The 113517-nt window shown below is 50.1% G+C and overlaps 4 protein-coding genes across 8 annotated transcripts; 2 read left to right on the forward strand and 2 right to left on the reverse strand.

The window, feature by feature from the left end:
- The first annotated feature begins 7756 nt into the window (after window positions 1-7756).
- Window positions 7757-65246, forward strand: ITGB4 (integrin subunit beta 4). Of its 4 annotated transcripts, none has more exons than XM_073312084.1 (41): window positions 7757-8282; window positions 21033-21127; window positions 21592-21674; window positions 23017-23118; window positions 24411-24615; window positions 25093-25189; window positions 26211-26382; window positions 27137-27400; window positions 30264-30353; window positions 30543-30665; window positions 33291-33458; window positions 34180-34256; window positions 34528-34739; window positions 35761-35864; window positions 36309-36407; window positions 37483-37612; window positions 37797-37919; window positions 38935-39041; window positions 40310-40343; window positions 41074-41262; window positions 41897-42000; window positions 42401-42459; window positions 43323-43346; window positions 43568-43716; window positions 43813-43992; window positions 44647-44795; window positions 45534-45738; window positions 47201-47361; window positions 48498-48678; window positions 51219-51356; window positions 52799-52981; window positions 53165-53296; window positions 54471-54692; window positions 55567-55737; window positions 56253-56426; window positions 58021-58170; window positions 59082-59270; window positions 59664-59819; window positions 60194-60358; window positions 60854-60970; window positions 61637-65246. In XM_073312084.1, exons 1-41 carry the CDS (start codon window positions 8278-8280, stop codon window positions 61774-61776), a joined length of 5628 nt encoding a protein of 1875 aa, XP_073168185.1. In that variant the 5' UTR covers window positions 7757-8277; the 3' UTR covers window positions 61777-65246. The 4 variants fall into 4 exon arrangements, with proteins under 4 accessions (XP_073168185.1, XP_073168186.1, XP_073168187.1 ...); XM_073312085.1 differs by having other exon boundaries at window positions 7757-8039; XM_073312086.1 differs by lacking the exon at window positions 56253-56426 and having other exon boundaries at window positions 61637-65245.
- A 355-nt stretch (window positions 65247-65601) lies between these two features.
- On the reverse strand, window positions 65602-75502 carry GALK1 (galactokinase 1). Its single transcript, XM_073312105.1, has 8 exons — window positions 75158-75502; window positions 72240-72429; window positions 71372-71491; window positions 70252-70387; window positions 68766-68947; window positions 67329-67479; window positions 66388-66550; window positions 65602-65870 (listed from the first exon to the last, which is right to left on the reverse strand). Exons 1-8 carry the CDS (start codon window positions 75323-75325, stop codon window positions 65775-65777), a joined length of 1206 nt encoding a protein of 401 aa, XP_073168206.1. The 5' UTR covers window positions 75326-75502; the 3' UTR covers window positions 65602-65774.
- LOC140898367 (uncharacterized) lies at window positions 75174-105159 on the forward strand. 2 transcript variants are annotated; one of them, XM_073312104.1, is made up of 16 exons: window positions 75174-78312; window positions 88453-88560; window positions 88842-88917; window positions 89902-90058; window positions 90494-90539; window positions 92953-93011; window positions 93125-93160; window positions 94627-94679; window positions 95543-95675; window positions 96033-96229; window positions 96666-96711; window positions 96838-96903; window positions 100686-100745; window positions 102074-102156; window positions 102522-102616; window positions 104235-105159. In XM_073312104.1, the coding sequence occupies exons 1-16, from the start codon at window positions 78276-78278 to the stop codon at window positions 104258-104260; spliced, it is 1278 nt and encodes a 425-aa protein (XP_073168205.1). In that variant the 5' UTR covers window positions 75174-78275; the 3' UTR covers window positions 104261-105159. The 2 variants fall into 2 exon arrangements, with proteins under 2 accessions (XP_073168205.1, XP_073168203.1); XM_073312102.1 differs by having other exon boundaries at window positions 76269-78312; window positions 104103-105158.
- A 382-nt stretch (window positions 105160-105541) lies between these two features.
- On the reverse strand, window positions 105542-107469 carry H3-3B (H3.3 histone B). The gene is made up of 4 exons (XM_073312106.1): window positions 107363-107469; window positions 106629-106770; window positions 106357-106510; window positions 105542-106240 (listed from the first exon to the last, which is right to left on the reverse strand). Exons 2-4 carry the CDS (start codon window positions 106754-106756, stop codon window positions 106112-106114), a joined length of 411 nt encoding a protein of 136 aa, XP_073168207.1. The 5' UTR covers window positions 106757-106770; window positions 107363-107469; the 3' UTR covers window positions 105542-106111.
- Window positions 107470-113517: the final 6048 nt, after the last annotated feature.

A 113517-nucleotide genomic window follows, 5' to 3' on the forward strand; every position in this document is an offset into this window, starting at 1 on the left:
AATAGGGTTGCTACTGCAGTCCTATGACGTAGTGCTGATGAAATATGCCAGCCACAATGCAAGCTTCCCTGCCAAAGTGCTTTAGATGTGATCTATCTTTGGGAGCACGTTTTGGTTCCTACGGTCCATTTGATCGTTCGTGTCTGCTGATGCTGTCAACAAAGGAGGCTGCCTTTTGGAACGCATTCACACCCTTCTAGGGAACTAGCTTGGACTGAAACACATTCACTCCTTGTAGGCCACCAAAATCCCATTTAAATGGCAATAGTTTCAGTCACTGCCAACTTGGTCTGATGTGAACTGATTACCTAGGGCTGAAACATTCTTCATCCCAATGGTACGCTAGCAGTCATTTGAGCCTTTTCACAAAGGCTGCAGCCAGCTCCCTAACCCCTTCTCCCCAGGGGAAACTGTTTCCATACACTGACAATTAAATCAGCCTCTGCTCCCATTTTCTCTCTTTGAGGGATATAGCTAGTACGATTCATCATCTGTGGCTCCTTCATTCTTCTTTGGGCTTCAAGTCTCCCTGCCCTCTAAGCATGTGCTCCTTGTGTTTGCATGGGTTTATCTTAGCCCAAAGCCATGTATTCAAAGGCCTTGGGTATACCAAGGCAGGCCAGTCACTGGGTTTTTTAGACCTTGATAGATCAGGTGAATGAAGTCATCTCTGGAAGACTCTGCGCTGCGTCAGCTTTGCTTTTGAAGATTTTCCTGCCTCCAAGCCTGTACGTGTTGGTTTTTGACTGACTCTGCATGCTGCCTCTTGCTGTCAAGAGATCTCTCCCTCCCTGTTTCTGTATCAGGTGCTTTGTTGTTATAAGGGTGTGAGATTTTGCTCTGGGCTTCATTTAGTGTTCTCAAGATGTGGCCTCTAACCTAAGCAGGTTGAGCAGTCTTTGCTGGCTCCACCTCAAAGCCTAAAATAGCGGAGCCTGAGGCTATTGCTTTTATCCTGTTGCTGCCAATCCCTTTGTCTATTTTATATGCAATGCCAACATTGTGGGGTTACTCTAAAATTAAAAATCCACTTCACCAAGGCCTTAGGCCCCTACCCACCATTGAGCGTGCAGTCAAATCCCAGCAGCATTGGAGTAATCATTTCAACAGTAATTCAGTCAGACACCTATAGAAACTTCTTCCCACCCCGTTGTCGTCATGGGAAGCAAGCACTCAGATCTCTGCAGAAAAACCCATCAAATAGATGTCCCTTGCAGAGTGCCCAGAAGGTCACGAAATGGGGATGGGGTGGGTTCCAGTTGAACAACAGATTCGTGAGCCGAGGGAGGCAGAGCCGTCACTCTTCCAGGAGAGAACTGCATTTCCTGGAGGGGGTTACAAGACTCTCTCGTGTAAAAGCAAATCGCTGTTAATAATCAAAACCGGCTAATGGGCAGTGAGATCCCAGCAAGGTCCCTCTTTCCCCTGTTAGTGGGATCAGCATTGTTCTTCCCAGCATTTTCTTACTTGCAACTTGAACCAGGGAATCTTCCACTGCCTGGCCTTGCTTATTATGGCCGTTCCTCTTTAAATAGGGTCTTTTTTCTAACAAGCCATTGGATTTTCTCACTGTTCTTCTAAATAAGAACCACAGAGGCTGATGGCTTCTAATTTTTATTCATTTGTTAAATCTTTTAATGCTTTTGTGTTCTCCAGTAAATAAACTGCTGCAAATTGATTGCTTCTGAAGCACTTGGGGTTTCACAAGGAAATTTCTCACCTTCCTCTGGTAATACAAATCTTGCTTTCCCTTGGCCCCCTGGTTTAGACCAGCACTGAAAGAAAATTAGACTTGCTGTGTACCAGGCCTCTTCTACAATAGCTAAAACACCGATAACTTTGCCCTTCTATAGCATATCTTCCATCGCAGCAGTCTACTAGTACAAGCAGTTTAGTTTTGCCTCAAAATCCCTCACTTGCCATATCTAGGAGGCATCCTTACATTATGCAGTGGCAGCCTTTCTCGCAAATTAATGCAGACTGACTCATTAAGAGACACTACAATGGGGGAGGAGGGGAAGGGGTTGTTTGCAGTAGGACAATCTTATGCACAGGGACCCTAGATACTCTAATGTGGGCAAATGATCCATGTTGCAAGTGGCTTCTTCCCTTCTTTAAAACTGGTTTTCAATCACTGTATTCAGTCTGTGCTTTCCGTGTGGCTTTTATATTTAGCCGCTTTCTAATTTTAAAATCTTTTCTCTTGCATTCCTCCTCTTGGCCTGTTGTTTCCCATCTGGGCCTCAGCTGGGCGAGAGATGCCGTCTTCTCTTTGATTAGACATGGAGAGAGAAGATTTTGATGAAAAGGGCAACTCTTAAATCAACAGAAGGAAGGACTCTTAATGAAGAATCTCAATGCTGCTTCATTCATTTCTTAGAAGCCATGTTCAATCCACTTTATCAGTTTCTGCCCATTCTGCTGGCACATGCAAAAGACCGACCCACCCTGTTTTAGTGCTTGTTTGCCCTACGGAGCCCCCCTGTTGCAGCTGAAGGAACTTACCGTACCGCTACCCCTTGGTTTACCATGAAACATCAAGTGTAGAGGCTGTAAGACATGTATCTACCCACACTGAAACCACGCAAGTGCAATCCTTTCTGCGGGAGAGGTCCTTGGTGTGAAATCAATGGAGCGACAATGATTTATTCCAGCTGAGGATCTGGCCCCACATGAATAGTCTTTCTCCAGCCGCTCCCTCCTTGCCAGTGGTTACTACAAAAGCATAGTGTTCTCCCTTCTCTCTAGGATTGCATACAACTAACTTTTGGCATTCTGGAGTCCAGTAAAGTTTACAGACCATTTAGAACTCCTGTTTTCTCTCCTTTTATTGCAAGACTCAGGAGTGTATGTGGTATCACTGGGACAATGGAAACAATGTGAAACTTGTAAAATATACGATTCCTGACTTTATTACTCTTTTTTGTAATGGCTCATTATAAACTCATGTTCACTTTTTTCCATTTAAAAAACCAGCAATGAGCAGATTGCTGATCTGGGTAATTCTGAGTGCTGGTAACTTCCAATCAGCATCACTGAATGGGAACATTAAATTGACTCGACATGAAATGTTCACCAGGACGGGGAAGCCAGATAATTGAATGAGTCTGCATGATCGTTCCTTTGGGTAAAGACTTCATGGGCTATGGCTTGATATAGGAGAGTTTTCTATTTGATAAGCATGCAGAAAAGGAGTGTCTCTAGACACTTAGTCATTTCCAGGTAGCTGTGTGTGTTCTTCTTTTCAATGCTGTATGATCCATGAGGATTATTTTCTTGATGATTCAGCCCCTTATCTCGTGTCTTGTTTATGGAACCTTCAGTTTGCTTGTTCAGGTTCAAAGAGCGTCTCTCTGGGACTCTTCCAATGCGGGTTGTAATGCGAAAGACAGGATTGTTAATTCGTTTGAGAGGAAAGAAAATCGCTGGAGGAAAAGTTAAGATCCATCAGGCCACCAGCCTGAAACATTCAGTGAGCCGGCTGAAGACATGAGAGAGGAAAACATCCCGAAGGAATGAGAACTGTGTGCTACTGCAGACAGAACTGCATTCTGCACTAAGGTACACCACCAGGCTACATTCACCTGATGGGCTCTGCTGGCATTCAAAAGCAAACTCCACCCTCCATAATTCATGCCAGTTGATGTTATGAATCTTATATATGCAGTCCCAAGGTCTCTCTTGCTTTAGGGATACTAAACTGATCGCTTTAAAACAAGTTAAGTCTTCCAAAAAAGAACAAATCTCTCTGCTCCTCTTGTCAGATTTAAGTCTCTACTTAAGATGATTCTAAACTAGAGCGCACAATAGGGGCTGATCTTGCATTCCCTACTATTGGAATAGATGTCTTGCATCCCATCCTAATAGTATCAAGAGGCTGATACAGCCTCATCTCAGGTGCTAAGGCACAGCACAGTTGAGGGCCCTCTGCTGAGAACGCTCTAACATCACTACAGTAGAACCTGGTTTCCATCAGCCTTTACATCCCCTTCCAGTGCAGTTGCTGTGATTAGGTGTGTAGCAGGAAGTGGGTCCTACTGATTATCTTGTATCTTACTTATTTTATTTTGTACAGCAGCCATGTGTGGTCTCAGTACTGAAGAGAGACTGAAACATCAGGAGGAAGATTCTCTGCATTAGAATCCTAGTTGAGTCCAAAGATGAAGGCATGAGGCATTGAATCAGCCCAGTGGTCTGCAGAATTCATGGGGGGGAGAAGCAGTTTCCTAGAAATAGGATTTTCTCTCCCCTCCCTCCCTCTTTCTCTGTCTCAAAGTCCCCCAAGATGGAGAGTGTGTGTTTGTGTCTTGGACCTTTTCTATTGAACATTGCACTGACATTCCTCCATATATAATTTAAGCCATAGCTTGGCTCTGACAGCTTCTGAATACCAACTGTGGTCAGAGAAACTTGTTCCCCAGCAATTGGCAGAAAGGAGAGGAGGCTACTCAGAAGCACAAAGGATGTGGACCTGGAGTAGGCATTCTCCATTAAACGTCAATTTGTCCCAATTTCTAATTCTGTCCCGATGGCCTTATGGAGCTCATCATTGCTATTGTATTTGAATTTGGAGGAACAATCATCCAGCATCCACTCTGCTGAAGTTCAGATTCCTTTACTTTAGGTTGGCTGTGGCTTGTACACACATGGCAGGGGGCAGAGACAGAGCTGAGAGCCTTTCTTAGTGGTCAAAGCATCCGCATTGATGTAATGAGACTTCCTGGAGTAGCTGGTTCTAATTCCAGCAGATTCATCAAAGTCCCTCAAACTTTGAGAGGTAAATACAGTTTCTTCCTGGTTTCTCTTTGCAGGTCAGTTAATTGAGACTTTACAAAACCAAAAGTCCTATCAGCTCTGTGTGGATGTTAAAGTCCCCATAGGGCCTTAAGCCAGAGTAGGGGTTTGTCCTGCAGCCCTTGGCCAACATTTCTCGTCCTCTTGCTGTTGTGCCATGTGCCTGTGGTCCACCTGACTACGGTCTGCCCACCCCAGAGGTGGCCACATTTCAATGATCATCAGTGTTTGTTCTCACTTCCACTCTTACATACGTAGGAGAGAGAATTCCTTTCATTCTAAGCTCTTTACATACATAATTATAGTTTATAACTAATTTTGGAATGAAAACATTTATTTATCTGGATACAGAGTGCGTGCTGCTGAAATTCCCTTGAGATGACATTATAAAGGATGCTGCCAGTTGGTTTTCGTCAACATATCTTCTGGTACAAAACTGATCTTTTCTTACAAAAAATCCTCAGTAAAATTTTGTTTGATCATATAAGGCAAAAGAGGGCTTGTGTTTTATTGTTGTGCTAATGAATGTTTTTCTCTAAGAGAAACACAAGGTATGATCTGACAAAGTGAGAATCCAAGGGCTGTCACTCTGGGTGTACAGTGTAAGGAGGCAAGACACTGAGCAGGCTGGTGTGGCATTAAAAAAAACACCCCACACCTAAGTGGTAGTAATTGGCACCCTGAGAAATCCCAGCAGAGAAATTAAGGACTGAATGGGCCCTGGGAATGAACTATTTTCACCGTAGAAGTGGTTCCTCCAGAGTCCTCCCATGTTCAGCCACAGAAAAGGATGCCTGTTCCCAGAGTTATTAAAACACCACCTTCCTCTGTCATCCCATCCATTTCTGAAAGAAAAGCTCTCTAGGAACAGCACTGTTCAGAGCGGCCAAAGATCCCATGACTTTCATATCCCTGTGCAAAGGGCCAGAATCTTGAGACTTGTACAGGGGAGAGTTAGGTGCCCAATTATCCAGACTTGGTAAACCTTAAGAGAACCTCCCATAGACTATTCAGAAGGATAGAATTCTGATCCCCCTATTTACATAGGGAAAGCAGCCAATTCCACAGGGAAATATACATTTAAACTAAACCAAAATGGCTCCAGTACCTATAAAATCCACCTTCCACTGCATTTCAGACTCCATGATAGAAAACTGTTATGCCATGTAATCCCTGCAACCTCAGTCCCATTACTTCCTCACGTGAACTCATGACACATGCATTGTAATAGGTATCAGTAGTAGAGATGTCTATAGTTAAATTTGTGAACACATCCCATTGGAAGATTCCTGTTTTCAGTTGCTTATAACTCTGCCAACTTTTAACCATTCAGATAGGAATCTTCCATGCTGCCTGTTTGCCTCTGACTGAAATATTTTTGGGAAGCTTCTGTAAAAATGGTTCAACCCTTCCCTAGGTTACGGAAATTGACATGGTTTTGATTATGGTAAGTTCTTACACCCATTTTGCTGAGAAGCTCTAATGTCTCCATGCTTTGGAGCAGTGACTTGAAATTTTGGCAGGGGGGTGGCCCTAGTGGCAGGGATGTGCCTTTCGCCCTCCCTGTGAATATCTGCCCAAATTTGGCCAAGGTATGAGCTTCTGAACAATCACAGTTCGCACAGGCTCCGAGGTTTGCAATGTTATTTTTCAAAGATCCCGTCCACACTAAACATGTTCCATCCTCATGCAGCGCCCCAGGCTACACTGTCCCCAAAGGATGACTGAGCATGCTCCATCCTGCAGCTTCGGGGCAGAGCAAGACTCTTTCTGCATTGCTCCTGCATGCTGGTGGTGATCCTTGGGGCAGCGGTATCAAGGGCAGGCAGGGAGACTCTTTCATGTATGCTCAGTGCTCCCCCAGCTCAGCCCAGGTAGCGCAGCTACTTCTCACAAGTAATGCAATTTTGACCTCTACTGGAGCCAGTAGCCCAATGACAGGAGAAGCTCCAGCCCTGCCCAGAGGAAACCCCCTCTTATTGGCTGTCTTCCCCGCTTGCCTGCCTCTGGGGAAAGAGCAGCCAATCAGGGATGCTGCAGGAGGAAGGGAGGCGGAGCAGTGAAGCGCTCCTGGAGCTGCCCCCGCCACCTTGGAAAGGGGGCAAGAGGAACCCCATTGCCGCAGGTCCCCCCACCCCAGGTTGGGAGAGGGGGGTGAAGAACCCAGGGAGCTGTAGAAGGTGGGCTGAGGGAGCAAAAACGATGCCGTAGCTGGAAGTTGTATAATTAATTGGGCTGGGGAATACTTAATTAGTTAGAAGTGTGGGGCTTGGGGAGAAGCTGGAAGCTCCACACCATCAGACAACCAGCAAGAGCTGCAGCCAGGACCAGAATCACCTTACAGTGTTAAAGCCTTGGCCCGTCTAAGCCTTAGCACAGATCAGGGACGTGGGTGGGTCCCGATTACACTACCGCATGGAAATGTTGCTCCTGGGAACCCTGGTTTGCTTCTAGCAGTAGTGCCTTTGAGGTCTGAGGGCTTTTTCTCCCATTCAGGACGCAAATGGAGGATGCTGACCATTAATTGTTGTCAGCCAGACATGAAAAGAGATGGGGACGATGGGGAAGGGGTGATGGTTGTCCCTGCTGGAACTTGATTGGCCTTTTTTTTTTTTTGCAGGGAGCTGCTGGGACCTGAATTCTGCAATACAATATTATCTCAGCTTGCCTAGCATAGGAAGTCTGGAGGAAAAGTTCCTACCAGACAGAAGGAACTACGGAGGGTGGGGAATTCAAAGCAATCTAGGGCCAGCCCCTGGGTGGTGCAAAGCTGTAAGCCCTGGATGGCACACTCAGCCCTGAAATAAGTGTCTGGCTTTGCGCTCGTCCGGGTTTCTAAAGCAAAGGCTGAGACACAACCCCCCTCCTTCTCCAAACAATCCCTTCTGTAAATCTTTGTTCATGAAGTGTAACTGGGCTGGGCTATGTCTCAGCTCCCAGCCCTTTTCCTGTGGGTGGGGAGGAGGGAGAGAGTGCTTAGCTGACCTCGCTGTTCTTGCCCATACAGGTGTGCATAAATTGAAGGAATGCCAGACTGAGTGACAGGCACCTCCCCTTACCCTCTACCTGAGCTGGAATAAAACTGTCCCTTTCTGGAAAAGGGATCCCACTACAGCTATCCTCACCCTCTCTCCTCCTCCCCTTACACCCCTGGTGAGAGAGACAGGCAGAGGGAATCATTTCTAAGAGAAAGAGGAGGAAGAGAAGTCAATATTTGATCAGAGGGGACAGAGATCCCTGCAAAGGTATGTCAAGTTCATGAGCTGCCTGCCCACCCTGAGGATTTAAACTTGGCAACTGAATGGAAAAGAGAGAAAGGGGATCAAAAAATAAAATAAACAGGCTAAGTGTGGACGTCTGCTGGTGGCAGTGAAGCAGTGAAATTCCCCTTTTGCCTTCAAAAGAATTTCTTGGCTTGCTGTGTGGGTGACTGCTATTTGGATTGTTGCAGAGTATTTGGACTTTGAATCAGACACAGCACTAATGAGGTTTGTGGAATTAATTTATCTGTGTTCTTTAGTGTGGCGCTTGCTCTAATTTTTTTGCTATTGATTAACAAAGGGGAACAGTTAAATGAGGCACAGGGCTTCTCTCACAGGTAGGCACAGGACAGATTGAGGTGGAATGCTTATTGTATGTATCTCCTTTTTGTTTTGTTTTTTACACGTGTATTTTCATTCGTTTGTGCTGCTTGGAAATGGCACTGGTTGATCAGACAGGTTTGTTTTGCAGAGTTGTGCAGTTGTTTGGGGGCAAGGGGGTTACCCTATTAAAATATGTGAAGTGCTGTGTTTACCTCACACACACAGCAGCAATGATGTCTGAGTTGTGGGATTAACAAAGGTTGTCCCAGGTTTCTAAGGGTTGCTCTTTTTCATTCCGCCTCTTGCTAGCCAGGGAAAGATGAACTGTGCCAGCAGAGAGGGCATAGGGAACTTGCAACTAAGATGGCCCAAGGTGTTCAGAGCTACAGGTTGGGTTGAGCCCATTATAAACACAGGGGCCATTTTGCGAAATGTGGATCTGTGTCCAAAGTTTGGGGTTGAGCCAGTTAAAAATGGGCCACCTATGAAATCCGTGTTCAGATTCAGGGAGTTTGGGCTCTTCTGAATTGCAGATAGAGCTCTGCTTTTTCTTGCTGGCAAATCTGGCGTAGTGTGTGCACAAGGGAAGGAATAAAGGGATGGAGGGGCGGTGAGTGGGGGGGGGGAATAAGGGGTCAGCGTGCATGTGTTGGGGACAGGATAAGGGGAATAAAGTGTGTCGGGGGGAGATAAAAGGGGCAGTGGAGGGTTAGAGGACAGGAGGGGGCCATGTGCCGGGCAGTTGGAGGAGAAGGGGCTGTGCGGGGAGGGCAGCAGGGAAAAGTGAGGGGATTTGTGGACGTGGGGCTATATCAGAATTCTGAATCCTGGTAACAGCACAGACAAGATTTGTAGTGCACTGCTGCAGATGCTCACCTCAGCAAAACCGTCTCCAAACTGCTGGGCCCCTTTGTGGGGAGGCGACTGGGAGGAGAGGGGCACTAGAGTGAATGTGGTTTTCCAAGGGGCGTTCAGTACACCCAGCTGGACAGGGGCATTCCCCATGGGGTAACATTAGCATTGGAGGGAACAGGATACCACCGGGCATTGCTAATAAGTTATGGAGCATTTCACTGAGCAGCCACCAGTATGAATCCTGCCCAGCTCAGCAGGAGTTAAAGGTTGTTCCCACCTACTGGATATTTGGTGGCCCTTAATGGGTTTGCTTTAATGAGCCATGTCACAGACGCACCCCTATGTTTTGCACTAGGTCGGGGGGGCCAACCTGCAGCTCCTCAGAAGTTATTTTGCGGCTCTTGTCTAGGCACCGACTCTGGGGCTGGAGCTACGGGCGCCAACTTTCCAATGAGCCGGGGGGTGCTCACTGCTCAACCCCTGGCTCTGCCACAGGCCCTGCCCCCCCTCCCCTGAGCCTGCACTGTCCTTGGTCTGCCCCACTCCCCCCCCGCCGCGAGCCTCCTGCATGCCATGAAACAGTTGCTCGGGAGGTGCGGGGAAGGAGCGGGAGGCGCTGATCGGCGGGGTGGGGTGGGGTGGGGGAGCTGATGGGGGGGCTGCTGAGATATTACTGTGGCTCTTTGGCAATGTACGTTGGCAAATTCTGGCTCCTTCTCAGGCTCAGGTTGGCCACCCCTGCACTAGACTGTAAGCTGGAGGCAAGGACTGTCTTGTACAGCATGTTTGTACAGTGCCTAGCACGATGGGGCCTGGATCTTGGGAGTTCCTGCAGCAGGGGCTGAAATTACATTACTATAGATGGCAAAAGTTTGAGTCTCACACGCTGGAGGGATATTTTAGGGGGAACTCTCTCCTAACGTCTGAATTTTTGGAGTTAGCAACAGAGAGTTCTGGCTCCTCTGCCTTGCGGCGACTCTCTGCATGCAGCCATGCTGGGGGGCTGATGAGTCCACAATCACATTGCTCCATCTGCCTGTCGTACTCTCATTCAGGGAAGGGCTTAGCCTGAACTGAGGCAGCTGCGCTTCCAGCCAAAGAGCAGCTTGCCGCTGCTCCCCAGCCTGCAGAGGAGCAGACCCAAGCGTTGGGGGTGTCCCCAGTGCTAGCGTGGTTAGTCCGCCTTCATTCTTCGTGTGGATTGCGGCAGTGCCTGGGAGCCCCAGTCATGAGCTAGGACACATTGTGTCAAGCGCTGTACAAACACAGGACAAATTGCCAGTCGTTCCCAGTGTGCCAATGTGATGTGCTGCATCTCGTTGAGTGGTCAAACACGAACCCCTTTTAGGGGGTTATACCTGGAGCCATGTGCCATTGGAAAGGGCATTTGGCTTTGGTTTGAAGTGGTGTCTCTGATTGGCCCCTATTGCTTATGCACGTGTGTGTGAACACAAGAATAGTCTGACCCTGTATGGTCAATGGTGCATCTAGCCCAGTATCCTGTCTTCCAACAGTGGCCAGTGCCTGATACTTCAGAGGGAATGAACAAAACAGAGCAATTATTGAGTGATCCATCCCCTGGCATCCAGTCCCAGCTTCTGGCAGTCAGAGGTTTAGGGATACCTGCAGCATGGAGTTGTGTCCCTGACCCTCTTGGCTAACAGCCATTGATGGACCTGCCCTCCATGAACTGATCTACTTCTTTTTTGAACCCAGTTATAATTTTGCTATTCACAACATCCCCTGGCAACGAATCCCACAGGTTGACACTGCGTTGTGTGAAGAAATACTTCTTTTTGTTTGTTTTAAACCTGCTGCCTATTAATTTCATTGGATGACCGCTAGTTTTCGTGTTATGTGAAGGGGTGACTAACACTGTCCCCAGTTCATCCGCACCAGTCATAATTTTTTAGCCCTCTATCATATCCCACATTTCAGCCGTCTTTTTTCTAAACTGAACAGTCCCAGTCTTATTAATCTCTCCTCCTATGGAAGCTGCTCCACACCCCTCATCATTTTTGTTGCCCTTCTCTGTGCCTTTCCCAATTCTAATATATCTTTTTGGGGATGGGGCAACCAGAACTGTACATAGTATTCAAGGTATGGATGTACCATGGATTTATATAGTGCATTATGATATTCTCCTAATTATTGCTAACATTCTGTTCACTTTTTTGACTGCCGCTGAACACTGAGCAGGTTTCAAAGGACTATCCACAATGACTCCAAGATCTTTCTTGAGTAGTAACAGCTACTTTAGACCCCCTCATTTTGTATGTATAGTTGAGGTTATATTTTCCAATGTGCATTACTTTGCGCTTATCAACATTGAATTTCATCCGCCATTTTGTTGGCCAGTGACCCAGTTTTGTGAGATCCCTCTGTAACTCTTGGCAGTCAACTTTGGACTTAACTATCTTGTGTAATTTCGTATCGTATGCAGACTTTGCCACCTCACTGGTTATCCCCTTCCAGATCATTTATGAATATGTTGAACAGCACTGATCCCAGCACAGATCCTCTGTGGCCCCCACTGTTTACTTCTCTCCACAGTGAAAACTCACCATTTATTCCTACCCTCTGTTTCCTGTCTTTTAATCAGTTACTGATCCATGAGAGAACCTTCCCTCTTATTCCATGACGGCTTACTTTGCTTAAGAGGCTTTTTGAAAGCCCAAGTACACTTTATCAACTGGATTACCCTTGTCCACGTGCTTGCTGACATCCTCAGAATGCTAAGATTGGTGAGGTGTAATTTCCCTTTGCAAAAGCCTTGTTGACTCCTCCCCAACATATTAAATTCATCCATGTGTCTGACAATTCTGTTCTTCACTGTGATAGGTAGATTGGGAAGTAATGAATAGATTTCATTTGCATTATCAAAGAGCTCACACTTTGCAGACTTGTGCCTGGATAGAATCTAGGGGTGCCAATTTTGGTTGGATGTATTCCTGCAGATTTCAATAATCTTTAACTCCTGGAGACTCCAGGACCATCCTGGAGAGCTGGCAATGCTAGTAGACTCTCTGTCGGGCATGTTCACAGAGTACTCCCCAGTGATTTAAATCCAGGTGGGTGTGTAAGGGATTATAGACGTGCAAAGAGCCTGCTGCTCCCACTTGAGGCTTGGACAGGAAATTCAGTTCGGACCCTGCTGCCAAACCATTCTGCAGGAGTGAGGCCATTTCAAGAGGGAAACATTAAAGCTGCTGTGGATTGTTCTGGGATAGTCTGACTGAGGGGGTCAGTGACTCGCACTGCCCTTTCCCTTGTGAAGAGAGGCTTTCTTCACACGTGTGCCCCTCACATCCCCAGCTGCCCGGAGATGGACTGGGGGTTTCTAAGCACCTAGCTGCATTTATGGCTACAAGAGTAGTGCTGTCCAAACTCCTTGCCAGCTGCTGCCAGCCGCTGAGTCGCCAGTGTGACCTCTGGCCCCAGGGAGGGGCAGCTCTGTGAGGCTGGGTAGAATAGTGCACTAAGTCCTGGACCAGGAGTGGGTGGTTCTGATGCCAGGATCATAGTAATGATGACGATGGCCTGCTCCAGGGCCAGGAGAGGCTATGGGGCCGTTGCAAAAGAACCAAACTTCCTTAATTGGAAAGGGCCCCTCCCGGGGATTTACTGTGCATGTGAGTCGGGGGGAAACAACTTGATTTGCACATATGGATGTCGGGGGTCCCAGCAGGAGCGCTTTGAACATCCGCCATAAATGCTTCGAAGGGCAGCTGAGCACATCACTTTTAAAGGGTCAGATCATCTGTCCCTTCCTCAGCGAAAACTCTGAAATTGGGGGAGATTTGCCTTGGGGGCAGGGAGATTCACATGGATTTGGACACGCTGAGCAGGAGGCAGCATTGACGTTCACCATTCAGAGAGGGAAGGGTGGTCTGGTGCTGGAGGCACTGGACTTGGGCATGTGTGAGATCTGGGCTCAGTTCCTGGCTCCCTGTATGACCCAGGACAAGTCTGTGCATCTCTCCAGGCTTTGAATTCCCATCTATAAAATGGGGAGCGTGTTTCCTTCCTCTGTCTCGTCTGTTTGGACTGTCAGCCCTTTGGAGCAGGGTCTGTCTCTCACCGCGTGACTGTGCACAATGTGTCCTGTTAGCAGATCTTACCACCCTTGCTGCAACGATCACGTTAGTGCTTCCGTAGCAGTACAAAAGAACCATGTGCTTTGCACCCAACCTGTCCTCCTGCGAGCTGTTGCCTCCAGCTCCTGGCTGGAGACGGTGATCCGGGAGGGTGCGGGGTTAGGAAGAGGGATATTTCTTACCAGTGCCTGTCAGAAATAGGGGGCAGTATTCTGGCAGTGGCGGGGGCTGCGGTGCTGTAGGAGATGCTGCTGGGGGTGAGGAGTGGGCTGCTGTGTGATTCCCCCCACCTGGAGGGCTTCGGGAAGGGGAACGGGAGGAGAAGTTACTTGGGAGGAGAGGCTGATTCCTATTGTCCAGCAGCTCAACAGGGCCGTCATAGACAGAGACGGCCTGAGGGGAAACCTGAGCACACTGAGTCGTTTCATATCTCATCATGGGTGTGGAGCACAAAAGGCTGCTGTGTCCCGCTCTGCAGTTCTAGCCTTGCTGGGGGAGGTGCTCAGCTCACACCAGAACACGCTTCTAACAGCTGGACCCTCAAAATGCACGGACACGGAGACCCAGGCTGGGGGTGGCGGCTGTTCTCTCCTGGCTCCAAAGGTTCCCCCCAATGTGTGCGGGGAAGCAGAGGGCTGCCTCTCTGCAGACTGACTTCTTGATCTTTCCCACTTGGTTTTCCTCTTCCCTTTTGTCCATGTTCCCTTTGCTCCCATCAGGTTCCATCTCTGTCTAGAAACAGCTGTCACCTCCGCCAGTTAGTATGGCAGAGCGGCCCAAGCGGATGGAGTCCTCCTCTCAATGGCTGGCCCTTAGTGTGTCCCCTGAATGTTACAACCACACAGATGCCAGCTTCTCAGCTGCAGTATCTGTCCTGGGTGAGCATGCCAAGTGCCTCTGCCTGGCTGGGCCAAGCTCAGCTGGATGGGAATCTTGCCCTCCCTGGCTATATTGGCTGGCCCCAGCTGTTCAACTCCAGACGCTGTGCAGGCACCAAGGTATCTGGGCTTAAGACTCCGCCTCACCCCTGGGCTCTGCCCAAAGCTCCTGGCCAAGGAGAAGCTTGGAAAAGTGACAAATGGCAGCGGAATCCTGGCTCTCCAAACCCCTTCTCCAAAACGTCTCTCCTTACTCCGGTGCTTCCCGACGAACCAGACGTCTTTGCCCTGGCTCAGGCCATTCAGATAATCAGGAACCCGTTGCCAAACTTACCAGAGGAAAGGTCTTGCACTTCGAGTTTTATGTCCCAAAACTGATTGGATCAAAATCCTGGTCCCATAGAAATTGCTGGGAGCTTTTCCCACTGCCTTCAGAGGGGTCAGAATTTCATACGCGGACTCCTGATGACCCATTATCTTCTACTGTGCTCACTGCCTAAAGGTGAGGTCTGCTGACAGATGGACGGACAGATAGACATCTATAACCTTGCTCATCACCATGTGGCTTCTGCGCTCGGTTATATTGGTGGTCCCTTTCTAAAGCAGATCCAGCGGCAATGTTGTACTGAGCTATGTTCATGTGGGGTAGGGGGAAGGTAGAGGAGGAAAGCACCAGGGCTTCTGGGGTCATGACCCATGCCAGATAAACTGTAATTTGTGACTTTAGGAATTTACACTTCTATTCTGCACTTTGGTAGATGCTGCTTTTTGATTTAGAGGATTGCATTAGTGCAACTGCTACAGGCAGCAGAGATCCCTCTACCAGAGCTACTGCTAAGAGACAGGAAACCTTAGCAGGATGAAATGGTCCGTGTTCATCAAGGTTCCATACGAGGTCTAATGTTTTAATCTATTTATTAATTATTTGGAAAGGAGGGTGAGGTGGCACACTCTGCAGGTGTCACAAAGCTATCTTTGTTAGTCACAGCCGGAGAAAACTGGCAGGAACTTCAGAGGAGGGACCTCCCCCAGATAGGAGAATGGACAACATGCCAGCAAATGAAGTTCATTGTTAAATGCAAAGTAATGCACCTTGAAGGGTAACATTTAAACTACTCCAACACCTTACAGGGTTCTAAATTAATTGTGTCAGCCAAAGAAAGGGACCTGGGCGGAATAGGTCAGAAGGCATAGACAGCTCAATGAGGGTCTCCCTGAATGTGTAGCTGCACTCTAAAAGGCAACCAAAATGTTAGTGTGTAGAAGGATCTGAAATACTGTGTGCAGTACTCATCACCCCATCTCCAAAAGGATCCTCCAGAACTGGAGGCAGTTCAGAAAAGGGTGATAGGAATGATCCAGGGCTTGGAAAAACTCTCCTATGACTAGAAATGGGAAAAGCCTGGGGTTGTTACTTTGGAAAGAAGATGAATAAGAGGAGACATGATGACAGTGTATGAAATAATTAATGGTTTAGAGAAGGTAGGTCAGGAGTTTAGGTCTCCCTGTCTTATATCACAAGAACAAGTGGCATTCAATGACATTTAAAAGTGGCAAATTCAAAACCAATAAAAACAAATGCTTTTTCACACAACACACAAACCAAGTGTGGAATGCGTTGTGTCAGGATGTTCTTGAAGCCAAAAAATAGTGTGATTCAAAGAGGGGCTGGATGTTTATAGGGATAAGAATATCCAGAATTATAGCTAATGCTAATAAATCCTGCAAGGGATATTAAACCTCATGCGCCAGGGTTTAAACCAACAGCTATTGGGGATTAGCATGAAATCTACCATGGGGGACAGATTCTCCCACATCTGCCGAATGCAAGGTTTCTTGCACCTTACTCTGAAGCATTGAGTGTTGGCCACTGTCAGAGACTGCATACTGGACTAGATGGACTTCAGGTTTGATCCAGTCTAGCAATTCTTAGGGTACTTATCGAGATATGATGCCTTCCTAGGATATCGATTTTCAAGCAGCTCTGGCTCTTTCACATGTATTAATACGCCATTGGTCTGTGCCCCTATTAATGATGCACTTCACGTTTGTTGGGAGGAGGTGCTCCCCTTTCCAGCCAGGGCTGCACACATGGACCTCTCTTCCATTAAAACTGTCCTGGAATCCAGATGCAGCATCCTGTCAGGTTTATGCCTAACCCATCCTGCCAGCTGGTACAGCCATATTGGTTCAGTAAAGGTACAAGGAGCAGACTCTGGCCAAGACTTTAAGGTGGCTCAATTGAGGCACCCACATACTTTTCAAAGGTTTCAGAGTAACAGCCGTGTTAGTCTGTATTCGCAAAAAGAAAAGGAGGACTTGTGGCACCTTAGAGACTAACCAATTTATTAGAGCATAAGCTTTCGTGAGCTACAGCTCACTTCTTCAGATGCATATCGTGGAAACTGCAGCAGGCTTTATATATACACAGAGAATATGAAAGTCACTCTTTAAAAGGAGTTGCAGAGGGTGGTTGCTCCTTTCTCATACCCTTTGCCGATTTAACCTGTAACCTCTTCAGGGAAGGGACTATGTCTTATCGTGTGTATATGCACCACCTAGTACAAACAAGCCCTGATTGCAGTTGGGAATTTCTACTGCTACAGTAATACAACTTACATTTTGCATTCATATTCCCATTTTACAGATCAAGAAATTGAAGCGTAGAGATAATTAACACCCATCTCTTATCTAGTGCTTTTCATCAGTCGCTCTCAAAGCACTTCACAAAGGAGGTCAGTGTCATTATTCCCCTTTTACAAGTGGGGAAACTGAGGCACGGAGGCAGAGTGACTTGCTCAAGGTCACCCTACAGGCTAATAGCAAAGCTGTGAATAGAATCCACGTCTCCTGAGTCCTAGTCTAGTACTCTTTCTCCTCAGCCCTTCTTGAAATGACTTGCCCAAAGTTGCAATGTGAGTTAATGGCAGAGTCAGGATTTAGATCCCAGGTCTCTGGGCTCCCAGTCTGGTGCCCTGCCTGCTGCACCCTCTTGCGTTCCCTGTGCTAGAACTGGCCAGCGCTGCTACTTTCCTAAGCTGCACCTTTAGAAAAGAGAGAAACCAAGAGCATAACAGACCACGCATCTGCTAGTGAGTGCATGGAGAATACACTCTAACAAATCTTTTCGACTGAGAAATGTTCACTTCCTCGCAGGGGTTTGGAGCAGTTTTCACTGGCTAAGAGGAAATGTGAGACAAAAGGAGAATTCAAAACACTCTGTGGTTGTTAAGACACAGTAATCTCCTGCTTTTAACTCCTGCTCGTCGGGGTTCTGAAATGATCTGACCTGTTGTTGGGCAGCTGTGATCATTCTTGGCGAGCCTGGTGTGTGTTTGGGTTGTTTTGAGGGGGTGTTTTCCCCAAGGCATCTCCACGTTGATCTGACCATGTGGTGCTCAGGGCAGGACTGAGCACTGGACCTACTCAGCAACGTCTAGGGTGGCTAGGCGAGAAGTGCTAGCAGGAAAAGTGGGGGCTACAGCACTCCTTATTATGTGTATGACAGTAGTGCCTGGAGATCCCGCTCGGAGTCAGAGACCCATTGTGCTAGGTGTAATATAAAACCCTAGTAAGAGACCACAGCCCCTGCCCTGAAGAGCACACCGTCTAAGAGGGTGCTTACAGACGCGCACGTTCCCTGGTCTGTTGCATGGCAACATTGCTGGTAAAATGGGGCTGGATTTTATCGTCTTTTATCTAACCGCTCACCACGACTTGATGGCAGCCTGTGCGCCCAAGGCACTGAATAGCACATGGTGATTCAAACTCTCCCCTAATGGTTCTTTCCTGTCTTTCCTCTAAACAATCCAAGTACCCTCCCTCCTCTGGAGATCTATATATATCTGTGAGCTTGGCATGCCAACACCAGTGCCTGTGTGACATAGCAGGCATCAAATGCAGGGTCTTCACAACAGCCATGGGCTCTTTGGATGTGTGGTGGAGTGGGTTTTGCTGAGTGCCGGTAGTGGCAATGCAGAGTGGTTTACCTCTGTGTTTTCTCCTTCTCGCTTGGGAAGAGAGCCCATCCTTTGGGTCTCAATTGTGGATGGTGTTTCAAGGCGTTTCTATTGTGCTCATTGCTGGAGAGTCTGAGCAACTGGTGTTTCCCTGCATCTCGTTACGATCATGTCATCAGGACTAGGGTTCAGTAGGGCAGGAGGCGGCTCATGGGAATGGGAGACTTTCCCCAGTTCAGAACCATTCCCGCCCAGCAGTAATTGGAAACTGTTACCATCTGGTGCCAAATGAGATGGTTGTCTCAGTGCAGTGCCTAATGGGCAGCTGCCCACAGTGCACCTGGCATTAACTGGAACTTTGCTGGCAGTGACAGCAGAAGCACCAAAGTCTGAATGCGGGCAGAGGTTGAAATATCCTCAGACTCCTTAGAGATGGGTGCCTCCAGGTCGGGCTGAAATGCTCTGTCAGGGAGTCAGAGTAGGAGGCCACAGCTATGAGTAACCAGAGGACATTGATCTCCATGGCTGCCAATGGTAGCACCTTCCACCAGCTCTAAATTCACTTCAGACTTGATAAACCAGTGGGACTGAATGCTTAAGCCCCAGCAGCAAGGTACATGAACAGAGTACATCTCGTCATGTTATCCAGGTGCTCTAATGAAAAGTGCAGTATAACACCAAGAGGGAGAGGCCAGTGCTTGAGTGCTGAGGCCCTGATCTGGCAGACTGACGCACATGCTCAGCGTTATACACTGCGAGCAGTTCGGTGGGTTTCAATGGAGCAACTCACTATGCAGATAAACGCAGAACTATAGAGAGGTAGGGCTGGAAGGGACCCGGAGGCAAGTCTTTGCTGGATCTACGCCTGGCCCAAAGCCCATAAAGTCAATGGGAGTCTTTCTGCTGATTTCAGACACTTTTATATAAGGCCCTTACCAGCTAGTTCACAAAGCCCAGTTCTTCGGGAGGGTCTCCCAGTGGGAAATGGTGAGCTGCTGCTTATGTGACAACCCAAGACGCATCATTCCCACCTTCCTGAAAGATTCCTGCTTTGAAGCCTCTTGATATTTTAACATCATGCTCAGGAGCATGGATTACCCTGAGATGGAGAAACAAACCGACTAGCCCCAGGGAGTCTTTGTTGTGAGAGTCAACCTTGCATTGTGCCTGCATCCTCTAGCTCGAGGTGCTTTAGTACCTTAAGCTAGACTTCGGCCTTGACATTTTTAATTTTCCTGCCCACATGTAGCAATACAGGGAATCAGTCCTCCTGGCAGAGGTGGTGTCTATAATAGAAAACTACAAACTCTTAAATGATCTTCTGCAAAGTTTTGTCTCCTTTGTTTCCCCGGGGGCCACACACCCCATCTAGAGTGCTGTGCAGTAGCCAGAGACATCTAATGGCTGAATAAAATATTGCAAGTTCATGCATGGCCTCAGGAAACATGATTTAACAAGTCAGCGTTTTGCAACTAGTTTGACTTCAGTGTGGCTGCAGCTTTGGAACAGACAGACGGTGAAAGTTGTTCTTCACGGGCTCTCAAAGATGCAAACCGGTTCAATAGCCCGTCACGGGACCAAACATCAAGGTTCACCGTGGATGTCTGGCACTTGCCAGAGTGGTTGGTGCCATTCTGGAAATTCTTACTACAATAGAAAATAGCCAAAAGGAGGAAAACCTTGTTTTTCCTTCTCCGTCTCTCATTAGACCACTGGGCCCTGACCCCGGGAAAAGGAGGTATTTGCTCTGGCTGTGAGTCATGCAGGCTGACTGGCACTGGGCTCTGATTAGCCATGGCCTACCCTATTGTTGGTCCATAGGCAACCATGGGATGGTGGAGACAGTCAGTATTAGTGAAAAGAAAAGGAGTACTTGTGGCACCTTAGAGACTAACCAATTTATTTATTTATTTCAGAGTAACACGGCTGTTACTCTGAAACCTGTCAGTATTAGTGGTTTCTCCTCCTTAGTTGGGGCTGGAAGGCAGAGAACTATACGTGTTTGTAGCTCTGCTGAGAAGGGTGCAGAAGAACCAGCGGTTACTGGAGCCTTTAAAACACACAGCGACTCCTTAGCAAGGAGGATCTCTGTGAAGGAAGGAGTGGGCAGCTAAGAGAGGGGAAGGGAAACCGCTTGGGTCCTCTCCTGAGCAGAGACTGATAGCTCTGCCAGAGCCAGGCAAGCATTGTGCATGCCTCCCCATGCAGCTCTGCCAGGGCACTTTGATCCCAGCCCGCAGCCCCCATCTGTTTGTCCTGCCGCTCTGCTGATGTACCTCACACCAGACCTGCAGCACCCCGATATTACAGGGCTGGGCATTTTCCTATTCAGAGACTGCTAACCAGACCTAATTGCTGCTAGGCATCGTTCTAGGGCCCCTTCTGGGCTCCAGTCCCAGAGCACAGCGTGTTCCTGGATATGAGTGAGCCTGCCAGGGGAAGGTGACCCAATAAAATCTGTGCTGAACAGGGCAGTGGCTGCTGCCAGCATGAGGGCACTACACACAGGGATGCACTGGGATATTCAACCCATTTGCACAGATCACTAGCCGCTTTAAAGCTGAAACACCTGTTTGGGAAACTAAAGACCCTGCTTCATTCCCCTGTCCTACTCCAGTATCCCATAGGTTAATTCCAGTATAAAATCCCTCCCTCCCCCCATCTCTCTGTGTGGTGGGGGGTGTTCCTATTTGTGGAGGCTCTGCCAATCACCCCATGCTGCGAACCTGTCTGGAGGTAGAGTCCTCTGCAGCCCCACAACTGCTCGGCTGTGATTGCTCATGTGTTGGATGCGTTGCATGGGTTATCCCCAATATAAAACTCCACACACACTCCTTGTAACATTGTCGGCTTGTTCATTTCCAGGAGGAAGAGGATGGACATGCTGCTCAAAAGGGCATTGGCCGGGCTGCTCCTGTTGGTCATGGTCTGTGACGTATGCTTGTGCCAAAAGAACAGAAGTAAGTTCAGCTCTTGTGTCTGTCTCTCCTACTTGGTTACGCTGCTGAAGTCCTTGGCCCTGGGAGCTCTGGGGCACATGCCTCTCCAGCTGCCTTCTCCTGGCCTGCTAAGCAGCCGCTTTGTATCTACTCCTATTCCAATCACTCTTGAAATGCTGAATGTGTGGCAGAGCTTGTGAGCAGCATCCAGGTGTCCTGACTGTTAGGCCCTGGCGCTATCCAAGATAATGCTCTTTAACACACCCTCCTATTTCTTTTGCATGCACTTGCTCCATAGCTCCCTTCCGTTGGTCTGTCTGACATACACGCTGTCTCTGGTTTTGAGCCAGCTCCCACTAAGTCTGCGATAAAACTCCTACTGACTGGGAGCAGGCCCAGCCCCTCTGATCGTGGCTCGCCCCTTCTTGCTTTCCGAGGTCAGGCCAGCTTCTTCCACTCTTGATGTGTTTGATCTTGCCTCCTAGTTAATCGCTGCGTGGCCTCCAGAGCAAGAAGCTGCACGGAGTGTATCCGAGTGAGCAAGGACTGCTCCTACTGCACGGACGAGGTGAGCGCCTCCCCTCTCAGGACTATGTTACGCACAGTGTGGTCACATGGCCTTTCACTAGAGAGAGGCCCCCCATCAGCCTCCAAGAGAGGGAACCTGTGTTTGGATCCAGCTTCACAATTGAGCCCTCTCCTTCTAATAGGCTGGATCCCGGCTTTGGCAACATGTGGCTCCACGCTGTCTCTGTCTGTCACTCACAGACAGTTTGGGGGTATTCCAAGATTGGGCTCAGGCCCGTCTCTCTTTTGACCTGTCGCCTCCTCAGTGCAGTCCTCGTTCAGACTGCCGGAGAGCCTCCCTGTAAGGGGAGCTGTTTAAGAGGCTCCTTTAGATTCTGCTTCCTCAAGAAATGGGTCCAAAGGGAAATGAACCTGGCGGCAGTATAACCCAGGCAGGGGGACGGTTTGTGGTGGGCTCAGAGCAGGGATCTCTGGCTGCTCAGGGATAGACGCCAACCCCCAACTCTGGAATGAGAGCGAGGGGTGGGCATTTGGGTCTGATGTACCCCACTGTGAGATGAGGGGTTGGGCTGTGATCAGACAAAACAATTGCCCCACTGCCTCCTGGTCCCCAGTCTCTCCAGTCCAATGGCACAAGTTACCACGGTGCAGATCTGCCCAGACGTGAGCTGGATAGGCCAGTGGCGAGAGTGCAAAAGCATTTCTTGCAAAGCTGCTTTGTCAGGTAGCAGGGCCCCGGTCCCAGCAGGGTGAGGGGGGCACATAGGGTAGACCACACAAGAGGTGCTGGCTCTGTGTGGGGAGAGAAAGGAAGGTGAGAGGAGGGAGGGGAGGGACTCAAGTGAACCAAGAATGCAGGAAATAAGGACCAGTGAGGAATTTTTAAGAGGGCTTTGTTGTAATTTCAGACTCAGATAAGCCTGATCCTTGGCTCAATAGAAGGGGGAGGGCAGGAGAGAGGGAGCAGAGAGGAATTGGGATGTAAAACACAGGCGGGTGAAGCACAGAGAACGCTAAACCCACAATGTGGGAGAGATTGAAGAGTCAACAGGTGGGGGACTCTCCCTCTTTTCTATCTAAGATGACGTTTCAATATCTGTTATATGCTTTCCGGGGGGTAAGTGTTTGCAGGGGGAGAGGTCTGACTGGCTGAACACCGTGGTCCTCACGAACGGGAGGGGAGCTGGGGCCTGCGACGGAGAGGTGTCAGAGGGGCAGTCTCTCATGAAGCCGAAATGCCTGCCCAGCTGAGCTTTTTCCACTCCTGCCCTCTGCTATCCTAGCGGAGGAGGGGCTGGCTGCCTGATCCCCCCTCCCTGAATGCTTCCCATCCTCCTGGACTGTTTCCTAACTCTGTGGGTTTTCCTCTCCTGTGGTCACAGACTTTCAAAGAATCCCGATGTGACCTGAGAGAGAACCTGGTGAGCTATGGCTGCATCCGGGCCAGCATTGTGTACGTGAGAGGAGAGATGCTGGTGCAGAAGGTGAGCAAAGAGCACCAGAGCCCTGGAGATAATCCACCAATGTTCTGCTCCTTGTTTCCTTGACAAGCCTTTCACTTGATTGCATTCGCACAGCTCTTCAAGGGACATCAGCGTGTCCCGAACCTCACCTTCTGGTTGTTATAACCCGCTGAGAGAACCCCCTCCAGGTTCCTAAATACTTCTTTGCAATTCCACACGGCTAGGCGAATATACATACCAGCAGCTACTGTTTACATAAGGCCCACTCAAAAACAGGATATGCTCTTTGCTAGCTGATTAACGTACCCCATTCTCAAAGACCTGCCGGTGAAACGGATGCATGAACAAAAAGACACGCGCATGTCAAGCTCTGTTCGAAATGCAGGAGTGGGTGAGGCAGCTTGACAGGCTAACTCTGGCATGGGTAATGGGATAACAGGCTTTATCTCGGCTCTAGGGTGCCAGTCAGAATTCAGCCAAGGTTGACAGCTGAGTGGATCAGGACATGGGGGAGGGGCAGGGAAATGTTGTGAGAATGTCCTGGATCTTTTTCCGCCCTATTGGAAACAATGTCGTCGACAATTGACCCATGTTGCCCAGCTCCAGTTGATAGATATTGATTGGAAGCCCTGATGCCTGTTTGGCAGCCCACCCGAAATGAGTTTGGGATCATAGCACAGTGCCCCTTGGAAAGGGGTAACGGCCACGTCCATCCCGCCACAAAGGGCACCGAGGCCTTGTCGGCACGGCGAATTTGGGGCAACCTCTCCCTTCTGTTGCTCTCGTACAGTGTAGCTCCTCCAGCCCTAACGTAGACCGGCTGCTGGTGCCCTTGCACTGTCCTCTCACCCTGCCCAATCAACATGGCCTCTCTGGGGCTTCCCCCTTGCCAACGCTGGTGCAGCTGGAGTGAGGTGGGCAATGGAAGGACTCATGCTGACAGGGCAGCAGAATAAACTATTCTCAAAGCTCCCCATCCTCAGGTAGGTTAGACACATCTGGGCACAGTCAGCAAGGGCCTGTCCTTAGAAATCGCACAGATAAGAAGCAATCCACCTAGTTAGCACAAAAATAAACATATCTCCAGCTGGGGGGTTAACCCAGACTCACCTGGGTGCAGGGGTTTCCCACTGGTGTCAGTCCCGCCAGGTGTCCCCAGCAGCGCTTCCCCTGAGCACATGCAAGGGGAAGGAGAATGAAAGTTGACCCCTTGTTCACCAGACACCAGCTATTACCCCTGCCCCTCATCGCAAGCACCAGGGTGAATCTCCTCTGCTGCTCTGCTAACGCTTTTCCGCTCTCTCCTCTGGCAGAATGTTAGCATTGACATGTCTCTGAAGAAAACCCAGGTGTCCCCACAGCAGATGATCATGCGGCTGAGAGCTGGTGAGGAGGCCAGCTTCAACATGGACGTCTTCCAGCCCCTCGAGAGCCCTGTGGATCTCTATATCCTTATGGACTTCTCCTACTCCATGTCTGACGACTTGAGCAACCTCAAAAAGATGGGCCAGAAGCTAGGTGAGGCTGGAGCTAGGCATGCTAGGGGAGGAAGGGAAGCCAGGTCCCCCTACTGACAGCATGGGCAGAGAATCTCCACCCAGGGCAGGGAAGAGTAACACAACCGGCAGAGGGGCTGTGTGCATCTGGCCACCAGGTGTTTGTCGTTGGCCCTCGCTGCTTAGTGACGCACCTGGCTCTTTCTGGCCTGGGGTCCCTCTCCCCACCTGGAGTGTTCCTTCTGGCCCTTGCTGCACTACAGGGCCCATCATGAGTCCTCTTTTCTAGTCTCATACTAAGCAAAGCTGGGAACCAGTGTCCTAGAGAGCTGGTGTGTTCTGTGTGGTGCCCAATGACCCAAATGCTTTGTTCCCTTCATCCCATAACCCCTTGCACTAGCCAGGAGCCTTACCATGTGAAGATGATGGGAAAAGGGCTCTGGTCCCTGCCAGTGCATCCCAGCTCACTGCTTTCTCTCCCTTCCTCCTTCCCTGCCAGCGGAATTCCTGCAAACCCTGACCTCCAGTTACACCATCGGATTTGGCAAGTTTGTGGACAAAGTCTCGGCTCCACAAACAGACATGAGACCTGAGAAGTAAGTGGCGCTGAGAGGCCCCGATGGACAGGCTTCGATGAGATTGGTCAGGGAACGCTTGTCTGTCTCCTAATTGGCTCCCCTGCTCCACAGTCTCCAGTGCTCAACCCCCCTGTCCAGGTTTCTTCTCTTGCTTTGATAACTGCAAACCTCTTCTTTCCTGCCTTTCTGTCCTCCGCGCCGGTGTCTCCCAAACGCCACGGCTAATGCCATCGGCTGCCTGCCCTCCGCACTGGTGTCTCCCAAACGCCACGGCTAATGCCATCGGCTGCCTGCCCTCCGCACTGGTGTCTCCCAAACGCCACGGCTAATGCCATCGGCTGCCTGCCCTCCGCACTGGTGTCTCTCAAACGCCACAGCTAATGCCATCGGCTGCCTGTCCTGCCACAAGCCCACGTCGGCCCCACTCCTTGGGTCCCATCCTTGGTTTCCCCTTTCCTACGACAACAAATTGGAGCCGCACATTCTTTTATAGAGTTTAAGGCCAGAAGGGACCAGATCATCTAGTCTGGCCTTCTGTACATCACTAAACACCATCCAGTTCCTTCCATGCCAAGCCAACTACCAGAATTAGACCAAAGTATTACCACCTTCAGGAGACTAGACTTCAGAGCCCTACATGATCTTGCTCCTACTCATGTCTCTGTTCTTGCTGCCAGTGCTCCTCCCACTCGTCTCCCCTCACTGCTCCTCATGTCACTTTTTGGACCTCTCGGCTTCATGCCTTTGTGCTGCCCTGCTACCTGGAAAAGGGGTCTTTGTTCTGGGACCACCTGTCTCTCCTGCTTCTAATCCTTCTTTCTGCACCAATTGCTCCCGGGATCTCTTCTACCTTCTCACCGGTGATCCTCATGCAGGGCCCTTCCTTGCACACCCTCTTGTCCCATGCCTTGCCATGGGTTGCTGGGGCAGTACCTCGCTCTGTGCCAGACATGTTTACGGCACCATATGTGGTGATCTCTTGATGACTTCAGTAGCCAAGCCCCATTGGAAAGCCCTTGCTTCCCCTTTTCTCCATCAGGCTGCGAGAGCCCTGGAGGGATGCCGACTCGCCCTTCTCCTTCAAAAATGTCATCCGCCTGACCAGCAACATCAATCATTTCAGCCAGAAACTGAGGAAAGAGCGCATCTCGGGCAACCTGGACGCCCCGGAGGGGGGCTTTGATGCCATCCTACAGACGGCTGTTTGTAAGGTGAGTATGGAGGGGGCTGGCTCCTTTAGATGGTTTGTGTGTTTGATGGGAGAGCAACAGCAGGTGGGATGGGTGACTAGCAGTGTGGCTAACCTGAGCCCAGAACTCAGGGCCATACCTGGTGGGAGCTACTGCTCTCCCAGGATGGCCAGTCCGCTGCACCTGCTGCTGTTGCTGAGATGGCAGCTTGTCTCGTCTTCCTAGAGTAAACCCCACTGAGAAGGTGCCCCCAGTCTGTGGTGTTCCCCTTGGGTCCTCTTGCCCTCTGAGTGTTCCCTTGTTCCTAGGGTTGTGTGGATCTGCTCCCCAGAGGCCAGCAAGTCATGGCAGCATGTGTTCTGGCTGGCTGGAGAAATGGATATTTCCCTTATCAGTAGGCTAGCACCCTGCCACATATATACAGGAAACTGCCTGCTTCTCCACTGTGGCTGGACCTACCTGGACCTCCCCAGAGGCTCGGTGGGAGATGTGCACTGGGGGAGCAGGGAAGGGGTGCTTTCACCCCTTTCACCCCTGCCATTTTGAATTCCCTGGGCTGTGTGGCAGTTGGATGTGTGCACTAGCGGCGAAGGCGGGGATTATAAATGGAGGCTGGTACCCCGAGCCCCAGTGACTTTCAGTGAGGAGTCGGATGCCATGCTCTGAAAAGCCCTGCCTGCCACCGCTAGTGCGCTCGCTTGGGATTGGCCCTGTGCATTGTGTTTGATGGGCAAGTGAATGAAATGCCCATCACCCCCCTTCCCTCTGGCCCTAGGAGAAGATTGGCTGGAGGAATGACAGCACGCACCTGCTGCTGTTCTCCACCGAGTCTGCCTTCCACTATGAAGCTGATGGCACCAACGTCCTGTCAGGGATCCTGCCGAGGAATGATGAGCAGTGTCACCTGAACGGAGTGGGCACCTATACCTTCGACACCAGGCAGGACTACCCCTCCGTGCCCACCCTGGTGCGCCTGCTGGGCCAGCACAACATCATCCCAATCTTCGCCGTCACCAACCACTCCTACAGCTACTATGAGGTGAAAGGGGTGGGCGGGCAGACAGCTGGGTGGGAGGCGCAGGGAGTTAAGGCACTGGTCACGGGTAGGGTTGCCAACTTTCTACTTGCACAAAAGTGAACACCCTTGCCTTGCCTTGCCCCACCGCTCCTCCAAGACCCCGCCCATGCCACTCCCCTTCTCTGAGGCCCAGCCCCCACTGGGTGGGGGAGTGAGGGCTCTGGCTGTGGGTGCAGGCTCTGGGGTGGGGCTGGGGATGAGGGGCATGAAGTGCAGGAGGGTGCTCTGGGCTGGGATCGAGGGGTTTGGAGGGTGGGAGGGAGATAAGGGCTGGGGCAGGGGGTTGGAGCATGGGAGGGGGTCAGGGGTGCAGTCTCCGGGCAGCACTTACCTCAAGCAGCTCCCAGAAACAGCGGCATGTCTCCCCTCCTGCTCCTGTGTGGAGGCGCTATGTGCTGCCCTGTCCATAGGTGCCACCCCCACAACTCCCATTGGCCACGGTTCCCGGCCAATGGGAGCTGCGGGGGCGGCGCTTGGGTGGGGGCAGTGTGTGGTGAACCCTGGCTGCCCCTACGTGTAGGAGCCGGAGGGGGGACATGCCAGCTGCTTCCCGGCAGCTGCGCGGCATGGAGGCTAACAGGAAGCCTGCCAGCCCCGCTGCGCGGCACCACCAACCGGACAGTCAGTGGCCTGGTCAGCAATGCTGATTGGAGCTGCCAGGATCCCTTTTCAACCGGATGTTCTGGTCGAAAACTGGACACCTGGTCACCCTAGTCATGGGGCCAGATAAGTACCTCAGAGGGAGATCAAGGGACTGCTTAGGAGGAGAACTGTATGGATGCTGAATGGGATCAAATCTCTGTCAGGGGACCCACATCAGCCTGTAATTTGGCTGGTCAAGGTGGGTGAGGTACTACCTTTTATTGGACCAACCTCTGTTAGTAGTTTGGCTGTGATGAAGCAAAGGGAGTGCTGGTCACGACCCTAGGGGTCAGCTGGCCAGGAATTCTCAGTCAGAATTATTTCCCAGTGGAAAATGCCCTTTTCTCAACATTTTTGAAATTTTCTGTGGGGAAAAATTTCAGTTTTGCCAATACAATTCCACTTTCCATCAGCAAAACGGCAGCTTCTTGGTTGGAAGGCCCTTGTCAGTTTCACTTTCTGCTTTCAGACAGGCAGCCAGCAAGTCAAAATGTCTCATTTGGGTTCTCCAGAAACTGAATTTTTCAGGCGCTCTCCTTCGTTGGCATACTCTGGCATTTCCCCTTCCCCTTGCGTCTCTCTCCCCTCTCCTGCGATGGAGCAAAAGGGCCGTGTGGCACCGCTACCCACTCTGAACTGGGCATTGCAGCTCAAGGAGCGAAGGGTCCTGACTTCAGCCATGATGAGCGTCAATGGGAGCTGCCAGCACTCAGTACTTCTGAACCTGGAGCCTTAAATTACTTCCTAAGGAGGACTCCTGGGGAGGGGGCACATGTTCTTCTCTTCTCTGACGTGTTAAACCACATCACCTAATCTGCCTTCATCTTCAGCGGGTGCCAGGGACTGATCAGTCTGGAGTGGGGCGAGGCTGCTATTGAGCTCTATCAGATCCACAGGAACCCCCCCATTCTGACTTCCTGTGGGGCTCAGTGCTGGTGGGCAGGGCTTGGGTATATGTTTCTTGGGAAGCAGTGAGGACATCCAGTGGCTGGCGAGGTTTGTCTCAGGTGTGTTTTTCTCCTGAGGCGATCTCTGGCTCTGTTTTCCTGCTGAAGGTATTTGAGCTCCATATGAAGATGGGTCTGAGACATAAGGTAGGGGTCTGAGTGTGTCCAGCTGCAGAACCCAGGTTTTGGTTTGGCCTATTATAGAGAGAGGGGACAGCTGTCAAGTTCTGATCCGAATGAGAACCTTTCCACAGTTCGCAGATGGTGAAATCTAGGTTTTTCACTCAGGCCTAGCTCTCGTTCCACCTCGAGCTGGTTAGTGAAATGCTACTGACGTGCCTATTGTGTTAGGTGAGAGGAAGATCTGGGGAGGTGTGTTGTGCAAATGTTTGGCTAATGACAGGGCAAAGGGAAGAATGGCCTTGTGGATAAGGCACTGGACTGGGACTCAGGAGACCTCCATTCTGTTCCCACCTCTGCCGCAGACTCCTTGAGTGTCCTCGAGCAAGTCACTTCATCTCTGTGCCTCCGTGTTCCCACTGCAAAATGGGGATAATCACCCTTCCCCCACTCCAGGGGTGAAATTCATTCTGGTGCTGTGGGGCCCAGGCACTGCAATGGCAAGTGCCAGAGAAAAGCCTACATTAAAGTGGGGAAGGTATGGGGTGCAGAAAGGAAGAGGTCCTTCTCGCTTCTGGGCATTGAGTAGGCCACCCTCCAAATCCATCCCCCCCTAAAGATCCCTGGACTGAGCGGGGTTGTCCCACTGGGTTTGTCGTGCTGATGAGGGTGGAGGAGGAGGGAATTCAGAACGACAAGGTCCCGCGTGCCGCCTGTCCTGTGCATAGAAAATTGATGGTAGCAGCAGCTGCTGATTTGAAGGTGCCCCCCAGCCATTCCCCACTGTGCATCTTCACTGCCGTCGTGTTTGGAGTGATGCTCGCTCTGAATCTGGAGGTGACATGGGGGAAGCCACTGCTTTTTATTAATAACTGACTTAAACAACCTGAGCAAGATGGGGCCAGGGATGTCTCGCTTTAGGCAGGCTTCAGAGAAACGCCACCCACCAGCTGTCCGCTCCAGCACAAACTCCCATTGGCTGTTCGTAGCCTGAGGGCAGGGCTCTGTTGCCTTTGCTGCTGGTTTATGGAAATGAACCCTTGCATGGGTGTCTCTGGAACCGCAGTGTTCCTTCAAGGGTTTGTGGCTTAGCTTCGTCTCCCTTTATTTTTCAGAAGCTGCACAAGTATTTCCCCATCTCGGAAATTGGGGTGCTGCAGGAAGACTCCTCCAATATCGTGGAGCTGATTCGCGTGGCTTTCGAGGTAAGAGACGACCTCTGGGGTCTCAGTCTAGCTCAGAGAATCAAGCCACTGGGTAGGGGGAGCATTCTGCCAGGGAAAGTGCAGTGGAGCCCTTTGCCACCTCCTGGGCAGGTGGGAAGGGGTGATGTGGATGGGTTATGTGCTGAAGATAAGTGCTGTTGGGATCTATCTTTCGTTCTTCCATCCCAGCGTATCCGTTCCAAGATGGACATCCGGGCAGACTCAGTCCCTAAGTCCATGAAGACAGAATTTACCTCCTTGAAATATGTGAAGACAGAGTCTGGCTCATTCCAGGTCACCCGCGGGGAAGTGGTAAGTCCTACACTGAGCTTCTATCCATCTGTAACAATTCTTAGGGTGCCCAGGGTTGTGAGTCACCTTATTACCTCCCTGCCTTCAGCATGAGAGAGATTTGCTTGTGCTGCACTGGGTGTCAGCTCCCTGACACCACCAGTTGTCAGACACCCAAACAATCTTCTCTGGGCTATGCCAGCCAAACTTTGCCTTGCAGGTGAACAGTAGATGCACCCCACTCCCTGAGTCCCTTTGAAGAGTTCTCCTATTACGTCCAGCCCCTGACACTGGACACTCACAGAAATTACCAGGTTTGCTGTCCCCAAGAGAACACTACACACATCTTGACTGGTTCAACACAAGACCAGCTCCTATAGGACATCAGAGCACTGAGATATATTTATAGTGAAAACAATCAGAAGTTTATCATCAAAGATTAAGATTGAAGAGACAGTGAGTAAGGATAATGGAAACAGGATGGGTACATGCAAAACAAAGTAGAGCGCACTTCCTAGAGTCTAAATATAACAGACTAAACCTCTGTCTAAAGAGGCTGATCTCATCCAAAGCAATCTCCCAGCATCTTCAACCAACTGGCCGGGATCCCCCTTTCGTGATTGCAAAAAGCACTGTCCTTTTGCTTCCTCAGTGAAGGATAAAGAGGTGTCCTTTTGCCTTCTCCTTATATCTCCCGCAAATTCATTGTTTGTCCCCAGAATTGGGATCAGGGCTGGCTCCAGGAACCAGCAAAGGAAGCAGGTGCCTGGGGCGGCCAATAGAAAGGGCAGCACTCCCTGCATTATTGGGGCTGCACGTCCGGGTCTTCGGCGGCAATTCGGCGGCAAATCCTTCATTCCTTCTCTTCCTCTTCGGAGGCAGCTCAATCAGGTTTTTCTTTTTTTTTCTTCTTCTTCTTCGCCGCTTGGGGCAGCAAAAAAGCTAGAGCCGGCCCTGGTTGGAATGACCCCTCCTGATGTGTTGACCTCACAGCTTTATGCTGACTTTGTCTGCAAATGGGGCACTTCCATTGTGTTTGCTTGCAATGCTTAATTTACACGTCAACCAAGGCAGACGAGTGAATGTACAGCCTGTGTCTGGCAGAAACGTGTTTGTCAACCCTGCCTGGATTCAGACTTTATGAACATATGTTCATGGTACAGTACATACATACATCACTTTTAAAATATCATCTGTACGTACACGTCACAACAAGTATGAGGATCACTATGACAAAGGGTTGCCAACTTTGTAATATTTAAAAACCAGACACTCCATACAATGGTATAACATTCTTTTTCCATGACACAATAATTCTGTTCAGTGGGTGTCAGTTTTTTTACCTCAGAAAGCGACGGGCAGCTTTTTGTTCCTTTCCCCCATTTGCATCACCACCGCACCCAAACCAGTGTCTGATGCATCAGTGCATAGTTCAAACATTTTGTCAACATTTGGACTGGGCAGAACAGGCTTTTCTGACAGGATTTTCTTTACCTCATCAAAATCTTCCTGGCAAGCTTTTGTCCCCACCCTGTTTTATTTGGCTTTGGCTTTTGTGCAAGTCTGTGACAGCAGACACAATGTCACTGAAACGTGCACAAATCGGTGGCAATATTTAACCAACCCTGTCAAAGACTGGACTTGTTTTTCAGTCTGGGCCATAGGCCAGATAACAACAGCTTTCACTTTCAGGGGATTGGGAGAAATTTGGCCACCTCCTAACCAATGTTCTAAATAAGGAACTTCATCAGCTTCTGTTTTACATTTTGACACCTGTACAGTAAGACCTGCATCTCTGAGTTTTGTTAGCACAATGCCCAAGTGGTTTCAGTGATCTGACCAAGAACTGCTAAACAGTGCAAAGTCATCAGTATAAACTCAGGTAAAGTCTTGTAGCTCATTTAACACTTGATTAATGAGCCTCTGAAAAGTGGTTCCTGCATTCCTGTGCGCTCCACAAACCCTCATGCCATCCGTCTTGGAGACTTAGCTGGCCCTCATCATCATGGTATCTGAGCACCTCAGTCTTCAGTGTATCCATGCTCACAGCACCCCTGTGAGGTAGGGCAGTGCTGTTATCCCTATTTTAGAGAAGGGGAACTGAGGCACCCAGACTAAGTGATTTGCCTAGGGTCATGCAGGGAGTCTCACAAAGCAGGAAAATGCACCCAGGTCTCCTGAGTCTCAGGCTAGTGTCCTAACTGCTGGGCCATCCTTCCTGTCTTGTGTAGGTTAACAGCAGTTTTGAAATGTGCATGTTCCTGGTGTTATCAGAGTAATAGCTGGACTTAAGCTCCTTGGAGCAGGGACAGTCTTGTCATGTGTTTGTACAGCACCTAATACAATGGGGGCCCTCATTTATTATTGCAGCTTCTAGGTGCTACTGCAATACAGATGAATAATAGCGGAAGGTACCGTGCAGGCCGAGCCTCTACAGCCAGGGCAAGGTAGTTCCCCACAATTCATTTATTGTCCTGGAAAGGGGAGAGCTTTTTTTTTTTCTTAAATACTTATCTCCATCCCTCCCTTTACAATCTCCCCAGACTCTCGCCTCCAGGCCACCAGTTCAAATCCACCAGAGCAGCAGCTGGATCTAGAAGGAGTGTTTGGCCACTGACCGCTAACAAATGGTTCTCTTCCATTCAGGGCAGCTTCATGGTGCGCGTGAAAGCTCATGAGTACGTGGGCGGGGAGCACGTCTGCAACCTCCCCAAGAAAGAGCAGCACGGGGTAATTCACGTGAAACCCTCCTCTTTGAGTGACAGCCTGAAAATCACCGCCTCCGTCATCTGCGACGTCTGCCCCTGCGAGCAGGTATGGAGGCTGCATTCCCACCCTCTTCGCTTCCAGGGGAAACCCCGGGACATCCTCTGCTCTGTTACAGACCGGGATTGTAATGAATTGGCTAGTGTGTGAGCACCACTGCCCTCTACTAGATGGGATCCTCACTGTTCAACTGTGTGTCATATTCCCCTTGCAGCTACCAGCTAATGGAGATTCTCCTTTAGCTCAGGTAGCCAGGGTTTGTGCTTTCAGAGCAGGAATTCTGTCCTTGCTGCTGCCATGAATGCACAAATGGCTGGGGTGAGCAGTGTAGTATCAACTGCAAAGAGGTTGGGGGCTGTGGATTTGTTTCACCATTGGAGGTCTGGGGGTGGAATGGAGTTTACAGATGTGTCTGCTCGGGGTGCTGCGGGCAGCATCTCCAGGCCTTTTGAGGTGGGCTTCCCAAGTGAAGTGAGTTTATTGTTCCCAGCTTCCTGTGGAACAGATTCCTAATCTCGCCAAGGAGACATTTTGCTACAGCCTGTGCACAGAGCTAGGGATACGGTACCTGCTAAAAAGAGCTCCCCTCTCATCCTGCTGAAGATCTGCCCAGCCCCCACCCACCTTCTCTTCTTCATGTGCCCTCAGGGGCCATCAGCAGAGGGTCCTAGAGACCCTAGAGCCTGCTAGTCCATCTTCTAGGGACACGTGACTGGGTCTGAGTCCCTGGAGGAGGGTCAGTAACGTCCCCTCTCGTTTTTGTTTACAGCAAAAGATCGTTGGGTCATCAAGGTGCAGTTTCAAAGGGGACTTTGTCTGTGGGCAGTGCGTCTGCTATCCAGGCTGGTAAGGATCCTGTCCAGTGCTGCTCCGTAGGGGACACAGTCCTGGAAACCTCCTCCTCCAGGCTTCAGTTATCAGTGGAGGTCAAAAGATCTTGGCTTAGGCTTTCTCACCCTGTATGTGATGGCTGCTCTCTCTGTGGATGTGAATCTCCCCACTGGGTCCGGTGCCAGGGATCTGTCCCCTGATGGGTCCCCTGGTACCTCGGGCTTCTAAGGCCTCTCAGTGTGTGTGTGTGTGTGTCTCTCTCTCTCTCTCTCTCTCTCTCTGCCAGGCGAGGGGACGTGTGTAACTGTTCCACAGCCTCTTCCAGTGATAACCAGGCCTGCATCCGCCCTGGAGACTCAGAGCCTTGCTCGGGGCGGGGTGAGTGCCTCTGCGGGAAATGCCAGTGCTATTCTGAGGACCTGACCCAGCGCTACGAGGGTGACTTCTGCCAGTTCGACAACTTCCAGTGCCCACGCACCTCCGGCTTCCTCTGCAATGGTGAGTGGGGGCCAAGAGGCTGGCGCCTGCCCGCCTGCAACACGGCTGCTAGCTGGCCTCGGGGGCTCCTGCAGCTCCTTCCCTTGGGGCGCTGCCCAGGCATGATTTTGGTAATGAAGCAGGCGCAGAGCTTTGCCATTCACACCCCTCAAGATGTGCGCTTCAACGCCAGATGTGCAAACACCCCCCAGTGCAGGGGTCAGATCTGGAGAGTTGGGTCAGGACCCATCTCTGCAAAGAGCTTTTCTGAACAGGACTGTCCGAGAATGGCTGCCAAAGCTTGTCTCGTGTGACCCAGACATCCCTTAAGAGTTAGAGCTAAATACAAATACTAAATCCAACACGAAGCCTGGCTTTCAGCCCGCACCTGGAACAAATCTTGCTGCTCATAGGGACTCTGGGGAGAGAACCCAGGACATGGGGCTTTCAGTAAATAGGCCTCTGCTCCTTGAGCTAAAGGAGATTTCCTTTAGTTGGTGATGGTAGTTGCAGTAGATCCTTTTATGCACTAAGAACCAGCTACTAGAGAGGGACATGGCCCCACCACCCGCATCCTGAGCCGGAAGGTTACACTGCAAAGCACAAGGAAGGGAGTGTGCTTTGCTAACCGTAGAGTTGCTTTGGAGCCAGGGCCATAGTGAAGGATTGGTGCAGCTCAGGTCTGATTAGAGCCCTGGGTCCTGGCCCACCCCTCATTGAAGTGAATGGAAAGATGCCCATTGATCTGAATGAAACTGGATCATGTCCCTCGTCTGTAATCAGTATAATCAATTGCTTCTTTGCACCATGCAACCAACTATCCCTTTTCCTCTCCCCCAGGGAGAGGAGGGCAGGTGCCCTCAAAGGGTAAAGTAGGAGGACAAAGCCCAGCTATCTAAGATACAGTGAGGGAATCCTCTAGGGAGCAGCTGGGATGGCTCATGGGATTGAGAGTCAAAGGCAGGAATATCCTCAGGGGATCAGGAGCTAGGGATGCTGCCCAATTCAGCACTCACCTGTAGCATCCGCTCTTTCTCTGCAGATCGTGGTCGCTGCTACATGGGTCAGTGTGCATGTGAAAGTGGCTGGGGGGGCCCTGGCTGTGAATGCCCCACAAGCAATGACACCTGCATCGACAGCAAAGGGGTAGGTTACTGAGTGCGGGGCGGGGGAGGGCAAACTAGGTGGAGGCTGGGTCTGACTTTCCTGCTGCCCTGGATCCAAAGGGTTCGGGGTCAGAGAGAGATCTGGATCTAATTAAGCTGGGGCGCTGGATGGCCTGAGAGAAGCAAGTGCAGCTACGGGTAGCACAATGCTCTCCCTGGCCCGGTGCTATCCCATGAGTGGGGGAGTTTCTTCCTGACCCCAGTTGATGATCAACTCCTGCCCTGACACATGAGGATTTGATGGACCGTATCATTTTTATCCCAGCTGGTGTCACTGTCGGTAAGTGATGGGGATGGCGGGGGAGAAGTTGACAGGGCAACACTGAAGGAGAGCCGCTGCTCTAGGACCTCTGTTACCAGCAGCGCTAAGTGAGGGCTTATCACTAGTGTCGGAGGCTGATCCTGGCCCCTTCTACTCCTGCAGGGGATCTGCAATGGCCATGGGAGATGCGAATGCGGCAGGTGCATCTGCGACAAGTCTTCTCCGTACACGGATCTCACCTGTGAAATCAACTACTCCCTGGTAAGGCTCCCAGTTCGATGGTCAGAGACCAGTACTCCTAATGCATCACCTCTCTGCTCACAGCCTGGCTCCTGAGCCTCTGGGGGAACATGGGGCTCTTGAGAGGGCTGGGGGGAACCCCAAACGAGGCCAAGAGCACATACAGGCTAGAAGCAATCTCCTGGGGATGGTCCTGCTTTCTCCTCAGGCTCGTTAGAATGGTTTCCATCCTGCGGCAGCAAGGCTGGTGTGGCTGCTGAACGGCCACAGAAGGCTCTTAGCCAGGTGTGTTTAGCTCACCGATGCTATTACACTGATAAATACAACAGTATACTAAGATATGTATTCACAGGAAGGGAGCATGCCTAGTGGTTAGAGTGTAAGTCTGGGATTTAGCTCCTGGCTTCTATTTCTGACTCTGAGACACTTAACTTCCCTGTGCCTCGGTTTCCCCAACTTTAGCTACTTCTCAGGGGTGTGGGAGACTCAGGTTGTTAATGTCTGTGAAAGCTCTCTGAGATCCTCAGATGAGAGCTGCTACCTCAGGGCAGAATATCAGTGTTGATTATTTTATTGACATGGGGCTGATTCAAAACCCCAGATCTAAATATCTCCTACATTTGGGAAAGTTTGGCTCTGGATCAAAACTTTGTGACCCGGGGCCGGTCTCTGTTGATACACTGCGTGCATTGCATGGGTAAGTGCATGTGTTTGAATCTGGGGTTTTGGTTTTGCTCAATATAGAAATTAGGAGCCAGTTGCCAAAATCTAAATCTGGGTTCAGATTCCAAATGCCATCTTTGGGCCCAAAAGGAAAAGCATCCAGGATTGTCTGGGATTTCAGTTTGAATCCGTAAAGGGATTAGAACTGAGCTGAGCTGGGTTCCCACTCACCTTCTGCTGCAGAGTCACTCTTTGTATGTCACCGCCGCACACTTTCACTCTAGTCCCCCCCAGTCTGATGTCCCCTCTCCACCCCTGCCCCTACTCTGATGATGAGGGCGCATGAATTGTCTCCCACACTCATCCTTCAGAGTCCGACTTTGTCCCTCCCTCTCTCCCTCTCACCGTCCGATGTCATGTCTCTGGTGCACAGGTCGTGCTGGGGGTGTGCGAAGACATTCGAAGCTGCGTCCAGTGCCAGGCCTGGGGGACCGGGGAGAAGAAGGGGCAGAAATGCAAGGACTGCCCTTTCAAGATCCAGATGGTGGATGAACTGCAAAAAGGTACTGAGCCCTCAGCCTGCGGGTGTCGAAGCTGTGTGTGTGTATCTGATGTGGCTTGCCCGAGCCCGGACTGCGTGCATGTGCGTGCGAGCAGCGCCTAGTACAATGGGGCCCAATCCCAATGGGAGCCCCTGGGTGCTACCTCCCATGACAGCAGTTGCCCCCACCCCTGCTCTCTCTCTAGTGAAGGAGGTGAATGAGTACTGCTCGTTCCAGGACGAGGAGGACGACTGCACCTACCGCTACACCCTGGAAGGGGATCCCAGCACACTGCACAACAACACCATCCTGGTGCAGAAGAAGAAAGGTGAGCGGGGCCCTGTTGGGGGGAGGCGGTGTGGCTAAGGCTCAGAGCTAGCAGGGCCTTGTGCCCGTGCCAACCGCTGGTCGCAGCTCAACTCTCTCTCTGCCCCTTGCGGGCCTCAGGGCTGCAAACACTAAGTCTGAGATCCCCTCCGGTGACCATCCTAGAGGCCACTTCTCTCCGAAAGAAGTGTATGAACTTGGGGCTAGTGAAAGGAGCCTCTGAGAGGGCTAGAGCCTGCCCCATCCACAGCACAGGCCCAGCATGGGCAGGGGAAGGTGCAAGCTTCCCTCTCGCTGCCCTATGGGGCCCCTGCAGGGCCAAGAGCATGGCTCAGTCTGCAGCTCACGTCTCCAAGAACACCTGCAAACCCTGGCTTGCCTGCCCTGCAAAGGGGAGTGCACTCCACAGCAATAAGCTGAAATATCGAGGGACCCCCTGGCTGAGCCCCCAGCCACTTCTGGCCCATGGCTTGTCTCTGCACCTGTCCGTAGCACCCTGAGCGCATTGGTGGGGTTGTACAAATAATGCTAAATGATCTGGCCAGGCCGTGGTCACTCAGCCAAGGCTGCCAGCAGAGGGGCCTGGTAGTGCCCATGGGGATGGTTACTGGGAGCTGGTTATCATTGTCCCCTGGGAACTGGACTGAGATTCCCCCCAGTTCATCCCACACAGGCAACCCAACAGCCATCAGCTGGGAGCATTTTTCAGTCACTCCCGCCCTAGGCTGGCTTTGAACTGGCTCCATGCTGGGGAAGTGAATGAAGAGCTGGCAGCCGCCTCTCCTTGCCTGGCACTTATGGGTGTCTCTGTTAGTGGGTACCTGGGGCAGTCGCAGGGACGTTACCGGACCTAGGTTTGGCTGCACCCTCCCAAGGAGAATTTTGGCCTGCCCTCTCCCATCCCCCCCATCCCTTTCTCTGGCTCCACTCTCCTTCCCTCTCCCTCTCTTCCCACCCCAGACATGCTGGGTCCTGCTGCCCCCAATTAACCGCTAGTTCATTGCTGCTGGTTGCAGAGTGCCCACCAGGAAGCTTCCTCTGGCTCATCCCCCTGCTCATTTTCCTGATGTTACTCCTGGGGTTGCTGCTGCTGCTCTGCTGGAAGTACTGCACTTGTTGCAAGGTGAGATCTGGGTCCCGCCGTGCGGGGCTGCACTCAGACCCCCGGGGCAGGTGTGGCAGATGCAGGGGAATTATCCAAGGCTGAAATCCTAGCTATTGGAAAGCAGCCTTTCAGACCCATCTCTCGGAAGACACTTTACAAAAGGCCCCGCTGCGCCTTTGCTGATCCAGCTGGGAAGCCAAAGGGTCTGAATGTAATGTAATTTGGGGGAAAGAGGGCCAGTTCCCATTGGAACTGAGGGGAGTTTTGCCAGTGGCTTCAGTAGGAGGTAGATGGGAGCTGGCATGTGCCAAACGGTCCCGGCACATTCGTGGCTGTGTCCCCCTTAGGGTAAACACTCCTGCCCACGAGGGACAGCAGTTGCTCTGTGGTTTCGCGGGCAGATGTCTAGGCTTTCTGAACGTGGTTAGCTCCTGGGGTGTTCTGTCCACACAACCGAAAAGAAGCCATGTTAGAACACAGTGAGCTAGGCAGGGTGTTTAAAGGTGGCTACTTCTGTAGTGTAGAGCGGGTCAAGGTGAGGAAAGGCCACTGGGTTCTGACTGTATTTGTAAATCCCACGGCTTGCTTGCCGATCTCTTTTTAAATGAAGCCCCTAGTTTTGTGGGCCTGCTACCAAATGTGAGTCATTTTGCGGGGGTCTCCAGAGCGATAACTGCCTGGCTGTGGATGCTGCTACGCTAATTGGGGAGTTAACAATGCAGAGGCCCTGGTGGCTCTGCTGTACCTAAACACCCACTGCCCACCCACCCGCCAAACAACCAAATGCAGCATTTGCCAGAGGAGAACATACATTCTCTCTAGGACCGAAGTTCCCCCGGAAGTGTGGGGAGGAGACAAGATGTCTCTTCCACATGGTGTCCATGCTCCAGCACAGTTGCTGCTTAGCAGGGTTTCCGTGAGCAGTGTGGGCAGGGATTTCCCCCCAGAGGCAAGGCTAGAATGGAAGCCTGCCATGCACGGCTGAGGAGTTTGCAGCCGTCCCCCTTGCTGCTGTCGTGTGCACAGGCCAGGATGGCATGGGGGCTACGGGAGATGGGTGCGGGAGGCAAAGGGACCTGGCCTCAGCATTCCCAGGGGAATGATGACATGGGGTTGCCAGCTCTTGGAGACTGCACAATTTGTATTCGTGCCCCCCGCCCCCCATGGCTTCCTGTTGCTGATCTAACCCTCTCCAGCAGCATGGGAGGGAGCATTCTTTTGGCACTGTGCTCTAAGGAGCTCCTGGCCATAGGGGGACTCTCCATTTCTGTTTTTTTGTCTCCTAGGCTTGCCTGGCCCTGCTGCCCTGCTGTGCCCGAGGTACCTTGTTCTGGGGGGAGGGGGCCGCTTTCAGAGAGGGGTAGGACGGGAAGGGGCTGGGCAGGAGCAAGACCCCCAAGTGGGGTTAACCCTTCAAGAGCTTGAAAGGCTCAGCAGGGCAAAGGTTCTTAGTGGAGACCATTAGCCAATGGCCTTGGTGGGAGACCGGAGGGCCTGTGTGTGCTCTCTACGGGACAGAGCCGGGGCTGCTGCTAAAGTGCCCCTGGAGCGCGGCTGCTGAACGGGCATTGTTTGTTCAGTGGACAAGCAGGATGTCCTGCTGGGATGATGCACCCTGGTCCCCCATGAGCCATGCCAGCTCTGGGCAGATGCCGCTGGCATCCTGGGCTTGTCACATGCAATAACAATCCCTAAGAGCAAAGCGCCAAACCTCAGGCAGCAGATGGATCGAGGGTCTCCTGGAAGGTCCTCCTGGGGACAGTGATCTCGGGAGGGGTAAGTTCCACAGGGCCCAGGAAGAGGTTGCAGCTGCTGTAGAGAGAGGACGGTTTAGTGGCCCCTTATTGGCGTCTTGGCAGAGAGGCCATGGATGAGTTGGGCCATGGCGTCAGAGCTCCCCAGCAGGGCAATGTGTTGGGGGAGCCTGCTTTGTGGATAAACAGAGACAGTCTGTCAGTCCAGCTCCTCCCAGCAGCACCACATGTGTGCAGGGCAGAGCCTGAGCCTTGGAGCCCTCTGGGCTTTAACCTGCTCCCCCCTCGCCCTGCAGGCCGCACAGTCGGGTTCAAAGAGGATCACTACATGCTGCGGCAGAGCCTCATGGCTTCGGACCACCTGGACACCCCCATGGTGCGCAGCGGCTCCCTAAAGGGCAGAGACACCGTCTGCTGGAAGATCAACAACAACGTCCACAAGCCAGGCTTCTCCTCCCACACCGCCACAAACCCCAAGGAGCTGAGTGAGTGCTAATGCCGCGCGGGGCCTCCCACTGACGCCAAAGGGGAAGAGGGTTTGGCTGCCTTGGGATCTCCTCCTGGCCCTTCACTATCCCCAGGTCCTAGTTAGCTCCTTTCCCAGGACAGCACCCCCATTGTGAGGAGACTCCCCTTCCCTTTCTCTTCTCCCGCCCCCAAGGGATAGACGCCTGCCCCTCAAAGTATATCCCGTCTCAGTTGCAGTGACTGCGAGGGTCCCCCGGGCCCGCCACCATGAGCATCCCTAGATGTTCCAGCCTAGAACAGCTATTCCCAGCAGATGCCCCATCTCTACCTGCTGCCTTAGTTCAGCAGACTGCTGCCTGGATTCAGCTTTCCACTCTCCCTGCTGCTGCTTTGGGAGAGGTGAGGGAAATGGTCACTCTACTCCTCAATCCAGAGTGGCTGCTTCCTTGGGCTCTGGCTGTGTCTTGCCCAGCACTTACTGGTTGTGGCAACTGATGGTCTGAGCACTGTGTGAGCCATCCGAGCCCTGGAAACTAGGCGCTGCTGGCTGGGTTGTGGGCCCCCAAGGCCCCGGCGTTGCCTGGCTCCCAGCTGTTCAAGGGGTGGTTTCTCTGACAGTGAGGGGGTCTGACCGGGGATTCCTCTCTCCAGTTCCTTATGGCATCTCATTGAGACTGGCCCGACTTTTCACCCAGAACCTCATGAAACCGGACACCCGGGAATGTGAGCAGCTGCGCAAGGAGGTGGAGGAGAACGTAAGGGGCCAAACCGTTCTCTCTGGGCTTTACCTTTTGTGGCAGAGGGAGCCAGGTACAGCCAGTGTGAGCTGCGGCTCTGTGACTAGGGCCAGGAAAGCAGGAAGCCGGTTGGTTGCAGCCAACAGGGCTGGGGAGCGGATGGAAACAGACATCGATTCTGAAGGGCTTGTCTTACCGAGGAGGTTCTCTCTGCCGGGGGTTTGCCTCCCTGCCGAGGATGGTACAGACAACAGGGAGGCCCTGGCTTCTCTGGCTGGGGTGGCACAGAGAGGTGGGCAGGAGGATGGGGTTGTAGCGAGGGAAAGGGCTGAGTGGAGCTGGCTCGGTTTGCTGGCTGCATGGTGCCTGCCATGCTGAGTCCCCGTGGGGCTGTAACAGACTCTCTTGCTCCTTACAGCTGAACGATGTTTACAAGCACGTTTCTGGTGCCCACAAACTCCAGCAGACCAAGTTCAGGTGAGTGACCCAGGGACAGAGCGGATGTAGGGGTGCTGGGAAGAAGGGAGGGCCTGGAGCACCCAGGGCTGCAAACTCTCCCAGTTCTGACCCCAGGGTGGGCACTCTGACCTAGAGGGGCACCTAAACTCTGCATGGGCAGTTTCCGAGGAGTAATCCTTCCCAGCAGCCCGGGTGCAGTGGTACCCCTAGTACCATGATGTGAATGCCAGGGATTCACACGCTTGCCATGGGCCTCCCAGCACACCCCCAAAGGCACCCATGGGCTCTCTGGACTACTTCTGGCTCCATACATGGGGCTAAAATGCTATGGGTCTAATCACATCTCACTGAAGTAAATGACAAAATTCCCATAGACTGCAGTGAGGACCCGGTTTTGGCCCTGTAAACATGGTATCCTATCAGCAGGGAGAATTGTTCCCCAAGGTTAACTCTTTGTAAACCACATCCCTGGGCACTGTGGACTCTGGAAAAGCTGGGTCATAGGGAGCAGCAGGACATGTAGGGAACAGTGCTGGGGGTCAGCAGCTCTGGATGACAAAGTAGAGATGCCCTGCGTGGAACTTGTCAGCCAGAGACTAAGGCTGCGTCCCACAGTATGTGGGGCTCTTCGGAACTCGCGATCGTTTGCCACGCATTGCACAAGAGCAAGGACAGAAACTGTAGCTACAGGGAAAAGTCAGAGGTCGGACTTGAACTCCTGCCTTCAGTGGTCCCATGAGGGTGCTCTGCTGCTGGAGCCAGTGGAGCCGCTCTCTTAGTGCTATCTTGCTTTAGACAGACTCTGGATACTTAGAGACCTTCATCCCTCCCCAAGTGGGATTTGGTGGGGTTATTCACTTGCTGGTCTGTTTTTTCCCTAGGTTGCAGCCCAATGCTGGGAAAAGGTAGGTGGAATGTTCACGTCTCTCTCTGTCCGTCCGTCTCTCCGTTCAACTCTGCACTCCTCACCTGTGCGGGTGTCTGTGCGTGGTGTGTGTGTGTATGGGCTGATTGAAAGCTTTGATGGCTGACTAGTGCTGTGAATGGCTGGTTGGAAGAGGCGTCTGATGACCGAACAGGGGCAGAACATGAACTCCTTTCTCTCCTTCCCCTGACTGAGCTGCAGGCAGGACCACACAATTGTGGACACAGTGCTCACTGCTCCCCTTTCGGCCAAGATGGAGATCGTGAAAGTGACGGCGAAACATGTCTCTCAGGAAGCTTTCAATGAGCTGAAGGTGACGCCGGGTTACTATACCGTGACCTCTGACCAAGGTAGGAGTGGGGTTGAGCTTATTGACCAAGGCAAAATAGGGGTTTGTGAGGAGGGACCCTCCCAGCTATGCCCTTTCACCCTCTCCACCTGCGCAGATGCCCACGGGATGGTGGAGTTCCAGGAAGGTGTGGAGCTGGTGGACGTCCGGGTCCCACTCTTCATCAGGGAGGAAGACGACGATGAGAAGCAGTTGCAGGTGGAGGCAGTTGAGGTCCCCATGGGGACAGCGGCGATTGGACGCAGGCTCGTCAATATCACCATAATCAAAGAGCAAGGTGAAGGGGGCGGAGGGGGTGTGATAAGAAATTCTCAAATCTAGGTGAATAGCTCCTAAGTCCAGAAAGGACCATTCTGATCTAGTCTGAGCTCCTGCACAGCACAGGCTGGAAACCCTCACCCAGGGATTCCTGTCTCCAGCCCAGTGATTTGTGTCTGAACTAGATCATCTTGATTTGAAGACAAGGAGGGAAGGAGAATTTCCCAGAGCTGGTCCCTTCCTTCCTGTGCTGTCCTGGCTGGCAGCCCCCATCCGCACTTAGATGGCTCGTGCTTTCAGCAAAAGCCGTCGATCATGAGGCTAGGAGAGACTTTTTAGCTGGGTGTGAAGGGATAACTCCAGATTTCCTCTGTTCCTTTTTTGGGGTTCCTTCTCCCTGACCTTCCTCTTTCACACCCTTTTTTCTTTCTTAACTTTTACGTAATCTCTGAGTGATGCCCCCAACTCCATCTTTCCTCCTGGTGTTTCTTTTTAGAAACTGCGCTGTTGAGACTACCGGATCCTCAGGTCTTTTGCGACAGTTTCTTACTAATATCTTCAACAGTATGGTGGCTTTAAAGAACCCAGCTCTATTCAGTTTGTGTGTGTTTCTAAGAAGCCTCCATCAGGTATTTGTTTGTTTCACACGGTCCACCTATCTGACTTCTTTCAGCCAGCAGCATCATCACCTTTCTGCAGCCAGCCTACTCTCACAGCCGCTTCGACCAGGTGGCCAGAATCCCTGTGCGTCGGGAGATCGTGGAAAACGGAAAGTCCCAGATCACCTACAGAACTCGCGATCTCACCGCCAAGGATGGCAAGGTGAGGACTGTGCTTCTTGGTACTGGTGGAGCTGAGCATGGTGGCATGAAACCCAGCAAGCTGGGACCAGTAATTACAGGGGCTGCCACAGCAGAGACAGATCCCAGCAAAATGAATGAATGGTGACTATACTCCAGGGGGTGGTGGGAGAGATGTGACCTGGAGGTCTGAGTGCAGAATGGGGGCCAGGAGCTCTTGCGTTCTCTTCCCAGCTCTGTCCCGCCAGGTTTGCCTGTTGGAGGCCTGGGTTTGTGGCTAGTAAAAATGTCACTCTTTCTGTCATCTTGACCAGCCTTCTGTCATGCTTGTGATAATGGACTGTTTGGGAAAGCCAGGATAAATCAGGAAGCTCCCCAGCAGGAATCATGTGCTGGTCATGTCCTGCAAAGCTGCCTGCAGCAGGGTCAGCCTGGAGAGGTCCTGCTGTATAGACTATACTGCAGGAGTGATAGCACTAGAGAAGGGAGCGTGTGTTTGTGTTTATATTACATGAGAATACAGCTGGGTTCCTTTCGGAATCTGCTACAGTACTGAGCAATATTCCATGGCTATGTGGAGGGTTGGGGGGACCACACTAATGAGCTGGATGGATGTGGATGGAGAGGGGGCGGGCATGCTGATGAGACATGTCCTGTGGATGCAGTGTGGGGAAGGACTCAGTAATGAGCCATGTCCCCGGGGATGCTGTGGCTAGGGAGTAATACACTATTTAGCATGTTCTTTCTTCTCCTCTCCCAGGACTACATGTTCGTGGAGGGCGACTTGGTCTTCCAGCCTGGGGAGATGCAGAAGGAGGTGCAGGTGGCACTGCTGGAGCTGACCGAGATAGACGCCCTTCTGCAGAACCGCCAGCTCAAACAGTTTGCCGTGGATCTGCTCAACCCCAAGTACGGCACCAAGATCGGCAAATACCCGCAGACCACGGTGACCATCACCGACCCAGGTGGGTGTGCCGCCGGGGAGCCATGCTTTTCCTGCATCGTCAGGTTCTTGTGCCGTGTGCTGCTGGCAGATTGAATGACTCTAGGCCAGGGAAAGTAGTACGAGGCATGTAATCACTACAGTGAGTCATGAGATGTGTGGCCTGAGCTACCAGAGATGCTCCTTTGCTTTCATGGGCGATGCCCTTGTCTCAGCATGCTGCCGGTCTGGGTCCCAACCCCAGCTGCCTGGGGCAGTTAATGAGACAAGGTAGATGAGGTGACATCTTTTACCGGATCAATTTCTGTTGGTGAGAGAGACAAGCTTTCGCGCTAGGGTGACCAGACGTCCCGATTTTCTAGGGACAGTCCTGGTATTTGGGGCTTTGTCTTATATAGGCACCTATTACCCCCCACCCCGTCCCTTTTATATTTTCCTGTGTCAGTTCATTCGAGAGCCTAGTGATTGTCTGGTTGCAGCCACATAGTTGTTGTTGGGCATTTAGTGCACTAGATGAGGTGCACCGTCCAGTTGTGATTGGCTCGTGTAGGAACCCGGGACCTTGGAAGGTATGTTGTGGGGGTGTTGATCGTTGTAGCCGTGGAGATATGTCTGCAGATTTTGCATGTTGTGCTGGTGTATTTCAGGATATAGTTTTGGTTCCCCCTGGTGGTCGCCGTGCCTAGACCGTATCTCCCTCCCAGAGACTGGGAGGAAATGGATCATGTGAATTGCAAACCGAAGTGGAATTGGTTTCTCTGTTTCCTTTCCCTGTGGATCTGGGTGCAGGTAGCAGGGGTTTTGGGGGAGTCGATAAACCACATAGTACTGTCTGCAGCGTTAATGTTTTAGTCCCATGGGGCTCCGTGGGGTTTAGATACCTGTGCAACCACACGTGAAGTGGCCCTTCCCGCATGAGCCAGGCTATATGGGTTGAACGGGAAGCCCTATCAGAGAGCTGTGTATTCTCCTCACTTGTTGGGTAGATGGTGATAATGTCATTATTAGGTATGTACTTGACACTGTCTGAGTGGTTTTGTGGAACTGTGATCCAAAGGAGAAACCATTATTGAAGCAGGATAAAATGCACAATAGAAAAGCCAAATGCTTCCAGAAAGCCAAGCCAAAGCAGCTGGTGTATTCACGGATTCATTTCCGGGGCACAAGCCCCGCATGCATCACAGAAGAGGCAGTGTGGCTCAGCAGCTAGTTTCGGGGACAGGACGCCTGGGTTCTATTCCTGACTTGCTCCGATTTGCTGTGTGACCATGTCACAGTGCCTCTGTGTGCCTCAGTTTCCCTTCTCTGCAAAGTGAAGAGGATACTGATCAGCTCCTCAGGGATGGCTTGAGACCTAATGTAGTAATGGCCGTAAAGCACTGAGAGAGCTGGAGAAGTGGTGATGTAGGTTGTCCCATTCTCACTCCGTCCTGCTAAGGGATGGTCACTGATGCACTCATGGCATTTCACTCTCCCCACTGCAGAGGTTGTAGATGACATACATATCCCAATTGGCCTGGGCCAGTTCCCTCAGTCTCCCAGAGGCAAGCTGGGTGTACCGCTCAATCCAAACGCCCAAACTCTAAGCTCCAGGAAAATCCGTTTCAACTGGTTACCACCGCCTGGCAAACCCATAGGGTACAAGGTAAGGGCTAAACCGGTTCCTGGGGTGGGCATGGACAGCCCATCATCCTGGGGTGTCATGGCCACTCCAGTCCAATGATCCTTCATCCTGCAGCGGGGGAGGGGAGAGAAGGTGCTGGAAGGTGGGAGGGCATCATGGGCGCATGAGCTCGCATAGAGCTTGATGGGTGGGAGCAGCATGTCCTGGGTGGATTCCCTCCAACCAGATCAAATCTTATTCAAGTCCAGTAAGGGAAAGTCAGCAAGGGGCTTATCTCTCATATGAAGCCTGCCTGTCTGTCTGGTGTGGGGGTGGGTGGGGCTGGGGTGGCCTTGGAGTTTGTGGAAGGGAAAGAACATGTAGCTCAGGGGAGAGCCAGGCATAGTGCCAATCTTCCCTGCTCACCTTTGTCAAGGAACCTCGACCCTTAGCTCCAGTGTGCCTCGCTACTCCAACCCTCTCCACGCCCCTCCAGTTCAGCCACTGCCCCTCATTCCTTCTCTGATGCATATCCCACGGTCCTTAGCTCCAACATAGCTTTGCCAAGGCACAGGGAACTCAACCTGCAGGACCTGCCTTGCCGCCGCCTCTCTCTCCTGAGCGGTAGCGGCTAATCATGCCTGAGCAGCAGAGCCCACTGGGGACTCAGACATATTTCCCTTAGATGTGAAGTTACATTTCTCCAGCGGGGAAAGGCCACTGTGTTCTCACTGCACTCCCAAAGAGGTGTTGCTAGGGCATGAGGGATTAGCGGGCAGAGCTTCCTGCCAGGGAAAATGGGGCAAACTCCATCATTTAGCACAGAAAGAACTAGCCTAGGCAAAGCTCCAGAAAATGTACCGGAGGGAACAGTCCCGCACTGGGAGTGGGCAGGACTAGATGGTCAGTGTTGAATGTAGGGTGAACTCCCCCATCCCGTGCAGACTGTACACCACTTATTCTCTCAAAATAGGGCTTCATTGGTGCATGGGTCTTCTCTGACCACTTCTCTGACCATTGCGTCCTGCTGTACAGAACACTCACTACCCCAGCCTGCCAGAGGCAGCGGGTTTCATGAAGTTTGCCCCTGGTTTATAATCGCTCTTGGTGGCAGGGAAGAGGAACTGAAGGAGAATAGGGGAGGGGAGAAGTACTTATGGTTTTCCCTTCGATGGTAGGTGAAGTACTGGATCCAGGGGGACCCTGAGTCGGAGGCCAGGCTGATCAATTCCACAGTGCCATCAGCAGAGCTGAATAACCTATACCCCTACTGCGACTATGAGATGCAGGTCTGTGCCTACAACAGCATGGGCGAGGGGCCCTACTCGGATGTCACCCACTGCCGCACCCTGGAGGACGGTGAGCTGCTCCCCCTGGCTTGTTCCCACAGGCTCGCGTGGTGTTTGTGGGGATTATATCCTAGTGGCCACCTGATGTGGCCAGAGGACACCAAACCCTGTCCCGTGTATTGAAGGCTGATGCCTCATTGGAAATGTCTTCAGGACAACCTGGTCTTTTAAAAGGCACAATCTGGTGGTCTGCACCCAGGCCTGGGAGCCAGGAGTGTTTGAGCGTTTGCTACCAGCGCTGAAATAGGTGCCATCTCTGGCTTTGGCCCAGTCACTGAACCTCTCTCACCCTGTGTCCCCAGCTGGGACACCTTAGTGTGTGTCTACACTGCCTCTGGGAGTGAGCCTCCTAGCCCAGGGCCACAGACTTGTGCTAGTGTAAAAACAGCCAGGTAGCCATTGCCAGGAGCTCTCTCACATGCACACACATGCTTGAGAGCCCAAGCTGCAACATCTATATCACTCTTTTTAGCATGCTAGCCCAGGGGTGGGCAAACTATGGCCCAAGGGCCTTTTTAAGCCGGCCCATGAGCTCCCACTGGGGAGCTGGGTCTGGCTTTGCCCCGCTCCAGCGATCCAGCCAGGGCACTGGGTCGTGGGCTGTACTATGTGGCTCCTACGTGCTCCAATGGCGCCCTCTGGTGCTCCAATGGGAGCTGCAGGGGCGGTGCCTGCAGATGGGGCAGCGCGCAGAGCCACCTGGCCATGCCTTCACGTAGGGGCCAGAGAAGGGACATGCCACTGCTTCCAGGAGCCACTTGAGGTAAGCGCCACTCGGAGCCTGCACCCCTGAGAGCCTGTCCTGATGCTCCAACCCCGTGCCCCAGCCCTGCTCCCCCTCCTGCTCTGCAAACCCCTCAATCCCAGCCCCGCCCCAGAGCCTGTACCCACAGCCAGGAACCTGCACCCCTTGCTGCACCCCTGCCCCAGACCTGATCCCGCCCTCTGAACCCCTCGGTCCCAGCCCAGAGCACCCTCCTACACCCCAAACTCCTCATCCCCAGAGCCCATACACCCAACCAGAGCACTCACTGCCTTCTGCACCCCCAACCCCAATTTTGTGAGCATTCATGGCCCGTCATACAATTTGTATTCCCAGATGTGGCCCTCAGGTCAAAACATTTGCGCACCCCTGCGCTAGCCTGCGTCTGTGGACCTGGTCTAGGAGACTCACTCCCTGGTGCAGTGTAGACGTACCCTTATAGGCCTCATTTTTTTTTAAGAGCTGAGCAACCTCCATACCAAGTGATTAAACTCAAATCCCATGTGTCCAATGTTTTATCCCATTCTCATCACTTGGGGTAATGGGGATATTCCCCTGCCTTTCCCGCAGGGTTCTTGTGGGGATGAACTGGTTAATGAAGATGAAACACGTTGTGTGAATGTGTTACAAAGTGCTATAGGTCCAAGAACTGCTCAGATCCTCATAAATGGAAGAGTATTTACTTCTCCGGGTACCAATCTGAACATCTTACTTCATCTTGTATTGCACCAGTCAGTAGTCGGGGATGGCTGTTTTATTAAATCTTGCCATGAAAACAACAAAAAAGCAGAAGGCCCCAAACAAATGGAAACCTGAAATATTGATCACAGGATTCCTATTGCCCAATGACAGCCGGATGTCTTATGAAGCTCTGAATGGAGCTAGAGGAATAAGGGATTTTTTGGTTCACTAGCAATTCTGAAAAATCAAAAGAACAGAATAAAATAAAATTGCGGGTTAATCAAAACATTTTCTTTGATCCCAAATGTAACATCTCACTTGGGTTTCAAGCATTTTTAAATGGTTTTGATTGCTTTTTTTTTTTTAAATAAAAATGACAGGAAATTTTGAAACCAGAAGTCATTTTGAAATGAAAAATGGAAACGTTTCATATTTCAAGTACTGAGATGAAAGGTTTAGGATTTTTTTTTCCAAAACAATTACGCGAAATCAACATGAATTCATGAAATGTTTCATGGCGTTTTTTGCCAAAAAAAGGTTTTGATCAAAAAATCTCGCCCAGTTCCTAGTTGGGAACACATCTACCACCGCTAGTGCCCACGTCGTATAAATCCTCTTTGTTAATGTGCTTCTGAATGCTGTGTACCGCACCTTCATGAGTGGCAGTGGAACAGGCGCCCAAGGGGAATGTCTGAGGACGTGAGAATGAAGCATTGGGAAGGTGGCCACATTGCGTGAGACCCAATGGCATGTCTTGTGTCCTCCTATCTCTGGTTTGTGGCTGGCAAGACTCTTCCTTCCACCCAGATACCTTCCTCCAGGGGGCCAATCAGAAAGAACCAAATTGCGGGAGGAGAGGAGAAGACAGTCCATCATGGACACGGGCAGCGATAGGCATATGGAAGGGTCTAGACGCTCTAGGCTCTGTGATGCGTTTTCCAGCACCTTCCAGAGCAACTGGTGTAAAATAAGCACGTGGTGGTACCACTGTCAGTCGGGAGATCTCCCCAGATCGAGCCAGTTGTCCCATCGCTCACACCCAGAGATATCCAGCCCTCCCCGCCTGCTTGTTTCCAACCCCGCCTCTTTGTTCTCGTTCCTGTTAGTTCCCAGTGAACCTGGGCGTCTGGCTTTCAACGTCGTCTCTTCCACTGTGACGCAGCTGAGTTGGGCTGAGCCTGCTGAGACCAACGGGGAGATCACGGCCTATGAAGTCAGCTACGGACTTGTCAATGAGGACAATGGTAAGAGAGGGCTCCCCCTTGCCGAATGGTCCGGTAGAGGCGTCTCCATCAGACTGAGACACGAAGACCTTGGCAGAAACAGCCAGCAGCTGTCCCCAGTCATTCGCTGCTCCCACTCTGGAGCCATGAACTGGGGTTGGGAGCAGCCCACGTTACGATGAGTGAGAGAGCAGAGGCTGTTGGGGAGGTGGGTGGTGGTGGGATGCCAGAGCCCAGGACAGAAGTTCAGTATTAAGGACATGATCCTGTGAGGTCCTGAGCACCCTCAGCTCCTGTTGACCTCCTCTGACTTCAGTGGGCATTGGGGACGCTTCTCACCTTGAACAGTTTAGGAATGATGCCCTGGGAAACCCCCTGCTGGAGGCCCATTTCCCTGTTCGCTTTGGGAGCTTCCCAGAAGTGAAGTTACACCCCGAGAAACAGACACTCAGGATGGCTGACTGCACGACCGGTAACATCACCCGCCTCTGTCCTGGCACCTGCAGCCCAAGTCTCATTGAGACTTTGGCCGTGGGGGGCTCCATGGAGCTCGCCAGACAGGATCTGGGGGGTGCAGTCTGGGACTGTTGAGAGGAGGACGGAGGTAGTGGTGCAATGCAGACACCGTCTGGGAGCAAAGCACAGTGATGAAAGTAGAAGTGAGCCCTGTGAAGCAGGGTTGCGAGGTCTCCCGCTGCCATTCCTAGACATGGGGCCCAAGCCACAAGGTTCAGATGAACAGCCACAAGTGTGAAGGGCTCTGTTGGTTTGACCCATTGATACAGGCCAGCTATGAAGTTCAACCCTGTTTGGGGGAGTTTGGATCAGAGGGTTTGCTTCTGGCCCATCTCTAGTCTTTCTTAGAATGCAATGGCGGGTGAAACCCGCGCTGTTTGTTTAGGAAACAGCGAGACTCCTCCTAAGAGGAGGGGCTCTAGCTCTGCTCGATGCCTGCACCCCAGCACTGCTGACAGTCTTAGAGGCCATGGGGGGCTGATGGCTCAGCGATAGCTCAATGTGCTCCTGTGTGAGCTGGATCGAACTCAGGATCTGGTGGGTCCTTCGCTCCCCAGGCCGAGTGAGACTCTCCCGTCAGTCTGTAGCGCCCCCTCTGGATGTGTTGGGAGCAGCGTCAGTGGGAGACGAGGGGGTGTTGGGGGCAAGGATGGTCAGCATGACAACTCGGAAGGCGGAGGGGAGAAGAGCTGTGACTGCACGCAGCTAGGCCGCTGGCAGCTGCAGTGACCACAAATACAAGAGTGGGTGCGTGTGTGCAGAGGCCGGGGTTGGGGGGTGTCGCTGGGCTTTGTGTGTCTTTTGCTGTTTTCCCTTTCAAATGGTGGAGCAAAGCCGGCTAGTCCATTTCTTCTCCCCCCTCTCCTGCCGTTGTATTGAAGAGAATAGTGTGTGTATGACAGAGGGAGAGAGATGACCTTGCTGGTTGGGTGTGTGCTTCCTTGCAGTTCCCTTTGGGCCCATGAAGAAAGTTCTGGTTGAGGAGCCGAAGAAGCGCATGGTTCTGATTGAAAACCTGCGGGAGTCACAGCCGTACCGCTACATGGTGAAGGCCAAGAATGGAGCCGGCTGGGGGCCTGAGCGAGAAGCTACAATCAACCTCGCCACACAGCCCAGACGCCCAATGTCCAGTGAGTGCTTCTACTGGCCTGAGCATGTGGGGAGTGGGGCTTGACAACGCTCTCTCCCTCCCTCTCCCTGTTTTAACTCATCGTGTCCACACTAACATGCCTGTCCCCGTGGCCTCTGGGTGGGTGGTTCCCCTCTGGCATGGGAGGGACGTGTTTAACGGCGCTCTCTGCTGCCCCTCGTAGTTCCCATCATCCCCGACATCCCAATCATTGATGCCGAGGGCGGTGAAGACTATGACAGCTACTTGATGTACAGCGCGGACGTGATGCGCTCCCCGTCCGGCAGCAAGCACCCCAGCGTCTCCGATGACTCCGGTACGTGCACTGTGTTTTGCAAAGAGCGGTTTATTGGTTTCTCTTGACAGCTTTGAACACCGAGCCTCCCCCGGGAGAAGGGGACTCGAGAAAGCAAACCAGCAGAGAATCTCCCTTCCAAACGAGGGAGTGATTTACGAGCCACAGTATTAGCACAGATCGTTTTGTTCTCATTCTGCTGCGAAGGCAGAGAGACATCCCAGCTCTGGGAGGACCATGCAGAGGCTGAGCTGTCACCTTGTTTCTGTGCTGCTGCTCTGGAGAGCAATAGAGGCTCAGCCTCCACCGGGCATGATTGGGTAGGAACTTTGCATCCAGAGGTTGGTCCTCTGCCTGTTGCCATGAGATTAGGGTACAGCACACAGTCCTGACCTCCTAGCTCCTGGGGATGTTTCTTAGTTCAGCCGTTAGGCCAATGAGAGGGACCTTACTGGGGGATGGAGCAGAGACATTTCAGCTCATAGCAGCTTAAGACCAAGAAGAACCCTACTGGCCCATGGTATCTGGTTCTCTCCCATCGTGCTCTGGGGGGTGTCCCACTGGCTATGTCAGGGCTGCTAAAGTGAACATGGCAGAAGCTCAGCTTGGAATAGCTATTTCAAATGGGAAGAATGAAAGCGACCTGTAATGTGGAGCTGGGGCAACCTTACAGGAGACCTAGTCTGGAGCAGGTTCGACAGTGGCTGAAATGAGGTGTCCCCTGCCCTGTACTCTCTCTTGGTTTCTCTCTGCTTTGGGAATCGATGCATTCTTGCAGAGAGTAGAGCATACGTGTTAGGACAGCCCCACGGTGGCCAGCGTTGTGTACACCTGTGAGCTTCATGGAGTGAGGAGGCCGCTCCTGAGCACGGGAGGACAGTTCTACCCAGCAGTGCCTGTGATGGGGACAGGCGTGCAGTGGGATCGCCAACCCTGTTCTCAATCCTGACGGAAATGGAATGGAGCTCTGGTCTCCCCAGGGCTGGTTGAACCCCCCGTGTCCTGTTCCCTCCATTCTCCAGCGCTGTCCTGTGATCTCTACAGAGCAGTAGGCCACCAGCGGTTTGTCACAGGAGGCAGATGCAACTGCTCCTGGAGGCTGACCCCAGTGTGCTGCAGGTGGCCCAATGGTGGCAGGTTCCCCGCTTTGCCCCTGTAGGCCGTGCCAATGTGAGTACTTAAATTGTTCCAAAAGGCTCCAGGTGGAAATATGTGCAGCTGCTGGGGGAGGACTTGGACCTTCGCCGCATCACCTGGAGGCTCCCAGCTGAAATGATCCCCCGCCTCTCTAGCAGCAGCTGCTTCTCCTCCGACACCGAGGGCCTCCTCCACGAGGATGGCCCCCACTCTGAGCCGTTGGACAGCGACACAGCCAGCGGCAGCCTGATGAGGAGCGGGACGCCCCGGCCCCAACCAGGTGAAGGCCGGCTTCTTCTGCAGTGAATGTCGTGTCTCGTCCTTCTCCGAGCCAAGAGCATGGAACTGAGCCCTGCCCCCTAACATCCCCTCTGTACCCACATTGGTGTTGGCATGAGGCACTGGTCACATGTAGTAGAGTTTGCTTGCAAAGTGTTGTCATGGTCTGTCTGCTCAGGAGAGTGCCAAGGTAACGCCCACCTCGGGCATGGACTGGGAACCTGCTAGGAGCTTGCTTCTGCAATAGGCTCGGACCCTTAGGGAAGGAGCAGATCAAAACTGTGTGAAGCCTGTAAGAACAGCCACGCCTCATCTTAAGTAACTGCTCTGAAGTAAACCCCCCCACCCCCAGGTTTCCAGTGCAAACCTGCAGGACTGTTATTCAGAGAGCAGCCTCTAGGAGATTGCTGCTGCCCATTTGGGTGGTCACTTAAGAGCGGGTTCATAAAGACCGTTAACGGCAGGGTTTGCTTTTCAGGTCCGGCAGAGATGGGCTCCAATGTGAAATCTGTGGGAGCCGCCTCCTTAAGTTGGCATTTCTTCTTCTTTCATTAAGACAAAATATAAACACGTGCTGGGGTCAAGAGATCTGACCGTTAGGACACGTGAGGTTGGACCTTAGCAGCCCCCTGACAAGCTGAGCTCTGGAGTTACCTTGGGCACTGCGGGTTGGTCGGGTATTGTGCAGGGGGTGCAGGTTCCTGTTTGTTTCCCCTGCTGCTGGCTGTGCGGTTGTCACTTGTCTGAAGAGCCAGAGTTATGTTCTCAAACACCTGGAGAACAGGACGAAGCCGATGCAGGAGGCATGGAGCCGTGGGCTGGTCCCGATGCCTAGACTGCAGCTGTTGAGACTGACTGAATTCAATCTTTCCCAGAGCATCTGCTGAATGGCCGGATGGATTTCACCTTCCCCGGCACTGGGGGCACCCTGAACAGGACCTTGAATGCCAGCTACAACCAGCTGACCTCACACGTACACCAGGAGAGGAGGCTGATGGGCAGCTCATCTCTGACCAGAGATTACAGCACAATGACCTCAGGATATGGTGAGTGTCGGGGGGGATGGGGGACGGGGGGGATTGGGGGCCCTCCCCTCTGCTCCACCATAGCAGGGACCTGTCTTCCTACCCTCTACCCCTTAGAGCGATCTTGGGTCACACCAGCCAGGGGGCTTCCTGTACCTCTACCTCCCAGAGCTCCCCCTCTCCACACAGAGGGCTGCCTCTATGCACCCCCCCAAGGGCACCCTTAGAAAGGGGGGGCTGACCCATGGGCCCCCTCAAGATCCCTGCGAAAGGGGAGGCTGCCTCCATGGGGCCCCCCAGGGCTCTCTGGGAAAAGGGGGTGCTGCTTCCGTGCCTCTTACTCTATCTCCATGGTTACTTTCCAGCTCAAATTGTCTGAGAGTCGGTCTGGCAGTGGGGACGGGGCTGGAGAAGCCCTTTTCATGCTCTTCCTTAAAGCAGCCCTCTCTGTACTGGGGCACCAGCACATGGGCTGCTCTGGCTTCAGATGCCTTCAGTGTTCTCTCTCTCTCTCTCTGTTTCCCACTATCCTGTAGACCAGCCAGGGAGGATTCTCCCTTCCCTACGTGAAGATGCTGGCAGGATGGCCCTGCTGCCCCAGGACGTAGGTGTCAGCAGCAGGGCAAAGGTGAAGGGTTCCTACGCCAGCAATGGCTTTCGGGATTCTATAATCATGACTGATGGGCCCACTGGGATTGCCAAGTATATAGGTACAGCCCACAGCAAAGCCTTGTCCAGTGTCTTCGTGGGTGTCTTCCCACAGTCATGCATCCCATAACCAGCCCATCCACCCGTGAGCTGCCTGCTCCTGTCCTCCATCGGCTTTGTGTGTGCGCTGATCCATGCCCCTGACCCTGGCTGCGCCTCCACCACACCACCTTTCCATTTGCAGGGTTCACTGACCTCGTTAAAGCCATGTGAGCTGATTAACCCACCCCGTGCTCTAACGACCTCATCGACTCGCCGTCAGCATCCTGCCCTCTGTGCTCCTAACAAGCCGATTGTTTTCTGTGTCTCTCCACAGGCCTTGGGGGAGAATGTGTGCCCAATGCAAAACGTCCCTCTGAGACACGCTAGGCAGCTGAGTCATGGAGCGCCTGGCACTGAGGTGCTGGAGAATCTGCTTGTCATTGCATCCATTTTCTGCCATGAAGGCAGTGGTTAAGGGATACCCCTTAACTCTTCCCACCCTTTGGTTCTGGCCGTGCTGTTCGTTGAGAGAGCAGGGTGGCCTAATGACCTGAGCATTGGGCTGGGAGCCAGGAGCTCCCAGGGTCTAATCTCTACTCCCCCTTTGACTCACATGAACCTCTTTGCCTCAGTTTCCCCATCTGTAGACCAGGGATAGCAATACTCAGCTCCCTCGCAGCTTGAATCACTTACGGGGACACGAGACTGTGAAGCGCTTTGAAGATGATGGGGGAGGATTGCAAAGGCATAACGGGCAGTTAGGCACCCGAACCCCACTGAAAGCCCATGGGAGTTGGGTGCTTAACTCCCGTTGATAGTCTCCCCCTTGAAGTGTCACCCTTGATGAGTGGCTGCCGGCACGGAGAGCGGTAGGTCAGAGAGAAGCTGGCAGGGGAATGAGCAGCTAGGTAGGTGAGTGTGTGGAAGGTAGATGAGTGGCCTGTGGGTTACCAGTGTGGATGTGCGAATGGGTAGGGATGGCTCGTCCTTTGCAGAACCTCTGTGCCCTTCTCTCCACTGGGTGATCCCACCCCCACCCCATCCCCAACACGCATGCAGCAAGGTTCAGGGCTGTTACATGGCTGCTCTGACTCCCCTTCCCCCTCTCCCTGCGCAGGCCTGTCAGGGCAAAGCACACACCCTAGAGTGCATTCCCTCTTCCCCCAGAAGGCCAGGAATCACACTCACTCCCAAGATGTCCTCGAAGCACCCAGCTGCCTGGACATAGTGCTTCAGGGGGAGTGAGTTTGGCCAAGCCTGGCCCCAAGCCTGCTGGGGAGCTAAGGGACTGCCAGAGAAAATGTCTAGATGTTCTCAGCAATCCCTTTGCTCCCCTGGCTGGAGTCAGAGCGTTGCTTCTCTAAGCCCAGAGACTGCAGGACGCCATTGTCAGCACCCATTCGTACACGGCTAGACCCCATCCTGGCCGCTCAGCTCAGCCCCCAAAGCCCCTCAGGGTAGGTTCTTGGCAGATCCGGCCCGTGGTTGCAGAGGACGTTTTGCCGCATTCTCCCTGGACTGTAAGGACCATCACACACTGGGCTGCGTCTGCTTCTTTTCCCCTCTGCCTCTCGCCTTTGAACCCAAGGTTGTGACTTTCCCTCTTTGCATCAGATTCCAGGATGGCCCTGGGCGTCCCCGACACTCCCACCCGCCTGGTGTTCTCTGCGCTGGGGCCCACCTCCCTGAAAGTCAGCTGGCAGGAGCCGCAGTGTGAGAAAGCGGTGCAAGGATACAGCGTGCAGTACCAGCTCCTCAGTGGAGGTCAGTGAGCCCTGTTCAGCTGACAGCTCGGTCCTGGGCGTGGAACGAGTCTTCATGGTACAGCATGGGGCTGGGAGATCTAGAGCGGAACCCAGGGTCCACTGAAGCCAATGGGAGTTTTGCCACTGATTTGAGCAAAGCCAGGATTTTAGGGGGGTCTAGTCCCAGCTCTGCCACAGACTTCTTGGGTGACTTGGGCAAATCATTTATCCTCCTGGCGCCTCATTTCCCCCAGTCTGGACTAGTTCAAACCCTTGTCCCTCCCTCTCCCCCCGCCCCCTGGTGTTGAGGACTCGTTCGCTGACATCTGTGAAGTGCAGTGAGCTATCCAGGTGGAAGGTGATGGAGGAGGGGCCCAAGTCTGATTCATTCAGCCTCCTTGTTCCCTATTACTAATTCTAGTCAGTGTTTAGAGCCAGTCGCCTCTGGACCCTGAGGCAGATGCCAGAGAAACGCAATGGCAAACACAGATGTAGAGTGGCCACTATGGGCTAACTGTAGCTACCATCCCAGCGCACCCTCACCCCTCCCTAGCCTGTCTCATTGAGTTCAGCGCTGCAGCTGGGTCTGGAAAGGAGCCAGATAACCCTGCACTCAATGAGGGCAGAGTACCCAAGCTCGCAGGACTTCTCTAAAGGCAGAGGGGTCCTATCACATGGGTCAGGCTACTGGGGGTTCGGAAGGATTCCCCCATGAACACAAACACAGCCCTGCTGTAGCTGGCCACCTGCACTGTAAGGACATGTCCACTTCGTGTACAGGCCGCTGCCAGAGGTAAGAGAATAGGCTTGACGGACGGTTGCTCTGCTCTAGTGTGACAACCCCCCTGTGCTCTCTACTGCGGCTGCAGCCCTGCCATTGTGACTGTAAGGTGGCACCTGTCTCTCTCCTTCCTCCCCCACCCCCTCCAGGAGAAGTGCACAGACTGAGCATCCCGAACCCCACTCACAACTCGGTGGTGGTGGACAACCTGCTGCCAAACCACTCCTACATATTCAAGGTGAAGGCCCAAAGCGAGGAGGGCTGGGGCCCTGAGAGAGAGGGCGTCATCACCATTGAGTCCCAGGTGGATCCGCAGAGCCCGCTGAGTCCTGTACCAGGTGAGAGGGCACGGCCCTGGCTTCACTCCCCTCCCGTCTCCCTGTGGCTGGGCAATGAGCCGCGGGGCCCCTAGTGCGGAGGGTTCACACACTGCTCCACTGCCCGGGGGGGTATAGAGGCAGGCCTCAGCGTGCGCTGGGGGGTCAGGGGCATGGAGGCAGCACCCCCATGTCGAAGTTTAGGCTCTGTAAGCTCCCAGTTGTAGCTCCTTCACTCCCCCTTTAAAAAGGACACCCCCCACTCTCCTTGAATGCTGCTCCCCAATGCACCAGCTTCAGTTCACTATGCAAACAGCTGAGACTCCCAGCCCATTACAGCAGTGACCTGCATAGACCCAGGCTGCTGCTTCTCTCCCCCTCCCCAGCACTGACCTCTCGCTGTTGCTCCTGCAGGTTCACCGTTTACACTGAGCACCCCCAGTGCGCCGGGACCCCTGGTGTTCACTGCCCTGAGCCCGGAGTCGCTTCAGCTCAGCTGGGAGAGACCCCGCAAGCCCAACGGGGCCATTCTGGGCTACATGGTCACCTGCGAGATGCTGCATGGAGGAGGTATGTTCTCGCTCAGGCTGGGCTGGAAACAAGCCATGGGAGAAGTGACAAACTATCCCTTTGCTGGGGCTAAAGCATAGCATGTCACACCTGCAAACCTGCTCCAGGAACAGAGCCTCCCGCTCTGTTCAATCCCTGAGCAGCCTTAGTGGGGAGGGCTGGGACTGAGACCCAGCCCTGTACTGAAATGGGGATCTTTCGACAGAGAGCCAGGGATGTCATAAGGGGCGGGATGAGGGCTGAGACAAGAATAAAGTGGGGCAGGGAAGAGGTTGGTGGAAACTACAGGAGGGTAGCAGTTTGGTGGGAATGGTGGTGGGCTTTAAGGAGCCATTGTATTCTATTTCATCATACTGTGTTTCTATTTGGATTAGGGGAACCCAGGAATATCTATGTGGAGGGGGACAACCCAGAAACCTCCTTGACAGTGCCCTACCTGAGCGAGAACATCCCCTACAAGTTCAAAGTGCAAGCCAAGACCACGCAAGGGTTTGGGCCAGAGAGAGAGGGCATCATCACCATTGAGTCTCAAGATGGAGGTACCACATTTCTTGTGTATATGCAGGGGAACAAAACAGAACCTGTGGGGGATGGCAGTCATGGGGAGAGCCGGAAACTGGGTCAGGACTCCAGGGTTCTCTTTCCGCCTCTGCTGGTGAAACAATTTGTGCCACAGTTTCGCTATCTGTAGAATGAGGATAATATGTATCTCCCAGGGGCAGCAAGGTTTAATGTAATATTTATAAGGAGCTTTAAGATCCTTGGGTGAGAAAGGAGTCTGAGAACTTATTACTGTTACTTTATTGCCAACCTTCTTCTTTTGATGACTGTGCATCCCCAAGACCCAGCAGCCATCTCACGAGGTCCTTCAGTCTCCCAATCTCTCATGAGCATTCTTGATTTCTTTCTTTAAGGGCTCCTACTGGAACAGTTATGACATAACCTCTCCGCCAGTGATGGGTAGCTAGGGGCTCCATGTGATTGTACAGCTCCTGTGACATTCCCCGAGCTGACTTTTCTCCTTTTCTCTCTAGGAGCTTTCTCACAGTTCGGAGGGCAGCAATACATGAGAGAGGAAGTGTACAACCTCCCCGTGGAATATAACACCAACACCACCATCAGCCACTCCTCTCTGGAGCCCTACTACACGGGTAAGGGCTTCCTGTCTGGAATGCTTCAGGCACTGGGGACGGGGCAGATTGTTGTATGGAGTCACAGTCATTGGTGTTGCCCAGTGTAAAGGAAGGTGCCTGGTGTAGTGAAAAGTTACAGCACAATCCTGACTGCCCATAGATCTCAGGGTCCTAGCTCTGCAGACATCCAGGGAGGGGCTATTGGAGGGCTCCTCAAGGCTGTTCAACACTGTAGGTTTTCAGCAGGGTGGGCGAAATAAGAAAATGAGAGGAAGAATGAACAATTTAAAAAATCATGTTAAATATCCCCATCCCTTCACCCCTGTGGTGCCAAGGGGGGATGATTTGGAGACCCAATAAATTGCTGTCAATGGGAACTGAACCACCACCACTCTGGCCTTGCTGCAGCACTGCCTGCCCTAGTACTGGGTGAATGCCAGTCTGAAATGCGCCATGGTTGCATTTCCAAACGCAGCCCAGGTCCCGCGGTGGCTGATGGCCTTCGTGTGGGGTCCGGCAGAGAATTCTGAACCTTTTGATCCCAACGCACCGGCTAGGGCCCAAAAGCTACTGCTCCTCCTGCAGATACCTGTGTGCAGGTCTGACGGTCCGTCCGGGATAGAGCCAGGGCAGCACCTCATGTAGGCCGTCATGCCCACCGCTGACCTGCTCCTCTTGTTGCAGATGGCATGTTGATGACCACCCAGCGGGTGGAGAGCAGTGGCACCCTCACCAAGCAGGTCACCAAAGAGTTTGTCAGCAGGACCATGATGTCCAGTGGAACACTCACCAAACAGATGGAGAGAGAGTTCTTCGAAGCCTGAGCCGGGGAGAGACTGCCAAAGGGGTGTGCGTGTTCAGACTGCAGAGCAGGCTCATGCTCTGGTCAGCTGCCAGGCTCTGGACCGCCGTGCCCACCCAATCTCACCTGGGCATAGAACTGCAGTGGCACTTGACACTCCTTGGAAGCCCACCGCTGTGGAGGCGGCAAGTCAGCGGATGGGGTGGCAAGTGTGTGATTGGCATTTGAAGCTCTCCATTTCTGGGCTGTCCGGCCGAGGATCTCCACTGAGTGATCTGTCGCAGAGGCTTCTCAGTGCAGGGTCATTGGCCAGCCGTTTGTGGAGTCCCGTGTAGTATAATCCTTACCTGCTGACTGTGTGTGTGTGTGCTGCCTACCCACTCTCACACCGCTGGCCTCCTGCTGGGAGTTTGACTGCACTGGGCTTTCGTTTGTATTTAAATGTCCCTCTCCCGCTCTGCCTTGTGCGCGACCTGTTATGCAGGGTCATTTTTATTTTCCCAACCTGCTGGCTCAGCCCTGTTCTCCCCCTGTTCATTTCACCAGTGGGAGGCAACTCCACCGTGGTCTGCAAAAGTGCACAGTTCTATTGTTTATAAGCCCGTGTTGCAATGTAGATGGTCAGGATAATCACTGCATTCCTACCGCACCTGTTTGTGTAAAGCCCCCTGCTGCTAATGTGTGGTACTGCAGTAACAAATGATAGCCTTAATTTGCATAGCATTACCCACAATGCTCTCATGCAATTTTGCTTAACTCTTGTACAGTTTTCCTCGTATATATAAATATATTTTATTATTTTATAAAGAAACCTAGGATCTACAATGAGCATTAAGGACACACAGCTTTTGGGAAACATTTATAATAGCAGGTTTCAGAGTAACAGCCGTGTTAGTCTGTATTCGCAAAAAGAGAGGGAGTACTTGTGGCACCTTAGGATGCGTCGGATGAAGTGAGCTGTAGCTCACGAAAGCTTATGCTCAAATAAATTGGTTAGTCTCTAAGGTGCCACAAGTACTCCTTTTCTATTTATAATAGCAGAGACTGGTTAAGGAACCTGATTCAAAGCCAGTGGGAAAACGCCCAGTGACTTCAATGGGCTTTAGATCAGTACTTAAATCCTCCACGGTTGATTTCTGCAGTACAGCAACCCAACCCCCTACAGCATCCCAGATCAAGGAGCTTGTGTACTGCAAAGCACACAACAGTCCAGTCTTACTGTAGCTACAGCGTACTCTTGGGCAAAGGCCAAGTAAAGCCTGGAGGACTACAAGGGAAGAATCAGAATTGCTAGTTCAGTGGCATAGGATCAGAAGACATGCACTATAAATGGGTAATATTTTTGTTTTCTTGAAAGACCAAGTTGGTCATAAACCTAAGACCGAAAATCCTTATTGGTATCACTTTTCCCACACTGGAGCTTAGGCAGATACTGTTGCGTGACTTGTAAAGGCATTTGATCCCCTGCCCAATGCAGAGTATTACATTCTACTGTCATCCAGTAAATACAAGATGATGGCAAAGAGAGAAGTGGAGGCGGACAGTCTCTCTCCTTTAGAGTGGATGAACCGAAACCTCAGCCACATCGTTCTTTCCCCAGCATCAGCCATTCCCAGACCACATCGGGGTAGAGAGCTGTGCTGGAACCCTGCCATGCCTAGTTACCGCTTGTGGCAAGGCTGCGGCTGCGTGAGCCTAGTAGCTCCCACGGTCCTGCTACCCACGGCTGAGGGGCTGTCGTGTGTCTGGCTGTTATCCAGTGATCCTTTATTGGTGTTATTGCTGTGTGTCTAGCTCCTGGGTTGATGAGGTATCCTAGCAGCTTGCCATACCCTTTGCTGAGTTCCCTCCCTGCTACTTCCCAACCCAGTGGTGATGGAACCTCTGAATGTTCACTTTCCCAAGGGCATTCATGGCAATGCTGGGACGAGCTTCTCCTTTCTGTCCCACACGCCTCTGCAAACACTGCAGTGAAGCACTAAGTTCTGCCAGCGGGGTGACTCGTTTGTACGTTTCACTGCCCAACCCTCTCCCCGACGGGTGTCTCTGAAGCAAGCGTTTCTGATCATAATGGATCATACTAACCACAGGGCTTGTGCGCTCAGTTCTGTAGTCACATATCCAACACCAGCTATGCCAATGTTTAAGATGGTTATTAACCTAAATCCTTAAGGGAAGATTTGCAAAGGCCCAGAGGGCAGTTAAGTACCCAACTCCTATGGGAAGTCAGTGGGAATTGGACACCTACCTCCTCTTTACACCTTTGAAAATCTCTCCCTAAGCCCCTCCAGGCCACTACACGGCATAAGCTGGCTGAACAAGAGCTGAGGCAGCATGGGCTAAAAGCTAGAACTGTGGATTGGGAGGCAAAACCCCTGACTCATTCCCTGAGCTTTGGCAAGACACTTAACACACCGGTACCTTGTGGCATATCTGTCAGAGGGGGATGCTAGGGCTCACCTTTGAAATCTACCAACGAGAAATGCTCTTGAATTGCTCCTTGTTTTACATTTGGCTCTGAAGGGGTCTGAGCGTGGACTGGTTCAACTTCACCCTCAGCCAAATAGCATGGGAGCTGCTCATGAGAATTTGGGAAACTGTTTCTAGTAAGAATGGCAGCTCCCACCTTTCATGGGTAAAGCCAGTTTTCAAAGGCCGTGGAACAAAAACAATAGCTGCCCTTATTCCTTGGAGGTGTCGTTTGTTTTATTTAAACAGACTATGGAACTTCTCTGCCTTTCCTTGAGAACCAGGGAGAGCTCACAGTACAGACCATTTCAAGGGCTCAGTCTTGCACCTGCTTCAATGGGAATTTTGCCACTGATTTCCCTGTGAGCCAGACCTGTGTGTGTGGGTGAGAGAGAGATACACACATTGTCCCCATTGTGCATGACCATCCTGTCCTAAACTTAGGTGGGACCTGGGGCTAGTTTAGTTTTTGATCTAAATACAAGAAGCCCAGTCTGTTAGAAATGAACCAAATGTGATTTTATATAGCCCATTAGAAATAATTTAGTTACTGAATGAATGTCCAGTTGGCAGTTGCCTTATATTTCAGTTCCTGGCATGGAAGGAAGTATTTTCAGCTAAAGTGGCATTTCACCAAAGCCACACTATGTTGCACTGTAGCCTCCCTTTGCTGTGCATCACAGTGCTTTGTATTGTAGTTATAACACACTGATTCACTGCCTCAAGAGAGTTCACATAATAATTGTAACCAAAGAGTTAATTAAGTTATCTGGGGCAGAATGCAGCCTGTTAGCTGATCCCAATTCTAACAACCTGCCCTTTTAAAAAGGTTTGTACAGAAGAGCCACAATAGAACATAACCACTTTTTTGTAGCTTTCATCAGATAAGGACAATTGTTGGCATATGAATACTTCTGGTGTGTACCAAGGAAGAGTCTGTCTGCAGGTGTTCTGGACCACATGGCTTTATATTGCACTTAATAAACAAGTTTCTGTCTAGTCTGGTTGCCCCATTTATTTCAAAAATTCAGAGATAAAGATTGATCGTTGCACAAGCTGGCAAGGTATGAGTTATGGTGGCTAGGATGTACCATGCTCCCAGCATATCATGGACTCCTTCTCTCAAGCTATTTGGCACATGGACCTCTGCCATCCTAGTCCCTTACACTTCCCTTCAGTAATTACTGAGCTTCATGCAAGTCATTACTACATTGCCACTACATGTTGCCCATACCACTGCAGTAATCTGGATCAGTCTCTGGTCTGTTCACAGAGTTAACCCCAGTGTGACTGTAAGTCACACTTACGTTTGTGTAACTGAGATCAGAATATGGTCTCCAGTGGTTTAGACTGAGATGGTTAAGTCAAGAGGCAGAACTGTTGTGCAAAATTAGTTTTATTACTTGAGTGACACAGATTTGTACATTTCCCTGTGTTCCGTTGTGAAGTTAGAAACAGAGCCACGTTTGATCTCCTGCAGGAGGAAGGGGGAAGGCAGCTGGCCCAGAAATTTTCCTCTGACACAGTTGAGGACCCAGAGATCAGAGCGCCCTATGTAGAAAGGGAAGTCACTCCGTACAGAGGCTGTGCCTTTGCCCCATCTGAAGGCGTAGTGAAATAGAAAGTAGCTGTGCCATTGTACTTCTCCTAAGAGACAAAAGGAGAAGCAAGCACTGAAGAGTGCAACAGAGTCGGCATGCTAATGCAATGGGCCATGCGATCAGAACGGAAGCTACTGCTGGACTGAGCATTATTGGCCCCCAACCACAACTCATTTCATATACACTTCAGTAGAGCCATCTGATAGGACTAGTAAAATGGTCACATTGAGACTAGAGCCCTAGCGAGCCAAAGGTCCTATAGCCTCATTACCAATCCAAGTCCCCCAAGCAAGGTCTCCAGCTACGTGTCACTTTGCTTATTCACTCTGAGATATTCTCTGGAGAAACTCGTCTGTCTCACTATCCCAGCCTTATCTATGCAGGGGAAAGCCAGAACGGAGGCTGAGCAGCCTTTTCAGCCATCTTCCTTGGGCCTGATCCTCCTCTGCCTCGGACCTTGCCTGGTCCGAATTCTCCACTCAAACTGGTGGAGCCGGGCTCTGCACTGCCAGCCCTAAGGCCAGGCTGAAGGCCAGAGCTATGGCGTTAGAAGGGCTACGTACCTTGATGTGCTGCAAAGCTTCCTCTGCGGCTGCAGCCTCCAGCAGCGTGACCGTGCAGCCTCCAAAGCCTCCGCCCGTCATCCTGCTGCCATAAACCCCACTGACATCCAGCGCTGCAGCGACCAGCTCATCCAGCTCAGGACAGCTGACCTCATAATCATCCCTGGGAAACACAAACCAGAGTCTGGGCAGCCTGCCAGTGCCGCGTCCCTGTAAACGCATTCTGAACACCCAACCCTATAGCACCTGGCTGCAGTGGGAGATGGAAGATTCATTTGATTCCTCCTGAGGTCGAATTTCAGGGCCAGTCCTAGAAACACATGCATTTGCTAGCCAAAATGGAGAGGGCAAGGGTCTCTCAAACTGCGGGCCCCGGCAGGCCCAGCTGCTGGGGTTAGCCTGGCACATTCCCTTCAGTGGTAGGAGTATTGGGTAACTGGCCATGGGCATGCTTGAGGAGCAGGGGCAGAGGCCTCCTTCTGAATCATAGACTATCAGGGTTGGAAGGGACCTCAGGAGGTCATCTAGTCCAACCCCCTGCTCAAAGCAGGATCAATCCCCAATTTTTGCCCCAGATCCCAAATGGCCCCCCCCAAGGATTGAACTCACAACCCTGGGTTTAGTAGGCCAATGCTCAAACCACTGAGCTGTCCCTCCCCCTGTACAGAGGCTGTGCCTTTGTCCTCTGGTACAGACCAACGCAGAGGCTGTAGAACAGGCTCTTCTCTGCAATTATTCCTAAAGTCGGTCACTTAGTGCAGGCTGTTCCCCTCCGCAACGCTGAGCTGTGGGAGAGACTAGATAGGACACTGCGTGAAAAATCTCATGGTTTAAGCTGTCCACGTTGCTCTCCTTGTGTCCCCTCCTTGGGCCCTGAGAGCTATAGCTATCCTACCCCCAGCTGGAGTGTCCCTACCCAGCGGGGCTGGCGACGCCCGTACCGGAGGGAGTTGTGACTCTCCACCATCAGCCTCCCAAATGCCCTGTAGTCCCTGGCCTGCAGCGCCTGCGCCGCCCGGGAGGTGCGCTCTATTTCTCCGATGACATGCCTCGCGCGCCGGTACACCTCCTCGCTCAGCAGGGCCCGGGCAGCTGGAGACACACAAGGCTGGACTGAGACGCTACCCACGGCCTAGAGCCTCCAAACGGGATCACCTGGAATGGAGCTCCATGCTGCCCTGCACCTTTTGAGTTCACGTCTTTATCTGCCCCCGCAGAGGCACCAAGCTCACTCCATATGCAGTCCCTACCCCTCTTCCTGTCCCCCTCAGGTGCCAAGCTCGCTCCCCACACCGTCCCTGCCCCTCTCCCACAGCCTCCCACCCAGCTCGCTCCCCACACCGTCCCTGCCCCTCTCCCACAGCCTCCCACCCAGCTCGCTCCCCACACCGTCCCTGCCCCCCTCCCACCCAGTGCCGCCCAGCTCGCTCCCCACACCGTCCCTGCCCCTCTCCCACAGCCTCCCACCCAGCTCGCTCCCCACACCGTCCCTGCCCCTCTCCCACAGCCTCCCACCCAGCTCGCTCCCCACACCGTCCCTGCCCCTCTCCCACAGCCTCCCACCCAGCTCGCTCCCCACACCGTCCCTGCCCCTCTCCCACAGCCTCCCACCCAGTGCCACCCAGCTCGCTCCCCACACCGTCCCTGCCCCTCTCCCACAGCCTCCCACCCAGTGCCGCCCAGCTCGCTCCCCACATTGTCCCTGCCCCTCTCCCACAGCCTCCCACCCAGCTCATTCCCCACACCGTCCCTGCCCCTCTCCCACAGCCTCCCACCCAGCTCGCTCCCCACATCGTCCCTGCCCCTCTCCCACAGCCTCCCACCCAGCTCGCTCCCCACACCGTCCCTGCCCCTCTCCCACAGCCTCCCACCCAGCTCGCTCCCCACACCGTCCCTGCCCCTCTCCCACAGCCTCCCACCCAGCTCGCTCCCCACACCGTCCCTGCCCCTCTCCCACAGCCTCCCACCCAGTGCCGCCCAGCTCGCTCCCCACATCGTCCCTGCCCCTCTCCCACAGCCTCCCACCCAGTGCTGCCAAGCTCGCTCCCCACACCGTCCCTGCCCCTCTCCCACAGCCTCCCACCCAGCTCGCTCCCCACACCGTCCCTGCCCCTCTCCCACAGCCTCCCACCCAGTGCTGCCAAGCTCGCTCCCCACACCGTCCCTGCCCCTCTCCCACAGCCTCCCACCCAGCTCGCTCCCCACACCGTCCCTGCCCCTCTCCCACAGCCTCCCACCCAGCTCGCTCCCCACACCGTCCCTGCCCCACTCCCACCAGCTCCCGCCCCCGCAGTCGCCCAGCTCGCTCCCCACACTGTCTCACAAGATTTAGGCTGCAGCAGACTGTTCTGGTGACCCAAGGAAGACGTTGCACTCACCCTCCAAGTCGGCCAGACAGGCCTCCCTCAGACTGGCCTTGCCCAGAGCCTTCGCTGCCTCCTCGCACTGGCGCCGGCGTGTGGGGTACTCGCTGCCCGTCAGCGCGTGCCGCACGTTGGAGTTGGTGATGAGAACCACCAAGCTGGGGTCAGTCAAAGGCAAGAGGAAAGTCTCCAGCGACCTGGAACAGAGGTCACAGCAGGGTCACAGGGACGGGACCCTGACGAGCTGGGAGCTGCCCTGGAGCAGCCACCTTGGTGCGCCTCAGGAGCCTGCGTTACAGCGAGGCCACCGACATCGCTCTGAGGCTCAGAGCCACCTAGGAACAAAGCCAGTGTTACGGCTGCTCTCCACCCACACAGCTGGGAGGCTGGTATCTCTAAGGGGGCAGAGTTAAGGTGGTTTGTGCACCTTGATGCTGGATTTTCATCATCTCAGCAATCGTATTGCAGTATCAGCCACAGGCCCAAGTCAGGGCTCTATTTTACTAGGCCCTGCATGCGCAGATAAAGCTAGTCCTCCCTACCCAGCGCTTACCCTCTACATAAGCTACCCCAGGTGTTTGGGGGCTCTTCAGTTTAACCTTAAGCTCTCTGGGGCTGTCATTTACTCGGGGTTTGTACAGCACCTACCACAACGGGGGCCCAACCTGGTCATGGTCAGTAGGCACTACTGCAATGGAAAGGTTCAATAGTAACTCTGGAGTTCCTGGCCCTCCAAGTGTGGGTTTTACTGGCCATGATCCTGTAAGGATTTTTACCATGAAGTTACAGACCTGATTACTGTCAGGGTTTTACTGTTCAAGTCATTGCATTCCCATAATCACCCTGTGGAAGGCTATCCTGCATCCACAGCTATGGAGCATCTTGTGGCCCTATCCCAAGCTCTCTGTGGCTTGTGTCTGAATGGCTTGATCCCGAAAGCTGGGGAGTGCTGGATAGTGGGGACTTTGACCCTTTGTCACTGGCCGAAGGTCACGGGATGCTACAAGTTCCAGTAGGCAGCAGCTCACCTTGCTGTCTGAATTCCCAGGCTAGGCTTGCCCTTGCCCAGCCAGCTAGATACTATACATAAGAGTTACACTGTGCAACCAGGACAAGGCAGCGATTCTGCTCTGTGGGAGGCAGTGTCCTCTAGCAGAACACAGGACTGAGAATTGGCAGACCCGGGCTGTAATCCCAGCTCTGCTGGCCTGCTCAAGGTCACACAGGATGGCCAAGGACAAATTCTCACCTAGGTTGAGGACCCTTTATGCCACTCCACGTATAAATGTAATTCACTTCCAAAGCCCTTGACACTTCCAGAGTGGTACAAAGGGGCCTTAATGTAACTGGGTGTCTGGCCCTGCACCTCTCCAAGCCTCTGTTATGAGGCATAGTAGGCAGATGATCATGAAGCGCTTTGAGATCCTTGGAGGGAAGGTGCTGTAGAAATGCAGAGTATCATCATTAGATGGTATAGTAAGCTATGAGTCCATGTCCTAACCTGCAGTCTATCAGCAATGCATGGCCCTCTTTGCCCATCACAGATATGAACTGGTCCATGATCCCACAGGGCATACCAGCAAATGTGTGCTCAGCTTTCTGGCAGGCCAGAGCCTTGGCTACTAAGTCCCCATCATCTGTGCCAAATGAGAAAGAGAGAGATTAGCATGGTGCCTGCTTTGTGCCATTTCCCACCTTGCCCAAGGGACCTGGGGGTGAGATGCGGGGGGCGGAATTAAAGCTCATTTTCACTTTCTTTCATTACAGAGCCAGCACTGCAGCCGCCTGTTTAAAGAGGGCTGGATTTATAGCTAGAGATCACTCCCAACTAAAACAGTTCAGCCTCCAAATCCAAATTCTGTGGCTTGAACCCATCTCTGCTCATGACGTTTGCAGCTATGCAAGCGAAGGGGAATTGCAGCCTGGGTGAAATTCACCCCCCTGCAGACAGCCTGTGCAAGGCCTCAGAACAGAGCTTAAGGGAGGTATAAACCGGGTATGTAGCATATTCTGTGCTTAGTTCTGTTACTGATCATATACCAGATGGGGTCACAAGGAATCTTCCCCACCCATGTGCAACACTGCACAATCTAGGCGCACTCTTCCCCAGGATGAGGGGCACATTTGTCGTCTTCTCAGGCATCACATGTTCCGGCCACAATCACAGACAGGGTACCAGGCTGCATGGACCAATCCAGTCACCATATGTTGGATACCACATCCTTCAGCCAGAATTTGATTTGACACACTAGCGGGGAAGGGTGGAAGTGCGGCTATTTTTTCACACTTGCTCCCTAAGGACCATTCTCCACTCATCCTGGCCAACCCAAAGAACTTCCTGGTTGATTCTCAACAGAGAGAGAGAGTTCTTATTAATCCCATGCAGAGTTAGTCAGGGATCTGGAGGGGCCCTGTTGGAAGGGATGGGCTCTACCTCTGGGCAAGGAGAGCAGCTCAGTAGCTGTGATGCAGCTCTCAGTGGAGGTGAAGGGGAGAACTAGAATCACAGCGTCTCCTATAGTGTCTCTTGGCCAGCACCTGGATTTGGCACAGAGGATCCCAAAAGAGAGGTTCTCTCTTGCACCAGGCTTGTGGAGCTGATGAACTGGCTGCTGTGTTACCTGGGCAGAGCTGCTGCAGAAAGGTATACGTAGCCACTTCCAGAGAGGCTGAACTAGACAGGCCACCGCCCAGGGGAACGTTACTGGCTATCACTGCGTTGAAGCCTGGGAGAGGACCGGCTGTAATGGAGACAAAAAACAAAGGGGAGAAGGAGAATGAGCCCAACCAGAGTCAAGACAGAAAATGAAGTGGACTTGGACGGGTGATACCCCTAGGAGTACAACACCCCATGGGAGGCAGCTGCCACTGGAGAGAGGCTGGGGAAAGTATGTCCAGTTTAGAAAGGCCGGTAGCAACCAGGCTGTGTCTGACCAGATAGAGGGCAGGTGAAGGCCGTCTCTGAGGAGCGGAGAACTACAGCTGTAATGAGCTGATTCAGGGTCCATCTCTAACTCTTCTGCTCTCACTCCCAAGAGGCAACCCAGGCAACCAAGCTGTATCCTGACACCATGCTTGGCACACTGCTGTTTGGTCTCTCTATAGTTGGAGCCCAGTGCTGGGACAGCAGCTTCAGGGAAAGGAAAGGGCAGTGGAGGAAGATATCCCTTACTCACAGCCAGTTCCGCCATGGAGCAGTCACTTCTGGGAGCAGGAAGGCAGGCTGCCTGGTGGTGGGAGAGAGATGGCACCTGGGTTTCAGGCACCATCTTGTAGTCGCAGACAAGACATGAATGGAACAGCAGCTGCAGGGATCAGCTGCGTTTCACCAACGTTCAGCTGGAAGTGAGGCTACAGTTGTTCCTAGTTCTGTCCCAGTCGCATTGTAACACCCACCCTCCCAACCAGAGCACGCTGCATCCTGAGCGCCTGCAGGAACATTGCTGACCCAAACAGCTCTCCCGCTGCCCAGGTGTGTTTGGACCTTACCTCGGTAATGCTGGATCACACCCTTCACATAGTTAGCCCAGTGAGGTTCCCCGGGCTTCAGGGTGTTTCTTTCTGTCGGAGCTGGAAACTGCACCCTTTTGGGCTCCTCTGCCTCCTCTGCGGTTGTAATGATGGATATTGTTCCGTCCTGCCTTGGGCTCCCGACCACCACGGTGCCCAGCTGCAGGGCCTGCGGAGAGAGACGTTGGCTGAACCCCACCCAGTGCAAAAGGAAATGATGGAAACCTGCAACATGTCCTGCTTCCAGAAAGCCAGCGCAACTGACGGTGCAGAGATACCTGAGGGTCTTGGTATTAAGGCTGGGATCCTACTCCCACTGGGAAACTGGCCATAGGGAACAGGCTGGAGCCCCGAGGAGCAGGAATTTCCCACTCTCTATGAACCGGTCGCTACTTTGTTTCTCTTATCACAAGGATGGTGACGACCTTGCTGCCATGTCTTGCAATTAAGATACCCAAACAACCTTAACGCTGCCCCCAGAGAGACACCAGCCTTCCTATATATAGAGCGGCAGAACTATACACGTGTGCAGAGATGATGCTCTTAGGATTGCCTCCCGGTCAGGATTTTATTCCCTGGGCCGATTTGTTCACATGAAAAGCAGCCTTGAATAAATTAAAAAAAAAAACACACTGATTCCCCATCCTCGAGCAGGAGACCCAAAGGCATTACTGTGCTGTGCTAGCTCTTTGGTGGCCTGTAGGAAACCAGTATAATAGTTTCCGCCTAGCTGCTAGCGGACAGGTCATCACATCACAAATGCCATCCTCACAGCCGAGGCTCCATGGAAAGCGAGGGCATCACACTGGCCTTTTCTCCTAGGGTTTCCCCAGTGTTACCACTGCCATACAAAGTCCTAGTCAGAGACCAAGTTACTGGAGTCAACATTTGTCCCAGGCAGTCAAAAGGGCAGAAAACTCTGCTGAGCATCAAAAGGTGTTTGCAAATTAAAAGTTAGAGAGGCAGAAACTATGGAGTGAGTAAAGAAAAGAAGGAGAATTAAGCAGTTTAACTGCCCAGTTGTTGCCTCAGGACATCGCTTCGGAATAGGGGAAGGGCAGTACAACCCATCTGTAACCTCGTTTACGCAGGGCCATGTTACCTGTCGTGCTCGGTGGTGAGACAGCAGCCCTGAAGGAGATGGAGTTGTAATTACAGGCCAAGCTGAAGATCATCAAAAGACAGGCTCCCAAATCCATATTTAAGACCTAAATAAGTGGCATGATTTGCAAAAGCCCTGCTGAGCACGGGAAGTCGAAGGGCACTCAGCACCTTTGGAAATTAGGCCATTTATTGAGATGCCAGAAAAAAGGATTGAGGAGTCATCCACGGTTGGAAATCTTGGCCTGAAGCTGTTTTCCGTAGTGCTGTGCCCACACGGTGGGGCTCTAAGTCCGCTGTCTGACACTTGTTTGGTTCCTGGAATGGCAGGAAGATGAGAATGGTTCCTACCTTCTCCAATGAGTTATCCTATGACCTAGAATTCTTGTTTGGGGAAGTTAATCCAAGCCCAGACCAAGAGGCTGCTAAGAAGTGCTTCCGAACACACCCAGCATGTCTGGTAGCGCTGCCACTGGACAGCCACAGCTCAGGCCAAAAAGCATTACACAGTGATGGGGGAAAGCGTAACAGTTTATTAAAATGGGGGACTGTTATTGTCCTTAGGCCTGATTTTTATCCATAAGAACATAACATAAGAATGGCCGTACTGGGTCAGACCAGGGCCATCTAGCCCAGTGTCCCGTCTTCTGACATTGGCCAATGCCAGGTGCCCCAGAGGGAATGAACAGAGCAGGTAATCATCAAGTGGTCCATCCCCTGTCGCCCATTCCTAGCTTCTGGCAAACAGGCTAGGGACACCATCCCTGCCCATGGCCATTGATGGACCTATCCTCCATGAATTTATCTAGTTCTTTTTTTAACCCTGTTATAGTCTTGGCCTTCACAACATCCTCTGGCAAGGAGTTCCACAGATTGACTGTGCACTATGTGAACAAATACTTCCTTTTGTTTGTTTTAAACCGACTGCCTATTAATTTCATTTGGTGACCCCCCCCCCATTTCCTGTGTTATGAGGAGTATAAATAACACTTCCTGATTTACAAAAAGAAAAGGAGTACTAGTGGCACCTTAGAGACTAACCAATTTATTTGAGCATGAGCTTTCGTGAGCTACAGCTCACTTCATCGGATGCATTCAGTGGATTTTTCAGTGGAGATTTACTTTCTCCACACCAGTCATGATTTTATAGACCTCAATCAGATCCTCCCCTTAGTTGTCTCTTTTCAAAGCTGAAAAATCCCACTCTTATTAAACGCTCCTCATATGGCCGACACACCAGCCCCCTAATAATTTGTGTTGCCCTTTTCTGAAACTTTTCCAATTCCAATATAATCCAATACAATCCAACATCCAGAGCCGAGTGAACGAGCTACTGTCTGTACAGCACCGTGCTGATCTAAAGAAAGGCTGTGGCGGAGCGGGAAGAATTTGTTTTGCTGGGACTGAGTGTGAGCGCTGAGATCCAGGCGGGAGGGGGGCTCTTTATCCCGCCGCAGTTCTGGGGGAAGGGGCGGTTCAGTTTGTGGCTCTCTGTGCAGTGACGCCCCGGGTAACCAACACGAGCGACAAGCGTTCGTCTCGCGAGCCAGGGAGCTGCAGAAACACGGAGGGAGACAGACAGCAACTTGCATTCACACGCGGAGGACCCTGCTCCCGACCCTCGCAACAATGCGGACTTCGTCCCACGCTCCTCTATGAAAGAACGGGATCGCATGGAAGTGCCTGGGTTTGCTGCACCCGAGTCGTGGGGGAAGGCGGGGGTGCCGGCACGGCCACAGCCCAAGTAACGCTTCGGCGGCCCCCCCTAAGCCCAGCCCCTCTGCCCTCCCCCTTACCATAGGCAGCACGAAGCCCTGGTTGTAGTCCGTGTGCTCTCCGATCAGGTTCACCCTGCCGGGGGCTGACACCGCGAGCTCAGGGTCCGCCCCTGCGAAGGCCCCTCGGTACGCCACCCGGGCCTGCGCCAGCAGCGAGCCGAGATCGGCCTCCCTTCGCCCGGCCATGCTCCGCAGGGGGCTGGGAGCGCGGGGTTGCAACGTTCCACCACAGAAGGCCCGGCTGCAACAACGCGAGGGCCATGCCGCCAGGGCCTCCCCCGCCTCGCGCTTCCTGCCTGCGCCGGAGGCTTCTCTACTGCCCTGCCCCACCCCTTGGCCTGGAGCTGGTGAATTTCTTTGGCTCGGTTCGGTTATTTCCCCTCCCACATCAGGCGGGTTGAATAGTAACCCGGTTCAATGATTAACCCTTTGCATCTTCCACCAGAGGATCTCAAATCGCGCCAGAAGGGCGCACCCTAAAACCAGAAAGGACCCCCCCCCCCAGCCACACAGTGGGGGAGCTGCCTATGTGCTCCAGTCTCTGTAGAAAACCCCGCGTCTTTCTTTGGGACTCCCGGGCTCTAAAGGCGGGGCTGCTGGAGTGGAGAACCAGAGAGCATTTGCTGGGTGAAGTGTGGTTACTTTTCTGGTGCAGGGTGGCTTTCCCAGGAGATACTGCTTTTGGTGAAGGAGTGGTCATTCCATCGGTACCTACAGCTCTTCTCAGGCCCTGAGTATACTGTAGGGACAGTTTGCACGTTTTTCTAACACCAGCTCAGCTCTAGGGGTGTTAGCTACTTTGGAAATCCTAGCGTAGATGGGCCACTGGCTGCTGTTGTTTTTAACAGTGTCCATTAGACCTGCCCTGATCACGGGTACTTGACACCGTGTTAAAAACCCTGGTGGTACCTGGTGACCTCTCTACACTAGAGTTCCCAGTGTTGCTAACAGAGGTGAGCAATGTATAGAAAATGACCTTAGTGCAGACAGTGGCCTCAGAGATGAGGGTAGGGTGCGGCTGTCTCAGGCAAAGGGGAGGGAAGGGAGAAGCCAAGGAGATACTCTGAAACCCCCAGAAAAAGGCTAACAGCCGTGTTAGTCTGTATTCGCAAAAAGAAAAGGAGTACTTGTGGCACCTTAGAGACTAACCAATTTATTTGAGCATGAGCTTTCGTGCGGGATTCTCCAGATTCACATAGTTCCGTGTGAATGTCCCAGGATCTCCATTGGATCCAAAAATGCCCATTTCCATCACAGCCATGTTGGTTTTCTTTGAAAAACTGAACCCCTAAACATTTTTCAGTTTTCATCAAACCCCCCCCCCCCCCAAAAAAAAAAGTGGTTGTCAGTTGCAATAAATAAATACACCAAATATTAAAAAATCAGTTTTGGCAGTTTGATTTTTCAATGGAAACAAAAAAATATTAGAAGAAAAATGTTTTTTTCCCCCATTTTTGTTAAACGTTTTTTGCAAGTGACAAAATTATTTTTTTGGCCATCTCTGTTAGCCATACAGCCTTCCCTCTCCCTGCTGGCTCAAAGTCTTTATCCATCCATCTATACTGCATTTATCACAGTGGTGTCAGCCTCTCCATCTGCTAGAAAGATCTGCCTTTAATATGTGCAAATTCTAAATGATGGGGTTTGGGATTCATGTGTTACCATCCCACCTTCTTTCCACTGTAAGGAAAGCATGGCATATTAACTAACAGCCTCCCCACAACCCTTTTAAGTAGGGTGACCAGATGTCCCGATTTTATAGCGACAGTCCCGATTTTTGGAGCTTTTTCTTACATTGGCACCTATTACTCCCCACCCCTTGTCCTGATGTCTAACACTTGCTATCTGGTCACCCTACTGTTAAGAAGCCAGGTCATTTTATGGATGAGGGGACTGAGGCCTGGAGAAGTTAACAAAAATGTATAAGGTTTCGGGATGCATTGCATGAGAGATGCTATATGAAATAAAATGTATTAATTATTCATAAAATCATAGAATATCAGGGTTGGAAGGGACCTCAGGAGGTCATCTAGTCCAACCCCCTGCTCAAAGCAGGACCAATCCCCAACTAAATCATCCCAGCCAGGGGTTTGTCAAGCCTGACCTTAAAAATGATTATTAATTGTATGTGGCATTATCAGCTTGCAGGGCTACCAGCAACATTTCCTATCTGTAACCTGTAAGACCAATGTGTTATTCAGGTGAATTTTCTTTCAGTTTACAAATGTTCAGAGAATCCTTAAGTGAGTTGTGGATCTGTCTAATGTAGTTGTTGTTTTGATTGCACTCATCTTTGTAGTTTCTAAGCAATATTATAGCAGTAAAGATGAAGGCACAAATGTTAATTTAAAACCTTTTAGTCTCATGGTGAAAGGCTTTACAATGTGTGTTTCAATGAGATACTAAAATTTCACGCACCAAATTAGTTTTAAATCTCACTCTGTCATGCCGTGATAGCCCTGGGGCTAACGTGAGATGCACAGTCCTCCTATCTGTCATTGCAAACACCCCTAGTTTGGCCTTGTTAATTATTACAGTCTGATTTAATTGTATGGCTGTAGTGCAGACAGTAATGTGAAGAAATGTAGTTGATTGAATGTTGTTGCATTTGGAGATCCTGGTGTTTGTTTAATGGGAACTAAAAGGCACATTCAGGAATAATACCAAGTAATGATAATGAGGTCTGGCTTTTCCTTGGCCCTCCACAGAGGTGTCAGGATGCAACCCACCCACTTCAGGACTGTTTCTCTGATCAGCGTCATCACGCCGCTGACTTGTTGCAGGATAATAAGTATCAACATTCCAAAGCTGCTGGAAGAGCCTAAAATCTCTTCCGGGGAGGGGTGTCTATAGCCCCTCCTAATCATTCACCCCAGACCACCATCCCGGGAGCATGATTCGTCTCCCTCCAGGAGAGCTGATGAGTCCATTCCAGCTTCCCTAATGCACAGCCTTGTATTGGGCTCCCAGCAAAGACACTGAAGTGGGCCTTGCTCCCTCTGCTCCCCCCGTCTGCTGCAGAGTGAGTGGTATCTCCCAGTATGTTGCCCTGTGTTTGCGGAAGGGACTCACAGTCGTCACTGGGTGGAGCCCTGCAGGTGTCTGTCGGGCTGCTGCGGCTGGGGAGGGGGGCGGCATGACTGGGAAAGAGCCACTGCTGGGGACCCTGAAAGGTGAGTGGCTGGAGGAGGGGGGAGATGCAGGCACCTGTGCGCGGCTGCATGGTTGGAGGGATTTGCAAGGGGCTGGGTGAGAGGAGGGGTGAGACTGATGCTGCTTTGAATTGGGCAGGTGCCAGAGAGCTTGGGGGAGACTTGAGAGCCAGGCTGCCCTCCTGTTTTGCAAAGTGAGGACTCCTCTGGGGGATTGATGTCTTCAAGAGGGTCTGAGTGTAAATGCTGAGCTCAGTTCCCTGGTAAGGTTGCCATCCCCTGCTCTGGCTTTCCTGGGTCTGGCTAGCCTTTTTGTGGGGACGGTGGCCCTATGGACAATGATTATGGGACACTGACAAGGTCCTGAATTTGATCTTGGGGCCCACGGTGATGCAGTGAGATAACACCATTGCTTTGTGATGTAAGCATTGCCATTTTGCACCGAGACACCACGGTGAGGGGTTTTATAGAAAACCAGCAGGGTGAGGGTGAGAGAGATTGTTCTGCACGTGGCAGCCCTAGCTGGGAACAGTACAGAGACATCATGGTCAGCTGAGGGGGGAGTTTACCTCTCCCAGAGCTCTTGAGCGACCCCCATGTGGTTGAATGAAGAGGGGGCATTAACATGCTCTGGTGAGAGTTGCTTACAGCCTGGAAGGCTGGTTTGACCAGTACAGGATATTTGAGGGAAGTAATAAAATGGGAGCACGGGAAGATCCTGGTACACACCTCACTGCCCGTCTCCTCTACACACACGCTTCTGTCAGAACACCAGCTTCGTGCCTTAGAACACACTGGGGAGTGGGGAAAACCTGCTGTAATTACTCACTGTACCGTATGCTGAGACCTGTGTATGCATTCCCTGGGAGACTCTGTGTATCTGCAAGGGCCTTAGACTCATTTGTGTTCATGGGGTTTGAGCTGCCACCTGCAAAGCTGAGCAAATGCTGCTGAAACACCTGTGCAGAATCTGCCATGGAATCAACAGCCTGCTAAAGGAAAGTCCAGTCTCCTCCTTCAGGCAGGCTGTAATAACCCACAGCCACTTTTCTTCTGGGTTGTCATCCTTTCCAAGTAGAGACTAGTTTCTCCTTCAAAGGATGGTGACCCCACCATGCATTTTTCCTTTACATCCAGCTGTTCCCTTCCCTGGAAACCAGCCAACCCTTCACTTGTGTATTTTTGGTACTATCTTTGCTATCTCTTACACCTTTATCCCTTTTGGGGACATACATTCTTCTGGTGACTGGTCCCCCCACACTTTCCTTTATTTTGGGGGTGGGTTGCAAGAGAGAACCCTGGATTCACTACTTTAATGTGCATCCTGGACACCTAATGAAGTGAAAGCTGCGTTGCAAATTTCTGTCTAGGGCTCAGACCTGTGAGACTGAAGGGCAGAGCACACAGCCCAGAGAAGATGAATCAATATTTACAGAAGCAGTCTATTGTATGCTGATATTAGCAGGTGAATTGGTTTCAGAGAGTTTAACTCTGAGATGGTTTCTCACTGTGAGTCACTTCCCTTTCTTGGGCAATTGGGAGTGTCTCCAGATGCCTGTTCAGAAGGAGTCAAAGAGGTTGGGAGGAGGATTCTTAGAATCATAGAAGAGTAGGCCTGGAAGGGATCTTGAGGTCCTCTAGTCCAGTCCCCTGCACTCAAGGCAGGACTATGTGATAACTAGACCATCCCTGGCAGGTGTTTGTCTAACCTGTTCTCAAAAACCTCCAATTATGGAGATTCCACAGTTTGTTCCAGTGCTTAACTACCCTGACAGTTAGGAAGTTTTCTCTAATGTCCAACCTAAACCTCCCTTGCTGCAATTTAAGCCCATTGCTTCTTGTCCTGTCCTCGGAGGTTAATGAGAACAATTTTTCTCCCTCCTCCTTGTAACAACCCTTTATGTACTTGAAAACTGTTATCGTGTCCCCTCTCAGTATTCTCTTCGCCAGACTAAACAAAGCCAATTTTTTCAATCTTTCATCATAAGTCATTTTTTCTAGACCTTTCAGCATTCTTGTTGCTCTTCTCTGGACTTTCTCCAATTTGGCGACATCTTTGCTGAAATGTGGTGCCCAGAACTAGACACAATACTCCAGCTGAGGCCTTATCAGCACGGAGTAGAGCAGAAGAATTAATTCTTGTGTCTTGCTTACAACACTCCTGCGAATACATCCCAGAATGATGTTTGCCTTTTTTGCAACAATGTTACACCGTTGACTCATTTAGCTTGTGATCCACTCTGACCCTCTCACATCCCTTTCCGCAGTACTGCTTCCTAGGCAGTCATTTCCCATTTTGTATGTGTGCAGTTGAGTGTTCCTTCCTAAGTGGAGTGCTGTGCATTTGTCCTTATTGAATGTCATCCTTTTTACTTCAGACTCTTTGTCCAGATCATTTTGAATTTTAATCCGATCCTCCAAAGCACTTGCAACCCAGCTTGGTATTGTCCACAAATTTTATAAGTCTACTCTATGCCATTATCTAAATCATTAATGAAGATATTGAACAGAACCTGGGCCCAGGACCAACCCCTGTGGGACTCCACTCAGTATGCCCTTCCAGCTTGACTGTGAACCACCGATAACTGAGGCTGCGAGTCTGTCACAGAGGTCACTGAAGTCACAGATTCTGTGACTTTCCGGGACCTCCATGACTTCTGCAGCTGGCAGGTGCGACTGAGTCCTGGGGCCAGCTGTACCGCCCCCCCGCAGCACTGGTGGTGGTCCCTGGCTGCCCCCCACACTGGCAGCAGGGGTCCCGGGCTGCCACTCTGCCAGCAGCAGCGGGGTTTTGGGCCAGCAGATCCATCTCTGACCAGCAGCGGTGGCGGTCCCAGGCAGCCCCTCACCAGAGCCCCCATCCTCCGGTACGAGTGGGTGCCCCAGAGCCCCCTCTCCAGAGCAGCAACTGCGCCCCCGGAGCCCCCAGATTTAGTCAGGGGTATATAGTACGAGTCATGGGCAGGTCACTGGGCAGTGAATTTTTGTTTATTGCCCATGACCTGTCCATGACTTTTATTAAAAATATCCATGACTAAATCTTAGCCTTCTGATAACTACTCTCTGGGAACAGTTTTCCAACCAGTTATGCACCCACTTACAGGAGCTCCATCTAGGTTGTATTTCCCTAGTTTTGTTTGTGAGAAGGTCATGCAAGACCATATCAAAAGCCTTACTAAACTCAAGATATATCACATCTATCACTTCTCCCCCATCCACAAGGCTTGTTACCCTGTCAGTGTCAAACCAACCTAATAGTTTTCTCTATCTGTTCTTGACAAATCCATGCTGACTGTTACTTATCACCTTATTATCTTCTAAGTGTTTGCAAATTGATTGCTTGATTATTTGTTAGGTTTCAGAGTAACAGCCATGTTAGTCTGTATTCGCAAAAAGAAAAGGAGTACTTGTGGCACCTTAGAGACTAACCAATTTATTTGAGCATGAGCTTTCGTGAGCTACAGCTCACTTCATCGGATGCATACCGTGGAAACTGCAGAAGACATTATATACACACAGAGACCATGAAACAATACCTCCTCCCACCCCACTGTCCTGCTGGTAATAGCTTATCTAAAGTGATCGTCAAGTTGGGCCATTTCCAGCACAAATCCAGGTTTTCTCATCCTCCGCCCCCCCACACACAAACTCACTCTCCTGCTGGTAATAGCCCATCCAAAGTGACCACTCTCTTCACAATGTGTATGATAATCAAGGTGGGCCATTTCCTGCATAAATCCAGGTTCTCTCACTCCCTCACCCCCCTCCAAAAACCACACACACAAACTCACTCTCCTGCTGGTAATAGCTCATCCAAAGTGATCACTCTCCCTACAATGTGCATGGTAATCAAGGTGGGCCATTTCCAGCACAAATCCAGGCTCCCCCCCCCCCCCCCGCGGGGAACACACACACACAAACTCACTCTCCTGCTGGCAATAGCTCATCCAAACTGACCACTCTCCAAGTTTAAATCCAAGTTTAACCAGAACGTCTGGGGGGGGGGGGGGGGGAGGGGAGGAAGGGTAGGAAAAAACAAGGGGAAATAGGCTACCTTGCATAATGACTTAGCCACTCCCAGTCTCTATTTAAGCCTAAATTAATAGTATCCAATTTGCAAATGAATTCCAATTCAGCAGTTTCTCACTGGAGTCTGGATTTGAAGTTTTTTTGTTGTAAGATAGCGACCTTCATGTCTGTGATTGCGTGACCAGAGAGATTGAAGTGTTCTCCGACTGGTTTATGAATGTTATAATTCTTGACATCTGATTTGTGTCCATTTATTCTTTTACGTAGAGACTGTCCAGTTTGACCAATGTAAATGGCAGAGGGGCATTGCTGGCACATGATGGCATATATCACATTGGTGGATGTGCAGGTGAACGAGCCTCTGATAGTGTGGCTGATGTTATTAGGCCCTGTGATGGTGTCCCCTGAATAGATATGTGGGCACAGTTGGCAACGGGCTTTGTTGCAAGGATAGGTTCCTGGGTTAGTGGTTCTGTTGTGTGGTATGTGGTTGTTGGTGAGTATTTGCTTCAGGTTGCGGGGCTGTCTGTAGGCAAGGACTGGCCTGTCTCCCAAGATTTGTGAGAGTGTTGGGTCATCCTTCAGGATAGGTTGTAGATCCTTAATAATGCGTTGGAGGGGTTTTAGTTGGGGGCTGAAGGTGACGGCTAGTGGTGTTCTGTTATTTTCTTTGTTAGGCCTGTCCTGTAGTAGGTGACTTCTGGGAACGCTTCTGGCTCTGTCAATCTGTTTCTTCACTTCCGCAGGTGGGTATTGTAGTTATAAGAAAGCTTGACAGAGATCTTGTAGGTGTTTGTCTCTGTCTGAGGGGTTGGAGCAAATGCGGTTGTATCGCAGAGCTTGGCTGTAGACGATGGATCGTGTGGTGTGGTCAGGGTGAAAGCTGGAGGCATGTAGGTAGGCATAGCGGTCAGTAGGTTTCTGGTATAGGGTGGTGTTTATGTGACCATTGTTTATTAGCACTGTAGTGTCCAGGAAGTGGATCTCTTGTGTGGACTGGACCAGGCTGAGGTTGATGGTGGGATGGAAATTGTTGAAATCATGGTGGAATTCCTCAAGGACTTCTTTTCCATGGGTCCAGATGATGAAGATGTCATCAATATAGCGCAAGCAGAGTAGGGGCTTTACGGGACAAGAGCTGAGGAAGCGTTGTTCTAAATCAGCCATAAAAATGTTGGCATACTGTGGGGCCATGCGGGTACCCATAGCAGTGCCGCTGATCTGAAGGTATACATTGTCCCCAAATGTAAAATAGTTATGGGTAAGGACAAAGTCACAAAGTTCAGCCACCAGGTTAGCCATGACATTATCGGGGATAGTGTTCTTGACGGCTTGTAGTCCATCTTTGTGTGGAATGTTGGTGTAGAGGGCTTCTACATCCATAGTGGCCAGGATGGTGTTATCAGGAAGATCACTGATGGATTGAAGTTTCCTCAGGAAGTCAGTGGTGTCTCGAAGGTAGCTGGAAGTGCTGGTAGCGTAGGGCCTGAGGAGGGAGTCTACATAGCCAGACAATCCTGCTGTCAGGGTGCCAATGCCTGAGATGATGGGGCGCCCAGGATTTCCAGGTTTATGGATCTTGGGTAGTAGATAGAATATCCCAGGTCGGGGTTCCAGGCTTGGATTTAAACTTGGAGAGTGGTCAGTTTGGATGAGCGATTGCCAGCAGGAGAGTGAGTGTGTGTATGTGTGTTCCCCGGGCAGGGGTGTGTGTGTGAGAGAGCCTGAATTTGTGCTGGAAATGGCCCACCTTGATTATCATGCACATTGTAGGGAGAGTGGTCACTTTGGATGGGCTATTACCAGCAGGAGAGTGAGTTTGTGTGTGGGGGGGCGGAGGGTGAGAAAACCTGGATTTGTGCTGGAAATGGCCCAACTTGACGATCACTTTAGATAAGCTATTACCAGCAGGACAGTGGGGTGGGAGGAGGTATTGTTTCATGGTCTCTGTGTGTATATAATGTCTTCTGCAGTTTCCACGGTATGCATCCGATGAAGTGAGCTGTAGCTCACGAAAGCTCATGCTCAAATAAATTGGTTAGTCTCTAAGGTGCCACAAGTACTCCTTTTCTTGATTATTTGCTCCATTATCTTTCCAAGTACTGAAGTTAAGCTGAGTGGTCTGTAATTCCCAGGGTTGTCCTTATTTCCCTTTTTATAGACAGGCACTATATTTTCCTTTTTCTAGTCCTCTGGAATCTCTCCCATCTTCCATGAGTTTTTGAAGATAATCGCTAGCGGCTCAGATATCTCTTCAGTCAGCTCCTTGAATATTCTAGGATGTATTTCATCAGGCCCTGGCGACTTGAAGACGTCTAATTTGTCTAAGTCCTTCCTAACTTGTTCTTTCCCTATTTTAGTCTCAGATCCTACCTCATTTTCATCGGAGTTCACTATGTTAGACCTCCAATTTCTACTAAACTTTTTGGCGAAAATTGAAACAAAAAAGTCACTTAGCACTTCTGCCAACTTCCCATGTTCTGTTATTGTCTTTCCTCTCTCATTGACTAACAGGCCTACCCTGTCCTTGGTCTTCCTCTTGTTTCTAATGTATCTGTAGAATGTTTTCTTGTTACCCTTTGTGTCTTTAGCTAGTTTAATCTTTTTTGTGCCTTGGCCTTTCTAATTTTGTCCCTACATGCTTGTGTTGCTTGCCTGTAATTTGATCTAGTTTCTACTTTTTGTAAGATACTCTTTTTTGAGTTTCAGCTCATTGAAGATCTCCTGGTTAAACCAGAGTGGTCTTTTGCCATACTTCCTGCCTTTCCTACGCAGGGGGATAATTTGCTCTTTTGCCCTTAATAACATCTCTTTGAAAAACTGCCAACTTTCTTGAACTGTTTTCCCTCTTAGACTTGCTTCCCATGAGATCTTACCGACCGACTCCCTGCGTTTGCTAAAGTCTGCCTTCTTGAAATCTATTGTCTTTATTGTGCTGTTTTCCCTCTTACTATTCCTTAAAATCATGAACTCTGTCATGTCATGATCACAGGCTGCCTTCCAGGCTGCCTTCCACTTTCAAATTCTTAACCAGTTCCTCCCTATTTACCCTAGAACAGCCTCTCCCCTAGTTGCTTTCTCCATCTTCTGAAGTAAAAAAATTGTCTCCAAGGCATTCCAAGAACTTGTTGGGTAATCTGTGCTGTGCTATATTATTTTTCCAATTGATGTCTGGGTAGTTGAAGTTCCCCCTGACCAGCCAGTCCTGCTTTGGATGGTTTTGTCTGTTATTTAAAAAAAGCCACCTCCACCTCTTCTTCCTAGTTAGGTGGTCTAGTAGACCCCTACAGTGACATCACCCTTGTGTTTTACCCCTTTTATCCCTACCTAGAGACTTTCAACAAGTCTGTCTCCTATTTCTATCTCAACCTCAGTCCAAATGTATACATTTTTGATACATAAGGCAACGCCTCCTCTCTTTTTTTTCCCCCCTGCCTGTCCTTCCTGAGCAAGGTGTACCCTTCTGTACAATATTCCAGTCATGTGTATTATTCTCCCACCAGGTCTGTGATGCCAACTATGTCATAGTTGTGTTTATTCACTGGCATTTCTAGTTCTTCCTGTTTGTTCCCCATACTTCTCACATTAGTATACAGACATCTAAGATACCAATTTTATGCTCAAATAAATTGGTTAGTCTCTAAGGTGCCACAAGTACTCCTTTTCTTTTTGCGAATACAGACTAACACGGCTGTTACTCTGAAACCTCTGATTCCCCTCTATTGTTTCCTCTTGTCTCTCCCTTGTCCCTGCTATAATGGCCCATGGTCCCGTCCCCCCCCGATTTTGATCAGTCTCCATTTTTTTTTAACTTACTTGTGGGCTTTTGTCTCCTACCCCCGTTGAACCCAGTTTAAAGCCCTCCTTTCTAGATTAGCCAGTCTGTATCCAAAGATACACATCCCCTTCTTTGATAGGTAGATGCCCTCTCCACTCAGCAGTCTTTCTTCCCAGAACAGAGTTCTGTGGTGAAGGAAATTGAAGCCCTCCTGGCAACATCATCTGCACAGCCAAGCATTCACCTCCAAGATGCATCTGTCTCTGCCTGGGCCCCTACTCTTGACTGGAAGGATCGAAGAGACTACCACCTGCACCCCCAACTCCTTGACCCTCACTCCCAGAACCCTGCAGTCACTTCTGATCTGCTCACAGTATCATTAATGCCGGCATGGGGTAGTAGTTAGAGGCCGGATGATCCTCGACAGTCCCTCCGTAATGCCTCGGATATGGGCAACGTACCTCCTGGGATGCCATGTCAGGCCAACAGATGGGTGCCTCTGTCGTCCTCCGAAGGGAATCACCAACCACCACTATCCTACATTTCCTCCTGGGAGTAGTGGCTGCGATCCCTCCAGCCTTGGGGGTACAAAGCTTCTCCTCCTCCACCTTTGGAGGCGAGTCCTCACTGCTTGTTGCCAGGGCAGCATAATGGTTCTCCATCACTCTGGTGGGTGGGTTGGGAACAGGGGTGGAGCACGGCCTGCTGCCAGAAGTAACCAGCTGCCAGTGTCTTTCCTGCGACAGAGCCTTATCCACTTCACCTAGGCATGACAGCAGTCCTCTCTAGCTGGACAGCTTCCTCAGCCTTGGCGGTCTCCATTTGAATACACTCAATGAATTCCTCGTGGGCATGGATGTGCCTCGGCCTAGCCACCTCCTGCTGTAGCTCTCCTACCTGTTTCCTGAGAGGTTTCGCCAGCAGACACCTTTCATACTGGACAGTCTCCCCACCTGACTTTCTGTGAGTGGGAAATGCAGGCCACAGTCCCTACTAATCCACATCAGGATCTGGGTAGAGGCCTCTGTGTTTAGGTTCCCTGTCTGGATGCAGTAGAAGAGACAGGAGCAGCGCTGGCATTGCTAAACATAGGGATGATATTACGACTCCCTCTCAAACTCCCTGGTTTGCTGCCCCTGTTGGTTAGCTCGTTATTATTTATACACCACCAGTCATGCACCTGGTGCTTCACAGAACCAGTTTGAAAACTGGCCTGAGGAACTGACAGTGAAGAATGACTCGAGGCAGACAGGAGTTACAGCAGCAGGAAGGAGATGCTTCTGTCTCAACTTGGGAGATCGCTCCTGCTGCTGTGCAGTATTTGTAAGGAGACGAAGCTCTTAGTATGGCAGAAGTGTAGGCTGTGGTCAAAAAGTGAGACTAGCTGTCAGGCTCCAGCTGGTTTCTAGCGATGCACTAGGAAGTAGGAGAGTGCTGCTGGCTTTAGAGAAACAGGGTAGTAATGTGGCAGGAACCCAATAGAGAAAAGAAAGTAAAACTGATTTTCAGCAGGGCAGCTGTGTCCTGCCTCGGGCAGCGATCAGAGCTTCCCCTATTCCCTGGCACAAGTTCTAAGCCATTTTTTCTTTTGTATGTTGTGCTCCACTTCTCCAGATGGTGACAGGGCTGACCATCAGCTGTGAGTGAGCTGATCGAAAGGGGACAACTGCAATTTCCAACCAAGCTGCTGAAATGCCCACCTTCCTTGTGGGAAGGGGGTGCTGGCTTTTGTACCCAGTTCTGCCAGGCATCAAGTGCTCCCAAACACCATTGGCCATCAAGGAGAGTTGAGGCTGCTTGACACATTTCAGTCTTGGGCCTTTTGTGCGTCTACAAAGGAAAGACTATGTGTGAATGCTTCACCTCATCAGTGTGCTTTATAGATACTGTCTAATCCTCCCTATCTCTCACCAGGGTGGTGAAGTGATGATAGCCCCCTCCTTGTATCAGTAGGGAAATTGTGCCCCAGGGGTTGTGACTTGCTCAAAGTCTCAGAGTGGTCCGTTAGTAGAGCTGGCATTAGAACTCCGGCAGTCCTGACGCTCAGCCCTGTGCTCTTTCCCTAGACCAAGTTACCTCTCATGAGCCAGGCCTGAAGCAAGGAGTGAGTTTGCTTTCCTCCTGGTGTTTGACATTGATCTTCTATCTCTGGGGGCTGAGCAAATTGAACTTGGTCTGTTCATGGACCTTCCTGCCACATGCACAACCTGATGGTAACAGACTGACTGCAGAGTTATTTCACAAGCTGTTGCTCTAGCTCTGGTTAAAAATACCAGCTCATCAAGACCAGTCCCACTAGAGGATGATGTGAACAGGTGCCCTCAGCGTTCTGCTTCCCTCCCACTTTCTCACAGCATGCATCCTTGCCATCAAGGAGGGGAGCAGCCTGTGCACTGATGCCTCCCCGCACCTAGCCCCCTTCTGCGAGATCCTGGAAATGATCCTTCGAAAAGGAATTAAACGTGAGTGGCTACTTCTACTCCATGCACGCTGCAGGGGCTGGTGCGGGCCCAAGAGAGGGGGCGGCACAGACTGGTGCATGTGTTGCTTGTTAGTAAAGGACGAGCAGAGCCCAGGAACCACGGAGGCCTAGAACTCCCTGGGGAGTTGTGTGTGTTGGTTGGGGGTGGCTCTGTGTGGAAAGAATAGGGGCAGCTGCCTTTGCAGAATCTCCAAGGGAAATGCTCTCCTGGTTACCTGTCAGAGGGCCTTCCTAAAGGAGCTCCTCTTCTCTCTCCTTCAGAGCCGGTGCTGGGCTTCAAGAGACGAGATTATTGGCACTGGTTAGAGCAGCTTCCTCAGCAGGATACCTGCAGCGGGTGAGTGGCCTTTGGATGACAACATCCTGGACAATCCTTTGGGTCCGTTGCATGAAAAAATGGGGCGGAGTATGTGTTATTGTGGAACTACTCTAGGAGGAGGGGGGTGATGTTAATGCAAGTCCTCCTTTTGCAGCCGCCCCCCCTTGGACAGGTGCACGTATACTAGTTAAAACTGGATTCTCCGGAGCTCAACACACAAAGAAAGGATTTTTGCATAAATAGCCTGGTTTTAAACTGGCTCAGGGCCTTCTTCCTGATCCAGCCAATGGACAGAACCCCTGAAGAGCCCTAATTCTTTGGGAGGGGTTGGACGTACTGGGTCTACTGAGGCCCCATAAGACTGGTTGCTTGTTCCGAGCTGAAACTGTGATGAACTTGAAACCCCTTGGGTGGGGTTTTAAAGAACTGTTCCTGCCAGAGCCCCTGTTAGGGTTGGGGTGGTCTCTGGTAAGCTTACTAGCATGCGTGGAGGTTCTTTTATTGTTTTTTAAGATGTGTTCTCTTAAGGTAGCACTTGTACCTTAAGGACACAGTAGGCTCGCCTAGGGAGAAATGTGTGGTAATTTATAACTGAGCAATTGCACTGTATGCTGTCTCCTGAGGGAAAGGAAACACAGACCTGTTCAGGCAGACTGACTTTGTGGGTCAATTCACAGTATTGATCAGTGCAACTTGGAAATACCCTGGTCAGACGGGAGTGAGACACGTGTCTCCACCCAAGAGAGGTGATGGCCAGGGGAGCGGGAAACCTGAGAGTGGGTGCCATTGCTGGACCCCAGACAGGGAATACAGGTGCAGTTGCCTTGAACTGTGACAGGTGCCATTACAGAAACTGGCACAAGGACTTGCTCCTGGAAGAGAACCCCATTACAAGTGAGTGACCAAGACCCCTTTTGGCAGACAACCAGAGCCTGGGAATGGGACATCGCCTGCCCATGCTGTGAATATTCCCTGGCACCTCTTCATATTCCTTCTTTATAGGGTGACCCCCTTGTCAATCATGATAGAGAAAGCCAGTTCCTGTGAGAAGGTGCTGACAGCGCAGGGACGAGGGCGGTACTTCCTGCGCCTAGCTTTAAATCAGAAGTTACTAGCTACTGCCATTCAACAGCTGGCTCGGAATCCAACACTGCTGGAGGTAGGAAGAGCTTTCACCATGAAATATCTTTATGATGAGGGGCAGCAGGGAGCCCGTTTTGGATAAACTAAGAACGGACCCAAATCTTGGGCCTAGGGAGAAAGATATTATATTTTTTATTTATTTTTTTGCTTGACCCTCTGTATTTTATAATTCCAGCCTGGCCAAAAATAGGAAGAATCTTAAATCTCCCCTGAGTTCTCTAGGCCAGGTTGACAGGCTCCAGAGGATTCAAATAAACATCCAGACTTCTGGGTGCCAAGCTAAAACCACCTTCCAGAACAAATTTGGGGTCATTCATTTCTATTTGTGCCATGGTTGCAATTTACAGTGTAAAATTTTAGATGGTTTTGTGGCCATGTTCAGTTCATGGCATACAACTAAATTATGTATGTATCTGTGTGTGTGTGTTTGTTTTAAATTTTTTAATTTCAGTGTTACGATCCTCTGATCTCAGTGCTGGGAAATGAAGATTTCATGGGTAAGGTTGAGACTTCCTCCAAAATTCAGTAATGTCACTTAAAAAAAAAATCTCACACAAATTGGTTGAGATGCAGGACTAAAAATATTTATGAAGCAAAGATGAAGCAAAGCCAGGGTATGCAATGTTGTATGATGGAAAACCTCCAGTTTGTTTATAATTCCTGGATTTGCTATAGCTTCCATCCTGCACTTTTTATTCATTCAGCTCCTTAGGAATTTAATCTGAGTAAGGACACTGTGATGGAACCATTTCAAGGGATGAAATGAGATTATTATTTTGCAGTCAGGATGAAATTAATCCCTGGTGTTACTCAGCAGAGTTTACACCAGGGGATGAATTTGACCTTCATCACTAAGAAATAACCTTTGGTAATGAATGGTTTTAAGAAAACTCTGTTCCCTAACAGGGACAGAAAAGAAGGATGGGCTGGGACTCCGAGAGCTGGGTTAAATTCGTGGCTCTGCCACAGAATTCTTTTATGACCTTGGGCAAGACACATGATCGCTCTGTTCCTCAGTTTCCCATCTGTATAATATGGATCCTAATACCGCCTTTCTTCTACCCTTGTCTATTTAGCTGCAAACTAAACTAGGGTGAAGACAATACAATGCGCTGAGATCTCTAAGCGTTACTGTAATACAGGGGGAAAAATCAGCCTCCTTTTAGTCAGACCCAAAACTTTGTCTTGGGAGGGTGTTTTTATTTTAAGTTTTACCAAACCTCAAATGAATAGAAGTAACACCAGGGGTGGTTGTGTTTTTTTTTTTTTTTAAGCCAATAAAACAGTTCTTCTTTGGATCTAAACCTCCCCCTGCAGCATTTGCAGCCCAGATGTCACAGCTCGGTGCTGGAACAGTGAGGAAAGCGAACGTCGGTTTTATTGTCTAAGCAGAAGGAAGTGGTAAAATCTAAGTCAGCAATCTCCGTGCTGGGGAGACGTTTATCATTCCGTTTGAATCAATCGCAAGGTGGTGGTAGGGATCTGAGATGGGAAAGTTAAATAGGATGATATGTAACTGGAGTGTTTCTTTAAGTAAACTGCAAAAGTCTGATGTCTTGTCCGTAACTTTTAGCAGCCTAAACCCTGCTGGTCCCAGGTGAGGACGTCTGAACTGGAACACTTTTCCAGCTATTATAAAAGGCTGGAATGCTCTGCGACTCCATCAGCAACTATTCTCCCAAGATTACTGGGACAGGGAGAAAGCCTTTTCTTTTGATTATGATAAATAACTGGGGGTAAAACAGTCCCTAGATGGCTTTTAAATAACTTTGGACTTCTAGTTGAAGTCTAAGTCACACAAACCCATCAATATAATTGCACGATTAATGTTGGAGACAGACTGGAGATTAAAAGACAGAAGTGGAAGAAGTTACCTGGTTAGTGGTGGTTTCTATGATTCAGAGCCTTTTGAAGTCAAGGGAAGGATGCTCATTGACTTCAATGGGCTTTGAATTGAGGCCCACGTGTATTGCATTTGTACTCCAGATGGGTGTCTGGACTAGGTTTTGAGGGTATTTTGCACAAGTGTCCCACTAGTGCAGTTCCACCAGTGGTAGCGATGCAGAGGGGACTGTTATAGACAAGGCTCTGATGGGACGTTCTTGCAAAAACAAAGCAAAAAAAGACTGGCATTAACAAGGCCTTAGAATCCTGGCCCTGGCCAGTAGCAAAGCAGGTAGGGGATGAAAAACCAACATTCCAGAAGTGAAGATCTAAAAGCCCTGCTAACCATCTGGCCAATCCCTCTGTGTCCACAGGCCAGTGTACTCATGGAGCCATCCCTTTCCCTGTCCACAGTGCTTCTTGGTCAGCTGTTTTTCTGTAGCTGAGTTCGAATTCTGTTTCATGCCATGAGGTTAGTTTGTTTGCTGTGTGGTTTTGGTCAGAGTTCTGTGACTGCGGAACATAGCATGCAGCTCCTACAGTGCAGACCTGAAGAGAGCTGGGGTCTTTTCCTGGCTCTCACAGCCGTGTTGTGTGAACTTAACCATGATCCTGCAATGGACTCAGTCTGGTTGGGCCCCGTGACCAAGTCACTTTTGCCTTTTTGTTTTCCCTTCTCTAAAATGGGGATAATAATCCCTGTTTCACAGGCTGCCATGAGGTTTAATCCATTGAGGTTTGTAAAGAGCTTTGAGATCCTTGGATATAAGGCACTGGAGAAGTGCAAAATATTGTTGGTATGTACGGTTGGGCAAGTATTGTTATTAATACAGTATGACCCTGAGGATCTAAAACTCCCTGTTGTCCAAACTGGGGGCCATGTCCTCCATTGTCTGCTACTTACTTGGAAAATCTCTTCTCTTCTGATCTGGACCTCTGCAGTGTCCCTGGGATGTGGGGATAAGCCCATGTGCAGCTGGTGAGGAGTCTGGCAGTAATGTTGGCTCTTGGTCCCCCCTCTTGCAGAGCCGTTCCTCTCACTGATGCTGGTGGTGTCAGAGATGAATTTCTCCCTGGATCTGCAGGTACGGTAATAAACTGGTCTGGGCAGCAGCTTTGTGTGTCTAACATAACTCTATGTGCAGAAGTCTTCCTCTTCATACTTGACACCAGTTGCTCTGCTGTGCTTTGTCTGCAGAATTCCAGTTTCTTGGATGAAAGTTGGCTGCTGCCGGTAAGACTCCGCTTCACCCTCTGATGTAGGATCCAAGATTTTATTCTTCTTCCTTCCATCTGCTGGGTAGCCCCTTGCTGAATACCTGGATCATAAACACAGAACCTTGTTAGACTTCAGGTTAAAAATCATTGGGCTAGATGGTGCAAATCAGCACAGCTCCACTGAAGTTAGTGGAGTGCCATCTGTTTACATGGCCTGAAGATCTAGCCCATTATGTGGTTCCTTAACATAGGTCCTGAACCAGCAAACACTTACTCCCCTGATTCACTTTAGTCCCTTGAGTCCCTGGGACTACTCCTGTTAGTAAGGTGAAGCAGGTAAGTCAGTGTTTACAGGACTGGGGCTACGTTACTAACATCGCAGGTATCTAAAATTGGGGGAAATTTTAGAAAATCTAAGTTCCTTTCCACTATTATTACTGCTCTTAGACATCTTGCATGTCTCTGGGTTTACACAATGAAAATAGGGTGGTCAGTTTCACTCAGTTTCATTTTTCTGGCTTTCTTGTGCTAGGAGGTTTCAAACCTTCAGGAAAGTTTCAATTTCTTTAAAAATTATCCCCTTCCTCCTTTCCACTGGATTTTCAAAATCCTAGAAATACAAAGACCTGGGATGGAATCCAGGTTGCACCAAAGCCAAATGCAAAACTCCCATTGACTTTCATGGGTCCAGGATTTCACCCAGGGTGCCTGCCCCTAAAAGTCTTACAGCTGAATGGACTGCATTTCAGGTTGCCTGTGTCCCTTTAATTAACGTGGCAGGATGGGAAGTGTTTCTCTGGGGGGAATACAGGGTTTGTGTGTGTCCTGCAGACTAATCCTTCTACAGTCTGCCTTGGCCCTGCCTAAATCCCAGGTTAGAGACCCGCAGTTAATGACCGTGTGTCGGTGAGGTCAGAAAGCTGCCTTCCCAGAAGGAGACGGCTCCAGGGGTTAGTAATGGGACATGGAACCCATGGCTCCATTGTCTCCACTGACCAAAGGCCATTACAACATGGCAACCTAAGAAGTGTGGGGTGGGTGGCCGGCTCTGGCCTCCGTCCAGTGTCTAGCAGGCTGGAGTCTGTCTCAAAAAGCACCACCATAGTCACCGCTCTTGTTGGCAGTTTCAGCAGAGAGGCTGGGGACTGAACAAACTTTGGCTGAGCACCTTAGGCGGGCATTTAGCAGACTCTGGAAAGACATGGCGGTGGTGCTCAAGGTTGGGCTGGAGACCCAGGGTGGGGCTCTAAGCGGGAACGCTCACTGCTGCTGCACTTCTTCTGTGGATAAATGGATGACCTCAGACTCCAGAGGTCTCAGGCTGGCATCTCTCCGAGCAGTTCCCCCAAATGTAAATGGAGCAAACACTAATGGGGGGCAAAATGCCCCCCTCCTTGCCAAGGCGGAAAGGGGCTGGAGAGGGAATTCTTGTGCTACCTGGAGCCGTTGCTGGAGGCTGTACTGACAGATGCTGCATTGTAGGTGTGCATGACCTATGAGACTGTACCCTGCAGAGAACTGGGGATGGTGCTCAGGTAAGAGACCAGCTTTCCTCCTCCCTTCCCCTGCTGCTCGGCAGCCTCACATCTGCATTGCAGTAAGTGTTGCTGGGATCTATGGACTTATCATAGAATTGGAAGGGCCCTCGAGAGGTCATCTAGTCCAGTCCCCTGCACTCAGGGCAGGACTAATTATCTAGACCATCCCTGGCAGGTGTTTGTCTAACCTGCTCTTAAAAATCTCCAATGATGGAGATTCCACAACCTCCCAGGGCAATTTATTCCAGTGCTAAACCACCCTGACAGTTAGGAAGTTTTTCCTAATGTCTGACCTAAACCTCCCTTGCTGCAATTTAAGCCCATTGTTTCTTGTCCTGTCCTCAGAGGTTAAGAACAATTTTTCTTCCTCTTCCTTGTAATAACCTTTTACATACTTGAAAACTCTTATCCTGTCCCTTCTGTCTTCTCTTCTCCAGACTAAACAAACCCAGTTTTTTCAATCTTCCCTCATAGGTCATGTTTTCTAGACCTTTAATCATTTTTGTTGCTCTTCTCTGGACTCTCTCCAATGGCCGTGGTCTGGGCCACATCCCTGATTAGATGCTAGCCTGACTCAGGTTGAAAGTGCTCCAAAGGCAGGGCACTTGCCCCAGAGCAAAGGGAAGGATGACTGGAATGGTAGGCTTGCACCCCAAATGCCAATGGACTCTGCTAGCAGCTGCCCTGTCCTCCAGTGAGCAAAAGGGCTGTAACTGGCTGGACCCACCTCCTGTTTGGGCCAAGGAATGTAGAGCCACGTTAGTTCTTCCTCTGGCCCGAGGGATCCTGCCTCCCCAGCCACTTGGGATGTTTTCATCCGGTGCTTCCGGCTGAACTCTGTGTCCTGGCTGTGCCCTCAGGTACTTGGACGGTCGGATCTTTGTCATCGAGGTGCTTCCCGAGAGCCAGGCAGAGGTGGACGAGGTGGTGCTGGCTGGAGATGTCATTGACGAGATCAGTGGCTTTTCCCTGAGAAATGCACGCAACGGACAGGTGTGGGGAAGCACATGGGGTCAGACGAACTCCTGCCTTCAGGGGCTGATGTGCTGCCCCCTCTTCTGGGATCCTGTCTGAAGTGAAAGCCTCACTGGTGTGTGTGTGTGTGCGGGGGAGGGAGATGTCTGGCCGTGGGATGGATACAGAACAATTTCCCTGATCTTGGTGAGCAGGAAGGGGAGGAACGATGTGTTGGCAGCTTGTGGCCCGATCGCAGGGCGAGCCAGGTTGTTCCATTGTTAACAGCTGTTGAGAGTCCACACAGCTACACCACAGAAAGCACGGAGGGATTGGCATGGGATGATCCAAGCCCCCCGCCCTCAATGCATGCCCTGGCTCTCTCCTCTCCGTCAGGCAGGGACTGTGCTGCAGAAGCTGAAGGGCAAGCCTCTGAGCTTCCGCATGATCCGGTGGAAGTGGCACGACGGAGGGATGTACAAGCCGCTGCTGCCCTACCTGAAAGTGCTAAGGGAGAAGGTCCCCAGCTTCCAGCTCCAACAGGAGCACACACACAAAGAGGAGAAGGAGGAGCGGTGCCTGCAAGGGGGCAGGTAGGGCCGGCTGGAACTGAGGAACACACTTTGTTAGGGGTGACATGATCCCACGTGCCCAGCATTGGGTTAGCCCTGAGGTTGGGAAATGAAGTCAGGCCGGGATGGGGAAGGGAGTAGAGGTCTCTGTTACATATGTGGGGCTGGGCAGCGTTTCCACCGCAGCGTGTGCTCCAGAGCAGTCCTCAGCTGCCCAGTGCGTGTTGGATGCTGCTATTTTGCGCTGAAACGTATGCCCCATGCCCAGGGGTTGTGGAGATCCTTAAGGTTGGTACCAGTATTGTGACTCATCTAGAATCTCAGCCGTGAAGCAGCCAGCATCATTCTGCTCTGGGGGTGAGTGGGTTTAGTGCTTGCTTTAAGTTGTGCCATAGCAAGACACCTTAGAGGAGCTCTGCATGGACTCCCTGTCCTAATTCTGTTTCTTCCTCCCCAGGCTTCTGTACAACCTGCGGTACCTGGGCCAGACCAATGTAGGAAAGGTACCGTTGTGATTCTGATGGACTGGAGTGAGTGTGTGTGGGGCGGGGGGCGCGGTCTTGTTTCCACTGACTTTCATTTAACATCATTTTGTTTCCCCCCCACCGCCTGCCCCAATCTGTTTTCAGTACGGTGGCAAAGAGGTGCTGGACGAAGGGATACCCACGGTGTTAGAGCAGCACCTGTGCCCACGGGTGAGTTACTCGCTGTGACCTCGCAGGAAGGATAGACTGGCAGCTGGCATCGCTCCAGGGCAGAGATGGGGTTGTTTGGGGTGCCGGTGCTGTTCTAGACTTCTCAGCTCTTTGCGTTTCTTTTTGGTTTAATCTTAACGCTGAATTTCTTCGGTTTCTAAGGGTTTGGGGGGTTATTTGTTTAATAAGCACAACGTCCCTGGCACTCTCACCCCTTCATAGAATATCAGGGTTGGAAGGGACCCCAGAAGGTCATCTAGTCCAACCCCCTGCTCGAAGCAGGACCAATTCCCAGTTAAATCATCCCAGCCAGGGCTTTGTCAAGCCTGACCTTAAAAACCTCTAAGGAAGGAGATTCTACCACCTCCCTAGGTAACGCATTCCAGTGTTTCACCACCCTCATAGTGAAAAAGTTTTTCCTAATATCCAATCTAAACCTCCCCCACTGCAACTTGAGACCATTGAGACCTTCCTCTAGTCTGATTTCTTTGTTTGGGAATTTTCTTACTTTTTAATTTCCAAAAAATCCTCCCTGGGTCCTTAGCAGTGAGGGTGTGTATGACCGGGCAGGGGTTCTCTGCTCCCTGGGACCTCCTGCCTGGGGCCCTCAGAGTAGAAGGATGGGGAATTGAAGAATAAGACAGGGGTTCTTCACTGCCTGGGAACTCCTCTGCCTCCCTGCTGACCCCCAACTCTTCATCTCTCTGACAAGCCAAGGGTCTCCTCTTCCGATTCTCTTCACCCCTGTTCAACCGGGTTCCCCCCGTCTCATTCCTCTACGGTAGCAAACCAGACCTGTCTAGTCTCTGGTGTTCAGATGCAAATTTTAAAGGCCCAGAGTGGTCATTCCACTATACAGGATAATGCAACTGACTTGTCTAGCCTGTCTGTGGCTGTGGTCCATAAGGGTTAACCCCTGTTCACAAAATCGCTTATCCATGGGTTTTAAATCCCATTAAAGTCGCTAGAATTTAAGTATGTGCTGCTTCAGGGCTTTCCTGAATTGGGGCCTGAGATTGTGATTTAATTTTTCTCTGGAAAATGCCCTCTCAATTTAAAACTTCCCCATTCACAGGAACTAAAGAGCTTCAGACTTCTGTGAAGTTCAGTGGTTTTGAAATTTTCATCCCTGCCAAGAACTGGTGGACTAAAAAAAGCATTAGGCACTGGAGAAACCTCTAAGCCACAGTGGCTTTTTGATTTGTAGCATAAACACTTCCTGCACTCTCCAGAGTCTAAAGAAAACTCCTTCTCCTACCCTGCTTTAAGCATTGCAAACAAATGGGTCGCTCTGATCAAACGTTAGAGTGAAAACAGGGCGTGGAATGGAAGTGCAGACTCAGCCGTAACACTAATATAGTGAGGATTGGCTTTCCTCCTGCCCGTGGCTTCTACAAGTGACGTGGTTCCTGCCATACCCTAGGAGAAAGTCTTCCACCTTCATGCATGAGTGGCGATGCTGGCATTAGCTACGAAGCGAAGTATGTTGTGGTGCGAGCGTACACGCAGAGGAGAGAAGAGCTAGTGCAGGGGTGGCTCGCCTTTGGCTCCGGAGCCACACGGCTCTTCACGAGTTAACGTGCGGCTCCTGGTACAGGCACCGACTCCGGGGCTGGAGCTACGGGCGCCAACTTTCCAATGAGCCGGGGGGGTGCTCGCTGCTCAACCCCTGGCTCTGCCACAGGCCCTGCCCCCACTCCACCCCTTCCTGCCCCCTCCCCTGAGCCCGCGCTGCCCTCGCTCCTCCCCCCAGAGCCTCCTGCTTGCCATGAAACAGCTGATCAGGAGGTGCGGGGAGGGAGGGGCTGCCAGAGGTGTGGGGTGGGGGGGGAGCTTATGAGGGGCTGCTGCTGTATCACTGTGGCTCTTTGGCAATGTACATCGGTAAATTCTGGCTCCTCAGGCTCAGGTTGGCCACCCCTGAGCTAGTGTGTCGGGAGGGAGGGGAATACTACCTGCATTGCTTAGGTTGTCAAACCTAGTGAGAGAACCACATGGCTTGAGTATTCATAAGAGTCTGAAACGTAGTGTTTGGAGCTCAGCAAATCTGTCTCTATTGCATGAGTCAAAACAAAATGGGTTGGTGAGAATGTATTTCCTTTTCCTTACGCAACACAGAGCGCTTGAGAGCCATAGCTCTGTATTTTGAATACATGCATCACGCAGCCTACGTGCACAAGCAACAAGTATCTGGGATACCTATATATTGTGCAAGTGTGGTGCACATTATTGTAGTAGGAAGAGAGCCTGAGACCTAAGCCCTGGGTGAAATGGATTGAGTTGAAGAGGCTGGCTAGTACTGCTCACGATGACATAGTACCGAGTGCAAAAAGGCTCAGTGCTCAGGGGAAAAAAGATATGTGCTCTACCCTTCAGAGTTATAATTTAAGAGCCCAGCTCTGCCACTCTCTTGCCAGCTGAGTAGTAGCATACTCACTGAATAGGCATAATATACACCTCCAAGTTCACCAGCAAATCCTGGGAAGACAAGACTGGTAATTTCCAATCAGATTTAAGCTGACTAAACAAGTAGAACCCCTTTTCCTTTAACAAAATGTCAGGCCTTCTTTAGACCTCACAAAGAAGCAAAATAAAGGCACAGACCAGGCATTGTTTTCCCTCTTCAGCACACTTGTAATATTCTTGTACTGGATCCATTCCTGCCTTTTGTGTATAAACTCCACAAGGAGGGATTTTTGTTGTTTGTCTGGCATACTGATCAGTTGTAAAGTGCGGTGTCCACCTTGTGGTGCTGTAGAAATGCTGAAGAGTAACTCTACGGTTAAGTTGGCTGAGCTGACACAGAACAGACGGGTCTAGGTTCGGAGCGGGTGTGTGGGAGGATGTGGCTGGCAAAAGGAGAGGGACATAGTCTAAATTAGAATCAGCCCCAGCTGGGTTTACAATTACACTTCAGTCATTCAAGCTTGGTGTTTGTGTACTATGAGTACTGGCAGATTAATGTTGGCATTTAAGTTGACGGAGCTCAGATTGTGATGTTGTTACCACACCTCAGTAAGATAAATGTAGGAAGGTCCTATCTCTGCCAGTGCTGTTCGCTCACTCTGGTTCCAGATTCAACCAGCTGGGCAGTATATTCAACAAACCGCCAGTAGGGATTTAATATATAGAAGGATCTTTGCAACCAGAAGAACAGAAAACATTTAAAATAGGGAATCTGATCATTTAAATCCTCAATCAGTTATCTACCTTTCTGGGCCTGATTTACCATTGTCCTGAACCTTGCGTAGATGTTTGTGAAGTAGGTTGAAAACACTACCGTACTAGAATGGCCGTGATTGATGCCCACTATGCACCGGTATAAAGGACTGCACAAGATGGAGGGCAACAGTGAATAAGGTCCTGTGAGTTCAGTAGGGGAGAACACAAACTGAGTATTGCATAACTCCTCCTCCGCACACCGCTCTGCCTGTCTTGACCTGAAATATCCTCTGCTGGTTCCCATCCTTTATTCTTCCTGAACTAAATTATGTGGCAATTTTGTGATCCTGCCAAATCACCACCAGAGGTTAGACGGAGATTATCACCGGGGTTATTTTCACTCATGACCACACTGAATTTGAACCAAAGTCTGAAGAGCTGAAAAGTAAATTTGCTGCACCAACCAACCAGCCGTTGTGATCTGTGGATTTTGCCACCAGCAGAAGGCTTTCTGAAAACCTGAGCTTCTGTATGATTTACATCACTCCTGGTTAAGCGCTCTCTTGCTATTATCTTTCTCTAAAATAAATCTTAAAAGTTGGTTTTGTTTATTTATTCAGGAAGTTTTATTTGACGTGAAAGAAACTGAAGTCTTCATACAAGAGAAAACCTCTTCCAAGGTGAGAAAGGGATGTCTTCAAGTTTAGTTGAAACAGTCTGGCATGTTAGAATATAGATATTCAGGCCTGCCTGTAAAGCCTATACTTTAAGAACTTAGGTGTATTTTTATCACTTTGTTAGTTACAGGGGTTTAAAAACAAAGAATGAAAATCACAGTCCGCCTGTGTGTGGGCCTTCTCTCACTAGGATAGTCTGAGGCCTTGTTCTTAGGCCAAGGCCTTTGGCTAAGCAGCAGAGGCAGCCATAAGCTGGGAAGCGACCGGTCACACCCTCGCATTCCAAACCAGTCACACTGAAATAAGGTGGTATTGGGCTGTTAGGAAGACGATCGCATCACCACCAGATAAAGAAACTGATCTTAAGATGGTTAAAGAAAACTTAGTTTGATAGCATCCTGTCTGGCAAGAACTCACTTATCGATGGTTGTGGTTGTGAAACCCTCATTTCTGTAGTTTTATCTTTTTGGCCTCCACTTTTCTATTGTTAATCTGTCTGGTTCTCTAATTGTTTGTCTGCTATATAATTAATTTTGCTAGGTATAAGTTAATTAGGGTAGTGGGATATAATTGGTTAGAGAATTATGTTACAATATGTTAGGATTGGTTAAATTTCAGTAAAATGATTGGTTAAGGTAAAGTAAACTGAGAATATTACTCTCTAAACTGGGGTCAAACAGGAAGTGGGGGGGAAGGGAAATTGGAATCATGCTTGCTAAGGCGGGGAATAGGGACCGAAGCAGGGCTCTGCGGCGTCAGAGCTGGGAAGGGGGCCACAGGGTAAACTCTCTACGGCGTCAGAGATGGGAACGTAACATTGGAGAACAGACTCTATCGGCATATAGAAATAAGCCCGACTGGTGTGAAGGGCTTTGGAATATGCTTGCTTGGAAACTAACCCTAATAAACATCGCATTGTCTGCACTTAGGACTTCTGGTCTTTTGCTGCTTGCTGTCAGCGTGACAAGAACCAGGGAAGCGGGAGGGTGAAGTGAAAGCCCTCTAACACAGCACATTAGTGATGTTTAAATATCCCGATTTGTGTCCTCTCACTTTCATTAGCATGGTTCTGCTTTTGCATGTTTTTAGCTTGTAGAAAGTGCACTGAGCTTTGTGTGTACACAGCAGTGTCAGAATGTGAAACTATTTTGTGTCTCTTATGCATGGCAGGAGCAGCTCTGACTTCATTCTACATGGAAAAGAATTTCCCTTTGCAGCAATTTATTTAACGCCAGACTAATTCAGTGAACAAACGGCAGGCCCCAGAGATTGAACCCTGAACTGTCAGCTTTGTTGCTAACCAAATCTTTCTCTTGACTTTTACACCATAGGTTCTGTTCCAGTACCCCTATCCAGAGATCTCCTGTGTGGGTCGCCGGTTGGACAGCAACCGTCTTTTTGCCTTCTGTGTTGGGTAAGAGTTGAGTGTGGGCTAAACCTAGTCCGGTGTTTGGGATCATGAATTTATCAATTACATTTTCATGCATAGTCTTAAACCACTCTCAAGTAAGTTAGAGTTAGAAAGCATGTATACTCTTTTGGAGAAAGTCAATAAAAGAAAATGGGGGCTACCAGCCCAGGGTGCAATAGATGTGTGCCATTGCTGTACTTGTACATGGACCACCAGCCTTGCTGTTTCTTAATAGGAAACTGGGACAGATGCACCGGCTGTCGAGATGAGGTCACTCTATGATACTTCCTGTACCTGGACACCATTTTAAGCCCCTTTGTGAATTGCTGGACTTATTATTGTCTATTGAAAGGAATTTTCTTATTCAGGGTTTCACCAGGGACCCCCGAACACAGTACCTTTGACTGTCTTGTGTTTGAATCAAATTCTGAGAGAGAATGTGAAGAAATTATCAAGAGAATTGGTAAGCATACATTTTACTGTTTTAGATGTAAATTAGAGTAAAAAAGATGGAAGTTCTTTGTGTTCTGCAACATGCAAGTACTGACTTCCACTTTCTGTGAGGTACTAGCACCTGTAGGTAAAAAGAAATGTTTTAATGTGATCTTCTAAAGGTTGTGCTTAAATCCCACTGAAGCTGATAGATCCTGAACATGGTCCGTAAGTTAAAGATATGCATGTACTTTAGTGCTTTCCTGAAGCGAGGCCTGAGATCGTGAAGTAATTCTTCTCTGGAAAATGCCCTTTGTTTAACTGTCCCAATCACAAGATCTAATGAGCTGTACCCATGTGTGAAGTTTGGTGTTTTGGAAACTCTCCCTGTTGAGAACAGGTGGGCTAAAAAAGCATAAGGCATGGGAAAGATGTAAACCACAAGTAACTGTTTGTTTACTTCCATTCCTTGTTGTGATGTCTAATTAGCACAGGAGTAGGTAAAATGAAATATTTTAATGTGATTTTTTTAAAGGAAAATTCTAGTGATTCCTATAATACTGTACCTAATTTATTTACCACATACCCAACCAGTTTTAGGTAACAGCTGGTAGAAATACTAAAGTTTCAGTACCTGTTCTCAGTGAATGGAGTTGTATTGTTTCAAGGGGCTAATATTTAAAGATACTTTTCCAAATAGGACTGAATCAAGCTGTGGGAAGTTCCATTGCTTGTAAGCCTTGGATTTTATTTAACCAGGTATCTAAGGGTAGGTCTACGCAGCAAAAAACACAACAAAGAATGTAGCAGTGAGTCTGAGCCCAGGTCAACTGATTTGGGCTTGCAGCATGGGGCTAAAAATAGCAGCGTAGATATTTGGGCTGGAACCCTGGGCTCTGAAACCGGACAAGAATCTGAGAGCCTGGGCTCCAGCCTGAACCTGAAAGTTTACACTAGTTTTAGCTGTGGTGTGACTCAAGTCAATTGACCAGGGCTCTGAGACTGCACTGCTGCAGGTCTTTCTTTTTTTTTTTTTCTGTGTAAACACCCCCAAAAGGTACCTATTGGGCAACACCCCTGTGAGGTAGGGCAATGCATTTATTGCCATTTTACAGCAGGGGAACTGAAGCAGGGGCTAAGCAACTTGCCCGTGGTCACAGGAAAAGTCTGTGCTAGAGCAGGGATTGAACCTCAATCTCCCAAGTCCTAGTGCCCTAACCACTGGACTGTCAAGATGGTGATACCCAGTTTGCTTAACCTTCTGCATTTAAGATGTTTTCAAGTGATTTACATCATAATTCAATGCCCTTGTTAGAATCTTGTATTATTACCCTGTAGTATTTGGTCACTTATCTTAGTGCTGTTCAGAGTATCCATAATTTGGGATATGAAGGTATTAACACTGACATTTTTGTCCCAAATAAATCATTCTGCAAAGAGGAAAAGGGTGCTGGTGCCACCCTTAAAACTTAAGAGTTTTCAGAAGAGTAACTGGTAATAAGTACTTGTTCCCTCAGCTGCTGGATTTAAACACACTGAATGGTTTGTCTGATGAGAAGGTGGAGTGATGGCTCTAACTCAAGAGCATTCTTGGGGCACTCCAGTGACCCACATTTGGAGCCCTGGTGACAATTCCATCCTATTTTCAGATGTTAAGACCTTGACAACGGATTAAGAGGCTGTCTTCACCTGTAATGAACTGAATTTAGGATTTTAAACTGTCAGAACTTTGGAAGGAAGCATTTCAAATGCATTCTGTTCTAAGCTATCAGTCTGAAGGCCAAGGCTAACTTACTGCCCAGTCTCAACATCATAAACTGTTCTTTCTTTAAAAAATTCCCCATGGAGAATTTCACTTGTGGAATAAAACAAGATGGGAATAACAGCTGTTCCCAGTGTCAATTTTTCCATGTTTGACTTACTAGTAGTGTGGATGCAAGTATTCTAGAACGGCCAAGGAAAAAGAGAATGACCTCCCTCCCCACAGCAAGTTGAAAAGGACAGCAATTTCAGTATCTTTAGTCAAATTAAGATATAACTGCTACCACTGAAGTGTTCACAAATTACATGTTTTAGAGTTTCAACTAAGTTCACCCCTCCACCTATGTGTTCCAGGAGGAGGGGGAGTTTTATTAGCAATGCCTTTCTTGCTTCCATTTTCTGAGGGAAAGTTGAAAGCAGGGAACAAGTTAAGAATAATAATTCTAGGAAGGAAAAAAAAATTGGAAGTGAAACAAAAGATGTTGAAATTTTATTCCTTCTAGAACTTGCTCACAACCTGTAACTTGAGTTAAATAGTTGAAGAAAAAATCTAACCTTTTCAAAAGCACCTAAAATTTGACTGTCAAGTTAGAAGGCTCCTCCTAAATTAAAACCTCAGTGTTCAACTAAGATCTCCCATGCTTGCTCCTAAACTTAGAACTCCAAGGAAAATACATACTTAAAATTGAAGTGACTTCACAATGTAGTTAGTTGAGACTATTCTTTTCTGAACCATTAATATCAATACTTTAATGGCCCTAGGTTAGTCATTAAGACAACCCATTAGAGCCTTAACTCTTTTTGCAGCCTGTTTGATGTGCTTTGGTTTTAGGGAACAGAAATTAGTGTATACTAATGCACCTTGAAGGTAGCTTAAGGCCTTCTTCCCTCTCCAAAAAAATAAATCAATCTTTGCTACTGTTATTTAAGGAGTGGGACCAACTAAGCTCTGCCTTCCAGCCTAGACAAGACCACTTCCTAATTTAAAACATGACCTTCACAAAAGCAGCTAGAGGACAAAAGCTCAAGTTTTCCCTGGTTCAGGTCACTTGTAAGGACTAGCCACAAACTAGTGCAAGAATATTCTCAAGTATTACACTACCTCTCCACAGGGCAAAGATTATTAACTCACTCCCTTCAAACATTTTATCTAGCTTGTTTAACTCCATGGACATCAATGACAGGACACCTCACATGTGAATGTAAAACATTTAATTTAAAAATGTTGACACTACAATATATAAAATAGCTATTATAAATGCACATAGTGTATTCTATAGCTGCCAGGTTTACGTTTTTAGGAAACTGTAAGTTACACTGTGGTTAAGACTTGTAGTTTCACCCTCTGAAAGTCCACATTCTATCACAGTGATGTATGGTCAGACTTAACAGCCCCAATTGTTAAACACTTGGATCAAGTCATAACCAGTTTTATTGCAAAAGGACCCTGTACACATTTATATCAATTCTAGTACCTTACAATTTTAGCTACCCAACAAGTCATTAACATACAGAAACATGCATGAGAAGCAAGAAAGATCACCCATCCCTTCTGCATATTAGCAACTTGTCACTCTTGAGCAACAAGGCTCACATCACTGAGGTTTATGTGAACAGTCACTTTTCGCATTCATCCTGAGTGAAAGATGGAATGACTTAAGTACAAATGCAACATATTATAAACAATTTCTTACAAAAAAGTCACAAATTAAAACCAAAGTATTTTACAGAATTTACTACAAAACACCATAAAAACTGCTTTCTCTTAAGCTCTCTCTCCCCGTATCCTGCGAGCCAGCTGGATGTCTTTGGGCATGATGGTGACTCTCTTGGCATGGATGGCACATAGATTTGTGTCCTCAAACAGACCCACCAGATATGCTTCACTAGCCTCCTGTTTTTAAAAAAAGGCAAGAGTAAAGAGTGTTAGAAGCCTTCCAAAAGCAACACATGCTCCCCCAACTTCCTAAGTTACCATAAGCAGCAGCGAGGTCACTAGTAGTACAATACCTGCAGTGCACCAATGGCTGCACTCTGGAACCTCAAGTCTGTTTTGAAGTCTTGAGCAATTTCCCTTACCAACCTCTGGAAGGGAAGCTTACGGATCAACAGCTCTGTTGACTTCTGATAACGACGAATCTCACGAAGGGCCACAGTACCAGGCCTAGAAGGAACAATAAGAGACTTCAGTCCAGGAGGATATCCCAACGCGTTGTTCCAGCTCCAAGTCTAGAGTTGCAGGATATTCTCGGGCACCGCCTCCGCAAGGTTCTTTTCCTTACCTGTAGCGATGAGGTTTCTTGACGCCACCAGTAGAGGGAGCGCTTTTCCTAGCCGCTTTAGTGGCCAGCTGTTTACGTGGAGCTTTGCCACCAGTGGACTTACGGGCAGTCTGCTTTGTACGGGCCATTTTCCCTCACTTACCTAAAAGGGGAACAGGCACGTATGACACAGGGAAGCACCCACCCCACCATTAAACCTCCTCCTTTCCTCACGAAAACTCCCCCCGTCCCCGATCTGTGCTCCCCAGCATGGGGACAGCAGGCCCCGCCATCGGCAAAACCGCCCCCGTCTTCCTCCCCACGCAGAGGCGTGGGCACAGCGCTGCCAGCCCCAGGCAACAGATGTCCGTGGGCTGCCTCCCCTCCCCCGCGCGGCAGGCACGCCGGCCGCCAGCGGCCTCCCCTGGGAGGAGGAGGAGGAGTCACGGCTCCCCCGCCCCCGCTTCTCGGAGAGAAGAGTGAGTCACGGCCGCCTCCCTCAGCCTGCGGCCGGCCGGCGAGTCCCAGGCGGCGGCTGCCGCCGCGGAGCACGGGAAGGCCACCTCCGGCAGGCCCGCTCCACGCAGACAAGGGATCGCGCCGCTTCCTCCGGGGCGAAGCCGGCCAGACACGGTCCCGAGGCCTGGCGCGAGTCTCATCCGACGCCCCCAGGAGCTGCGCTCAGCAGTGCCAGTCGGCCCATCGTGTTGTCCCCACGGGAGCCGCTCGCTGCCCGGCGCGGAACAAACACTCACCGCCTGTCCGAGGATCCGCCGGCTGCTGCTATAATCCGCTCCGCGCACGGAACCCAGCCTAGCCAACAATCCCCCTCACTGTCCTCTCCCGCTCCGAGGGCCGGCTTTTTATAGAGGGGGCGGCAGGCGGCGTGATGACCTCATAATACCTGGAAACGGCGCACCTCCCCATTGGCCGGGGCTTCCGCCGGCGCCGTGCCGTCACAGGACACAAAGGTGGTGCTCCGTTTTCTCAGTGCTGATTGGATGCAAGCTTGGCTGCTGATTGGTTGTTAAAATAGCACGCCGATTGGCTACTGGGAGGCAGGACTGAGCCAATCAGAACTATCTCCAGGTTTCTTGTTCTGATTGGACGAAATGGAACATGCTTTGGATCCTACCCTTTGTTGTAAAGCTCCACAATGGAAAGGCAATAGGAAGGCAGTGTGTATGAATGTCCTAAGCGCAGCTGGGAGGACAGCTGGAGGACAGGGAGCTCAATAGAAGCATGCTGGAGGCTTTATTAATGTCTGTATATCAGCTCCTAAAGTCCCTCATAAAAATGTATGTTAACAAAAATGCAGTTAATCTTCCCTTTTAAATAATAACCATTATTAATAGTGAAGTAACTTCATTTTCTAAAGCATTGTTCAGGCACAAAACACTAATTAGTAAACTTTATTTTCTATAATGTCTTTCATACTCTATGTACCAACACTTGAAATCTATGACAAATTCAGGGATGTTTGTGGATTAAAATCTTTTAATTCTACTGAAATACACTGAATTTGTTTTTTAAAGATGAAGCAGGGAATATTATAAATACTTGGCTAAGGATAAGGATGGTCCTTTCTAAATACGGACAGTCTGAGTGGGTAAATTCATTAAAAAATAAAGCAAAACAATTAGTAATGTAATAAATTTGATCTTTACAACACATTTCATATACCAAGGCCTTGATCTTGCATACATCATGCGTAAAGTTAAAGCATTGGGCTTCATGGAATTCATTGCAGGATCAGGGCCTTATGTGCTAGTGATTTTCATACACAACACACTAATGTCATTAAGATTATTTTCTGTCTCTCATACACAAACCTATTCATAACATTTATTTTATACAACAGATACATAGCTATACATACTGAAAAATAAAGTTAAATAAGAAATACGTAATATCTGTGTATTTATATATCTCCACAACATGGATCCCCCTTGTATCTAAAACCCTACGAATACAATAAACCTGATTTATAGTTATATAATAACTATAATAATAATAATACAGCGATATAAAGGAAGAAACTTATGCCCCAATTCTAGAAATACATGTGGACTTAACTTTGAGCACATGAGCAGTCCCACTCAAATCAATAGATGCAATCCAGAGCCCTGCAGATCCTGCTGGTCCCACAGGACCCGCTACCATAATAATGGGAATGGGTAAAATGCACTTTATTGAGGGCAGGATTGAGTGGGCAAAAAAACCCAACAGACTGTGGTAATTTGCAGGAAAACACTAAAACTTTTAATACTTAAATGTAAGTGAGGGACTGAGATTTGATGTCTATTATAACAGAGATTAAAGTATTTTTTACATGGTTTAAGCAAGATTTGTTTTATTCTTTTAGTGGTAAAAATTGTCTGAATTCCGTATATATATAGAATATACTAATTGACTATTTATTTTATTTTAGTAACTTGGGGGAATCTGTCTCTCTTGTGGGATCTAAGGATTTTGTGGGTGGGAGCAGGATAAAAACACAAGAAAAAATGTGGGAGCGGGTGGAAGTGGGTATTGCAGGGCAGGGCAGAACGAGAGCAGAATTTAAAAGAAAGTCCTGCACAGGGCTCTAGTGCAATCTTGACCCTACTGGAGTCAATAGGAGTCTGATCATTGACTTCAGTTGGACCAGGAGTTTACCTGTGAAACTGTTCATATGCTTAAAATTAAGCTTATTTATAAGTATTTGCAAGATTGAGGCCCTAGCACTTACAGCTCACTCATCCTCAACTTCTTACTGACGCAGAACTCCTAGTGCCATCATATAGCACTATCTTCAACATCAGCATGTATACAAACATTAACAAAGGTATCAATATAACATTTTTACAAAATTGGATAGGAAGAAAAAAAACAAAATATGAATATATCAAAACTGGGAAAACTTCTGAAAAGTTCACAGAAAATAAATCATTAATATGTAAGTCTTCACCAGCACCACATTTCAAAAATTTCAGTTTTCTTCTTGTCAGCAGCATTAACATCCCACGATCCACATCCATATAGCCTATGAAAATGGTTACGCTTTTCACCAGTTGCATGTCTGTATATTTCAAGATGCCACGTATTTTCTACATTCTCTTAAAGGAAGCCATAGCTGAGTGAGCCATCTTTTAGTCTTCTTCAGATTTCTTTGGAACAGCCTCCTTGGTTGAATATATATGATACCAAAGAATTCAATAATCTACTGCTTCTACAGCTGATCTGTTAATTGTGATGTCTGCTTGCATCCTGTTGTTGTGTCAACGTATGTGCAATTTGTTTTTGTTACATTCAGGAATAGTCCATATTCCTCACAAAACTGTTTTTACAGACTTCAGCATTTGTTGCATTGCATTGATGGTTGTAGCAAAGAGAGTTGAGTCATCAGCAAATGTGAGTTTGGTTAAGAGGTGACCTCCAATGGAAATCCCAGCTCCTTCCACTTTGTAAAAATCTTCAAGACTTGTCTCATAATAAATTCTGCACATATGTTAAAGAGGGCTGGGGACAAAATACACCCCTGTCTCTCACCCTACTCAGGAGAAAACTGCTTACTGCTGTTCACACCATGGTCTGCTGTTGGTGGTAGAGACTTGCACTGAGTTTAGTCAGATTGGAATCTGCATGCTTGCTAATATCGTCCAAAGGTGGTCATGTCAGATAGTATCAAACACTTTTGATAGTCAATGAATCATATGGTTGGCGGATGACTGTATTCTCTACATTTTTCAGTGATGTGATGGATATTTGCAATTTGGTCAGGGGTGTTTCAGCACTCTCTGAAACCAGCTTGTGGTGGTAGTTCTGCCGCTATACTTCTTTTCAGGCAATTCTGGATTATGTAGAACAGAACTTTGCTTGTGTGCACTATCAGGGAGATAAGACGATAGTTACTACCCTCTGTTATTTTTCCCTTTTCTGGCAAGGTCAGAAAAATTCTCTTCATCCAGTTGTCCAGCCAATTTCTAGTCATCCATATATCATCACAGATTTACCACATAAAATCAGTATTGCTTTCGCCAGTTGCTTTTAACAGTTCTTCAGGAACGTTATCTACCACTCCTCTGGTCCTTTCCCAGGCTTTAATTTCATAATAGCACGCACCGTGTCCTCTCACAGGATTAGTGGCTCAACAGACACCAGCATGACACAAACTTATATACTTTGGTCACGTTAGGCATAGAGATGGAAATAAACTTGAGAAAGTTATTATGAAAGGGATGGGGAGGGCCATCATAGTCAGGGACAACCAGTGAGGAGATGGATGGATGGTGTGCAGCAGATCACTGGAAGGTCAGCTGTTGAGTACTCAAAGTTAACAATGGATCATGAAGGCTTCTGAAAATTCTGCTATGATATCACTGATATTCAGACATAAATAAATTTAGTTATGTACTTACTTTGTAGTAAGTAAGATTGTGTCTGTTTAGAAATGTAACCACCTCAAAGATTATATTTTACTAAATGAAACCATTTCATTACATTTTTAACAACTGATAGGCTAAATCATGCAATCCTTACTTCAATGAGAATTTGAATAGGATAAACAGGATCAGGCCCAAAATGCCTGACAGGGACTATGGCATTGTTTTCACATGTATTGTACATAGGGCATAAACTGAACACCTAAAATTGCCTGCTCTATATTGATTCCTGATCACATCTATAAGTCCTGAAAACTGAAATAAAGAATTACATATTCAAATAGATATTGCACCAGGTTTAGCACCCTCCCAATTCACAGATTAAAAACAGAAGTGAGGGTGAAAGGCAGAACCAGTACTGCACAGAAGTTCAGAAAGAGCTCTTTCTAAACATCTAACAAAGCCCTACCACTTCATTACCATCATCCCCATACACTACAGAAGAAGTAAATAAGCCCCTTATGGTCACACAAAGTGGAAAAGCTGCTGGCAGGGATAGCATTTATCCCAAATTCCTTAGGGGACGATCATTGTTGGCAGACCAATTCAAGATTATAAATTAATGGAGAGGTGTGACAGAGTGCTGAGGCCTCACAGATGAGTCAGTACTCTGATCACTGTAGCCTCAATTAATTTCCCCAGTAACAGCTGATTGAGGGGAAAGGGAGGAATGAGCTAATCAGTTGAGGAGGAAGGGTGAGTTAAAGAATTAATTGATCCATCAGATGACAATATTGATAAAAGCCAGGAAAGACTTGTTATGGGGGAGGACAGGGCTCTCTGTGTCCAGATTGAAGGTGATCCAAAAGAAAAGAGATATCTTGTCTTTCCAGGGCCCTGATGAAGGTCCCATAGGGATTAGGACTGTTGTGTTGCACTATACAAGTGTTAGTGGAGGGGACTTGAATAACTTATACAGAGTGGGCACTAAAAGATGAGTCTCTGAGCAGTTCTTAGGTCAGCCAAGGATGGGAAGAGGGCAGACAGGCACCCCATCACAAGAGGGTATTACTGGCCCATCTCACCCCTATCTTTGAGACCATTCTGCGAAAGGAACAGGCCAGCTTCAGACCTGGACAAAGTTGCTGCGAGCAGGTTTTCACCATTACTAATTTCATTGAGGCTGGTTTTCAGTGGAATCTAAAAACTGGAACAGCATTGACAGGTTTATCTGCTGCATACAATGAAATATGGAGATATAGGCTGTTACTCAAGGCATGAAGCGTCATCAAATGCCATAGCATTATGTGACTCCTGGCCACAATGTTGAGCAACTGTAGATACTGTGTTCTCTTGAATGGGCAGATCAGCAAAGCACACACCCTTAATTATGGTCTGTCTCAATGATCCATGTTGACTCCTTCACTATTCAACGTCTGCATTAGTGACTTATGCTGAGAACAACACTCTTGCGGTACCATACAAAGACCTCATCACCATCAGTGACCTCCTCAATGCCAGCCTCAGGTTAATGGCAGAATACTTTCAATACTGAAAGCTCTGTCATAATTCCTCCAAAACCTTGGTAATAGTCTTTCACCTAAACAATAACGCTGCCAAGGAATGACTTAATGTCACCCTTCACAGTGAATGAGTCCAAAACTAGCTCCATCCAATGTACTTGGGTGTAAATTTGGACAGAAGCTTGAATTTTAAATTTTATCTGGTAAAGACATGCAAAAAGGTAAAAGGAAGAACTAGTCATGTCCAAAAACCAACATGGGGTGCTGATGCACACACCTTTCAAACAGCAATGGTAGCACTGATGTACTTGAATGCTGAATAGTGTGCACCAGGCAGGGTGGGCAGCTTATGTACCAAATCTCTGGATATGCAAGCTTAATATCACAATAAAAATTATAACTGGAACATTAAAATTGACACCCATTCAACGGTTGTCTACTCTGGCACATGTACCCCTACCCAAAATCCTGGAGGGAGACATATACAGCTTGTGAGTACAACTGAATTCATGAAGACCTCCAGAACCTCTTGTAGACATGCCTGAAATCTCACAAGCCTTTTTATGATTTGCCTAAAGCTCTTAAAGCATCCTCATTCAATCCTGAGGCACACTGGAAAGAATTCTGGGATAATGGTAATATCCAAATCCTGACTGACAACCAGACAAAAGAACTTCCAGGCTTCAACCTACCTCAGAAACAATGGTCCACGTTGCACCATTTCAGAACATCACATGGCAGATGCTATCATCTCTTACACCTCTGGAAGATGAGAGACAACATAGTGTGACTGTGGACATAAGTTGCAAACTATTGATCACATTGTAAATCAGTATCTGCTTCAATCATTTGTTGGTGGCAACTCATAATTACACCAAGCCACTTCCAAAGCTACCCCACCAGCCCACTAATCTAGATTTGGTTAGCTGAACATTGCTAATCACCTCTCTTGCCATATGCAATAAGAAGTTCTGCACAGATGTGGGTTATACACTAACTCAGACTTGTACTAGTATGATGTGA

This window comes from Lepidochelys kempii, chromosome 14 (assembly GCF_965140265.1).
Source record: "Lepidochelys kempii isolate rLepKem1 chromosome 14, rLepKem1.hap2, whole genome shotgun sequence".
NCBI classification, from domain to species: Eukaryota; Metazoa; Chordata; order Testudines; family Cheloniidae; genus Lepidochelys; species Lepidochelys kempii.

Bases quoted from the DNA above. Each gene is read 5' to 3' on its own strand.
- ITGB4 (XM_073312084.1), top strand. The intron at 35,865-36,308 runs GTAGGTTACTGA...CTACTCCTGCAG, and splicing joins CCTGCATCGACAGCAAAGGG to GGGATCTGCAATGGCCATGG. The intron at 58,171-59,081 runs GTCAGTGAGCCC...CACCCCCTCCAG, and splicing joins GTACCAGCTCCTCAGTGGAG to GAGAAGTGCACAGACTGAGC.
- GALK1 (XM_073312105.1), bottom strand. From the start codon at position 75,325: ATGGCCGGGCGAAGGGAGGCCGATCTCGGCTCGCTGCTGGCGCAGGCC. The intron at 70,388-71,371 runs GTAACACAGCAG...CATTTGGCACAG, and splicing joins TCTGCAGCAGCTCTGCCCAG to ATGATGGGGACTTAGTAGCC. The intron at 67,480-68,765 runs GTGAGTGCAACG...GTGTGTCTCCAG, and splicing joins CTGTCTGGCCGACTTGGAGG to CTGCCCGGGCCCTGCTGAGC.
- LOC140898367 (XM_073312102.1), top strand. From the start codon at position 78,276: ATGACTGGGAAAGAGCCACTGCTGGGGACCCTGAAAG. The intron at 88,561-88,841 runs GTGAGTGGCTAC...TCTCTCCTTCAG, and splicing joins CCTTCGAAAAGGAATTAAAC to AGCCGGTGCTGGGCTTCAAG. The intron at 90,059-90,493 runs GTAGGAAGAGCT...TTTTAATTTCAG, and splicing joins GGAATCCAACACTGCTGGAG to TGTTACGATCCTCTGATCTC.
- H3-3B (XM_073312106.1), bottom strand. From the start codon at position 106,756: ATGGCCCGTACAAAGCAGACTGCCCGTAAGTCCACTGGTGGCAAAGCT. The intron at 106,511-106,628 runs GTAAGGAAAAGA...TGTTCCTTCTAG, and splicing joins AAGAAACCTCATCGCTACAG to GCCTGGTACTGTGGCCCTTC. The intron at 106,241-106,356 runs GTATTGTACTAC...TTTTAAAAACAG, and splicing joins CAGCCATTGGTGCACTGCAG to GAGGCTAGTGAAGCATATCT.